Source organism: Erithacus rubecula (assembly GCF_903797595.1).
Source record: "Erithacus rubecula genome assembly, chromosome: 11".
In the NCBI taxonomy this organism is placed as follows: Eukaryota; Metazoa; Chordata; class Aves; order Passeriformes; family Muscicapidae; genus Erithacus; species Erithacus rubecula.
The window spans coordinates 14896629-15021392 of NC_136663.1; the positions used below are offsets into that span (position 1 = coordinate 14896629).

Below are 124764 nucleotides of genomic sequence, written 5' to 3' on the forward strand. Positions count from 1 at the left end.
TCCTACCTGCAACATGAAAGAGAGGCAAAACACCAATAAAATACAAGGGAGTCAACAGACCAATAAAGACAAATAAAATAAAAAACATAGTTTGTGCTCAGTGTTTTGTGATTCAAGGAAGCACTACAATACTACAATTACACATGACCTGCTTTGTCCTGTCCTTAAGGGCTAGAAAGGACTTTTGATTGGAATATTAATAAAGGAAACACCAGGCTCATGATACAGTAGGGAAGCAACTTGTTGTGCTACATACTGAATATATTTCTACCTTTTTTGTAGAAAAATAACACTCAAACTTCCTTCATGCCATCTGCCCTACACTGAGTTCCTCAAATATTGCAGGAAAATGAAAGAACAGTAGGAATATTCTACAATATTGTCAATATATAAAAGACAGTCTTCTCTGCTAATATGACAAGTGCCAAATGATGGACTTGGCCTCATAATTATTAAAGGCATTAATTAGGTTTATCTTGTATGTGCAAGATCCTTGTAGGAGAGTTTGATGCATTTATGTGCCCCAGATATTTAGGGTCTTGTGCAGCATTTCTACCCAAGTTCTCCTGTGATAGTGATTAATTCAGAACAGCTTTTTGTTGACAAACTCTTCAACAGCTGAGCTTAGATTTCTGCACACTGGTGACTCTTGCAGCTTTTCTACCTTCCTCTGCTCAAATAAGGTCTTACTCCTCAATATAAAATTTTGCAAGTAGAGAAAAGCAGCAGTTCATCTCAATGGTGGTAAGACATGACATAATGAACCCCTAAGTTTCCAGCTGGCTCAACAAGTAGTTTTCTGTATGAATTGAAGTATATTTTACAAACTGTATGCTGGCAAAATGGTAGGTACATGTCTAGAATTAGCATTATAACTATTAGCATATGGTTAACAACTCAAAAAAAAAGAAGGGAGTTCAGAACCTAAAAGCTGTTGAGTGCTGTCTTCCAAAGATATCCGCAGGGGACTGGATACTTTCTAAAAATAAAACTGAAGACCCACAATTTAAATTTGAGTGCCTTTAGGTATAAGCATGCATGTTTCAACCACTTAGTCTAATTTTTTTTTTTTATTTTGTGAGCTTTTTTTTTTTGAATAGTCGAAGTAAAAAAGCTCAAATTGTTATCATGCAAGCTATGACAGATGGGATCCCTTTGGATCTGCTGTAGAAGAAGATTCAGAATGAGTATCTGCAGTATTTGTGCAGCATTTCCCATCAGAAGTCAGACGTCTTCATGGAAGAGGTGTACTTTTTTAAAATTCTTACTAATTAAAAATCACAAGTAAGTAAGTTCCTAAGTGGTCTTACAGAACATGCTGAGCTGGAAACAGATAGAGTGAAAAAAATATAACCTGTCCCTTTCTGTCCTAATGCCCAAGATGCAATAACTCTTGTCAGAAACATTATTGTGTCATACAGTAAGATTTGAGACTATTGAAGTATCAATGCAGAGATTTGATATTAAAAACATTTCTCATGAAATTACTTGCTGCACATTGACAAAATATGGAAGCCCTGTGGGCTTGTTCATTTAAAATGATACATTTGATTCTGACAGAAAGAAATTTAAAGAAATGAAGTACAGACTGATTTCCAAGTAATAGCTGAAACACAAGTCATGCTCACAACCAAAAATCCAAGTACTATAGCCTTTGAGGATTATATTGAACATGCAGATAAATTATGTGTAAGTAGCTGTATGAAAAAAATAAATACAGGGATTACAGAAGTCACAGCAAATTCTGCACAGGCAACTCTCTAGTGCATTAATATTTCCATTTAAATCAACTCATATTATCTTGTTGCTTTGAAGCTGTAACAAGAACCATATAAATTTTCCTGCAGTCATTAGGCACAGAGAGATACTAAAATGTACCTGTATGTGCAGTTAAACCAAGTGGAAAATGTGTAAGTTAAATTAACTAAATTAGGAAAAAGGTAGAACTTTCAATATGGAGTACCAATTGATGCTTAATGATGACTCAACAGCAGTTATGGGCTTCCCTTTTGATGCAGCTCTTAAAACAACCCCCAGCACAATAGCATAGGAAGCTGGGGGGTGTTTAACAGGTCACCTCCTTTTGCACTGCATTCTTAAAGGCTGGAATTGAAAAACAGAGAAGTATTGTAAAACACAGGTCCTCCTCCTCGAGTCACACATGCCATTTTAAGAACTTACATCTGCTTCTGCAGGAGAAGCACTAAAGATACTCTCCTAGTCTCACCACCCTACCACTCCAAAAAAAGAGGTACATTATGGAATTAATCTCCAAGCCTGCTTGTGCAATCCTTTCAAACACTTCCTGCATTTAGTGTCAGAGTGCTCTTAAGGCACTTAGGAACCTTGCTGACAAAGGACCAAGTTGACTGTATCTGAGCAAAGAAGTAAAAATATGGGATGCCTGACTGCCATGAAGAATTCTACACCAAGATTCCTTCCTGTCCTGCCTAGCTGGCCCAAGACCACGCCTTCAGCCTGTTGGTAAGAGTTGTCTTATAGGTCTCTTTTTCTGTTCTTCTAATAGTATGTCTCTTTGAATACGTGAAACCCTTTTTAGACCCATAAAACTACAGGGTTTTTGGATACAGCTAAACTCATTTCTCTAGTGCATGCCAAAATCCAATTTTTCTATGATAAAGCAATAAGATGTCTCAATCTTACCAGCATGCACTGCATAAGGCTAGAAAGCTTTATATCGAGGCTATTTCTTCCTTTATGTTAGAAATCACACACCCCCATCACTGTTGCTATTTCCTCAATCCATCAGTGTCCAACCTCTGAAGAAAAATGTTGGGTTTTTTCTGGGCAAACCCTGTATTCATGATATATTCCCACATTCTGATCCATCATTAGGGGTTTTGCTAAAGCAGCTTCTTATTAAAGAGCATGAATAATCTTCAGTGTGTCTGACCTTCTTCCCTTGCCTGTGGAAGATCATCCTGCATACTCAGTAAGTGCATGATCAGAACGAACATGCAAGTATGACAAACATTGTCTAAGATGCTGCCCCAAAATAAGCAACAAACTGGTCTACAAACATTTATGCAATCATGGAATATAATTAGTATAATGCCTTAGGATGCAATTCTTTAGTGTATAACTCCAAACCCATATAGAGTGTTAGCTACTGCTTTCCCATTTTGGTCAGACGACACAATTCCTCTCTATGCCTGGGAATCAAGGACACTTCACTGTCTCAGGCCCTGAGAAATGTAAACAAAAGTGAGCTAGGGAGAGAGCAAACTTGGGATAAATTACTTCCTTACCTGAAGCTGTAATTGGAAGATTAACCCTCAACATGCAAGTGGACCAAACTTACAAAAGTATGAAAATCCATGCACCATTGTCTATTTTTTGGATGCAGCCCTTGGTGGGGGCTTCATCTACCCTAAATGTACCTGAAGGCCCTTCAATAAAAATAACCACTTTTTATTCCCTTAATTTTGTCTGGCCTCTGTTTTTAGGTAGTCCCAAAACGCATCTGTTTGTTTCATGAAAAGTGTGGGCCTTATCAAAATAAAGAAATTGTGTTTTATGTAGACAGCTTAAAGGGTAGCTTAGAGCAGCTGGCTGGGATCATTTCAGCTGAGATATACCCTGAACACAGAGACAGGTCTATCATTTACAGTAATAAAAAGTCATAAATGTCTCTTTTAAAGAGTGGTTTTCTGCATAATGAGGAATAAAGGACTGAGGGGTCTCACAGGTGAATGTGACTGTATGGGCAAGCTATTTTTTTTCATAAAGTGTTTCCAGACACTGAACAAGAAGTCAGGTTTGAAATCCCAAACTGACATTGATTCAGATGCTAGCTTGAGGTCATGCTTTGGATAAGTGTAGTATTGCTCTCTGTGTGGAGCACAGATTCGCCTATTGCAGCAACAGCAACAAAATCACATTAATAAAAAAATTAACGTCTACTGAGCTCTTTTGAGGCTGTAAAATTGTGTAACTTTGTGCCAAAACCTACCATTAAAAAACAAACACAGAAAACAATAACTATTTTGTGTTTTAGACTATTTCCTCTGGTAAGACTCCAACACCTTTAACAAAAGCAGTATTTTATAGAACTTTAAAAAAAAAAAGTCAACATTGTACAGCAACGCTTGCCACAGGCACCAAGGCTGGGCCTGAGGGATGTTTCAGTGCAAGACCTGTATCAGGTAACTTCCTCCAAATGAAAGACTTACAGTAAATATACTTACTGATGAGGGGACTGATATGAGACTGAAGTCTCCCTTAAGCTTTAAGGGAATGGAGTCTACAATATTTTTGGGTTAAAGTTAACTTTAAGTCATCAGCTTAGTATTGACACCTGCCAGGAGATACCTATATCCCTGGGGTCTTCTGAAGTGGAAAAGCAGAATTTTTACCTTATAGCAATATTAATCATCTGCCTTCCCACCCCTTGAAAACACCTGAGAGTTTTATTCAGCTGCAGTCCTTGGCAGGTGTTCTCTAGCCTGGATCAGAGTTTACAGCTTCACATCTTTAGCTGTGTCTATGATGTTTTCCTGTTGCCTCTGCAGCCACAGCCACTGTCCAGAGGCCCCTCAGAGCGGATTCCTCGCCAGGACACAACTGCCCAATATTTGCAAGCTTTATATGACAAAAGGGAAAGGCAAAGAAGAAATAGTTTCTTAATGAAAAGCATTTTAATGCCTTTTCTGTCATTACATTCAGCCACGTTTCCTTCAGTTGCAATAAAAACCCACAGATTTTAAGCCTTTTCTGATGATGTTATGTTACATGGTTTTTCTCCTGATGTTTTACAAAAGATCTAAATAATGACTTTCACCCACACATTGAATTTATTGGTGGTTCAGGGAAGCAGGCTTCCTCACAGGTTTCCATGAAACGGGGTAGGCAGTTCTAAGTTGGATTTTTAAAAGAAATATAATTTTGTTTCAAAGAAAGCAATCAGGAACTTATTTCTAGGTAAGAGAAAGACTGATATTCCAGAAATAAATTTATAAACTGGAATATATGAGGCACAACCTCCAGACCCACAGTAAGGGACAGTCTCAGAGCCCTCATGGCCTTTGGGAGGAACTGAGGGCTGGGACCCCATTTTAGTACTTTAATTTTAGTCATGAACTTACAGACAACCTCTGTGATGCCTTCCCAGCACAGTGAGCCACAGCCATTCTTTGCCCAGTGGGAGCCCATTTTGCTGCTGACAGGCCGGGCGGTGCCGCTCCAGCCCCAGCGCAGGGATGGGCACTGAGGGCTCCACAAGGCCCCGCCATTGACCTGTGCCCACACCATGGGGCCATGAGCCCAGCTGAGGGCTCCACAAGGCCCCGCCATTGACCTGTGCCCACACCATGGGGCCATGAGCCCAGCTGAGGGCTCCACGAGGCTCCACCATGGACCTGTGCCCACACCATGGGGCCATGAGCCCAGCTGAGGGCTCCACGAGGCCCCGCCATTGACCTGTGCCCACATCATGGGGCCATGAGCCCAGCTGAGGGCTCCACGAGGCCCCGCCATTGACCTGTGCCCACACCATGGGGCCATGAGCCCAGCTGAGGGCTCCACGAGGCCCCGCCATGGACCTGTGCCCACACCATGGGGCCATGAGCCCAGCTGAGGGCTCCACGAGGCCCCGCCATGGACCTGTGCCCACACCATGGGGCCATGAGCCCAGCTGAGGGCTCCACGAGGCCCCGCCATTGACCTGTGCCCACACCATGGGGCCATGAGCCCAGCTGAGGGCTCCACGAGGCTCCACCATGGACCTGTGCCCACACCATGGGGCCATGAGCCCAGCTGAGGGCTCCACGAGGCTCCACCATGGACCTGTGCCCACACCATGGGGCCATGAGCCCAGCTGAGGGCTCCACGAGGCTCCACCATTGACCTGTGCCCACACCATGGGGCCATGAGCCCAGCTGAGGGCTCCACGAGGCCCCGCCATTGATCTGTGCCCACACCATGGGGCCATGAGCCCAGCTGAGGGCTCCACGAGGCTCCACCATGGACCTGTGCCCACACCATGGGGCCATGAGCCCAGCTGAGGGCTCCACGAGGCCCCGCCATTGACCTGTGCCCACACCATGGGGCCATGAGCCCAGCTGAGGGCTCCACGAGGCCCCGCCATTGATCTGTGCCCACACCATGGGGCCATGAGCCCAGCTGAGGGCTCCACGAGGCTCCACCATTGACCTGTGCCCACACCATGGGGCCATGAGCCCAGCTGAGGGCTCCACGAGGCCCCGCCATTGACCTGTGCCCACACCATGGGGCCATGAGCCCAGCTGAGGGCTCCACAAGGTTCCACCATGGACCTGTGCCCACACCATGGGGCCATGAGCCCAGCTGAGGGCAGGGTCTTGGGCAGGGGGGAAAGGTCATGCCAACAATTAAGCTTTGTTTTATGGCCCAGTTCATGTGAAAATAAGAGATTAAAAAATAAATAATTAAAAAACCCAACCACCAAACCTTAAATGAAAACTGGATCAAGATGCATTTTAATAGTCACTCTTGCTAGAAATTGCTGAGAAAATAAACTGACATATACATCTTCAAACATGCTAGATAGGTCAGTTAGACTTTTCCAGTTAGTAAGAGCACTTTAATTCATTTTAACACCTTAATTTATTTTATACCATATTTAACATTAGCACACACCAGATCTATCACAGACTGCAAACCATGGGGGTTTTTTCCATTACATCCAAAAGCTTTTATAGTGTAGTCCACCTTTAGCACTACAGGGCTCCAGTCAGCAGGAGTCTTTGAAACAAATCATTTTCATTAAAGCCCTTTTAAACCAAAATTTTTTGGTTCATCCATGTCAGAAAATGCTAAGTAGTAGGGCAGCCATCAGACTGCCATGGGAGTAGGGAGGACATGTACGTTTCACATAGGTTAATGTTGGGGGTTAAGGGGCTGGGAGTGGTTTCTGTAGAGCACTTTTGTTTGTCACACCCCAGCTCAAAGACAGGGATGTAGTAAGGGGAGTTTAGCACAGCAGTAGAAATTCTGACTCTCTAGATAACATGACCTCAGAAGGATGCTGGGATCTTGATCACTCTGAAAAGCACCACATAACAATGGCAGATAAGAGCTGAACACTTCTGGAGTAATTTTAAAATGATTGTTCACTCATATGTCATGGTAATATTAAAAAATTAAAACATATGTGCTAGCACTGTCAGAGTCAAGCAGCTTCAGGAGCCCTCAGCAGTAATCCTACCTACACCTTCAATCCTACTGCCTCTACTACCCAATTAGTTGGGTAGCCCAGCTTACAATAGGTGAGACTCAGCTCCCAGACTCATCATCTTGCCTTAAAAGTCATATTATTCACTGTACTTTGCTTCAAAGAGATATACAGCTATTATTCTGGTTGTTTGTAAGGAACTTGGTTGTAGCAGATGCTGGTTCTGATTCTGTAACTTTACATACCCAAAAAGATTATAAAAATATTAGTCAGATCAAGTATTCCGAATAGGATTAGAGAAAAATTATTTAAATATCTAAAAAAGCCAAGTTAATTTATGACTGAGCACTGAGACCAGGTAATGGTGGAAGCAACTGAGACATGAAATCTATCCATTTCAATACTTCCTCTGGAAATGTTCCATAAAGCTGGAAGAGACTGGAGCTCAGCCTGACAGGATTTGGATATCTGTAAAACCAACCTAAATAGCAAACTAAATTCTGTGTATGAGCATATTCTGAGGAATTCTGAGGCCAGTTATCTAGATATAAATATTTGATATTTAATTGTAATTTTTTAGAATAGAATTCTGCACTTAGAGAGACAAGCCTCAGTTGGAGGCAACACAGGGAAAACAATCTTTGTTTAAATATATTTTTTTCCTTCACTTCTGTTGTTGCAATCCCCAACTCCTACTGCAGTGATTTAATACAAGCAAGACTGTTCTATCTCTATGCAAAGTAAATATAAGTACAGCTGAACTGCTCAAAAGTCCAGGTCTCAAACAATACCAGTAACTCAGGAGTACAGAAGAAGCCTGGAAGCATGATATTGATGGAGTTGTTTAATAAACATTTCTGTGCAATGTCAAGACAGCATCATTTATTCTCTATTCTTCTTCAAGTTTTGTGCTATTTAGTTTATTTCTGAAAGGGTCAAGTTCTGATATAAGGCATTAATTGAGAAGCTTAGTTTCTATTAGGAACAAAAATCATTGTAATATTCATGACTGAGAGAAAAAAGTAAATGTCAAAGAAAATCTAGAGGCAAATATAACAAGAAAAAACCCTTGTTTTTTCTTAACCTGCCATTGTTTACACATTGTTTACCTATGTGGGAGTTTTTAATCCTTGGAGCAGCTAATACTAAAATTTGTACTTGGCAGATTTATTGCAGATCCTTTCCATCAGCACTATAATGTATACAGATGAATTCACTGGTCAGTGCAGATGATCTTATGGCAGAAATTTAGTAGTTTTGTTATTTTGCACTGCTCTTTATGTTACAAATACAACATACTCAAACAGTTACCCAGAAGAAGGTTTATAGAGTAGTTTATCTGCCAAAAGCAACAGCTTGCCACTAAAAACAAACAAACCAAGACTTTACGCCAATAACATATTGGCTATTTTTGTCTTTTTGGTCATGAGGATGTTAGCAAATAAACCTTGCTTTGTTTCAACAACTAATTTGATACAATCACATGTACAGAGTAATCTGTGTTCTTAAACACTCCAAAAGAGACAAAACCATAATCATATTCCTTTTCTAATACCAAAATTCTTGATTATAAACAATTCGAAATAATAATAATAATAATAAATAGCAGTAAACAAATAATTCCTAATAAGAACCTATTTAATTTATTCTAAGGCCTTACTTGTGATACTGTAAGACATGATGTTCTTAAGCAATGGTCCGAACTATGCAACAAACTGCAATGTCACAGATATTTTCCCTAGTAGAGATAATTCAACAGGAAAAAACAGGGCAGCCTGGGAATAGCCAGATGAGACAGACTGTTCATGCAGTTGAAAAACTTTGGGAAAGCCCGTGAGCTAAATCATAACAGACATGTAAATGAAAATAATCAGAGCAAGCAATGTTGCCTAAAGGTACCATTACAGTGTCTATCATTATAATGCATAACTTTCATAATGGAAATATTAAGCAGTTTTAGAATTTTTTCATATTCCAAGAAATGGAACTGAAGTTTCCCATACTATCTGTTCCGTACTGGGTTCACTGAGTCCTGGTTTTTTTGTTTTTTTGGTTTTGTTTTGGTTTTTTTCTTTGTTGGTTGGGGGTTTTTTTGGACATTGTCTCAGAAACACTTCATTTATTTGTAAAAAATTGCATTAGTAGAAACTTCTCTTTTTCTCCTGCTTACAATACCCACAACATATTTTTTTTTATATTTTGCTACATATGTGCATTCATTGTCATCAGGAATGTACTCTCCCCCATTTCTATGAAAGATACTACTTTGCTGCTCCCATGTTCTCAAATGCTCAGTCTCCTGGCACCAGCAGGAGAGCCCTGGCTGTCAACGCAATAGGCAGAGAAACCCAAGCAGAAAAACTCTCACTCCTGGGTTTCAATGCTTCTGCTCCTCTCACCCAGGCAATATGGCAAGGAAAGCAGAATGGAAGGTGGGACAAGAGCCAGGATAAGGGATTAGAAAAAAGCACAGACGAAAACAAGAAAGCTGCAGGTGGAAGACCAAAAGCACACAGTAAATTTCAGGTTTTTGTTTCTGTTGTTTTTGACTGCTATGTTTGTAACCTTGCTGTCCCCCTACATAGCTTTTGTTTTATGAAGTCAAATACTTTACTAGATTTATTTTCTTGGTCTATATTTATCTGTGCATTGTTTAACAGACAAGACAATTATTTGCATAATCACGTCTTCATCTGCTACTCTGAACATGTACGAAACTCCACATATGTAGGAATCTGCAGAATTCTCAGTTTAAAAAAAAATCACATTTGGTGTCCTTTCTCAATAGAACTTTTCGTTATGAAGTACCAACATATAAAAAATGCTAGTTCAAGTATTCCTAATAGAACTTCTTTCTAGTTGCCATCCTCTGTGGTATAGCTGTGCTGTTAGCAGATGTGAAATGGCTTCCTATTATTATATTGAAGGGATCTGATGAATTAAGAATGAAATGATACTTCTGCACTGAAATCCCTTTTAAATCTTGACATCAACAATCCACTGGAAATGCACATGCACCTCAGGTGTCTAACTAACATGACTGATGTTAACATTAATGATATTGAAGCAACAGATTTTTAACATGAGCTATAACTAGACTCAGCCTACAATATAAACCCATTCTTCCTTCTACTCATAGGAATGGCTTTAAAGCCACCTGTGTTTTGCCACAGCTCCTTATTTTTCCCAACACCAGTGAACTCTACAGAGCCACTCTTCACTACACCTCACTCACTGTAACTTCTATTTCCCACATAATATACCTTGATGCTCTCCATGCATTTGAAAAGAACACTCAGTGCATCAAAAACAATCAATGTGATTATATAGACATCTATGTAACACTTTATACTTAATCCCCTCATCCCCTCCCCCCCCAAAAAAAACCAAATCAAAACGACCAAATACACATACACACATACTTTGTTCTTGACCAGTATTATCGTTCACATAACTCATACTTCCCTTAGGTTTTGATATTACCCTAAATAAAAGGACAATGACATGGCAGTGGAAACCCAGCACCTTTCTTGCTGTTAAACAGATAATAATCCAACAAATGCTCTGTATACTCAAATTGCGTCACTGATATCTCTGTTTACACTAGCAGCAGTTGCTTCTGCTTTCTGTGAGCCACATCATCACTGCAGTCACCAGACCATTTTTACACACCTGGGAACTGCTGCTCAGGACTTGCCTGTTGCATATCACCTACGGCTTCTAGGAAGCAACCCTTTCTCATTAACCCTTGCCAGTCCCATTTTCCAAATCACAGGATCAGAGCTCTTTTGCAAGCATTTCTCCAGCTTGTATAGCCACTATAATCTAATAAATGGCTGTTCAAATTCATAGACGGTAGCCTGGAAAGACAGTAAAGTACAATTAATAGAGAAACCTGTAGTTATTAATCACTTGGGCCCCAGCTCTGCACAAACACTTTAATTCCAAATAGTGCTTATTCTGACTTCAATGAAGTTGGTTTTGACACAGGTAATTACCACCAAAATTTGCTTGATCTGCTACATCACCAGTGAAGAGCTGATCAACAGAATCTTTAGAATGCTTGTAGTCATCTTATGCTAAAATCTGTCCTGTGAATACAATAGCTGCTGCCTGCTTTGTGCAGCAGTTGTGCTACAATTAGCAACATCAGCTTCACACCTGTCAAGTATTAGGTATTTTTCACACAGACCTTCTGCAGAATGATCATTGGGTAAAATCCTTTGGGGGATACTTGTTCAGATTAATCATGACATAAAGCAAGATATGTGAGTATAACTGAATGGTGAAGTCACTGGGCTCATCTCTCATGCCCATCACCCAGAGAAGTGAACAGGCAGCTTGTCTGCACAGAGCAACACCACACCCCTGCAAAGACAGGCTCTGCAGCTTGGCCCTCTTAGTCCTACAGACACTGCAGGCAGCTGACCATTCTAGGTCATCTCTCCTGAATGAAATGTTAGCACATTACAAAGCTGATTAGTTGAACTGACCCATCTTTTGGTCAGCTCTCCAGTTTGGCTTCAGAAATCCTATAATAGGATTTACTCTTCTGCTGCAGCTTGCATAGGAGCCCTGCAAATTTAGCCCCAGAGGGCTTTTACTAAATGAAAATGAGGTTGTGTATCATTTCACTGCAGTGCACTCCAAATACATGTGCAAAAGCATGAAGACTAGCCAGGTTCAACATTGATTTGCATGAGGTCATATCAACATGATTATTGCTCCTATGAAAAGCACATGTGTTGTAGCAAATTCAAATTGCATTGCAGGAACATGAAAGAGGGAGAGCATAGAAACTGCCTCACCAGCTTCCTGACCCACTGAACAAAAAAAACAGCAGTCAAGAAGACCTCCTGCATTTGGCAACTCACATCTACATGCCCCTCCCTGTCAGAGCAGTGAGCAAAGTGCCTCTGGTAGCACATTTCAGTGCACAACTCCCATTCAGCTACACAGAAATTTGTTAAAATCTGCACATGGTTGAAATTTTCCATTTTTTGTTTCAACCATTTTGAAATATTCTCCTAAGAGGAAACATGTCTAATAGTTATTAAAATAAAACTATCTAGAATAGGAACCTTAAATTTAGAAGAATACACATTGTGCATATGTTCTGTGCTGTTCCAAATCTGAACAAATGCTGCAACTTTAAAAAATGCCATGTCAATGAACCCTGGGACATGTCAGACAAGGTAAAAGGGTGAGAGAGCAGTGGGAAATATTGTGGAAAGTTCTGGTCTCCTCTCAAAAAGTAGGATTAGACAGAACTCACAGAAATGAAACAAGGCTGTCTGAAAGATAGGAAAATGCTTGTCATTAATGTCCAAGATTTGAAATATAGAAAAGCAAACAGGCAAATGAAACAGATCTTCAAAACCGTGGATGTCCTAGACATTATAAGATTAGATAACTATTCACCACCTCTTTCAGTGTAAGAAGCAAGTGGCCTCAAATGAGGCCACCAAAAGCCAAACTCAAAAAAAACCCAAAAAGGGTACATTTTTTTACACAAAACTAGTAAGGCTGTGGATCCCCTTGCATAAAACCGTGAAAGTTTATAAGTTTGTTGTTTTTTGGGTTTTTTTTAATTAAAGAGAAATGATAAAATTTTGTGGAAGAGATATGTGTCAGCAGTTACTCTTTACATAATATTATTTGAACATGTTTATGTATTAAAAATACTTGGGGCTAGGGAAAGGAATAGAGGATGGTGGAAATGTACATATATATATATATGTTTACATTGTTCTCATTCTCAATACTAGATATTTGCTTTTGGTTTTCATTAGAGGCAGGGCCTTGGGATATAGAGTTTTTATTAAAAAAAATTAAAATTTAAAACCAGCTATTTCCATGCTGTTATTTATCAAGTAACTGTAAGTCACAAAGAACAAGTAGTATGTCTCTTTGTGAAGTCACAGAGATTTTAAACAAACCTCAACTAGACAGATCCTAGAGCACATCTAATGGGATCCTTTCTTATCTCATTTTATTCTTCCCAAAGGCTGACATGTGCTGACTTTTCTCCTCGAATACCCACCCTAGTCCCAAGCACTAGGAAGAAGGGGGAAGCATAGCACAGAGTTTATCTCAGCTCACACAAAGAGGGGTCACATTAGTCACTGCCAACTTGCAACTGTTATATAAAAGAGGCAACTTGCCCAACAAAATATGGAGAAAGAGGCTTCAGTGGGCTCTCCCAGACAGTGATTCAGAGCTCTACACCTACTCAAAAATTCTCTGAAGGTGTTTCCATGTCTCCTAGGCAGACTGGAAGACAAGCCAGCAAACGCAGACATCCAAGGAAAATGGCTAAATTTAGGCAGATAAATACTTCTTGTGCAGATTGGAAATAAAGGCAGAACCTAAAGAGATAACTATCAAATAAATTGCCAGTGATTGCTTTTGAATGGCCCAGGAATGATGGTATTTTATCTTGTCATCACATCTAATAAACAGAAAATGCAATTTAGTCACTCAGTAGGCAATTGGATTTGATTTTTCATTTCCCTTTGATGCTTATAATTCCATTTTATGTTAGCAGCAGAGAGGGCTGGGCTGTGACAGTGATAACAGATAATCTAGTAGCTCATATTTTTTCCTAGAACATCATGAAAGTAGCAAGTCGTGATAACCTCCAGCAGCAACAAGGACTAAGGATGAGACTTTCACATAGAGCCTTTTGCAGCATTACTGACATCATTACACTGCTGCTCTGTAGAAATCAGTTGGCATTTTTCAGCATAATAGAGGAACTTTCCTTCAGCAAAATGCTGGTGTTAGCTGAACTACTCTGGAAAGCCTGGAGGGGCTCATTTACACAGGGGTTAATGATCTAAATTCTGCATTTCTAGTCCCAAAATACAAGTCTCTATGCAGACATTCTCCCAGTTTTCATATCATTCAGAAGCCTTTGCCTTGCATTCTTCTGATCAAATATAAATTGCATGGCTTAGTTTTTTTCACAGCTGTATAAACTACTTCAGCTAATGGTTACCTACCTTTAACAAGCATAACAGCATTTGTATCACCAGCAACTTCTCCTGACAATTCCACTCAATTCCTCTTCTAAAATCCTTGAATTTATGTAGGTTCATAATTATCCAAGTATACTCTTAATTGTTTTCACATCAGTCCTCTTATTACAATTTCTTTTCAGCCTCTCTCAATTAGGCTCAGATTAAGTGCTTCCAGCTGAAACATTCCAAGATAAACATTCTTGTGACTACCATGACAATTGCCAGCTCAAAGCACAGCATAATTGTAGCAGAATCTATCTGTTTGGGAACCCAAAAGTGAGACAGTATCTTGAAGCTGGTAGTTAGATAAATGAATATGAGCCTATATGTCTCCTGCTATTTTAACTGTGCTTGTGACCTGTGGTACAGGGGCACCTGACACTGCAATAATGCTGAGTCACAGGAATAGATTACCTACAGTGCTTATGGAAATGTCTAGCAGAGGGAATTTTTAAGAATATGTTGGACTAACTGCCTCTGACAGTTGCTTAAGTATAGTTGACATTACTTTCAGAAAAGGGGATTAACTGTCACGGGTTTTCCCAGACCTATTTTGTACAATTTCATGGCATACCAGCATTAAAACCACGGTTCAAAATTATAAAACAGCAGCAGTTCACATATCTTGGGATATGGTGTGACTGTGTGGACTTCTGAAGTTCCTTCCAACCTGACTTACCCCAATTCCCTGGGGAGCTGTATAGATTGCTGTGGATCCACTGTTCTCTTCTGTGCCCCACTGTGATTTTAGAGGTCAAAGTATCAAATATGGAAATTTATAGAGGAGGCTGGTGACATAAATGCCTACATATAACCGTGGCTCTTGTAATGCACACCTCTTACTCCTAATCCTGGTGTGTGCACACATATTGTGGTCTGTTAGTACTCCCCTTCTATTTCTCTCAGCTGTTCTCTTATCCTCTGGAAAGCATCACATTCTGAAGATTTTGTTGGACACTTCTACATGTTTAGAATTTGTCCAAAGTGTTTTACCATTCTGAAAGATCTTCACATCTGACTGAACTGTATTTACAGATGAATGTTCATAACAATGGAAAAAAAAACCCAAACTCGTTCAAATTTTAATTTGCAATAGAACAACTTGGTTGCTACAGCAATAAACTTTTATGTAACTAACTTTGTGAGGCAGTAAACACTTTTCCCTATATGTAATGGATTAGAATACATTGAGTCAGCCCTAAGATCTCAATATAGAAATAAAGAAACAAGCCCCAACAAATTATCACCTTAGAAAAAAATCCAATGTTCTTGAGTTCAATCTTCAGTATAACTATCTTCATTACCAGCTAGTATAAATGAGCTTTTGATCCATGGTGCAATTCACATGTATTTATAGCGTGTTATAAACCCACACAATAATTTTATTTCTTTCTCTAGAATTTGCTTCTTAGCAAGTGTTTTCTGACAAGAAAACATCTTCATAGCTCCATAACAACAAGAATATTTGAAGATTCTGGTGACAGATAAAAACTAGCTATGTCCAAAACCCCATTAAAGCTGTAAAGCTAGCCAATTTATTTTTCCCTTAAACTTAAGGACTAGTGATATAGCTGATATTCCAAAGCCCTTTTTTTCCCTATTGTTATTATTTCTGTTTTCTTACTCCTTAGTTTAAGAACAATTTTTAGATGCTGAGAACCAAGTTGGCATATGAAAACCATGCAAAACCCTGTGCTTCATACAAAACAGAAACTCTGTCAAGTTTAAGAGGTTCATATGACCTGACCTTGGTTCATACAAGCCAAGGATGAAAAGTTCCTTCTAAATCCCATGACATCAGCAGTTTTTGTATTCCAGTAACAAATCAACTAAGTCCACACAGTATAAAACTTAACCTTAGTCTTATGTTTATTTCCTGATGTTTTCCAATAAATCAACCAGAAATTAAGAATGAGCTTGCCTTTAGATTTAAATAAAAATAGATATAAACCAAGCCAAAATAAATTTAAAACAAACAAAAATTTCTCCTCTCCTCTAATTAAGATGATTTAAAACCTATATACCTCAGACAATTCTTGATGCAACATTGAATAAAGCTATTGGCTTACACCGAGAATATAAGTAGGACTTTTTTTTCCCATTGTCCTTTCGATGGAAAAAAAATACCAAAACCCAAGCAAACATGCTGTGAGCAATATCTCATCCTTTAACATCATATCAAAGGTGAAGATCAAGCCCTTGTCTACATAAATATTTAGTAAGAGTCCCTCGACCCAAGGGGTTTGAAACTTAAAAGGGTTTAGGCAACACACAAGACATTTTGATGTTCCATTGAGAAACAAGATCAATAAACTGCAACCAAGCTGAAATATTAGTTCCAAGAAGGATGATAAGGTCCTTGCATAATGTTGGATTTGAAGATAACTATACTAGATAGTATATATATACTAGTTTATGTTCAAATATTAATATTGTATCCCAAATCTTACACACATACTAATGTGTGACATTCATTTTAAATACTACATATTAATGTGCAATCTTAATGGTGTTTAAGGAAGGGGAATGACACCCCTTACTCTACTTGTCCACTCCCTCCTCATGTTAAATTCAGCTTATGGAGTACAAATAGCATAGCTGTTCCAAACTGTTCATAAATCAGTCCCATATGCCCAAACAGGTAGTACTTACTTATAAGACTCAAACTGTGCTAGGGAAAGGTGAGAGTTCTGCTGTCATTGCTGTAGAGAGCAAGACTGGATGTTCAAGTTGATTTAACAACAGAAAAATAATCCTAATAATTGCAGGACCTGGTAACATTATGCAGTGTTCAGCTTTATATGACAATAGTGGAATGGTTGCAGAGATTTCAGCCTGGAAGACTAACAATGAAGAAATATGAACATGTAGCATAGAGCAGTGAGTGATTGCATACTCCTTAGGCTACTCCAAATATTTTACTTTATGCACACATGAAGCTTAACCAAAGTTATACCAATTCAGTACAGAATAAAATGAGAAAGTAAGGAATTCAGAGAAGCAAGTAATGATACAATCACCATCAGCTTTGCCTTTTCCTAAGGTTTCAGAACCTGTAATTGAGAGCTGTGGGAAACCCTCATCAAAGCAGGTCTAATTTTATCAGGCTTTACTTAAATTACTGAACTACAAACTCAATTTGACAAAGCTGCTTTAGTGTGGCTCTACCATTATTCCATTTTAACTTTTATTACCAAAACCAAAATTGAAATGCAAGAATTTTATTCAGGAAATTATTTAAATATACTTCTATTGTTAGAATGGATTTCGCTTAACGAGGTCTGTACATGCTGTATAATATCTTGCTGAAGGCTGATTAAGTAGATGTTTTAGAAAATTTAAAAGGAAACAAAAGAGCCCTAAATCAGAAACTTGAAGCCCAAATACGAGTTTGACCCTACTCTCACTTGGGCTCCACTGCTGCTTGCTAGAGGTCTAAGCTGCTTGGAGAGTGCTCAGATTTTCTGTATTGCATCCAGGAATATGCTGAGCTATTGACATGGCAGATGTCAGAGTTGCATGAGTGGAATCTCTGGTGTGTTTGACAGGAAATTTAAAGCTTGAAACTGGGTGTGACTTCTAGGAATCTGAAAGCAGGTGGTGCACTGCAACTTGAACAGAAACTGCCACTGGCTTCAGTGAGAGGAAAGGACATGCAACCTGAGAGGTCAGGGATCAGAAGAGCTGCCCAGCCTGAATTCAGACCACTACTCACACTGCATTTCTTACAGTCCTGTCCAGGATTCCTGCATTTTGAATTGAAATTTGGGTTCCTGTAAAGGCACAGTGAAATAGGCCATTCTTTTGTGAAGTACAAACATCTTGGCAAGCCAAAAAGGTGCAAAAGTCAACTAGAAGGTTGGTCCTACTGTATATGCCAGCTCTTTCCAGGAGTTGTGAATGGCACTGAAGATTAGCAGAAAGGAGCAGGCCCTGTACCAGAGCACTGTCCCTGCTCAGCCACTCCCAGCAGCAGGTGCCTTTAGAAAGATTACAGATGCCTCAGAGACCTCTTCTTCTGCAACAAAATTTTCTGCCATCACAATTTAAATCTCAAAAATCATACATAATAATTGATGTCATGAACTATTCAAGAAATTTGTCCTTTGGCCAAAATATCTTCAGCAGATGACATGGTCAATAAGCACAAAAAGCCCAAAATCAGTGTTAGCACATCTATGTACATGCACCCAAACCCAGACTGTGGCTGTTATGAGGAAGGGTTTAAAGTATAATGAGAAGTCAGTGAGAAAGGAGACTGGTTTTTATCAGTTCTCTTTCCTGAGACCATCTCAAGAGCACTCAGAGAAGAGGATATAGACTGTATTTGTTACATTGGTAATATATGCCCTGGAGAAATGCAGAGTGTAAAAGGATTTGCTGGCATGAGTGCATCAGAACAAATAAGGAATAAATACAAAATCTGGGAAAAGTTACATTTCTCATGCATGCACTGTCTCTTGTACAGGTACAGAGCACGTAGACATGCAGAGAACTCATGGTGCTAGAGATTCAGTCAGAAGAGAAAACAGGTACAATTTATGAAGAAGAAAAATGTTAATCCTGCAGAGGACCAAAATTAGGTCTGCTCTGCCTATGAAAAGACTTGCACAGAATATAACATTTTCCAGATTCCAAACTAGTTGGCAATTCCAGTCCTGAAGGTTATAATTAAAGACCAGCTTCACTCTGCAAAAAGTATTGGAGCTGGCACAGTATTTTTCTTGCTTTTAGGTGATCAGGAGAGGGAATATGACAGAATGGTCAAGAAAAATCTATGAAGAAAGATGAAGCAGTTCTTGAGTTTACTGAATTATCAATTACTGACTGACAGTGGGACTCCTAAAAATCCCACTGGTGCAGTTTGACATTCAGTATGGATAGTGTGGATAATGCTGCCTGGTTTTGAAAAATATTGCTAGTTGAAAATGTAATACAGGAAATGTAGGAAGCGTCATTAGGCATGTCAGTAAAAGCCAAAGGTATGAGTGATAAATGTTCAGTGCAAAATGGGAGTGTGGAGAATTCTGTGGGTCTGCATAGATAGGATCTTCACACAACTCTTCTGAGATATTAAAACCAAACAAACTGAACTTTGCAGTGTTTTTTAAATTTTAAGTTGTCATAGTTTTCAAATTAATTAGGCAGTAACTTGTTACAAACTTCAGTAAGTAGCAACACTGCAACATTCTACATTCAAACCAACCAAACACTAGCAAAACCTCTGCCCTGTTTTAAGAGACTTGAAACGAGATGTCCATGACAGATATTTTTACAAATTCATCCTACTATCATTTCTGGTCTTGACTTCTGTTAATTCTGCAAAATACTTTTAAAGTCAAGAACAAATACCTAGTAATCAATGCTTTAGGCTTTTTTAAAGCAATCTAAACTCCAATCCTTCCTGTTCCAAAATAAAATAAATAACTAGCCATTATTTATCTACTTGTAAATAAATATGGCTCAGCTTTGGAAAATTGAAAGGTTAGTAATACACACCATGAAATCTAAGCCATATAAGGTATTTCTATCAGTATAATAAAATCTTTCCATTTTATCACACTCTTTTTCATACTATGTACTTTCATTGCCAGAATATCAACATGCAATAAGAAAATTCTTAATAATGATTTTCACATTATCTGTAGGTACTTAAGCAGAGCAAGGCTCCATTTGTTTAGACTGAAAGGCTATCCTTATACACATCTTTATTGTCACTGAATGACTGTGGCCTGATTAAAGTTTAATGACATGGCTACTCTGGTGATGAGTCTCTAGAGACCATCACGAGCTGACAGATCTATTTGTTTCAAAGAGAGCAGAAGTGCTAAAAGTACATAAAAGCAGTAGCTGTAGAGTTTCAGATTAGCACGGCCTTCTCTGAAGACACATTGCAGCAAGTACAGCCTGAGCCTGTGATGTTACACATTGCTCAGGAGGCTGTCCCACAGAGCTGAAAAAAATTTCTAAACAATTACTTAAAAATTATTAATCTCTATCCAGAATCTCTGAAGAGGGCTACCAAGAGCTTTGTGTTTCAGAGTTCCATTTCTTCAACCTTTCTTGCACAAGCTATTCCTATTGCACTACAGAAATCTCCAAAGTGTAATAAAACACCACAACATTCAGAAGGGCTTTCTCCAGATGTGTGCCTCATCTTATCTGTTCACACTAAAGCAAACTAGTCTCTCCAAAACCATGTCAGATTCCTTTCTGAGCAACAGAAATACTCACCAGCATCTGCCAATGCAGACTCACCAAGTTCTGACATTTGCATCAGGGAGGGTATTAGCATTAACAATGGTATTAGCATTACTGTATTCTTAAAACACTAGAAAAGCAATTGGATTCTTGAACATAAATGGGAATTAGTTATTATAATCAATAGTTTATGAATACGAGTTAAATCTCAGAAACTCATTTTCCATTGGAGGTCACTGATGTTAAGCATAATGTTAATTTTCCAATATTTATTCACTCTACACTAACAATAAAAATTTATTCTGGACAACAACCAAAAAAGGATTAGCTCTTGAAAACTAAGTTTCAGATGTATTTTTTCACTTCTAAGCAACAGTAATTTTGTAGATTCTGTAATAGTTTCTTCATGGTTAGGACCCATGATGCTATGGTCATAGGACTTTAGAAATGCAGTGGTGCAGAATCTAATCTAATCTAATGTAATCTAATCTAATGTAATCTAATCTAATCTAATGCTATTTAAATAGCTTTAGAGAAACTTCCAAGGTCCAATAGCTATTTTACATGGACTACCAATAACCAGCTAGTACAAATCAGTGAAAAAATTGGTCACAATACCTTCAGCAATTAGAAAAACTTCACCTATAAACAAATGGAAAATTTCTTCTATTTTTAACATTATCACTTCAAAATAAAAATAAGGCTAAATATTGGCTTGTAACTCTTGCAGTTGTCATCCCTGAAGCAGGGGTGCATCAATGTGTTCCCAGTAACCTGTGGGAACTGAGGGCTGGGTAAGGCTTGTGATGTTTCCAGCTGAAATTTCCTGATGCAGGGAGCAGAAATGCAGCCCTTCCAGTGAGAACCAGCATTCCCTGCATGTGCTGTGCACAGAGCCCAGGCACACTCTGTATCTAACATTGCCATGCCTCAAACACATTCTGCATGGACTAATCAACTGCACAGTGCATTTTCAGTTATCTAAATGTTCCCACTCCCTGTGTGGTTCCCAGCATGGGCACTGCAGGAAGACCTGGGGGCTCCAGCAGTCAGGAGCCAGGGGAAGCTCAGCACAGTCTTACTGGACTGAAAAGTCCAATATACACAGATATTGGACAAATGGTGAATCCACACAGACAGCATTAACAGTCTGAGGAGAGCCAAAGCAAAAATCAATGCACACACATCTAGAAGTGAGTCCTGACAATGCTCCAGGGGAACCAACCACCCATTTGACTGGTTTCACTTTCACCTGATCTCTTCAGGCACCTTCCACACTTTTCTGACAAAGGGCTCAGATGGAGGAAGTTGTGCACAGCTTCCTCCAAGTGAACGGGTGGCTGTTCATTCAACCACACACCTAGTGGCTAAAGCTTATCAAACGAGGGTGACCTTCAAATATATCATAGTCTGCTAATTAGAACAATAATACTGAAAATTAAAAAAACAGGGTCTGAAAGTCTTCACTAGGTTCAGAGCCATAAAAGCAACCTGCCCAGGTGATGCTTCACCTTGACAGCCTCACATGGCAAACTCCACATTCCAATGCTGAAGTTACTCTATTGCATGAAACATTTTGAGAATCAATGAAGTACAAAAATATCAGAACCTGAGAAAGTACAGCCTTCACTGCACTCCATACTCCCAACATAATTATGCATTTTATTCAAAGGGTGTTTCTATTTATATACTGTATCTTTGAGCCTCCAGTTTTAAGTCTATGAGGCCAAGTAAGGAATTTTCAATTAAATTTCATTTATCAAGATTTAAATTGAGTTCTACACAAAATATGCACACAAACATACTCCAAATGCAAAACAACCTGCAAATATTAAAGCTTTGCAAAGCAGTTTTCAGTTTGAAACCATATAACTTGCAGATAAAATTTTACTACACCACAAAATATGAACTATAGTTTACAGCAGAAAAAACAACATTTATTCCCATTTCCTGATTTTCACATCGGAATATCATAATCAAAATAGTGCAAGAAATATATTTGCATAATTTAATGGCTTAGTAGCAGAGATCTTTTTGCCAGAATTAAAATTTAATAGCATTACTCACCTGGACCAATTTTTAACATAACACCTACACAGAAAGGTCCCAATCCATCCTTCACATTAGTTTACTGTACAATGTCAGAACCAAACTCTTCATTTATAACAGCATGAGAAGATAATCTCATGGGAGAGCTCACTGAAGTGTGATCTGTTATTCTGATGATATATCTGGGTTTTGTTTCTTTGGAGGTATTTGTGTTTTTCTTCAAACAAAAAAAAAAAATTTAAATTTTTTTCATGTTTCATACAGAAACTGGTACTGGCAAGAACCTAAAATCAGCAAGTCCATATTGTAGTATCAGTGTAATTAATATACTCATTCAGTGTAGCTAAACTCATTCCTTACTGATGGCTTCCCAGCCACTCCCAAGAGCATCCTGTGATCCCACAGTAATTTTCAATGACTGTAAATGTCCAGCTGTTATCTAAACCAAATTTCTTAAGACTCTGAGAGCCCCTAATTACTGTGGTCTGCAAGGACAGCAGACCCTCATAATGCTTTAAATGCAACCAAAAATAAAAATATTAAAATAGAAAATTAGACTCATTAAATATTTACTGCATGTTTGCTCATTCTGGGTAGTATGCTTAACCATGCCACAAATATTCGGAATTTTGACCTCCACAAATTCCCAACACACATCATGAACAAAATGTCTCTCAAACTATTACAACTTGTTTTCTAAAAGCCCTGCAAAAAGCTGGGGGTGGGAATCATATGTTTCAAAATTTTTCATTAAAAGGAGAAATGGGGTTTTTATCCATTCCTCCTCTAATCATGAGTAATTCATCCAATTCAAGTGAAGTTGCATTGCATATCCACATGAAACACTCACTTATTTCTCAGATATACCATTCCCTAGATGAATCTTCAATTACCTTTTTAAATGAGGCATCTCTCTGACTCCAGCTAATTGTGCTTTTAGGAATTAGAAGTCAGACACATAGCAGAAGTACACGTAGCTTGCTTCATTTTTATTACATTTTTTTTTTCTATATCAAAATGTAAATAACCTAAACACTGAAGTTCAAATTCACTGACAGAAGTCAAAAAGCATATAGTGAAAAACAGATTATGGAATGAAATGCCTGCCTTCACATGCAGTTATAGGATCTTAATTTTAATTTTTTTTCTTATAAATCAGAAAATTATTTCAGGATGTCATCAAGCTGTAAATGCTCCCATCTTCTCCCCAAATCAAGATGAGCTCTTTCTGTTCAGAACTGTAAATGAAATTGCCCTTGCCTGCTTGAAATCTTCCCCAAGTGTGCCTTATTGCTAGTTATCTGTCTTTTCCCTAGGTTTCCCTACAAAACAAAATTTCATTCAAAAGTGTTTCAGCCCTTATAAATTTAGGCTTTGATGCAAACCTGGTCTCATGGATATCTCAAAAATTTATCATGTAACTTTAACAGGCTTACTGAGAAAATACAGAGGATTAGGGGTGCAGGGGTTGTGTTATTTAAATTTCCTCAGAACAGAGAGTAGGTCTGAACTATGATAAATGTCTGTGTACCTGTTACAGTGGAAATACAGATTTCAGTTTAACAACTGGTATTTATGATTCTAGAAATACCATTAGCTACTATGGTGATGAAAATTGATTTCACAGTAATTTTGAAACTTTTAACTCCATAGGTTTTTGTACGTGACTGTAGGCATCTGTTTATAGTCTCCCCTCCTGCAGCTATTTAAACAACTGTACATGGTAATTTAGCAGCCTAAAGTATGAAAAACATAAAAGGTCAGACTTCCACATTTATTTAAGTCCTTCTGGTTTGTAAAAAGGTTGCTAGCTTTTTGTTATTCTCTTGCAAGTTCAGCCAGAAATGTTTAAAATGAGATTGAAGGACTGAAGATATTTTTATTTTTTTTACCAATAGTAACTGTCTTGCTTTTTTCATATACCTGCATTTTATTGTCAGCATATCCTGTCATTTATCCAAATATATTGCATGACAAATTTCTCACATTGCATCTCATGAATATATAATCCACACAGAAAACTAGCACACAGCTGTTGGTATACTCTTGGATGAAAAAATCTACCAAAAAAGTAATGCTTCTTTTTTCTTCACATTTTAATTGTATGTTCAAACCACCTATGCAATTTGTATGCTTCAATAACAATCTTACAAGGCACAAAACACTATAGCTACAGACAACCCTATCAAATCAAACATTCTGCATTATCAGTTATATTAGTATTTGAATTTTATTTTTCAGCCTCTTTTTTGACCTCTTTCATATTTTCTTTTCTACCAGCCTATTGACACGAAGGAACAATTGATAGTTGTTATTGATAGCTACTATGAGACCTATCTAGTAAGTCTTTTGACTCAGCCTCTTTTTCTAGGAACATACAAAATATACTACCTATTTAAAATCTAACTGCTCTCAGCACTTGAAAATTTCACCCAGGAGAACAGCCAAAAATAAGAAGCCTGAGGAAAACACTACATTGGAGGATGGCAGCTAGAATTTAGATAAAATTTCCAAAAATAGTTTAGCAATGAAAAATGCTGATGATTTTCATGAAGACTCAGAACTTCAGATCCCACTTTCATTAATCACTTAGAATAATGTAAAATTCTACATGTATTCTGAAAAAAGAGCTGACCCTTATCACCACAGCCTTTTAAGGAAGCAGCAGTACTCTGAACAACCTCTGGAGTTGCAGGAAGAGGCAAGAGCAAGCACACGGCAGTTGTACAATGCATTCTCACAGCTCATGGGACATTAGGTTTGGATGCTCAGACAATGGGGGAAGCCAAAAGCATTTTTTCCATCTTTATCAAAAACCCAGGGCAGCACAGAAGAACTCAAAGAGTGTGTTTGGGAATGTGTCACCTTCTGTCTACTCTACATGCATCATCACCTTCAGATGCCTGAAAGATTTCAGTTAATGCTACACATGATGGCTCATTGCCTACCAGCTGGTGATTATTATCTGCTCCTAGCCCAGTTCTGAATAAAATGAGTGCATTACTTTTGACCTTAGAGGAACTGCATGGCTCAGTTTATGGAATAATACAGCTGAGGTCAGCTGGAACACTCAGTTATAGGAGCTCTCTAATTTACTGGAATGAGAGTGACAACAGACTATTCAAAATTTCACAAGTCTGTGATCAACTTACTATTCTTGATTTATCCTTCAGAATTTAAATGCTATCTCCTAGCCCCTTCTCCTCCCTCATCCAGGGATGCAGGTAGGCTGAAAATAGAGCGAAGGTTTGAGAGCTAGAGAGAGACAGGCAAACAGAGAGAGTAGTTTTAATATTTAAACTTGTCTTTTAACTAAAAAAAAAAGAGGTTATCTTAGAAAAAATTCTCTTTGTAGTTTCAGACAGGTGAAAAATAAATCATCTCACACCCACGCCCTATGGCAATGAGCTGCATTTATTAAACAGGGAGCCGTGTCACCAGTCTGGAGTGAAACAACAAACAACTGTTCATTCTCTTTTTGACTACATTCAACAACTGTCTTGGCCAGAACATCTTTCTCTAAAGCACCTGGCCATTGTCAGTAAGAATCTCGTAGGCCAGTTCTGCCACAAATTAAAGTAAGTCATGCTGCTTACTTGTTGCAACAGATTGTGATGCCTCTTCAATTCTGGTTTGTTGACTTAGGGTGCTTTACTCACTGCCCAAGTACCCATCTCAAAGAGAACAGGACTTTGAATGACAGAAAAAGCCTTGGTAACTGTAAAAAACTCCAAACCTTAAACAAACCTGAAACAAACAAGCTACTGGACAAAAAAACTTTGTCTGAAACAGTAACATACAAAAGGTAACAAACTATAACATACAAAAGGTAACAAACTAATCTTCACTGCAAACAATTTAACCAATGCAATTCTATAAGCAAAATACCCCTGGTATTTCGGGTAAAAGAGGCGCTCCTCTACAGTGTCAGTGCTCAACCAATCTATTGAGCAACAACACAAAGAGAATTATGCAACCTCATCAATAACCTGACTGCACAAGGTCATTGCTTATTCACAATAATCAAACACAGGGGAATACACCAAACTGTAATATCCATTTTGGTAAACAAACATCTAGTAGACAAATATAAACCATGGCTTATATTTCAAAAACTTTTCAGTAACTACAGGACAACCATGTAGCACCCCTTTAACAGTCATTGGAAAAGGGATATAGTTTAGTTGCAAAGGACTAACTAAATCAAATCAAACTAAATCAAAACAGTAACCTGTGTGCACACATCAGCTGCACAGCAAACATGGGTGAGGAGGATAAATAGTGGTTCATCCTAAAATACTTGTTGATTAATGCTAGTGTCCAAAGGATTAGGTGCTGCTTGTCCTAACTACATCAATCTTTTTTATTATTACGTAAGAGAGATGGTCCCTGTATTCAGGATTTGACAATATCATAGTTATTGTGGAAATATTATACCTGTGTCCAGAAAATGCCAAAATGAGGACAGGTTGTTGGTCCTGTTTTTGCAACATGCTAAGCTTTTCACCTCTGTACTTTTAATTAGCAGAGTTTTGTACAAAGAAGCTAAAGGACAAGCAAAGAGAAGTGGAAAGAAAAATGCTGTTTTGTCCCGTCCCATACAACATTGATCTATCTTTTGCTGAAAATACCTTCCACTTACAGGGTCAGTACAGAGCTGTAAAGTTCCTGAGACAAACAGAGTCATGCATAAGCAAAGTTTTGGGGAGAGTTTTTCACTGCAAGTGAACAAAACTTCAAATCTACTGAAGCATAGAATCATACAAAGCACAGAATCTTCTGGGTTGAAGGAGATCTCTGGAATGCACTTATACCAGCCCCACTGCTCAGCAGGGTCAGCTATAGCAGGTTGTGCAGGACCATGTCCAGATGGGGTTTGGAATATCTCAAAGAATGGCTGAAGTCTAATCAAAGTCCCAGTGGAAGTTTGGCTTTTCAGGAATGACTGACATATTTTCTTAGGAGATAGTCAGCTCGGTTTGGTGCTATTGTTTCACAGTTTCTGTCAGTTCAAACTAACAGCTGCACAGCAGTTTCTTCTGCTTCTTTTCCCAACAGAAGGGCTGACTAATTATTTTTAAGCAGCCCTTTGGGTTTTTATAAAAGTTGAAACCAGCAAAATCTTAACTGGAATAGTCTGTACCCTTAAAACATAAGAATATTGTATTCTCTGGCCATAACATTCTGTCATCTAGTATGGGAAGAGTGTCCTGGGTTGACATATAAAAGACAGCTAACTAAAATGCCACAGCATTCTCTTCCTGTTGCCAATTCATATCTAAAAGCTGAGAGAAAAATACACTCCTGGTGACAGCTTTGAAACAAGTCAATGTGTGACAGTAATCAGTTCTCTTCTGTCAAGTTGGATTCCAGGAAAAAGAATAGGTTTTTTAGGCTACGTGCCAACATTGTCAAGGAGTAAGAACAAAGGCACAAAGCAGTACTTGGCTAAATCCCTCAGAAGTAAAGACTATCAGCTCTCAGTGAAGAGGGGGGCTGGATACCTGAGAAAATGATAATTCTGGTAGATAGTGAAGAAGTCAAGTTGTAATGGCTGGCTCAGAGAAGGGCTCTGAAAGAAGCAATAGAAGAAGGTATGTCTTTGCAACAGGTTTGGAGTTTTTGCAGGATGACAGAAACAGAAAATAAAGATTTACAAATGCAAAAACAAAAACAAACAAAAAAAATCAAATTATGTGGGGAGAATCAGAGGACTTCACATCATCTACAAGGATATGAATAAAATCAAACACAGAAGCTGTTGGTAATGTCAGTGCTATCTGCTGGAGTGAGGAACCAATGAATGGCAGTGTCTATGATGGAAAAACAAGGGTTCAGAGCCTTTTCTCATCAGGGAACAAAAATCAAACATAAAGGTGAGACTAAACATATAGTCCCACACCTAGCAAAGGAAAAAAACTCTCCTATCTTTTTCTGTCTCAGAGCTCTTCTCTTTTGTCAAATCCCAAGAGAAAAAAGTCTGAAATTAGAGAGTAGAAAACCTGTTATGAACTTCTGGAGTGACAACATCAGTGAGAGAAAATGGTAATTTACTTTCTCAGTCCCTAACTGTAGGCCTGTCTGTCCTTCCCTTTCACAACAGAAGCAAAACATTTTAACCATACTGAAGAAGCTGTTCTGCAAACCCAGGCATATGAATGTGAAAATCATATCTGTCAAGCAAATTGACTGGCTTTAATCAGTAGCCTAAATGCAGCCTAAGAAACACCTTGTTAATATCACAGAAATCAGGAGGTAAGAAACCTCAGGAGACTGTCCAGTCCAGTCCAATCCCCCTGCTAGGCTGTTGGGTCTCTGTTTCCTCAGCTTCTCCACTTCACCTTTAAATCCCAATACTTCCCTTTGCTCTGATTCACCTTTAACTTTAGCAACCATGACATAGTTGCTAGCCTTTCTGTCTCTTATGTCATTTCACATGTTGGCAGAAGGTGTAACCCATATCCTTAGCCCAAAATCCTGAGATATTTAAAAATTAAGATGAAACTTCTTCCTCTTGGTAATGAGGAAGTCACCAAGAACAAACCCTTCAGGTTCCAGGTAGCCTTTCTTAACAACAAAAAGTGTTGATTCTGTAGTTAAATGATACTATGCCTCTGGCCAGTTGGTTAAGAAATTTCTGCACTGTAAATTGGAACAGAGAACAAAAACCTGATTTAATATATAAAATAATTCTCTCCACATGCCCCAGGTGCTTCCAAAACTCACTAAACTTCACAATTTCATAATGATGTGCCAGCTAAAGGGAATAGCAAGCTGTAGAAAAGGCAAAGGAATGATGTATTTAGAGAAACACTGAATCTTTATTGCAGAAAAAAACCCCCAACCTTATCCAAACATGGATTAACTGCCCTGGCTCCCTGCTCTTTGTCTTTGAATTTACTCAAAAAATCTCTGAAGAGGGTGCTGAGCAGGGATCACCATATGAGTCAAGTTTGCAGTAGCATTTGTAGTTTTGCATAAAATGTTCTTGCCGTGGTTTTACTGCTGAATTCATGTTAAGCAGTGTTTGCTACAGAACTAACAGAAGCATAATACTCATCAACTAACTGGACAGGGCTTTGACCTTGAGACTAAACTTACTGAAAACAAATCTCAGCAGAAGTAGAATCTTGCCAGCAACTACAAGTCTATACCAGTCGTCTTCAGCCCTCCAATTTTCATACCCAAGGCAAAAGGACTCCTGCCAAATCCTGGGTTCAAAACGCCGTGCATCCATCACTTATGATTCAAGTGCTTCTAATCGCTCCTTTCATGACTAGAGAGCAATGCTAATCATTTGCACTGCACAGATTCTCTGGCATGGTTTTGCAAACATGATAAAGACCGAGCCTGAACGCACTCGGTATTTTCCTGAAAAGAAAAACAAACAAACCAAGAAAAGTTTGCTTAAAGGAATGAAATAAAATAGTCTGAATGAACTCAAAACAGGACGTAAGTTGTCGTTAACACGAAGGCTCCTTCTGTAAACGCTCGGGTGTCAGATCTGAGACAGCCAGAACGAAACCCCCGTCATTTCAATCACATGGTTTACGGGGCTGGGGCTCCAAGCACATCATGACATTCGTAACGAGAGCTCAGCAAGGATCGCCCGTGTCTCTCCGGAGCCAACGAGCACCTCGCTGTCACGTCCCCGCTCCCACACCGCGGCCAGAGCACAACGCCCGCAACTTCTGCAGCCGTCCTCAACTCCGGCCGCCGCTGCCTCCTGCATCCCTCCGGCGAGCAGCTCCGCATGTCCCGGCCGGGCACCGCCTGCCAGGCAGCGGCTCGCAGGTGCGAGGAGCGCCGGGCACGGCACCGCCGGCGGGGGCTCCCGGAGCCCGCAGCGCCCCGCGGGGCCCGGCCGCGAGGGAGGGCCGGGGGAGGCGGCGGGGCGGGCGGGGGAGGAGAGAGGCGGAGGGCAGGGCCGGCAGGCGCCGCAGCGCCGGGGACGCGCCGTCGCTGCCCCGACACGGCCGGAGCGGAGGGTCCCGTCCTTCGCCGCCGCCATGGCCGGGCGCCCCCCGCCCGCCGCCCCCAGGTAGGGCCCGCGCCCCTCCCCGCGCGCCGCCGCTGCGCGCTCGCTCGGGGCCGCGCCGCCGCCGGTGAGTATCGCGCCGAGCGCCCCGCCGGCAGCTCCGCGGCGCGGGCAGGGCTCCCCCCGCACAACGGCCACGGAGGAGCCGCCGCCGGGCTCCGGGAATCCGCGGGCGGCCGCGGAAGGGCGGGCGAGAGCTGCACCTGCCAGGAGGTGCTCGGGCACCCGCGCCGCTCTGCCCCTACGCCTGAAGCAGGAACTAGAGGGCTTTTCTTACGATAGAAAGAATATACAGACATGGGCATCTAAATTTGCTCTGACAGCTGGTTTTCATGCCGTAGCATCTCGAGAGAGTCGGTAAGTTAATTAGTGCTTAATGATACCTTTAGGATGTTGTGCTTAAATAGCTTCGACGCGTGTCCGCTACCTAGTAAATCAGATTGTTTCACGATGAAAGGAAAACCTAAATATGACTGTAGTTCTGTTGTCCTGGCTCCACCAAACGTGCGTTTATAGCGGTCATGAAGAACCGATTAGCGCAAAACTTCCTGCAAGACGGAAATGGATGCGCGGGGAGCAGGAGCCTACCGGAGATGCAAGATGTGGTTAAGCATAATTTGCAACAATCACAAGTAAATTGCATTTTGATAGTAGCAGGCAGACAGAAGTATTATAGAAATTGTACCATTTAAGGCTATCATAGATAAAACCATATGTTGTCAATTACTACAATTCGTTTTGGTTTAGTTGCTCCCACTGCAATGTCTAAATGAGTCGCAAAAAACGATAAAGTTTGGAGAACGCACAACCTTAAAAGAAAGATTGTGAAACGATGTATAACTACCTAAACACACAAAAGGGACTACTTGAGGGAGGGAGAGACAATGACACCTGAGTGGGTGATAATTACTTTGAGAAGAAATTGCTTCTATTTACTAGAAGGAAACAAAAAGCCTTAAAGCAATCCCTTAGGGAGACTGGATTGAATAGTGTTTCATATCAATAAATATTTACTGACCAAAGCTTAATAATGCTTTTGCACTTTGATCTGAATTGCCTGATCTAGAAATAGTCCTTCCCAATTTTTCCTTAGCATTTCGGAATGAAATGAAAAGGATTTAACTTTGTATTTTTTGTTGTTAATCATAGCAAGTAATTTTTAAATGCAGTTTTTACACTATGAATAACGAAGAGATTATAATAACTTTAGTATTTTATGGTAAGTCACAATCTGAAAGAGAGAGGGATGCAGACTTCAAGGTAAGAGGGACTTTTAAGTTATCTGATACAACACCTTGTATTTCACACTCTACAAAAATTGGGTAGAATGAAATCTTAACCCCAAGAGAAACAGACATTCCAACAAGATAGTCCTAATGGTATCAAGAATTGGACAAGCTGCTGCTTTCCTTGCCTATAGCCTTGTTCTCATTGTTACAAATTTACCCCCTCATAACCCTACAGCTATCTTCCATCTCCATGATTATTGCCAAGCTTTTTGTCACTGTGTTTAGCAACTGAGGAGAGCAGTCCTACTCCATTCCAGAGCTCTGCCATCTGGTCATCTCTTCACCTCTGCTATAGGCCTATTAACCCAGATTGAATTGCCTATTTCTGTAGCAAGGCCAAGGCTAATCTTGTTCATGTGAGCAAGGAACCTCTTTCATCTTCCTGAAGAGTGACTCTCTTCCCAGAGCTTAAGCAGGTCAGACATCCCTACACCAAGAGCTACCGTTCTCTCTTTAATCTTCTGTCTCCTGAGGCTCACTGCTGACAGTTATTTGCTATTTGTTAATCGAGGTAACCTTTTCTTTGCTAAAGCTTTAATTGTAAGCTTTCTCCCTGTAAGTAAGGATCACAAGACTCCAGGAAGGGTGACCAGAAAAGCAAGTAGTTTATTCAGTCATTCCTGTCCTCACCAAGAAACCCTGTAGGGGAAAAAATAAAATGCATCTGGGAAGCCATGGGACAGATCATTTGTCATCATAAACCTTCACCTCATTATGCCCACTACACAATATTTAGGCAACTTTTAATTGAGATATAGTTAGAGCAGCTGTTGAGAAATATAAACTTTGAATGTGAGCATTTAGGAGTTAGCTTTACTGACCTCACCAAAGAAAGTTTTCACTGTCAAACTGCTATTAATCAAATGTATTTGTCATTTTCCTTATAGAATCACTTCAGGCATTAACCTGTTTCTGTGGCTGCTTATGCCTTATCTTAGTCACCTGCACACATCTTCCTAAATCAAGGCCACAGCTCTGCCCACTTGCTGTCACACGTCACCATCACTCCTAGAGTTCAACAGAAACTCGGGATGCACATAAATTCCTGCTCAGTGTGTTCCCTTCCTTTGGCTTCCATAGCTGAAGGCAGAACCATAAGCCCTGGGTTGGGATGCCAGCAGTCACTGCAGAGCAGAGCAGGCAAGTGGCCTTCAGGCTTCCACTGATAATTCAGCATTTCCAGCAGCAGCTTCTTGCAGGGAGCACTTAGCCTGGGGGGTCAGATGAGCAGCTGCAGAGAACTGCACAGAACTGGTAGCTGACACTTCTCCTTCAAGCAGCTAAAAGACATTTTGGATGCATGTTGCAGTTGGGGTATAAAGATTTGTTGTTTGGGTTTTTTGTTTGTTTGTGGTGGCTGGTTTTGGTTTGGTGTGGTTTTTATGGTGGAGGAAAAACACCCCCACATTAAAATCTTAAATATACCAGCTTGCACTTTGCTTAATAAAGTGACAACAAGAAAAATCTTTGAACTTTTTACATATGAGGCAGGAACTTGCTTATTTCTGGCCCCCTGTATTAGTGACTATTCAGGTTGCTGTTGCACAGCTGCTTAAGGACATACAACCACCCCCTTCAGTAAGAGTGCAGTTTCTCTGCTCAAGCTTATGAAACCAAACCTATAAACATACACAGGTTTTGGCCAATCATGTATCTCTAAGAAATACTGGCTGCCAAGCAAAAGTCTTCTGACATGTCTTTTGGACTGGCACCTGCTTTCAGCATACCATTTGTGTAAATACTAGAAAGAAATAGAGGAATTAAATGTGCTCTTCAATTCAGAATTGGAAACAGCAGTGGAGCTCAGAAGCAACATTAGACTGAATAGTAATTTGGATAAAGCACCTGTATACTCAATGGAAATGAGAAGTAGCAGGTTTTACATTTTGAAAGGTGAAAAGACAAGCCCAAAGGAAGTCTGGCTATTTCTGAGAACTTGCTCTGTGTGTAATGAAAGAGGTGTTGTATCACCAACACAAAGTGATATTTGCTACATCTCGGAAACACCTGGTGTGGCACATAGTGCACAAAGAATGGCTAGGAAAAGCCTTTCTGGTTTTACAGGATCCTGATGGGAAACCAAGCACTACTTACATTTGATGAACATGCTAGGGCTGGCCACAGATGTAAAGAGGTGAGTTAAGATATTTAAAGCTGAGAAGAAATCCGAAAGCTGTGGCTGTATCAGAGCTTCCTTAGAGGCAGCAGGCATGTGGCACACACTCAGTGCCACTGGAACATACACAGTGACACTGTCACAGAGCTAACAGCTGCTCTTGTGCTCCAGCAAAGCAGCCTGCATCTTGTATAACAGAGAAAACAGATTTGGTGGCTTTGAACTAAGATGCTTTTAGGAATGAGTGAAATAAAACTTTGATCCTTTAAGGAGACAAGATTGCAGGCAAAGTCTTCAGAACAGCCATGGGACTAAGCTAGAAATAACAATTAATTTGAATAAATCACTGAAGAAAGAGACTGCCAACAAAAATAAACAGAAAAGCAATACATAAACAGAAATAAATACTAAAAATTAATTCCGAAAAATTACTAGTGATTAGTGGAAATGTATAAGTGAAGAGGAGCAATGGGTAGTATTTGGTGGGACTGACCACATAGACCACATCTTACAGGTCTGTTCTCCATGTTTTTCCACTTCTATGAGTAAAGGAAAACCAAATGTATTACAAAATCTTATTTAAATGAAAGAGAGCAAATAAATCCCCTGAACAAGTGAGTAATGTCAGAACTCCCATTATCAGGAAACTACATGCATTAGAGCAGCAACTGGCGTCACATATGAGGATGAAGTTTATTTTTCTGCACTCATGCAGAACTAGTACTGCATCCCAACCAGAGAAATCAGTTTAATACTTGCTGGGTATGCTTTTTATTTGCAAATTAGCAGATGAATTTACCAGATATTATCAGTGGAGCGGCCAGAAAAATGATCTGATAAGTTTCAATATTCACTAACTTCTTCCAATGTTGGTTTGAGTCTCAGTGGTTGGAATTCCTGAAATGATATGCTGTGCCCTGTTTTCATGGGCAATTACTTTAAGCAGTTAACTAACCCGACTAACCTGTGTTGTTAAAACATAGACAAAATTTTCAGATGCTTTTCTTCAGTGAGGTCAGGGGAGAAAAAAAGAATCAGCTAAAACCATAAGGAACCTAAATTGTCAAAGGCCATAAGTCTGTGCATGAGGAATCTGATCCCTTGAGGAATGGGACTGTGGATGAAGGGAGGAGGGAAACTTGTACAAGTAGTAAAGAATTTAACTCTTGCATTTCCATGCTTTTTTTCACCAACCCACTTGCACACTACAGTGACTAAACCACACTGCTTATGTCCAGGCTTGGCATCTCCACTTCGTCCTTACTTAACCAATTCCATCTGTTTTGAATTCTTTAATCCTGCCTACCCTAGCCTCCCTCATGAATTTCTCACTGTTTTCCTGAAATATCCATTAATCTCCTCTTTCAGCTCTGCCTCTAATCCGGTGCATCCCTTCTCCCCTTTGTGACTGCAATAGCTGCAGTAGTGTCAGTCACTGTTCACAGTCTGCCTATGCATACCAACCCTTCTCCTCTGTCATTCAGTCCTCTTCTCCTCCAGACAGACATGAGAAATACTAACAATTATCAGTGATAATTTGGAACATCCATATTCTGTAGCTATGCTGCTCATTTTGTGTATGATTTAGATTATGACCTCCTCCCAGTGATTATTGTAGGCACACTCACTAATTCATCGGGGTTTTGTCATCTCCTTCCTCAGCCCTACATTAATCACTTTACTCTTTCTTGCTGCTAGCTGAGAAGGTGGGGGGAGAGGCATAGACTCGTGGGAACATTTATCTGCACTGTGGATAATGAACCCTGGTCACTCCTCATGCAGCTCTCCTTCCCTAAACTTGAGTGCAAGAACACCCTCTAAAGAGCAGGGTTTTAAGCCATGATGGGCACCTGAACAGCCAGAAGTCACATGCAGACAGCAGTGAGATGTGCCAGAGGTGCTGATGAGCAGGAGGAGGCTGAGAGGACTCCCTCCTCTGAGGAGAGCAGCCTGGGATGGCAGGATCCAGCAGTGTTCCCTCCAGGCTCACTGCTCTGTATTACACCCACTGCAGCTGCTCTCAGACAGTATTGACTTATTTCAGTGGAGAAGCAGCTTCAACATGAAGGACCAGGAATAATAGCCATGTAATTTTGAACATTTACTCAGAAGTCCAGCAGGCAGCTTTAGTTTTTTCTCAGAAGAAGGAAAATTAATTAAACTTCTACATCAAAATAATAGCTTTAATTACCAACTCACTGGATAAATGCAGCAGCAGCTCCTCTTCTCCTGGTATGTTGTACAGGCTCTTGGCTGTGCTCTGGGGAGAGGCAGGGAGGAGAAGCCTGCCAGGCACTCACAGGGATGAGGCACTTAGAAAAACTTGACATCTCTCAGGATTTCAGTGCCAGAGATTTTTGGGGATTGCTTCCCAATTTTTTAACAACTTCTTTGCTTATCAGTGGATTTGATAGTGCTTCAGACTGCATGTGGAGTACAGCTTCCCTTGCTCCTGCTTCACTGAAACAGAGGAAAAAATAAACATACCGTGTATTTCTGGTTTTCCAGAACTACAAAATTAACACTGCAATATCTGGGATTTTTTTTTTTTTTTTTTTTTTTTTTTTTTTTTTTTTTTTTTTTTTTTGTTGCCCAGAATGAAATTTAAAACTCCTTTTTTTTTATTCTTGTCAACCTTTGGATTTTTGTAGTTAATCTCTTTAGTTTCTCTCAGTAATTTTCTTCACTTCAAGACATGCCTGGTTGTTACTGAGTATCTGGCTACTGCAAGTGCCCACAACACACAATAGGTAGGTGGGTTTTGGTGGTAATTATGTTGAGATGGACACAACTGGCACCATCACCAGTCTTTTATTAAAAGCTTTTGATGCCTTCTCTCAGCAGACTTTCAGGGAACTCTGACTCTGTTACAGGCAGTTCCAGACAGCACTGACTTCTCTCCTCTCTGCAAGTTTCCTTCTTCCTTCTACATGACCAGATAACCCAATCTGTCCCTTTTCCAGCCTCCTAACCCAATCTGTCCCTCACACAGCATCTCCTTACCTTGTCTGTCCATTACATGACCACTTATCCCTTCCTCCTCACAGCACAGCCAGCAGGCTCCATCCCAAACTGCAGCAGGCTCTGAGTCTCCAACTCCAGCTGCAATTTGTGGCCAGCTAGCCCACACCCAAACTCATGAGGCAGGCAAGGCTGTTTCTACTCCTTGGTGATCAGTACAGCTGTAATTCATTGGGAAAGATTGCCTCCTACACTATCCTTACAATCTATTCTCCTACACCTACAAGCTTTTCTACAGTTTTTATCAAAGTTATGTTTTCTCTTGGTTGTGTGGTCCTCATGCAGTCTCTGTGAGCTTGCATAGTTATCAGAATTTCATATACAGGCATTCTGTCAGCAGTGGAGCTGTTCATTACATGCAGTGGCTCTTCAGAATATTAACAGGAGGAAGTAACAGTGTCTCCTGGTTTTCAGAACTGTGTTTAAATTAGGTCCCAATCCGTTTCCCCTAAGATGCATTTATAACCATCTGTGCTATTTCAATTTGAAAAGGGAAGAAATGGAATCAGCAGGGTAATGTTTCAACAACATACTTATAGATTGTTCCTCTTCTATGTTGTCAGGGCAATGTCCTCCTTCTCAGTGAAAAATGTGTTTTACCACTGTAGACATGTAATAAAAATGAACAGGCCATTTATTTTTGAAAGGAAAAGATTTGCGTGCTGTGGTATTGAAATGAAAACCTGTTATCCTCACATAAACTCTGGAAAAAAATTGCTTCTTGAATATTTAAAAATACAGAAGTAATAGCACAGTTCTTAAGGAGCTTAGTTATATGATCACATTGTATCTGCCAAGACTTTCAATACTAAACAAAATCCATGCCATAAATTCAGTGAAATTCAATGGGTCACATTATTCACATTCCCATAGGTAGCCTATATGACCTGTATCAGTGTTTGCATGATGTAATTTAAATGTTAGTATTGCTATCAAACACAGAGTTTTGGTACTTTTACAAATATACCCATACTTTCAGATTTTGGAAATCTGTGCATTGTGGAACAGTGCAGTGCATATGACTATAAGAGAGGTGTCTTTTGATACTAGCAACAGTAGCAGATTTTTATTTCATACAAGAGAAATTAATTCATAGGTAAGTATGTACTTGTTGAGTGCAGCAGGTGATTTTCTGATTCAGAAGGCAAGGCTTTTAAGATATCATGTATAAGAAAAATAATTAACTACTGAAAAAATTAGTGACAGACCATAAACAAATAATATAAACACAAATTCTAGTCCAAGTCCAAAAATGAAACAAAGAAAGAAGCTGTAGGGCTGGGTTTACTTTGCAGGGATGTTTTTGCATACATAGAACTGGACCTCTGTGTTACCTGTGTCTTTCTGTAGCTGCAATTCTTACAGTGAACCCCTCTAATGAAACAGTAAGAATTTGACAAAACCTAGATGTCAGAGAATATTTCTGGTTTTGTTCCTCTGAACTGAAAGAGCTTAGTGTTGATCAGAGTAAAATTTTAACCCACCCAAAGGCATGAAGAAAGTGGCAACCTCTACTCTTAATGAAGTTAGTAGGAAGAGCTGGTTTATACTTTTTTCCATTAGGTGTAAGTGTAAGAACACTCACTTGGCAAGTGCTCACAGAATCGTGCTGCAAGCAGTGATAAAGTTCTCTGAGACTGAGCTCAGTCCATGGTGCAGATGGTCCTGCTGGACCTTGTGCATCCCAGTGGGAGCAGGTTAACTGTGTCAAGCCCAGGTGTCACAACAGTTTCATAATCCTTCTGAAGTCCACTGCAAAGCAGTGGCAGTTTATCTACATCATGCCACTAAGGAATTAATTAAATTAACAACACATTGACCTGATTCACAGTTGGTCTCCCAGAGATCATGCCCCATGTTCATTATATAGAGTATGAAAGGCTGTACATTTTAGAGGGTAGAAAAAAGTATTTGTTTTGCCAAAAAAGCCCAATCATAGTTTCTTGGACTGAAATCTCATGCTTTTTTTAAGCTGGTGTAAGTGAGGAAAAAGTTGTGAATGTTGCCTTGACCTACCACTCTATTCCCTTAATCACATTCCAGTCCATGGAAAAAAAAAGTTTCACAAATTGAAGCAAGTTAAGCCAAATACAATGTTCTCAGCATCTTGACAGAATGCACAAAAGCATGTTTTATCATATTAAAAGCCAAGTCGATTATAGGCAGCTTCATTTTGTTCACATCTCTGACAATGTTATCATGCTTTTTTTTAAAAAAAAACTTAAGCAAACGAGTTTTGAGATTTTTCCTGTCTAATCAGATTGTACTCATTGACATATTCACATAGCATCAAAATTGAAAAGGTTTGTCTTTCCTTGGGAATATTAGTAGTAAATCAGTATTGTTCAAGAATATTTCAAGTATGTAAAATATGTTAAAATAAGATTTGTTGTGAATAAGCAAAGACAAAATGTATTCTTTGGCATTAAAATAAGCAGAATGTACCCTGACATTAACTAGATAAGTTTACGAATATAACTGCAGGTGGTCATAGAAACAATACTGCATTAAAGAGAATAGGAAACTTCTGTGAATATTTCAGATGAAAACACTTATTTTTAGACTATTGTTTTACTTTTCTAGTATCATTAGTCTAGGTAAAAACATATTGCTTTATGAACTTTATTATAATCCTAGACAATGTTTTGGAAAGTTAAGAGGAATCTAAACCAATTTGGCTTTCTTGCAAATTAAAAGGGCTGGGAAACAGAATGGAGTTGAAGAAATATGTACATTCACTAGAAATAATACATGTGCTGGATAAGTACTTTTGGAAGTATTTTAGGTACTGTTAAGGTAAAATATTTGCCATAATCAAATTGAGTTTAGTAGGGATCAGTATCACAACTATATAATGTGATTTTGACCAGTTATTTTTCTAATGTGTGAATATGTTGATACAGGTGCCTGACCAAAGGAGCTAATTACAATAGGCTACAAATCTCCTTCATTTTACAGCTGTAGAAATGATGTTATAACTGGACAGTGTTATTACTAAGAACAGAGGAAGAAGAGCAGACCATATTTTTCTCCTTCTGCTCTGATTGACTTAAATCACATAAATCTCTCCCCCACCTCCCCTCCCTCCCCTCTCCCAAAAAAAAAAAAAAAAAAAAAAAAAGGAGAAGAAAAAAGAAGTCGTCATGCTTTACTGATGAGTTCTGTGGCTTACTGGTGGGGAGTCTTCAAGCTTTTGGAATTAATATTTTGTTATGGTTTCCTATAGTATTCAGGGACATTAACTTCTGTGATATGGAAAGGTGCATCTTCACTACCCTGAAGTCAATTGTCATGATTTGTAATAACAAGCACTGCACATCATGATACTATAACCACATGGCTTATCATATGCATACTTTTCTGTTTCCAAGACCTCAAGCTGTTCCATAATTCAAATTCTGTGTTGAAAAATCTGGTTTTTCAGCATCAGTAGTCCATTTTCACTGACAGTTTTGCCCTTCATGTTTTTGAAAGTAGCTGAAAATGATACTGCAACAGTGCGAAATGCCCAAGCTCCCGTCTTAAATATCTGTATTTAGGTACAGACAGGACCCCTTTCTTGTCTCATAATTGCAAAGCCAGATTTATTATTTCTGTGGAGAGGTGGCACAAAGAATTTCAGAAAGTCTGCTGAATATTAGAAAAATGCCATTAAAAAGAAGAAAGTGATGTTCGCCTTCTGATCACGCACATAATCCTGACTACCTACCCCATTTCAATTATGCCTGTACAGTCAATTTGATTTGTAATCAATCTAAAAAGGAAAACACATGAACAGCAAGTTGTGATTAGCTACACACATTTTCTATTCAAATAAAATCATGACATATGCATTTACTTCTAAGTTAAGAGCATCTTCGTCACATTACTCTTCCCTTCAGAAATATTCAATATCGGTCTTGAATATAATCACTGAAAAGCTTTTATAAATTAAATTTGAGATCTTTAGAGGATGGCCTTTAAAAAAAGTTGTCAGATAGTGAAATACTTGTTTGCATGTGCTGTGCTTTGAGGGTTGTTTTGTCAGTATTTTACTGTTGTTGCTCTGATGCTCTGAATGAGAATCACATTTGCTGGTGACAAAAGCTGGTTGAGAAGCTTGACTGTGATGTTTGACTATATGATATAAATAGGATGCCAAAAATACTTAATGAATGAGTTAAAGGAAGATTTACATCCTCCACATAAAAACAGTGGAGTCTTCCTGTGTCGTGCTGACTGGTTGTCCTGAAATGCCCAGCTGACAGTTTGTGCTCAGCAAAAGGATGAGAGGAGCAGGCAGTGAACACAAGTTGTTTGTTAGATACAAGAAACATACAAAACAGGCTGTGAAAAATTACCCAGTGGTTTATGTCATGCAAGCTTAATTTTCAATGTCTTTGATTTCATCCTGAAAAGTGCTGAGAATTTCTATTTCTAGTTGAAATCTGTGGGAACTGCTTGCACATTTGTTATGTATTTAAATTGGACCAAATTTCACCAGTTTCCAGCTGTGTCACAATGTTTTTGCTGTTCTTTTTAAAGGAGGATCAGATAACATCATACATTTGAACTTACATTGTGCTGCACTAACAACATATCCTGTATTAAGAATAGGCATTGCTATCAAAAATGCAGAAATAATATAAATTTCTTAATAAATACACAGTCATGAACATTTTTTGCTAAATGATTTCCCCTTTTGTTCTCCCTTGCACAGCACAAGGACCAGTAATATTGTATAGTACACCTACATATCCTCAGTGATTAAGGAATATTTAGTGGGACATCTTTTCAAGAATATTTCAGATTTTATATTGTTTTTTGCTGACTTAGTAGGCTTAAATAGTAGCAATTCTATTGCTTTGATGTAGAGGAAATGAAACTGCCTTATTCTGATGTTTCTGTGGTACCTGTGCCTGTATCTCTCTAAAATCATCTTCCCAATCAGCACTACTCACTTAAATTTTGTGTATACAGACTAATAGCTCGAAGAATCCTTCCTTTAATAAGATTTCTTATCTTTCCTGCAGTCAAACCCTCAGCAGAGCCTTAGTTTCCCACTGGCTGGCACTCCAGACCTGAGTACAGACTCCTTGCTTTTGGGGCAGAAAAGCAGTCTGAGTTGTCTTTCAGTCCATCTCCATAAGGTAAATCCTTTAGCCTTGCCTGCATTTAAGCGTCTGTTCCTTCATCTTTTCCAAGTCAGTCATTCTTCTTCATCAGACCTTGCTGGTCCCTGGCTGTTGATCCAGGTCATCTTTTTTGTGCTTTCTAGAGCACCCTCCACCACAGGAGAAATTCCTGTTAGCTGTGAATTGTTGTGGGCATTTCCCAGCAGAAGAGATCTCACAGCTCCTCCTGTTCTTTCCTGTAGTTTCCTGTGACTGAGGTCCAAGCCTGTTCTTTCTGGAAGGTTCCCTTAGTAAGTAGCCATTCTACCAGCACAACAAAGGTCCATCTAGAATTGTCGTAAAGCCATGTGAAATCCAGGGATAGGTGGGGACAGAAGAGTCAGGATGCCTATCAGCTGTGTGCAAAAGCCAGTTTTATATTGGGTTGACTCTGTCAGTAAATTACTGAAATGCAGATAACCATCAAAACCCACCAGCCCAATCATCTGTCGTTCAGCTCCTGAGTGCCAACTCTTTGATTTGTTTGTCAGCTCTCTGATCTGAATATATCCTGCCATAGATATTGGATGTGGAGGAGTTTGTGAGACTTGTACATAAAGCCTTGTTATTTTATCCTTAGTAATTCAATCAGCAAACTCAGAAAGGAAGGAAGGAATATTTCTAAGTAGATCATAAAAAATGTAGTTAGTTTTGTTTGCATTTATTCTTTGGTAAAACTTGTCTGTTCTTTCATAATATTTTAAAAGCATGACTTGAAAGAAGGCTGATAATTGCTACTGCTTACAGAGACTTACAGATTTATTTACTGGTTTAATTTGGAGCAGCATAAAGGTCATTCAGGGCTCTTTGGGCATTGTGAAGTGTACCCCAGCACGGGTTGTCTTTTCTCTGCATCTGTTTTTCATCAGCATGTAGCTAAAGATTTGGTCTGTTGGCAGCTGTATCACTGATAAAAATGAAATGTAAATCAAGAGGACCCAACAGACACTATGAAATGAGCAATCTGAATATAAAGCATTTGAACTTCTAGACTTTTTAGTGTGCTGATCTGTGAAGCCCAATCCTGTACCTGTTAGATTGCACAGACAATGAAGGGAAGTATTCAGTGTTTTTGTTTCCAGTAGCAGCTGTGGAAGGCTGAAGTCTGGGAATACCTTACAAGATGCGATCCTCATCTTGCCAGTGATTATATTCTGTACTTGAGCTCCAAATCCATAACAAAATCAGAAAGACATTTGTTTGAGGTATTTATAGAGCTTCTGTTTGACTAACCATCTGTGATCTGATTGAAGTATACACATTGTCCGGACTGACAAAAACCATTTTTATGGATTGGAATTGTAACTTTGACACTGTTACGTCTAGAGGTTTTGCTCCTAGTGACTTTACTGACCTGTTTACTTGCAAAGGTAAATTTTAAAACTGTAAAATTTGAAAGATAAAGTGAGGAAAGTGTATGACTGGTCTGTCCACTTCAAAAAGGCTTTGAAGTTAAGAGATGATGTTGGAACACTGCATGCCTTTCAAAACTGCTTCTTGCTTAGGGTCTGGATTAAGCTGGCTGCCCTCCTCAGTTGCTTATTTAGCTTTTGGGTTTATTTGGGAAGGTAGAAGTAAGAAGGTGCTAAGGTATTTTGGTCTGCTATCACTTCTCTCGTATTTCTATTTCAAAATGAGATTTATCCTTGTTTTGTTGTTCATGATGTTCACTGTAAATATTAGCAGAACACCAGAAATGTAGCTCACTATATCTTGGCATTAATTACACTGAGAAACCTCGCTGTGTTCATTCATTTACTTCCTTCAAGATTATTTTTTTCATGGATCAGTACATTTTCTATGTTCAAAATGCCAAGATTAGGAGTCATAATGAAAAGAGGAAAAGCAGCAAGCTGTAATATGATTGATTGAAAAATATATATGTAATGGTCACTTATTATTTATTGAGATTGCTCCTTAGAAATGATTATTGAACAGCAAGTTTTGAGAAGCTGGCTGTGTTTATTCAAGATGGTAGGAAATTGAAGTTTCTGATATTGTTTCACAAGATTAATTTTCTTTAGTGATAACCTGGGGAATTCTTTAAATTACTTCATCTTAGTTGATGTAGCACCATCTGCCACATCTGCAAAGGAGATAATTATTTTTAGGAGCAGTTGTGGGTTTTTTGATTAAGTCTTGAGTCATCGAGGTCAGTATTTTTGAATTATTTAACACAGGAAAGATGAAGCAACTCGTTTGCATTTTGGACAGCAATACGATTTGTTATTATGACAGTTAGTGATATAAATCCTGTAGCTATTTACTACAGTCCTCTAATTTCCAGGAAACTTTTTTATATTCTTTGTGAGTGCATATAGTTTGTAGGATAAAAATTATCAGTTGCAATTCATGAATCAGCAAGACAGCACCTGGTGACAGATAAGTGTGGAGCTTCTCTATTAACGTAAATACCAAAGTGAAAATAGTGCACTTAGCACCACGTCTTAGGTCCAGGTTCCCAAATGCAGTTTCAAAAGAGGAATTATAGATTAAGATCTTTCACACCAAAAGAAAACTCTCGAAATGAGCTGCCTCTTAACAGAGATTGCTTGCTGTGCCTGTGGCTTTTTGTGATACCTCCAAGTCCAATGAGCCCATCTAGCATTCTCCATGACATACTAAACAAGGGAGCCAAGAAAACTTGAGAACTGAGACCTAAAAACTCCAACAGCTTTCTTTATCTTGTGGTGAAAAGGCTCCAATCTGTGCCAGATGTCCTGAAAGTCCAGCACTTGGTGTAAGTTTTTAATGTGAAGTAAGGAGCATAGTGTGTAAATGCAGAGCTATCACTTGATGATGAGCTGGATGCATCTCTGCAAGAGTTTCTCTTTGCTTCCTGCTATTGAGGAACTAATGAGAGTAGAAGCCTCTCAAAGCCACAATAGCTTTTCCCTGGAGAGTTAATGAAAAATAGGTTTATATTACTGCCTTTGCTACAGAGGGTGGCAGAGCTGCATGGCCTGAGGAGGGCCTCCTGAGAAATCTCCTGTTGAAAATGAAAGCTTAGAAAGGGTACCCATGGGAACAAAGAGGAAACTTTGCCCTAACTGAGAGCTGAGATAATTGAAAAAAGAGATGTTGAAAAGCCAAATCCGTTTTCCATGTTGGAAGAAAGACCTGTGCCCCTGAAGGTTTCTCTGCAGGACCTCATTCACTGCACCTCCTGACTTATGGAAGACTCACATTTGTGGTGCTGAGTTCCCAGCCTGCAGAAGTACAGCTGGGTGCTCATTCTCCTATCAGTTTGCATTGCTGCAAATCTCCTTTGTGTCACACCTAGGAGGGCTCATGTACCTGGCTGACCAGCAGGAGTGGCCAGGGTTTCCTGTGCTGCTTCTAGAAATTGTGTAGCCATAAACTCTATAAGGAAACTGCTGTGGAGTCTCAAACTGAATGTTCTCTCCTATTTTGACTCTTCTTTGTTAAAATTTTTCTGCATTTCAGTGGCTGAACCCTGACCCTGAAGCTGTTTGCAAGTGGTGGGAGCCCAGAGTTCCTGTCCCTGGCACAATTCAGGAGTTGAACTGCAGTGCAGCAGAATAGTTTTGCTCTGCAGTTACAGAGCAGGAGACTGGAACCCAAGACAAAACAGAAGCTCTGAAAGTGTTAGAGATACTTGCAAATGCATTGTCCCTTGTCTCCTGTGAAACACAGTTGCTTGATTTTTCCTGTGCTGCAAGTAATCAGCAGGATATGAAATACAACTCTGAGGACTGGGATAGGTGACAAGACAATTTAAGTTTACCAGATTTTGGGGCCACCAAAGGCAGTTGTATTCTCTGTCTGAACTTTTAGTCTGAGTGGGAGCCTAGTGTCATTTAAAATATTCAATGGCATTCTACATTTATTTCAGTCGTGGTTTTAACAAGGTTTTCTATATTTACCCATTAAAAGTGGGCTTATTTTGAAAAGAACACAGATTTTAAAGGATTAAGAAGCTTTTACAGATCATTTCACTTTCCGCATGACTTGGAGGAGAGCTTTACTTCTGTATGGGACATGTCATGTGCTACCCCTGGCTGAAATACTGTCCAGAGATAGCACAGATTCGTGGATACTCCAGAATGTGACTCTTCAACTCTATCCTTCAATGTGATACTCTATTTGTACCGTTTAGTTAAGTTCCAAAGAAGGCTTCAGGTAGTTGTCAAATTGTTATCTTTGCTGCTGTTAGACTTAGCAGCACTCAGGCACTGAAGTTCAGTTCTCTGCAGACAGTGGAACTGAGAGCAAATAATCATTAGCAGCCCATCAGCTCCCTGTGGCAGGGCCCCCAGTCTTCCTCTCAGTGAAGAGCAGGAGAAAACAGTACAACAGGATTTTTACTCCAGCCTGCAGGTCAGCTTTGATCTGTAATTTTCTCTTAGATTGCAGGGGTGATGCATCTTATAAAAAGAGGCAGTGCACAGCTTCTTCTGGGAGTGGTGGGTTTTGTCTTGTCCAAAGGCTGCATCTCAATCTGGACTTACCAAGGAGGATACTTAACTTATATAAGATTTCACCCTCTGAATATAAGTTCCTACTTTAAATGGAGATAGCCAGAATTTACTTCATGCGTTTAATTTACCTCATTCTGTTACAGAACTCAGTATGTCTTATAAAATGCCATTTTGCTGCATCAAATGCCAGAAAAATCACTGCCCAGAAGTATTACTGTGTATGTATGTCATCTGAGCAGTGAAGCAGAGTTTTGTAAACAAGTGAAAGTCTTCTAAGTACAAATGATGCTGGTATCTTCCAGAGTATTAAGTGGTAACACACTTTCCAAGTGAAGTCAATTAACCCTCTGGTCTCTCTTGTGCATCTATATTCAATCCTCCCATGTGATTCATTAAACTTCCCCTCAGCTAGCAATTAACAACAACTAAATTATTTTTATATTTTTTATTCACTCCTCTGATTCCAGCACATCTAGATACTTCTAGAACTTAAAGGTGCTTACCAGTGGGAATGCATATACTCATAGCTAGTCCTAAGCAGTATCAGCTGAAATTCACATGCATGAATCTTTTAAGGGGAAGGTGGCCTTAGTCATGCTTGGCTCTGGATTTCAGAAAAAAACATACTGGTTTACACTCAATAAAGGTGACTGAGGAAAATGCACTTTAGGCTTGGGCATAGCAGAAAGTTGCACGTGGTCTGTTATCCCATTGGAACCAAAGGGATCATTACTCGAGCTGTGGTAACTTGTCACTCTGTGGTCCATCACAACATGTTCTATGTATTCTCATAGATGATTTGCAATAATTAAAAGCAATCCAAAGACCCAGTCTGGGAAGCAGAACATGGTCATGTAGGATACTTTACCCCTAGTATGTTCTTGGATAAATAGTCCTTTAGCACATGTGTCCTTTAACTGTGATCATGTCGTGACCAGAAGGAGAAGCTTCATTAATCCTGAACAGTGTAATTATCACACGATGGAAGATCTTTGAAGACTGGCCTGAACTATTCCAAAAGAAAAGTGTGAGGGTTGGTTCTTGCTGTGTGTGTGCAAATAATTTGGCTGGGGGAACTAGTTTTTATGTTTTAGGTTTTATACTTCATACCTGCACAGTCCCAAAGTAAACATATTTGTTGTGTACCACTGAACCACAAAACAGAAAATGTGCACGATTTACCTTAGCCCCAGACCTACAGGGTATTGAGCTGTTCCACCTGGATTACAGAATGCTGCCTCTCCTGTTGTGTTTTTTACTTTGTAATCACTACCCCTTTACTCCCTTCCTGGCGGGTAAAAATGCAGCAAATATTTCTGCTGTTTACCAAGCAGAATTAATGCAGCAAGTGTTTCATTTGCTGCTCCAAGCTGCCTGCTTATGAAAACAAGCTGGTACCACTTTTTACAGTGGCATTCAAGACAGACAGGTCTGGTTGTAGGCAGTTTATGCTTTCCTCTAGTCTTCAAAAGACATCAGTCTGCTATTTTATACCCAAAGTGTGTAGCTCAGAATAGTCTTCCAAAAAGGGAAAATTAGCAATAAATAAACTATTGACACCAGCTAGAAGAGTGCAGACAGCATCTGGTATTCTAAGTTACATCTCTTTACTGACCTGTGTTTTGGTATTGAGTTATTTATGTAGCTGAGTCACTGGAAAGGTTTTTGGGGACTTGTTTCTTTTTTGTTCTTCAGCAACTTTGAATCTCCACTGATGCACGAAGTCCCAGAGCGCCAAGGCAGCAGCACAGACAGTTCTGCAAGCAGTTTGGGAAGCTCTGTCACAGCATGTAAGAAGGTAACTTTTAAGTTTATGTTATATTGAAAATCCAGTATATATATAGCTTTGCTTTTTAACTTTCAGCTTTAGTGAGGAATACAAAATTAAAGTGATACTTAGAAAAGGTTTGATGCAGAAAACTAACTTAATGGTGCTGTTATGGTATCTTGCAGGTTTTGTTTGCATGGTCTATGCTTGTCTGGTCCCAAAATACATTATGCATATATGGGAGGTAAACTCCCATTGAACATTTCTAATTTACCTCATTATCTGACATTTCATTACTTTAAATAAAAGCCGTGCATAGCACAAATACCTTCAGGACTGCTCTTGAATAAATAACAACTTCCTGGGACCCAGACAGAGCTTTGCTTCTCTCAGACAATCCAATGGAGTGTCATTCATGACAAAACTTTGACTGGAATGGTTTCTACAACAAGAGGTGATACAGACTGCTGTTACTGTTTCCTAAAACCAGGTTTATATGTAATCATTTAATTTAGAGCATGTGGAGGGGAAAAGTGATACCTATGTGTGTATGTTTGTCATTAGGAGGGGTTGAATGTCATTTTGTGCATGTAGCTAATTTCAGTACAACTGATACTACAAAGGTGAAGACCTTGTTATGAAGTACAGTGTGAGGGAAGGGAGCACTACCAAAGACTATTGAGGAGGACAGGCTATCTTTCACTTCTCACTTTGCAATAAACCTCAGAGCTCTACTGTCTCATAATTCTAGAGCTGAAAATAGCATTCATTTTAAACTTTCACAGTTTGTTCAGTCCTCTCATAATTCTGACTTTTAATAATGCTTTCCTTTTGGGTTTAGAGTTTTTTGTTTGTTTGTTTTATGTAGGAAGAGTGAAGGATAAAGCATGTAGATGCTGAAGATTTATTTTCCTTATACTGAAAACCACACACAGAAATTTTGTTAGGTACAATATCATTGATTCAAAAAGAGAACTCAGTAAGACAGATGTATGCTGGGGCTGGGCTTCCTCACCCCAACATGGCTAAAAGATAAAGTGCCAATATTTCATTTGATCAGATGGTTAATTTGCAAAGTAATACTTGGTTTTTAAAAATGCTGCTGACTGTAAGTGGAATCCTCATATAGGCAGAAAAATGTACTGTGTGGAAAAACATCTTAAATTTTTATTTAATCTTAGAATTGTCTCTTTTATGTAAGAGTGAAGGACAGTGGCACAGCACTAAGTGCCACCACTGCCTTTACAAAAAAAGGCTCCTGCTTGGTCACATTCAAAAGCATCACTTTATTTTAAAGGGTAGCCTGTATCACATGGTTGAGGGCTGCATCACCTGTCCAATCCCATACATTTGATCTGTTCATTTTAAAACAAGTCCATTTTATGACTGTTAGCACACTAAAAGAAGTTGTTCAGTAGTTCTGACAAACAGCAGGATGTTTTGGGCTTCTTTACACCATTGTCAGAGAAAGTTTACCTTGTGTGTGTGTGTGTGTGTGTGTGTGTGTGTGTAAAAGGAAGAATTCTCTTCTAGCCTGTGTTAGGTGATTTTGAAGTTAAATGTGTAATTGGTGGAACCAGTTGAGAACCATAAGGAACCATATGAGATGTAGCCTGTTACTACACAGACCAACCTAAACAAATGCAGAAGATGTGCCCCTTGATATCTCATTTTATTCTGTATGTCCCACTTTCCTATCTTTTTTTGATGAGTAGTAATTAACCAAAGCAATTAAGATGTTCAGTCACGACGACGCAGATGTTTCATTTGTGGAGCAGAGCCTTTTTCATGCTGTCTCGGTTATAGATATTTACTGTATTTTAATGCCTTGTGATCTAAATCAGGGAGCAGGAAGCTGTTACACTAAACTCATATGCAGTATTTTCCTCTGGGAAAGAGTGACTTTTCTAATCCACACTCTGCTAGAGGCTGATTTAGTTCATTGATTCACAACACACTGAGTAATGCTGACGGCTGAGTCTCTAGATGAGAGTGGAAAACTTTTTTTTTAGAACCATGAATTACTGCTGATTTCACATTTAGTGCATGATGCAGATTCACCCTGAATTATTTTCTGAGTGTGATGGTCCTGCTCCAAACCAGATATACAGCAGTAAATAGTGTGTGCAGCTGTCACATGAGTACGGTCAATGAATCAAATTCTGCTTTCAGTTTTCAGCTGACAGCAAAAATCCTAACAACATGTCAGTGGATTTGCCCTGCACTTGTCTTAATTAAATAAGAATGAAGAGAAGTACAAGACAGGAGGATGAAATTTTGGAAAGTGATACTGTTTGCCTAAAGTGCAGGACTGCAGACTGACAGCTAAAGGAGAAGAGGGTTAGTTTCCTTGCCATTTGGTGCAGATCACCTCAGTGTATTTTGAAAAAATGTTTAAATACAAGAATAGCAGTGGTAATATGCTGGTAGAGATACAAAGAACACCAGTTCTCACATTGTTTTTGATTAATTAACTGGCTCTGTTAATTTAGATCAACTCCTTCAAGCTCATTCATTTCTGATCATAGCAGTCATATATTATTTTAAGGACTTCAGTACGTTCCTTTAAAAGCATGAATATCTCATCAAGTTTTCATGCATGTGCAAGCTCCCACTTTGTCTAAACACATGAGCCTGTTTAACAGGGAGAATTGCCTTACAATAGCAAGAGGCTGTAAGAAATATTCCATTTATTCTTACCAAACGTGTCTTTGTCCACAATAATACTGTCTGTTACCAAAGAAATATGCCCAAAAGTTCACATGGTTTCACATGGAGATACATTTTTGCACAGCAGGTGTGTGTAATCCTACCTATTATCAGCATTGCAGGGTGGCCCAAATTATCTTTCCTCCACAAGTACTAATGGGAAAGCTCTGAGCAGTATCATGTCTATGATGGTCCTAATGCAAGAACCTGTGTTTCATAAGATGGAGTTTAAACTGATCCAAGGTTTACCCCTCAGTCCTGCCACCAGTGACTCAAAAGTCCCCTCCATGTCCTGAGCACCACTGAGCCCTCTGTGAAACCAGACCATGTGCAAGGACACCTGTGGCACACGTTCCTGCATTCCCCATTCCCACAGGGCTCTTTTTGGAGCAGTTTCTGGAGCTTTTCCAGATGACTTTGAGCCACCCTCTGTTCCTTAGATCTGACCAGCTGACCTCTGCCAGCTTCTGCTGTGTGGACTCAAGCATATCTGGTTTTATTTTTTTCACCCGTCTTTTTCAAATCCAGATTGTTGTGAATTATTTTCCGCAACTTCCAGTGTTAAAAATGTTACACCTATTCACTCCTCTTCTCACTTCTGGATACATCCTCAAGTGTGTGTGCAGAACTCTTTACACACAGGAGAGCAGAATCTGACCCAGGGAAAACATAATTCTACTAATGGTGTTCATCTGCTTCAGCTTACTTAGAAATCACATGCTGTCCAAAACTTCCATGTAGTAATTTCTACCCTTGACTTAAAAGTCTATTATGAAAAGCTGCATACAAAAATTTAAATCCAATATAAAGTCTTGGAGCTCATAAACCACCCTGGAGTGACTCAAACTTGGCAACTATGACCTGACCTGACCAGACCAAAGCATTTGTTAGGAGAGTTATTCCTCTGCAGCTGCTTTCCTGGTTTTTGCTTCCTGATAAAAACATCCTCTGAAAGAAAGTTAAAGCTGCCAAGAGTCATCCCACGGGAGACCAAGTGGGTGAAGTGTGGAGTGCCAGCCCATTTCATGGCTTTTTCATGTACACCTGCTGTGATGGAGCTGCTCTGAAATGCACACCAGGTCCTGAGACAAAGACGAGCACCACCGAGGATATCTGCAGCTTGTTTCTGAGTGAAAAATTTCTGCCTGTCACAGTTTCTCAGAAATTGTCAGAGGTTTGGGAAAGAAAGATCTAAAGTGATTAAGGTTGAAGAAAAATTCATTGTGATCTTTAAGGAAATGGAACAAGATTCCTGGTTACAACAAAAGCTGTCTGAGCTAAAAAAACGGTTTCCTGTGTATGCAGAATTATGTTAACAGGTTATTAGAACTTCAGCCCTTGAGGATGACAATGTCTAGAACCTAATTAAATCTGAATCATATATATATATATGAGTATGTGTGTTTGTATATGTTCAATTCTATGTTGTCTTCATAAAACCTCAGAGAATGGCAATTTTTCAGAAAGAGCAAAAGAATACTTAATTCTAGATTTTACCAACCAGCTCATAATGCTTCCAGATTTCCTCAAAAAATAACCAAACCCACACAACAGTTTATTACACTAGCAGGAAATTGTTTCTTTGGGATATGGAGTATATTATTTTCCCCATCTAATCTCGGAGTTAGTTATGATGGCAGGAATGTTTTTGCACTGAGATGGGAGGTTATAAAATTTATTGAGTGCAGTGGTTGCACTGGTAAACAAGATGAGCTAGCAGCCCACAGGAAGAGGCTGCTGTTCATGTGAAGCATTCATGAGCCTTTGGCATTCTCAGAAGAAAGTCTTTGGGCACAGTATTTTCTGTGAACCTTAAATTTGTGTTTTAAAACTCTTTAGAAGAAAACCCATAGCAGGGCTGGTGTACTGAGAAACAGCCACAAAGGTGGAAAGTTTTCATGGAGGGCCCCAAAAAAGGGCACTGAAGCAATCCAAGCTCAGGGCTTGTGGTGTTCCCCATTACTTCCTCATCCCTCTCCTGCTGACTTTTATTCAGAAATCAGTATAATACAGGGAGTGAAATATTAACTGTATAACTGACTTTCTACCAGAAAGATAAAACTGAGAGTGGGTGTTAGTCTGTGGGTGGTAATAAGCTTACTTCTGGATGCCCCCAAGTATTAGAAAACTGTCAGCTGGCCAGATGAGCTTTCCACAGTCATTCATCTTCCCTGGGAAGTGAGAAGGCCTCACAGGTTATTCTCACTTCTCTTCCTAAGGAAGGGATCTGGGCTTGGAGATCAAGTGTTCTTGAAGTAGGACAATTGTGTGTCAATACAAAACATGCAGTTAAGTAAAGTACTGTAGATAGATTTTCTTTCCCTAGCTATAGCAACAAATTAATATTTTTAAATTTCATTATTAAAAGTCCAAAAATAATATTTCTATCTAATACAAGAATTGCAAGAAGTACAAATATAAAATATACATCTATTTCACAAACATACTTCTTGACATTGCTTCCTAGGGGAGATGATAAGCCGTAGAAAATGTTCTGTAAGTAGCACCAATGGTGCAGCAACATTTTTCCTGCTGTTCCCTAGCTGTTTTAAAGATACTGATGGTCCCTCTTTTTCATGGTAGAATATTAGTACAGAGGCAGAAAGTAAAGAATTTAATTTAATCTAAGCATCAGATTTACAAACTGGCTTTGCCTCTTCAAACTCTACAGATCTCTGTAGCCGCATTTTGGTTTTGTTTGGTTGGAGGCTGTGGCACAGGCTGAAGGGCTGAGTCAACACAGAGATTAAACCCAAAGTTTTGGTCTCAGGCTGCTGACTGGCCTCAGGACTCATTACAGAAGGGCCAAAGTACTCCAACTTCTCAGAAAACAGAAAAACTTGCTTGAGAAGGAGTTTGGAGCCTTGAAGTCCTGAAATGAGGCTGCTGACAGACTGAGTAGTGCTGATCTACTGTGGGGAGAGATGCAGTCAGTCATAAAGGCTGCAAGTTTGTGTACTCTGGTGAATAATAGTTTTCCTAACACATCTGTTTATCATTTTAACACAGAACAAAACTCATAGCAGTCTTTTCCAATAAAAATACTGGGTTTGGGCATTTCCTTCAAATGTCTATCTCCAAGGACTCTCAGTTCTGGAAGAAAATAGTCTCATACTTTAGGGGATATGTAAGTGATGTGACTAAAGGTGCAGAAATGGACAGGTCCAAACCAAATAGGTCTGTCTTGTCCATCTTTCTCCCCCCACCACCCTCCCCCCAATTTTGTCAACAAAATTTCAATTGAGTTACAACAATAAGGTTCAGGCCCCCAAAGCACAATAGCGCTCAGAAAAATTGTAATTATTTTAACTATTTTTAACTATTTTAACAGATTCTCTGCAGTAACAGTCTGCTAGAATCAACAGACTACTGGCTGCAGAATCAGAGGACACCATGCCAAATTGGCTTTCTAGAAGACAAGTCGGAAAGCAACTGTGCGTCAGTAAGTACTCACTGTCATCTCCTCTGGAGGAAAGTTCCCTCACAGTTATTTGGGTAGGCTGTGGGGCTGACAGCAGCACATGGTAAACTAAAAAAGTCTGTAATTTCCAGCTTTCTTTTAAAAGCAGACTCATAAACTAAAAATACAGATTTCTATACAGAGCACATTAATAAAGACTACTGCAGAGGTTTCCCCATGTTTGGCTTTCAGACTTTGGTGGCTCTCTGTATTTTTTTATGTTCATAGTTTGCAACTCTCAAGAGAGAAAAATAAGCCAAAGAGAAAATTATTCCAAAACAATAACTTGTTAAGTGGCAGGTGAAGAGCAGATGTTTAAAAGGCTGCTCAATGTTCCTGAAGGCAGGGAGACACAATTAAGGAGAAAAAGCTGTTTCCATGTTAGATGAGGGGAAACTGCTGAAGAACTCAAAGCAGAATTATTTTGCACTTGAAATTAAATTTCAATCTCATTATTGTGGGTTATAATACGATTAGGATCAGCTTTTGTTTAACAATGTGCATGAAGAAATAGGAGCTATGTTGCTTTATAAACTATGTGAAACTGGATGGAAATACATGGCTGTGTTTTTAATACTTTTTTACTTGATGGAGGAGTCAGAAGAGCAGGTCTTTCCTCAGAATCCTATTTGAATGCAATTCCCTGGTCTCAGTGAGCAAAGAAGGGCTTTAGAAAAGATCAGCTTTATCTCAAATAAGCACTGCCTGTGCTGCACACATCCTGAAGACCAGCTGAGGGCTCTCATGGAGTCTGCAGGGATTCCCTCAAGGATGTGGAATGTGGACACTCAGCTCCAGCTGATGAGCCCAGGCTGCTGCTGCTGCCAGGAGATGGAATCTCCATCCCACGGGGGTTTGTGTCCTGCCTGGGGCAGTGCAGGGGGCCTGAGAGCAGCAGGGGTGGCACTGCAGTGGCACTGCAGCCCTGACATTTAGGAATATGGCCAGAGGTTATGGGGCTTAATTCAGTCATACCAAGCACTGGTCCCAGTTTGCACAAGACAGAGTGAGCAAAATACACACCCTGATCTCAGTGTGCAAAGTGAGCAGCCCTACGAGGTGAGACCTGACCACATTCTTAACCAGAGCAGGTTCCTCAGGCAGATATCTGTGGGATCCTTGGTTTCTAATATAGGAAAGGATTGCTTTTAATGCAAAACATATTGACTACAGTCACTTAATTTTACTATTTAGTATGAAATATCCTAAAAATAAGGTTTATTTCCTCAGAGGAAATTATTATCTCAAATAATAATGTAAGAATTAATTATGGCTTGCTTCTTGACCTGTTAAGCTTTGACTTTTTGCTCAATTTTCCACAGAATCTTAGAGGAAATTATATTTATCTCTGATAGGTTAGATATACCAAGCAAGGATAAGTTGTTACAGAAAGATTATGCCATTGCTATTTCAGGCAACATTTTCTGATTTTGCCATGCTGTCTGCTTTAAACTGCCTCAAAGAGCTTTTTCTTCTACACCAGTATTATAAGGGGGCTTTTTATCTTTGGAGGATATTCATCTAATTGCTACACATTTCATTAAGCTTACTTCAATTAACATTGGTACTGTTTAGCAGCAGTTTTCCACTGAGATTAGGATACATAGTTTCCTGCTAATATAATCAGGTAGTATTTTGAAGGTAGTTTAATTATGCATGTCTTGTTTTTGCTTGTTTCTATTGGATGAATGCCTAATCAAAATGCACCTAATAGAATAAAATACATGGATTTGTGAGACATAATCATGCATAAGCTCCACACAGTGATTTATAAATGCAGTTAAAATTTCTACAATGCAGCATTCTTCTTACTCCATGAAGTGACCTCATAAAATAGAAGTAGTTTCTCATAAAAATATATTTTTGCTTAGTCCACTATTATAGTTTTCTTCTAGCACTGGACTCTCCTAAAGCACAGTGTCTTCATCTTGCACACAGAAATGTCAGTTATGATTTTATCCTAGCAGTTGCTAAGATTTAACACTTTTCTTTGCAATGCTTCTGCAGCATCTCCATGTTTAAGGTGGTTCTGCACCATTGCTCAAGATGTATCTTGATTTTCTTTTAGGAATTCTTCATGAACATAGTCACGAAACTGTTATTTAGGAAAAAAAAATCAGGAAACAAAAATGAATAAAGAAAAAAAAGGCAGTATAGTCCTGCAAGATATTTGACATTCATTTGATTCAAGATGCTTATAAGTGAATTTTCAAGAAATTATCTGGCCTTTCATGCTCCAGGCCAGCAAAAAACCATTAGAAATTGTATTTGCACTGAAAAGAAAATTCTCTCAAAATACACCCAAACTTTATGATCTCCGTAAAAAAATCATCATACCCCATCACTCTTTGCATGACCATCCTGTCCCAGCACAGAGGCTGGGAAAAAGAAATTCCCACTCCACACACCTAACTAGGAACTGTCCTTGAGAACCATTGCTGTAGGAAGGTAGAACCTCTTTCCAAGCCTTTTTGTGAGGGACAGTGGATTTCCAGACTGGCAAAAATCCTGCAAACTCCTTGTCACATATCTTGGAAAAGCAGAAACTTTACACCCCTAAATGGTAGTGATAGGTATGGAAGGTGGAAAATGCCTGCTGTTTAATTAAAACAAAGCACTAAGAAACAGTGCTCATTTCTTACCTAGCACAACAAGATAACACTTCTTGAAGAGCAAGGATGTGACAAGGGCTCATTTTGAATTGTTTTATATCTCCTTAAAGCTGAGAAAAAAACTGGATTTTCAAGCAGATGATTGAGACAACAGTTTCAATAAAGTGTTAAAGGTTTTGAAACATTCTTGAAATAGTCCAGCAGCTTTTCCACTTGCAAGTGCTCCTACTCTGTAAGTACAGAAATGCTCACCCCAGAATGCTGCTTGCAGGGATGTAAGTGATGCAGGATGCACAGACACTGGCCGTGGTCTGTGGTTGGGAAGTGCTCTGATGATGATGGTGATGGTGAAAGCACAAAGGAAAGTGGAGGACATGACTGGGGAATGGGGCAGTGGAGGCAGCAGCCACCACTGGGTGGGCTTATGCCACATGGAAGAGCCTTAATCCATCTGCAGCACAGGAGGAGAAAGGATTACAGCTGAGGGTTGTAATCTGGTTATTTTAGTGCAGAACATACCCAGCCTGGGAGACAAACTTGGGCTTTTCAAACAAGGGGAGCTCTTCACCTTAGTGAAGAGAGAAAGAGAGAGAAACCAGATTGTTACCAGAGCAAACAAGTGATGTGATGATGGACTACATGGTCTGTGGTGTCTCTGATAACTGAGATAGTGAAGAATGTCACTTTGCTGTCAGAGCAGCTGGATTTTCAGAACTGACTGCTTGCCTTGCTGTCCTAGCAGGTATTTCAGCATTATCATTTTCATTACAGTTTAGCCATCAAGCTTTCAGACAACCTCAGGAGGAGGTTAAGGATGCCATTATGCACTAATTTGAGCTGGTCAAATCAGGGCTTCTGTGGTCTCACCTCCTCCTTCAGCTACTGCTTCATCTCATTTACTGCCCTGGCATTTGTACAAGTGTGTAGTAAATCATTTCAGAGAGAAAAGTGACTATGAAATTAAGAAATTAGTTTTTCTAGCCAAGTCTTCCTTGAATCATCTCACCATATTGTGAGATAAATGCCAGTGCTCACTCAAGGGATGGAACAAAAACATCCAGGAAACAGTTCCCACAAATTAATTCAAACTGAATGATAACATATGCAGAAAGGAAAAATCTTTGGCAAGGTGTATTTTGATGATACAAAGGACAGCAGCTTTCACTTGAATTAAAATAGATTATGAGTGGTTTTCATTATTTTCTTCACTCAAGACTTTTTAAAGATACAGCACTAAATATCTTTTGGTGTTTAGATACAAATACACAGATATTTTTTTTTTGCATCAATCCTTGATACTAGTTTACTTCCAGGTACCTTGCTAACAGTAGTAAAGATACTGTGTCATGAGCATTTTCTATCCCTTAGTCAGGGCCCCTCTGTCCAATATGTTCTTCAGAGTGTCCAAAGAATGAGGGCATGCCCTCAGTGAAGAGTGATGGTGTGGTCTTACAGGAGCTCAGAAAGAAGGATTATTCCCAGGGCCAGTAGTAGTCAACAAGGCTTTTTACACAGGCAAGTACAGAAATGCAATCTTGAATCCCAAAGGAGGAGATTTTTGTTTGTTGGCTGGTTTTGAAGCAAAGCCATGTTCCTGAATAGTGACCATGCACAGCTGGAGTAGGTACTGTGTTTTACCATGTTTGAATGAAGTTTTGCAGTTGCTAGCAAACATAGCAAAGCCCTATTTTCCTGCCTAAAACCATCAGACTTACATACTAAAACCTTTTTCCTCCCTCAGGAGATTGCTTGCACACCTCAGCACTATGTCATAGACAGGGAATTACAAGGGTGTTTATTTTACCTTTCACTCCGTAATTACTTTACCATCTTCAGGAACAGCATTGTCTCTTTCAGAAATCAAAATCCATCCGTTGCTTTCCAGATCTAAACCATAATTACTGGAGATATTTTTAGGCTTAAGTCTCATCTTCCTATTCAGCTTGACGATACCTTAATTACATCCTGACAAGGTGCAGGAATCAACAGCAGTAGGCTAAATTGTGGCACTGAGTTGTAGTCCTTTCTCAGGCATGTGTGGGTGTTCTTGCTGCTGTGGTAAGGAATTGCACCTTCCAGAGAGCCCCTCTTTGCCTTGCACAAGGGAATAAATAAAACCCCTCCTCTTCACCAGTTGCTCTCTGCCTTATGGAGCCCAGTGCAGGCAGACTGAGCATTTGCTTTAGAGACCACTGAAAGGATTACTTGTATCATCTGTAAAATATGTTTTTCACTTTCTGCTCTTGTACATACTTGGCTCTGAAAAATATATCTTCACATATGAGCTAATGTTAAGACAGAATTAAAATATGCCCTTAAAGGGTGGCACTTCCACATTTTCAGTACCACATGTATATCATAGAGCAGCAAAAGCTGCCTCATGAATTTCAGAATATGGAAGATTGGCAATAGATTTTCTTCTCTTTCCTGTCACTTCACACTTGGGGCAGTCTTTAATCTTCTCTCTAGATTTGCCATGTTCTTTCCTGTCCCTCCATGGCAGTCTCACACTGCAGTGGTTTTCTCTCTGTGCTTAAGAGAAGCAGATGTTTAACCTTACCCTGGCAAAGCTGTAAATAAGCACTGGGAGTATGAAGTGTGGCACTGCAGCTGTATCCTCTCTAGCATTCCACTCTGGCATATTCTCAGTGCCTCCATGACCTGATTTATCATTAAATGATATTCTTGTGCTACCTCCAGAGTGGACATCTGTGACTGTGCTACTGTTATAACCACAGGCTCCCTCCAACATGAATTGCAGGCTGAGGTTCACAGAAATTTGTTAAACATTAAGTATACAGGGCACTGGAGAGAGGAGATGGTGCATGTGACATAAATATTTATTGGAATATTTTCTCTAAGTTGTAAGTGGCAATTAATTACATCAAACCCAAAGGAATAAGCTTTAATGGGAAGAAAATATTCACAGCTGGTTTTGAAGCAACGGATTATGAAGAGATAACTTGGGAAGATTCATTAATTGCAGCCCAGCCATTAAAATAGGGATAGTCTTTAAAATATCAAGAACCATAAATCCACCAAGTCATTTGAGATAAGCACCTTCTGAAAAATAATTTGAACTAAATTTCAAACACATTACTGCTAAAAATGCCATAAGGAGAGCAGTATAACACACCCTTATGACAACATATAAGATGTACCTAAAAGAGAATTGGGCTGGGCTGGGGACATGAAGGAAAGTCATGTCAGGACCTTATTTAGGTGAGTGTGAGTGACTCACTGGATATGCACTCAGTTGTCTGCTTTTGGAAACACTCCATTAGGACCTGCAAGAAGAGTGTTTGGAAGCCTCATCTCATGTTAGATAGCAATTGTGCAGCTCACAGGAGAGATTTTTACATGGAAACTGAAAGGGGTAATGTGGCTTTTGTGGCCATCCCAATGAAAATATAGGGCAAGAAGGGGAAAAGGGCTTCCTCCACTCACAGCTAGAGATGGAAATTGCCTCTCATTAATCATGCAAAGGATCACAGAACAGAAGGAAAGCTCAGATCTCATTTCAAGTTGATGTTTCCTCAACCTGCCTTGCATCCTGCTGTAATTTTGGGCAGAGAAGCTGTCAGTAGAGTGCCATGGTCCAACTTTGATACAAATGGATTTTTATGTAGCCTGATCTGATTTTGGTGAGATAAGGAAGGTACCACTGTGTACCACTGAGGGATACCTGTCATGAAGCCTTTTGAGTTATTTGTAGTACAGAAGATGGGCCTGAGCTGCTTCTGCTCTGAGGTTACCACTGTGTGCCAGGCTGCAGGTAATTTTCTTCACAGTGGCTGGTGTGGGGCTGTGTCCTGGATTCCTGCTGAACACAGGGTTGATAATAGAGAGATGCTTTTGCTATTCCTGAGCAGGGTTTGCACAGAATCAAGTCCTTTTCCCCTGTACTGCCCCACCAGTGAGTTCTCTGGGGTGCACAGCAGGCTGGGACAGCAGCTGGCCCAAGGGATGTTCCACAGATGTGACATTGTGCTCAGCACAGAAAGGAGGGGGAGCAAGGAGAAAGAGGGGACAGAAATTCCCCCACCTGTATAATACTGCTGCCTCACATTTTCATTCATGCAAATCCTTTTGCAAGCAGCTACAGGGCATATTGAGTACTTCCAAAGTAATATTTTAATTTCTACATTTCACAGCTGGTTCCTCTGCCAGAATCATTTTGGCAAGCATGGAAATTAATGCAAGACAAGCATTGCATCCAAATGCTAATGGATGATTAGCTCTGTCTTCTAGAAACTTTTTTTTTTTTTTAATTCTGAGTCACTATTACGCTATTTTGAACACCTCATATAAGACATTCCAGCTCAAGATCCTCTTTAACCATTTCAATATAAAAGGTCAGATTTTACCATACATGGAGGAGAGAGCTGCATCTCTCTTTCCCAGTCTCCTATCTGCTGAAAATGTGCACCCTGCATAGTGATAACTACTAATGACCCCAAAAAAGAAGTGATGAGAGCCAATGGCAGTGAAAATAAGTTGCCAGAATTTGTTCAGTGAAGGAAAGGAAATTGTAATCTAGAAACAAATACCTGCAACAGAAAAGTAACATCTGGTTATTTTCAGTTTCCTTCTTCCTTAAAGCACTATGTGCTATATACACTGTATGTACTTCTTCAGCAGATATTTATCTGTATGCTTAGGAAAAGGAGACATTTTTGGAAGTTACCTGTCTGCATTCTTACGTCCCAAGACATACACCAATTCAAAAACAAGGCATGAAACAAAATCCTGCCTGCTTCCCAAAACTACTCCAAAGTGGAGTAATAGAAGGCAAAATAATAGTAATGATTAAATAACAAAAAAAAGTGGGAGAACACTCTGAAGGAAGACTCTGAATAATATTACCTGAAACCCACACATTTCAGCTAGTAGTTTGTTAATGGTTGAGATTTCTCTTTCCCAGAAATTATAGGAGAGTGCCTTTTCCATTTCATGCTTTATAATGGCAGTCACAAGCCTCACTGCTCTGCATGAAGGCATTTTAAAGCCTGCTATAAAACCAGAAGGAAGATGAATGAAGATGACACGTTGGGCATTATGAAACCACATGCAAAACAAAGCCACGTGCACACTCCTGCTTCAGATAATCCTCATTTCCTCTTCATTAGTGTCTGTGTGAGTGCAGAGTTAAATCTTTAAATAGCTGAGGAATCTGTGAGTGGGTCTGAGTGGGTGCAGGAGCTGTGTGCCCCAGGCAATGTGTGATGCTCTGCTCCAGCTGAGGCTGCTGCTGGCTGTGGCAGCAGAGCTCCTCCTGGTGAAATGAGCAGTTCTTTAGCACACACATAAGCACAGAAGCCCTGTGACAGTGTGAGAGCTTGAAGAACATAGCAGGGTGGAAGTTCTGCACAGCTTTGTGCTCTTAGCATGGAACCTTAGCTTCTGCTGTAGGGTGCACCCAGCCGCAGCTGTGTTTTGTCACAGGTGTTCCCTGTCCAAATAGCTTCTGTCAGGATCTTGTGTAGACAAAGGGTGTGTCATGTGCCCTGTGAGCTGAAAGATGCACTGCAGCTGTCCATGCAACACCTGTAAGTTAGAGAACTGAAATCACCACCCATTTCAGGGTCACTGAAATTACCAGAAACACCCCTCCTTATTGCACTGCAGGAACCTAGCTCAGGCTGACATTTCCAGCTCCTTTTCCAAAAAGATCCAACCCAATCCTCGAGTAGATGCCAAGATTTTTCATCTCTTTGGTCTTCTGCAAAGACTGGGGACTACAGCAGCCCGGCCTTTAATCATCACTGTAGGAGCTCTTTCTGTAGTTTGAGTCTGCAGATTTAAGATGGCCATGAAGAAGGCAGATGTTTTCCTAGTAGAAGCTTGTCTAGGGAAAGAAGTTCAGACCATAATACTTTTCTGATTCCAAGCTTCACTATTTCAGATACAAGAAATGGAAAGCTAGAAGATTCTTGTTTTACTCCAGGGTTTGTTCTAAACCCCTCAGAAGTGTTAGTCAGCTATTTTTTCTTCAACTGTGTATGCAACTAAGTATGTGGAACAAACAACTATTTTTTTTTAATTGCAAAGCTTAAAAGTGGTACTGATAAAGCTAATAATCCAACTGACTCATGGACAGATCTTTATTTCTGTCAGCTGCTATGTAATTTAGTAGAGAAACATCTCTGATTGCAGCAGTTCTATGGTCTGGCTCTGGGATTGCAGAGCTTGTGAGAATGGGTGAGTGTGCAGAAGTACAGGCACTTCTGCCTGACACACAGGGATTAGGGATGGATTCCATAATTCTGATGCCATGGCCATCTCCTCCAGATTGCAGCAGATGTTTTATTGAGACATTACATGCTCTTTTTAACTGACAGTGTACAAATGTGGGTAGTCATATTTTTAAGTAATTTTTTCTAGGTATATGGGAAGAATTAATATCAAATCAGCCAAAATTAATTTTCCCGCTTAAAATCACTTTTTTTACTATGAGAGTTTAAAGCATTTCCCTATTTGCTTCTTGAACAGTTTATTTGGGTAAGCTCAGTCCTTCCAAATCCACACATGCACCCTTTTTGTTTTTTAGCTCCCTCAAAGTGCTTGAAGAATTCTGTGAGAGGAAATGATTTTGCTTTACTATTTCATACTGGATTCAGGAATTCAGTAAAACAGACCTCGACTGGGGAAAGACCTAAATCTGTCCAAAAGTGCATGTGATTGGGCAAAACATTATCTCAAAGCAGCTAAGGGTTTGTGTGAATAAAAATAATTAGACAAGCTAGTTGAATTAGATTTAAATTAGTTTGATTAATTTTTTTTTAAGAATCAAGAGAACACGTGGGATTACAGCCTCAGTAAAGATGCATGATTAGAGTTTCTGGTTGCCTATTTGCCAACAGAAATAATTCCAGTAAAGTAAAGTAAAATAGTCACTTTTGAGCTTATTGGATGGTATCTGTCTAATTTGACAATAGGCCAGAGGTTCCAGTGCCAGAGTTCCTACAGGTTTCATGAATACAGATGAAACTGAGGGATTGTAAGGGTGTGAACTCAAACCTTCCTTATACAACAGAGAAACCAGACAGGACTACCCTTTAATAAAAGGAGAGGAGATTGGCAGTGGCAGAGCTTACACATCAACAAGTGAAAAGTTAACCTTAAGATGGAAATGCACAGATAAGCAGACTCTTCTAATCTCAGCACTCACAGCCAGACAGCCAGCTGTTTTCCAGACTGATTCATAAGCACAAGAACCTGTCCCATTCCTTCTTTTTCATGTAATCTTGCTGCCTCAGAGCTCTACCTATTTATGAGCTGTCTGACAGCTGGGCAGAGTGCCCTGCAATTTGTAGAGCATGCATGAGCAGACAGATGCTGTGCACATCCACTGCAGCAGAAACAGGGGTCAGTCCCAAAAGGTTTGGTTAAAAATGACAGAAACCATCACTGTCACCAAACTGTACCCATCCCAAAGCTGTAATTTCTGTTGCTTGTAACAGTGGTCAGCAGTAGATGGATGTTTTGTATGCTGAATGTAAATTCTGTGAAGGGAAGGGTGAAACAATCCTTTTCAAGGGGAGAAAACACATTGGCCTTGGTTTAAAAAGATAGTTTTATGAGCCAGGAAGCAAGAAGGAGGACTGGGGCCAGGATGGGCCTGGTGAAGAAAAGGAAGAGCTGAGGAAATGACCCAGATCAGTTAGATTTTGCAGTCCTCATTTCTTACAGTTTATAATGGAGCATATTTATCATACAACTGAGCTCAGTCAAAACCCATCATCAGACCTGCATGCTTCCTCCCTTAATTCTCACCCCATCCTCTGAAAAGCAGAGAGAACTTACAGAATTATCTGCTTTTAGTAAAGAATTTTTTAATCAGAGGAGAAACAGGGGTTGTTTTTCATCTAGAGACAACAGTTTCTGATCTACTGGATACAGTCCTGAAATCCCTTCAGAGAAAGCTTTGAGATTTATCAGGAAGAGTTTCATAAGGTATGACAACCATGGAGCTGCTGGTTTTCCCTGTGCCCTGCAAAGTGCCACCTCCCCATTCCTTCTTCCCCCCAGTAGTCCAAAACAAGAGGCACCTAAGCCTGGGAGACTGCAAAATACAGACCTGCCCCACTGTGTGAAAAACAGAACAAAAATGAGATACATGGCCTGAGCTATTGTGCATGCCAACATTTTACTTAAAAAGATGGGGGGGTGGGGAACATAATATGTGTTATAATTAAGTGATAAGTATAATTAGAGTAATAGAGGCAAGTCAGGAAGAACCAGCTCAGTTTAAAACCTCAAAACCAAATACACTGTTCCACATACTGGTGTTTTAGCTGCTGATCTGAGACCTGTATCTAGTTGTATAATGCACAATTGACTCTCTCTGTTTGCTGATAGCTCCACTTGCACCTTGATAATTCTTGCTCATCCTGACACCCCAGAGACCTGGAGCAGGCAGAACCTGAGTCTGATCATCTCTCACAGGCTCTGCTATGGAGTATTTTCACTTGACATCTTTGTTTAGAAAAATCATTTGCATTTTTTAATTAGGCTTAGCCACATTGACTTCCTCATCTTTCACAAGTACTGAAAAATCCTGTAGAGCCCCACAGAACAGTTTGCTGTGCACAGATAAGCAGAATGGATTTAAGTGCTTATAACGCTTTAATCTCGTTTTGTGTTTCTGCGTGTCACACAAATGTCTTTGAGAAAAATAATTGATTTTTATAGTAGTTTAGAGCCATGCTGTACCAAATAAAAGTATCTAGGTGTGTGTTAAAGACATTAAAATACTCAGCAGTCCCAGAAATCTGAGCATTCATTTAGTAATGTACCATCAATGTTCTGTTTTCTGTAAATTGAACATCATCATAATTTCCTGCTTCAGTTGCTTATAGGATCAAAGGATTCATCAGTTTGGCTTTGCAGGCAGTTGTATTTCTTGGCTTACCAAAACCAGCCTGGGCAGAGACTGCCAAGACAATGAGGACTGGGGCTGCAGGGAGTCAGTCTTTCACCTTGGTTTCATTGTTAAATGGCTTGTTTTTTGAAACCATTAAATAGTTTATGTTCTTTGGTGCATTTGGGACAGTGTTTTTATCCAGTGATGGTTTCAGTCATTTTAAACAAAACCTTTTGGGTTATCTCTGTTTCTGCTAATTTATTTAGCAGAGTCTGGCCTATAATTAACCACAACAGTTAAAGCTTTATTGCATCACTGCATTTTGGCAATTTAAAGTTTCAGCAGTTTCTATGAACTCTTTTCCATGGAAGTGTCTAAAATCCAGAAGTCCTGTTTTCAGTAACAGGCCCACCCTGCTGATCAGAGGGGCAGAAGAGGCAGGAAAAGGATAAGATGCAGGACCAGCTTCAGAGCAACCCAGAAACTGATTTCAAGTTACTACTTATTATTTTCCTCATGAACAAATTCTCCTTTAAAATAACACTTCCTGCAACGGTCTGATAGAACCATAATTTTTCCATACCAGCAATTTTCAAATACAGGAAATGGAAAAAGTCAAGATTAATTTGAACAAAGTTAAATGATGGTATCAATTATGGTTTATTGGTTTATATTCATCTTTGTTTTTGGACTTGCCTTGAAATCAGATCTGTTAACTGTCACAGTTATAATATCTAGTCCTCTGAGATTCTATTTAACATTTAAATGGAAACAGAAAGAAAATAAATAAGCATAATAAGACCTATAAAAATATTAAGAAGATTGATGCAGGCATCTAAGGTTGTGCAGAAATGTAAATTAACTCTTTAGTCTTGCACAAGCAGTAATACTTTCTGTTCATTCTGCAGTAAAAACTCCTTTTGATGCCAATCTATAAATAAAAGTGACAGAAAAAAATTAACTTTTTAATGGTAATGAGAGACAAGCAAAGGGTAGAAATATTAGGCTGTCTGTTGCTCCTGGTCTTGATGGGTGCACTGTGATTTCTGTGAAGGAAGTTTTGCACCCAACATGTGCATATTCACTGGGGCAGTCAGAGGGTGGTTGATAACAGGATTCCCATCAAATGCAGTGAATCTGCCCAAGAGCCCAAATGTCTGAAGATGCAATCTAGGGAGACTTCTGCTCTCCAAAGCCTGAGTCACAGGGAAAACCTGACAGCAGCTTTTCAGGACATGAATCAGAACTATATCATAGAACTTATACTGAGAGTTGGAGCCATAGCAGCCTCGAGTATCAAAGTTTTCTTTTAGTAAATAATTGTGGTGAGGCCTCATTACCACAGCAATCACAGTTGGTGTAAAATTCAATCACCTTCTTCCCAAACTGTACTTCACAGCCCTACATTTAAAAAGGGATAAAATGTTCTGAATAATAGTGTGTAAGAAACACACACCCTGAGAATAAACAAAGCCACAAGCTTCCAAAACAAGTTTGCAATCAGCCTCCTTTCACACAAGCCCTACCTGACGTAGATGATAAAAAAATTCCTAGGATTTTCAAAACGATTAGATTGTTTCCTTATTAGAAACCATCATTTCATAGGTATTTGGTTTTTATCTTTCTAGAACTCTATTGGGATTACAAGATTTAAGAAATTGCAATTTTCAAGAATGGAGAGGTCAGTGATTAGGGGACCCTTCAGACAGTACATGTATATATACTATCAAATATTTATATATATATATATATATATGTATGTATGTATGTATATCTACACACACATTTATCTCTATATACACAAGTCCAAGGATTTTTATTTAGCCATCACATTAGCATAAATAAGACAAGTGAAAATAAATGCAAAGTTCTATTGGGGAGCTTTGCAGATCAGCATTTTGCTAGCCATCAAAACAAATGCTCCTGTCACACAAACTGGCTGTGTGGATACAATCTGCTGGAAAAGGCATTTTATGCCATCCTAATAAAAGTCAAAAATATATGAGTGATTCAGGTCATTTTCAAAGAGACAAAGCTCACAGCAAATTTCTGAACAGAATCTGGCACGTTGCCTCTCCTTTGATATTTTCTGTGGGTTACAGTTTACTTTGGCTCACAAGTACAGGGTAAAACAATATTTTTTCCTTGGGCTTTTGCTGACTTCAGCTCCTGAGGGAGCCCATCATGCTGTAGGTTCTCTGATAGTCACCATTCCAGTGAGCAATGCCTTGGAGCTGCTCTATTCTGTTTCTGTGCTGTGGGGGAAATTACAGTGATCTAACCTTTCCAGAGCCAGGAGACTCAGACTTAGGTCTAAAAAAAGTTTAGAGCAACTGTATTGTTTTTCTACTTTGCAGAGATGAAATTAGGATGAGAATACGCTCAGAATTCCAAATCTGCCATCCTATCACAGAGTTATTGCTAAGAGCAGAAATTATTGTGGTCAAAGATTCCATTAAACTCTTAAAACAACTGTCACAGCAATCACAGTTGATGGAAAATTCAATGACCCTCTTCACAAGCTGTACCTTCACAATCCTACATTTAAAAAGGCATAAAGTGTTCTGAATAATGGTATATAAGAAACAGCACACACCCTGAGAATAAACAATACCTGCCCAAAATATGGAGGGGAAACAACATGGAAGTAAAAAGCCAAGCCTTTAGTATTTCCAAGGATAATGGTAAATAATGATCAGAATGTCACTGCACTGGTGTAAGATGCATGTCACTCACACGCAGTGAGGCAAGATGCAAAGAAGTGCAGCAAGATGCATGTTAATTTGAAAGGGACACTGGGAGAGCTGCATGCCTGGTGACCCAGACCAGGACAGAGGACACAGCTGGCTGTCCTGGCACAGCTGCCCTCTGGTCAGCAGCAGATGGGAGCATTTAAAAGGAGCAAAACCCCTGCTGAGGGCATGGGGAAGCTCTGACTGCAAGGGGAGCAGAGTCTGATGCTGCCTTTCCTGCTCTGGAGCTGCAGTTCTCTGCCATGAACACTGCATTCCTATTAGCACCTCACCTGGTTTTTTACATAAAATTGCCTCTAGTCCTGGGCTCAGCAGTTGCTCACCTTCTCCCATTCCACAGTTGTATCCTGCATATCCCCAGGTTTAGGAATTGACACTGTTTTATCTTGGCACCCAGGAACTCCATTCTCAGAACTGCTTTCTCCTGAGATCTCTCCTGCGGCTAATTACTTTTTCACTTCTGTTTGTAGGAAATTAAACATGAGTTTTATGGACAGATAAAGAGCAGTCCCAAACAAGTTGTTCCTTCTAAGGGTCTCATGGGGTGTCTGAATTGGCACCTGAGTTGACTCAGTGATGTGTCAGGAAGGGGATGGGAAAAGCAGACTGGGAGATAAAGACTCAATAAACTCATTTTCTAGACAGCATTTACATCCTGACAATGCAACCAGGACAGCACAGAAGATGGAGAGTTCTACACAGTTCTGCTGCAAATCCAAACATCTGCACAGACATTTAGGCTCGGCTGAGGTGTATGGCACCAAAGCCTGCTGGTGACACCTGGGCCAAAGCTGAGGACCAGATGGATGGGTGCAGTGTGGAATGACAGGGATGAAGTGTGACAGCAGTTTGTGTCACCTGCACGTAGTCCTGCTACCACTTCGATGGTCTGTTTAACTCTGTTGTCCTAATCCAGCCATTGATGGATTAAAAACTAAGAAGCTGTGTTTAGGAGTGTCCTCTAGGTTGCAAAGTCATGAGCTCACATGTTAGGAAATGGCAGATACACAGTTCTCTGATTCTACATAATTTTCCCCCTTTTTGCAGCCTTCCTGTTCACTGAATCAGGCAGCAATACTGCATTGCATAAATGTGGGCATATGAGGTAAAATTCAGGTTGCACAAGCCATCTGTATTTAGTTCCCATTTTGAGTCTTGGCTCTTCAGTTTAACTTCCTTTAAAATAGATATTGAAATTTTTGGGAGGGTGGTATAATGTAGAGTATTTGATTTCATGGGGGAAAAAAGCTCACCTCCTGCAGCACTTGAAGCAAGTGTTGACCTTAGTCCTTCACAGCACAGGACTGTGGCTCTCACTGTGCTTACCAGGTTACTATATCCTGAGGCCATTTGTCAGTGAGAAAAATATACAGTGTTTACTTACATCCTTAAATACTTTATACAATGTAATTTCTCTAATATATAGTTCTTTTAAGAAGCGCGTCCATAATTTCTACATCAACTCAAGAGCAGATTTCAGGACTTCACTGATCTATAGAATTTACCCCATGCAGCTCTTACCAGTCTTAGAAATTATCATATAAAATAGAGAAGAAGAAGCAAAAACAAAGTTTCTCTATTTGCTTTTTATATCATTCTGCTAAGTAAAGACTTCTTCAAGAGCTTAGTAAGTTAGTGATGATAACCTGCCTGGAACTATCCTAGGAGAAATGCTTGAAGGGTTTGATGAGAGGAAGTTTGGGGGTCAGACCCAAATCTGTGCTATTGATGTACAACAATCTGCATAGTGCAAGAATTGCTATTTACAGTGTGCCTGTGCATTAAATGGTTTAGGAACCTGCATCCTGCTTTTCAGTGTAGTGGTACATGTTCACCAAAAGAACAGCACTTTCCTCTCTTGAGCAAATGAGATTTCTAAACCTGGAAAAACTACTGAACCAAAAGTAGATACTGGCACCTCCCCGGGAAGTTGTGGGTGACTCTCTCACTGTGTAAAGCCTGAATTTGGGTGATGGCTTGTTTCCTTTTTGTATTATGCAACACCATTTAAATTTTGTTGTTTTCTGCCTCCAAAATATTTCCTAAGACAGAAAAAAAAAAAAAAAAAAAAGTGATATCTTGAAGTTTCTGTATGGTTTCCAGACGTAGGTCAGTGTAAGTGGAAAGCAGACACATTTTGGAACTGAAAAGGTGTTTGTGGGAAGTCAAGGATGTGAAGTGTAAAGAAGTGGCTGGGAAAGGACTGACATTTAGAGATACCATGATGAGAAAGTTGGGTTACAGCTAAACTAAGCTGCATCTGATACAGAGAAAAAAAAAATCAGAATTAAATTGAGGTTAGCAAATCCTGACCTGACCTTGGCTCTTTTTTCATAATTTATGCAGTATTTCCATCCTAAAGATTATTAATTGTTCTCTAGTGTTGTTTTGCCTTGTTTTGATGGAGGTGTCTCTGATAATTACTAGAAGTTAATCAAGCAATGAAAGCTAATGAGAGCTTGAAACCTGTATTGTGTAAGCAGAAAACAGGGAGAGATTTTTCATAACAGATAATTTTCTCTTTGAGCACCACTGGTGAAGTATCTCCAACAAAAATATCCAACAAAAATATCCTACAAGGAAGTAATGGTGTAGAGTAGGCCAGGATGGAACTGCAGAGGGAATTTGTGGTTACAGTACCTCCCCATCTAGTGCTGCCTCCTGCTCACAGCAAAGGGAAAAAATAAATGAGTTTGTCAATGTCTTTCACCGCTGTGAAAGTGTTTTTTATTTTAAAACTGCCTATCATTAAAAATGCAAAATCCAAAGAGCAGGAAATGCTAAAAGACTGCATTGGCTGTGCGGTAAATCAATGTGAATGGAATTTGGCAAGTGTGTTTGGAAACTGGATTCAGTACTGCTGCAGGTTCTACAGTGCAAGTTCATTAGGTTCTGAAAATCAAATTAAAAAATAATTAAAAAGAAAGAAAGATAATGTTACTTAAAATACTAGATATTCCTGCTTGCACTGAGGCTTCTTCTGTGGAGCTGTTGGTGAGTTCTGTGCCAGGCACACCTGGACCTGAGCTGAGGGATGCTTTGGCTCTTGCAGAGGGCCTGGCTCTGGGATGGCAGCCAGTCACTGGTGCCAGTGCCAGTGCCCATCACAGCAAAGTCAGGAGCCATCATCCCATGGAGGCAGCAAAGGGCAAACCATGGGTTGTCAGGGAATCAGCTGTTTGGCTGGAACATCCCTGAAGACACAAGTGCTCCTGTGCAGCTTCCTCACAAAGCTCCTTAGTGACAGCCCTGCCTTCAGCGTGGGGTGACCAGGACTTGAAACTGGCCCCACACCTTCCCACACTCCTACCCTGGGGCCAAATTAATGCCTCCCTAAGCAAACACACCTCCATGCACCTGCAGACTCATATCTCATGTTGTTGTGGGCAAGCTCACATGCAAATCAAGAGTGTAATTTCCTAATGCTTTTTGGTAACTACCTATTTTTGATATGTGAAGTGCTCACACATGAAAACCCAGTAGAAAGTAAGACAAGTCTGTGTCTAATCAACTGTAATATGTTTAGGACATTACATAACCACCATACTATGTTGCTAGAGGGCATTTTTACTATTTTGAAACTTAGAAAAGTTCAGCAGGTAATAGTGGCATATCCTGATTATCATTATCAGGCACAGAAATATTTTTGCTAAAATTGTAGAAGGGCTGGAAAAGATGTTTGTAAGTTCATGTAAAGGTGACATTAAACTAATTAAAAGGGCCAAATTCTTTCTTCTTCACTGGGTGTTTTTCTGGTTTGTAATGGGAGCACTGGCTGGATCTTTCCATCTGCTGTGCTGGCTGTTACTGCAGATGGTCATAATCTGTGCATATGGCATGTGCATATACAAACTGAAATCAGGGTTGTCTTGGTGTAAAAGCAGGCACACAACAGGAGCTTGGGTGCCTAACACAACAGTCTTGGTGAAGGGGATAATTTAGAGCATTTCCATTTTCTAGGGGATATTTACATAGAATAAGCAAAGTATTTCCTCTCCACTGAAAAAAAGAAACAAAAAAATATTACTCAGCTCTTTTATGGTTAAATTTTGGATCTGCAGTTTATTTGGAATTAGGTGTTGGCTTCAGGTGCACCTTGAATTTGTGTTAGGTTTTGGGTTAAATGAGGACAACACCAAATGCTCATAAACCTCACAGCCAGCCTAGTTTTGGAGTCCCTGCTTGTAACTCAGAGCTGGAGGAGGGATTTTCTCATTAGAAAATGGCCTTCCAGTAAGCATATAATAAAATAAAAGTCTTTGGAAATTAAATGATCTTTAGATCTGAAGTTTCTGTTTAAATCAATCTCACTGCCATTAAATAGTTGCTGAAACTCATAATAGTCAAAGTGGCAAAAGCCCTTGTCATCAAAAGAACTTCCTGGTGCATCAGGTGCTCCCCAGGCAGTGAAGCTGCTCTGCACCTGTGCTGCCCAGTTAGCAGTGCTGAAAACTTCTGGTTGAATATTGGCTCATGAGCCAAGTTTCAAAAATTACTTTCATAAATTTTCTCATAGACATTCTGGAAAGTTAGGGAAAATACTCCAATATTTATGTGGTGTGCAGAAAAACTCTTAAAACCAATGCACAATTACACTTAGAAAACATTTAGCAACAAGTGCCTGAAAAGAAGTCATTTGAAAAGCAAGGCATGCAGAATTTATCAGATATATAATCAAATGCATTTTTAACATTTTCTCTACCTCTACTAATACCCTCTGTATTACAGTTTATTTGCAATGTTTGCTCATTCATCAGACAACCAATTATTAGCACAGATAAAGTCATGACTCTTACTCCTTTTCCCCCTCCTTTCTTAGCATCTACTCTGCTGTTCTCTTCACTAACATTTCTGCCTTTCTTGACTAGGAAAAGGCTTCACAGATTCAGCTACAAGGCTAGAAAATGAAAGTATAGTGACTTTAAAAGGGTTGCTGCCATTCTAATAGAACTTTATGAAGTGCTTTTTCTCTCTCATTGCAGGTTTGTTTTGTGAATTTAGATGCCAACAGAGATGATTGCAGCGATGAGCGAGTGAAACAGGTAACTGCTTAGGTCCTAAAAACATTCACAATGGATCTGTTCAGGCCCACCAGTAAAAATACAGATTAAAATTCTGTGAACAAATCAAAGCCAGCCTTAGGTTTTTAAGTGTTACAGAGAGAAATGCATAAGGAATCTGAAATTGGCTCAACACTGAACTATGTTACATAGCATTTCTTATTTCCTTCCCAGAAATTTGTAATGGATTGTTGCAGTCTGAATTCACAGTTATATGAGTAGATTTCTTGCATTTAGCAGAGAAGTGAACATGGACATGTCATACATCCTTTTTTTTTTTTTTTAATTTGGCATAGTACTACATAAAAAAAGTTTCTGGTGTCCTGCTCTGCCACCAGTTTCTGATTTCTTTCTCTGTCCTACTGCCAAAAGCCTCTGAAAATCTTGCACTCACTTAGGTCTTGTTTAGCTGAACTCTTTCTCAAATTCCAGTTAGGTAGAATATGTGCTCTTGAGGAAGGGGGGCTAGATCAAACGGAGCTAAAGGTGTGTTTGACCTGTTTAACTGAAAGTTACAAGAGTGGGAAAAAAGAAATTTTTAAAAAGCAATTAAAAAAACATGGTTATTTTACAAGCACTGAGACAAACTATATTGTGATATGATATATGATATTATTGATATGATATTTAAAACATACACCAGAAAAAAAAACTTAAATCTGTAGAAGCCACATTTTGAAGAAAGGGTTGGGTGTCACTTTTGTGCTTATATCTTCTTTGTCAGCTCCTTTTCATCATCCTGGCTCAGTGTCCATGTTTGACACACCAGTACAGAAGCAATATGTAGTGAGTGAGCACAGGTAGGATCTCCTGATCTGGTGCAATCTCCTGTACCCAGGGATTCCTTGGTTAAACCATTACAGTTCATTTGCTGGAAACACTTTTAGCTCATAGAACAGCCAGTACTGGCACCTTGATGCCTCCTGCAAGTCATTTGTTAGCAGGAACAGTTTTTCTGTGCTGTTTTCTGCATCCTGGATCTGTGAAAATTCAGTTGTCAAAAATAAATATGGCATTTTGCAGCAAAATGATTTTTCTATTGAATCAGCAGGTTAACTGTGCAGAACAGTTTGAGATCCACAGAAGCACTGGTTGTTTTCTAAAATGCTGTGGTTTTATTGTTGTTTACAGTGTTTGTTGAGGAACAAAAGCTATAAGAGGAAGCACCAGAAGTTTCTACTTCAGTCTTAGAACTGGACATCTGGTCTCAGTTTTCAGTGTAGGTAATAAAAATTCCCTGCTAGCACAGGTGCTATGCATTCTTTTCCAAGAGGAAACTTCCTCATCCTTCTTTTTGTGTATAATAGGCAGGTTTTGCAAATTATCATTGAGTGGCAGGGAATTTTATACAATACACTGCTGTGGTGAAATTATTTCTTAGAAGAATTTTGAAGATGTTAGCACAGCTATTGTTCATATGAAATATATAGTTATTTACTAGCAGGCACTTGATTTACTAATAGATACTGATTGACCCATGGAATGGGTTAAATTGGAGGATTTGTGTAAAATAACCGTGTTTCCAGACTTCTTTTTTCTCTGAAGAAAAGGTAAAGAACAAAGTAAAAGATAAATAAAATGCTATAATTTCCTACCTAAGAAATCTGATAAAATGTGGCAATTTTGGCAGTAGAAAAGTAGAGATATTTCAGGAAACGTTTGTGATAACAGAAAGGTTGTAATTTAAAAAAAAAAAAAAAGGATGAAGATTTTTTTTGTGCTACAGTGAAACATCAAACTGAATTGAAGCACTGAATTCAGTTATGTCACATGAAAATACTTAGTCTCATCTAAAGATCAGTCCCCTGAAAAGTGAATGGATTCCCAATATTGATTTAGCTTTCCTAAGCCAGAAAGTTTTATTATATCTAATTGCATCCAAGGAAAAATAACTGCAAGCTTAATATTTCGAGGATGGAAAGGAAGAAAAGTGCAGTATTGTTGCCTTGGTTAGTAACTAAAGCAGATGGCTGGGTACCCAAATCTGCACTCCCTGAAGGGCTTTGCCACATTTCTGCACTAACACACGGGCCATGGTGGTGCAGAGAGTGCAGGTGGTATTTACTCTGCTCCTGCTCTGAGGGGTCAGCTGTGGCTCTCTGTTCACAGAACACCAAGATCCTTGGCAGAGAGAGCTGCACTCTCAGAGCAGGTGTTGCCTTTTTGGCCTTGCATTTGTACACAAAGGAGCACAAATGTCCCCTGCATGTGCTGGGGACAATACAGATCTGTGTAGCATCACTGATGCTGTGACTATTACTGCCTTTGCCTCTAACAAATACATAACATGTAGGGAGTGACTGTATTGCAGATGGAAGGTGATGATGGTACACAGTGTAACAGCAATGAAAGGCATATTTCATGTATCTCCAGTATTTTTAGTGTTCCATGTTTAGCATTGCATCGATTTGGTTGGCAATTTCCAGGTAACTTCCACTGGTTTCTTTCTAGTCAGGAAGATTTGGCCTGTTCTCATGACCATACCTACTGAAGCTTCTGTTTCAGACCATGACAGAGGCACTGCTTTCACAGCCCAATGAACTCACATGTAACAGGAAGCATTTAGATGCACCAATCCAATCAAAATGTTTAGCATGTAGCAATGTGAGGGATGGCAGATTGTCCTGCTGGACACAAGCAAAAGTTTATACTGTCATCCTTGTCTTGTCTGGTGTCTCAAAAGAAAGAATGTGCATTTTAATGCTGCCAGTTCTATTCTTGATCTACTTGAAGTAAAACTTTCAAGTGAGCTTTCTAAAAGGATGCCTGTAAGTGATATTTCATTTTAATATTTATAACTGTGCAACTCTGACTTCATTACCTGAGAGCAAAATCTGTTTCTGACTACAGAAGTTGATCAGTGTCTCACCCAACCTGCCCAAACTCATCAGTTCAATGAACGTGCAGCCACCAAAGGAAAATGAAATAGTTCTGCTGAGTGGATTGACATCAGGAAACCTGCAGGCTGATTATGAGGTTCCCCAGGTAGGAGTCAAACTCATCTTTAATGTCATATCATGCCTGTGAAAGATAGAATTTGAAAAATGGGAAAAAGACCATGAAAGACCTGAGATCAGTTTGAGACGAGTGGAAGTTTGCAAACATGCAAATAACAGCTTTTGTCAGGCAGATTTAAGTGCATGGTGGGGGACACACACACCATGTACACAAAGATAGCTGAGAGCTCCTGCTATTCCCCCTGGGTCCTGCAGCTGTCTGGGTTGCAGCTGGTAATGCTTTAAGCCACATTAGCAGTTGATCCTTCAGGGGAGGCAGGCACTGGTGGCAGAGGTGACTGATTCATAAACCCAGATTTCAAGAGTAGCAGAAGGGCAGCAGAGGGGGAAAGGAAAGAGGTAACACTTCTGTGCATAGAGCTGGGCCAGGGCACAGCTCCTACAGACTCCCAGTGGCCTTGCCACTTCCCACTCTCATTCCCAATTCTTCTTCACCTCTGGACTTCATTAAAACTGCAGAGTTACCCTGGAGTACAAAACTGTCTCAACAAGTTTAAAATGTGAACAGGTATTGCCAGGTTTATCTGCTGCAGATAAGAAAAGCAGGAAACTTCTTTCTACTGAAATTACCTTGTGTACCAAAGCTTTCTTACCAAAGGCTGTGGTGGGAGTGATGGAGCTCCAAACCTCACATACCAAGATGTTGCAATACACACAGGGATGGTCTGAGAGCCAAACAAGGTAACTGAAATACCCAAGTCACCCCCATCTACAGACACTGAGACTGGCAGCCCTCTCACAGAGAGTGGAGGCAAGAGACAAACAGGAACTAAATAAATTTCTGTTAAGTAAAGCTTTGCACTGAGACTGGATGAGATTTATTGGCCAAATATGCCACAGTCATCCTATTGTTTGGCTTTCAGGGAAATTCATTTGTAAGGTGAGTGGCAGAGTTTTTGTGAAAGGATTTTTATGCTACTCCCCCTCAAGCCATTTTCACACCTACCACCCCACAAAAAATGTGGATTGGGGAAGAAGCAGGGGAATGTCTGATGTAAGGCTGCATCTGTTTTTCATAGCATTTTTCACAATATGGTGCATGTTCAAGCCTGATTCAATTTCACAGCAGCTATCTAATCTATCTTTTCTAGTTTTAACACTAATTTATCTGGTTTTCTGTTCAGACGCATTTTTTTAGGTGGAAAGGAAGAGCAAGCTAATAAACATGTTAACCCACGTTAAACACTCATCCCACTCTCTTTATTAGTGGATAATTGGTTTGCATTCACAAAGACAAAAGGTTCAGGATGGGGTCACCTTCCTATGTTAGATACTCTGCAAATGCCCAGGGGGTCCAGAGCATCTTTTACACAGCCTAAAGGTTCTGCCTCAATCCAATCCAAAGTTGGTCCCACCCAAGCTGGCTCTTTCCTGGGAGCTCAAAGCACAATATCACAAGCTGCAAAAGTTGGCTTTAGTTCAGGGTACATCCATACAACAAGCATGGTCCCATGCAGAGACATCGACTCGGCTCTCTTGTGTAAATGTCCAACTGTTTTTAAATCAGTAAAATGAGGATAACAAGAGTTCCTTCCTCTCAGTTTCTGTCCAACTTTCAACTTAATTGTACAGCTCCTCTAGAGAAGGCAGTTTTAAATAAAGGCTGAGCATATTGTGCACTGGAGCCCCATTTCCAGTGGGAGCTTGTATTGATTGCCTGAAATAATGGGGCTTTGGACAAAGAGGGAATGAGAGGAAGAGCAGCAAAGAAACAAAATAAAACACTATTTAGAAATGTTCTGTTGGAACATCTAATGGTGACCTGCTCTTCACATTTTTATCAGCCAGTGTTTACAGGGCTATCTTCAAACTATTGCAACAGAAATGACCCTGAGAAGGAATTCATGCCCACAAACAATTCCCTCCAGAAAGGTAATATCAGGTAGTGTGAGGCCATTAATAACAGCATATCTGATGACTAACATCAAATAAGTCTCTTTCAATAAACAACAGATTGATTGAAAACAAACAAATTTCCACAAAATTGTCAAGTATCCCCTGTGATACAGCTGGCTTCTCTACTAAAACACTTGTATAACAAAAGCTGTCAGTCCAAGAAGGCTTATTTTGGCATACATGTAACTGCACACTGTTACTAACAGTGAAATGACAAATCATATTGCATCTCTGCAACAGAACATTCCCGAGATATTTATAGGCAGGGGAGCTTAAAATAAGTTTTATTTTTTAATTGAATAACTGTGGTTCTTTTACCCTCTAGTGTCCTTGGCTGGCAGATGTCTGCTTGGTTCAGTGTGCGAGGGGGGACAGGAGGAACAGTGCAAGCTGCATCATTTTTGAAATAAACAAGTTTCTGATTGGACTTGAGCTCGTTCAGGAGAGGCAGCTGCAGATAGAAACTCGTGTCCTGAAGCCTGAGGATGACACAAACTGCTCTGTGTCCTCAATAGAAGAAGATTTCCTCACAGCCTCCGAGCACCTCGAGGATGACAACGAGGCTGATGAATATAAAACTGGTAAAAGCAGGGGGACTGAGCATAATTCTGCTCTTGTTCATACTGCAAAACAGCTATAGCAATTCTCACAGAAATTCCACTTGATGTTAATTCAAGCATATGTAATTTAGAAAATAGACAGCCATTCATATTTTTAAATTTTTTTCAAAGACAAGGTTCAAAGACATGGCTGTGCAGTACTTTTACAGAGCAGTAATGGAGTACAAAGTTGTGCAGATTTTTTCTTTTAAAAGTCACAATTTATTCTGCAAAAACTAATTTTGTATTTTTCTCAACAGGTCATGAAAAATTAAATGTTTCAGAAGCATCTTCAGATGTCAAAAAAAATAAAGGGAAGGGATTTGAAAACATTCACTATAGAAAAGCTAGGTTGCCATTCATTCTTGAAGGGAACTGCATTAGTAAAGATCATGCAACTACTCAGGTCTCTGAAAGTGTGAATGTGTCTGAAGATGGCATCTCACAACCTGAAGATAAATCAGACAAGGAAATACTGTGGCAGAAGGAATTAGCTGAAAAAGGTACTTCGTCATTTAGCACTAGTAATTTGACTGGTGGGGTTGAAAACTCAGCACTCATGTTAGAAGATGTATCTGTAACCAAAATGGCTAAAGAGGAGCTGGAGCATCAGGGTGGCTCCACAACAAAACACAGCAGCAAGACAGACAGGGAAGACTGTGCAGGGAGCAGGAAAACTGATGCTCCCTCCCAGAAGGAGCAGGCAACCACAGGTCAGTACGCCACAAATTTAGCAGAATCTGTTCTGCAGGACGCGTTCATTAGACTGTCACAGTCTCGACCCAGTTTCAGTGAGGAAGCTGCAGTCAGCATCTCTGTGGGAAGCTCCTGTAAGTCAGAAGATGGATCTGCCTCCCGGTCATGGAATGAGCTCCCAAAGATCGTCATAGTGCAAAGCCCAGACAGTTCTGAGAATGTCCCTGACTGGCCAGGGGCTGCCTTCCCCAGCCTGGGCCACTGGGCTGAGGCAGAAAGCTCTGCTGAAGTGTCAGATGACTTTGAGGAAGAACACTCAGACAGACACGACCAAAGTGCATTGGAAGTGGCTCTGGCTTGTGCAGCCACTGTCATTGGAACCATTTCCAGTCCCCAGGCTGCAGAGAGGTTCCGCCGGGAGCAGGAGCCCCCGGACCCGAGGAGTGGAGCGGTTGCTGATGAGGAGGGGCCCGCAGCACCCACCCAGCTCCTCGATGACAGGGCTGGCACGGAATTCTCGTTCCCGTCTGCGCTCTGTGGCATGACTCAAGTAGCGAGTGCTGTAGCCATCTGTGGCCTGGGGGAAAGGAAGGAGGAGAAGTACCCTGCAATGTCCAGTGGACTGCTGTCTGCTGCTCAGGCCTCTGCAGCCATTACCCTGCATTGCAGCTTAGCTGTGGGCAGCAGCATGGAGAAGCTGAATGAGAGCATTGCGGAGGCGCTTCTCAAAGAGGCGTCTGTGATTCTGACAAAACCCAACACATACAAAAATGTAGGGCATTTTATGGAATGTATAAGTGGGAAGATTATTGAAACAGCAGCAAGACCACGTATTCCACGCACTGATGGAGCAATCAGGGACGAACTTGCTCAGAACTTATCCAATATTATTCTGCGACATTCTATGGAAGAGGTTAGGAAGAAGAAACAGCTACAAGCCCATTCAGAGGATGGCTCAAGTACACAAGACATTTTCACAGAGACTGCAAATGAGTTGCTTTTTAATGTAATATATTTCACTTGCAAGAAGATGAATGACATAAGGCAAGTTGAAGAGTGTTCTCCTCTCTTTTCTGAGGGCACAAAAGCAGAGAAAGTAACAAGAGCAGAAGGATGGCCAATACTGGCAACAGCATGTGAAACTTCACACAGCCCCCTTGATCCCTCTGCTGCTAAGCCATTTGGTACATCCTACAGCACCAGTACTAGCAAAGACCTTGAAAAGGTCACAAGCACTTGTGAGTGTAATATCAAAGATGTAAATAGCAATGAAGGATCCACACTGAATTCAGAACCAAGTGGAGATACAGGGCATTACACACTTGGTGCAAAAACATCTCCCAAGAAGAGATACCTGAAAAGAACTGCACGAGACTGTTACAAATCCCCAAATCTGAGTAACAATCAGCAGAAGAAAGACTACAGATCATTTTCAGACAGAGAAAATACCTTTGCAAACACTGAATGCAGGCACGGTGTTCAAGAACAGCTGTCTTCCAGTGCCACCATAAATACAGAAAACCAAGCCAAGATTAAGTGTGATTCTGTGCTAAATAATGATATTCAACTTAGCTTGTCTTTGTTAGGAAACCACGTCTTGCTTCCTTCTCAGCCTGCGCTACAGGTGAAAAATTCAAGGGACAAATATTGTATAACAGACTTCGCAGAAGAATTGGCAGAAACTGTTGTCTCTATGGCAACAGAAATAGCTGCCATTTGTCTAGAAAATTCAAATGGCAAACAACCCTGGTTCTGTGCATGGAAGAGAGGCAATGATTATCTGGTGACCCAGAGTTTATCGTGCAGAGCCATGAAAAGGAAGAAGGAAACCCACACCAATGGTTCTGTGGTTCGGAAGCACAGGGCACCTCGGCTTAGTGAGATCAAAAGGAAAACAGATGAGCATCCTGAGCTAAAGGAAAAATTGATGAATCGGGTAGTGGATGAATCTATAAACCTTGAGGACACACCAGATTCAGTCAATCTCTTTGCGAATGAAGTGGCTGCCAAGATCATGAACCTCACCGAACTCTCCATGGTTGATAGCATCTGGCAAGGTCCAAACCACCCCAGGAACAGACTGCACTGTGAAAGGTGGAGCCGAGCCAAGGCCTCGAGCTGTGAGAGCATACCAGAGGAGGACTCAGATTCCAAAGCCTCTTTCAATACCCTAGGCCTCATGAACAGCTTTGGTCACTCTCTGAGCCAGACAAGTTCTGTCTCAAAGCAGTCTAGTTGTGAAAGTATTACTGATGAATTTTCAAGATTTATGGTGAACCAGATGGAAAATGAAGGAAGAGGTTTTGATTTATTACTGGATTATTATGCAGGAAAAAATGCAAACAGTATCTTAACTTCTGCCTTGCAACAGGTAGCCAAGAAAAATGGCCATCTTAATGTACGACCAAGCTGCCCATCCAAACAGTCCAGCACAGAAAGTATAACAGAAGAGTTTTATAGGTATATGCTAAGAGAAATCGAAAAGGAAAGCAAAGATAATCCATCATCCTCTCGGAATTCAAAGGACTGGTGTGGCCTGCTGGCTCCCTCTCTGAGGTCACCTCTCTGCTTCAGGCAGTCCTCAATGCCCGACAGTAGATCCTCGGGCTCGAGGCTCACAGTCAACGTCCCAATTAAAGCCAATTCCTTAGATGGGTTTGCCCACCATCGCCAGGATTCCTTGAGTGTGCAGCCTGTCAGTACTGTAGCTTCTGCAGGGCTCTGCAAGTCTGACTCATGCCTGTACCAGAGAGGCAAGACTGACCAGATCACAGACATGCTCATCCACGAGACCTGGGCCAGCTCCATCGAGTCTCTGATGCGCAAGAACAAAATCATAGCAGATGAGGCAGAGGCTGCAGAGGCAGACCAGTTCTACAGTGATTCTCCACCACATGTGGAACAATATGCAAAAAGACTGGCTGCAAATATTGTTGAAAGTGGTAAAAGTTTAATCGTTGTCCAGCAGGACTCCTTTGATTATACAAGCCGAGAACACGTGCTGGAAAGCAAACATCCCCAAAGCACAGCCCTGATACAGCCCAAACCCAAAGTGGAGGAAGTCAACTTGGATGAGAAAAAAGAGCATGTGAAGAGCTCTGGAAGCCTCCCTGCAGGACAGCTCAGGGAGGTGCCTTTAATTCAGATAGAAACTGATCAGCGAGATGAGCCAGATAAAGACTCAGAGTCAATTTCATATGGCCCATCTGGAAAGGGGCATCAAAGCAAAGAGAAGCCTCCAGAAGCTTTGGATGGGAAACACACAGTTTCCAGTTCCCCAGTAAATAGGTAAGTGACAAAACAGCAAATCAGCACATTCCTTTGGTCTTTGGTTTATTTTCTGAGTAAAAGTTATCTTGATAAAGCAAGAAGGTAAGAGTAGTACTTTTAAAGAAATAAGCAGACTGAGTTTTGACTAATTTTCTTTTGGAATAAAATCATCCAATCATGTGTCACAGTGCTACTTTCTGGAGAAAACTTATATTGAATATGACATCATGGTTTTAAGATTTTAATCTAATACTGCACAGACAAGTTCTCTCTCATTTAAGCCTCCCTTAAGACAGGAAAGATGGACAAAAGCTTAAACTTCTATTTAGCACAGAACACAAAAACTAGATAAATAAAAATCAGTGCTAGCGTATAAGAGAGGATAGCAGGATTTGACCTGTTGTTCTTTGCTATGCTTGTTGCAAGTAACCTTTTGTGTACCTGGAAACATGACCAGACTTCTGAGAGCTTAAAGTTTAACTTTGTGTTTACAGTCTAGAGCTACAAGTAATAAAAATTATTTTGTGAAAGAAATAAAAGAATAAAAGTTCCTCTCCCAGTTTGCCTAAGTTCACCTCTTAGTTCAAGACTTCTCTGGTAGAATTTTGATAGGGAAAAAGAGCATTTTCTTTTAATGCCATTTGATGGAGTTTACATCAGAGCTCACCACCCTCTCCTTACAGCTGTACTCCTTTTGTAAGGAAATCCACAGCTTGCTTTTGTGAAGTGTGAGCCAGCATGAGAGTGCAGTGCAAATGCAGAGGATTGCTGTAGGTGTTCTGAGGTGAAGGAAATGCTCTCTCTCAAGACATTGCCTCTATCACTGCTTCATCATATCTGTTACTTTAGAGGTGTCTGAACTGCCTTGGAGCACTGCAGCACCTCGTGATCTCAGAGTGGCAGAAAGAGTGCAGGTGCTGGTGTTAGAAACCATTTTGTAGCTCATTTTATTCTAGACAGTGCTGTGTTCCAGCATTTGACAAAGCTCTGTTTGAAGTGATAAAGCACAAGTGCTTTCTCACTTGAAGTGAGAAGGTAGATAAATTGTAAGTACTTCCCTGTGTAAGGCAGCAATTAGGTGGGTAATTACCATGGTGTCACTAGTCTTTCATACTGACTACCCCCCACTACACCTTCCTCTTCCTTAAAATGCAACCTGCTTTTAGAAAGATAAATTTAGAAATACACCTATTTGGAATCTTGATTGTTTAAAAATTTAGTTATTTCTGCAGTTTACGAGTCCTTTCATAATTTTCCCCTGCCTTTGAAGCGGAGTTCCCAACATGGCTGTGACATTTAAATCTATAGGATTTGTAGGGCAGAGTTAGTAAGCAGAGGCTACATCTGCATGAGCATCTTTGCTCAGTGATGCCATGCAGCTCTGGTTCAACTTGCCTCCATTTCAGCCTCATTTGCAGCATGAAATGCACAATTCTTCCAAAGCAGTCTCAAATAGAAGCTGCCCAAGTGCTCTCCAGATGTGCTCATTTCCCTGCTGGGAAGGCAAAGCCTCCAGAGGTTCTTCACACAGATCTGAACCATTTGTGGCATGGCTGTCTGAACTAACTTTAGGCTGAAGTGAAAACCTAAAAATATATATAATGTAGCTATAAGAGCATCAGTAGAAATCACTTTGATCCACTCCTACTGCATGAAATTGCTTGCTAGTTCAGATACAGGTACATAGAAGTCCAGGCAGAATATCAAGCAGACACTGTCAGTTGGGGGAGAAAAAAAAGCTATGCAGGCCTTCAGCAATGAAAAAAAAAGCTGTTCCTTGTATGTAGGCAGTGCAACAGAGCCAGTCCTGTCACAGTTACACAGAAACTGTTCCAAGTGACTGTTCACAAGTGGGGAACTGTCAGTTCAAAGCATTGCTGGTGAGAGATGTAATTGCATAATGAATCAAACAAAACCCAAAACACCAAGAAACATCACCCACACAAATCTCTTGTGTTTTGGACCAAGTATCAGGAGCCACCAGTCCTGTGCTCAGAACCTGAGTAAGAGCCCTGCCCTGTGCCTGGCTGCTCAGTGCCCTCGTGTCAGAGAGTGCAGAGCCTGAGGCTCAGGGTTTCAGGGCACAGGGTTTGGCAGAGCTGACTGCCAGGGGAGCAAGTCCTGTTCTCCCTGCCCAGGCTGCATCTCTCTGTCATCCAGAATTAATGCAGCAACTTCTGAGACTGAGAGCTTGGCAAAAAGAGATACCCACAATGATACTGCCTCAATATATGCCTAATCAAGTTCATTACTCAGGAGCAGTACAATTTCTGGTGTGATCTCCTGCTTTAACCGAAGGCAGGTGCCTTAACCATAACTACAAATGAAGATCTGAAGGCAAGAACTTCTCTAGAGAGATCCAGAGGGTTTCCAGTACAGAACATAACATTACTTTAATCCCTAAATTGCAAATGCAGACTATCCAGTGAATATAATAAAACTACAATTTTTGCTTTACTTGTTATTCTGGGACTACAATGATATAATTACTGGAGAGATTGTTATTTTTCTTTGTATCAAAAGTCCAGTTTAGGTCTAAAAACTTATTAAAAATGTAGGAGATTTTTTTTGTTTCTATATGTGTTTGTGAGAACATGTGTACATATGTATGGCATACACACATGTGACATGTCAAGTGTGCAGAATTAGAAAGCATTTTTCCCTTAACCCTGTACTTTCTAAAGTAAATCTGGGCCCCATCTTCAGTCTGGTTTCTGACTGTTGCAATATTTTGTCCTTCCCCAGCCTAAGCAGTGAAGATCCTAAGTACACAGCACACACAGAATCATTAGTGATTCACAACCCACAATACTTTCCTAATTCACTTCTTTTGGATCTACAATCTTAACAAAGTAGAAAACATTGTCAAACTTATTCATCCATTAGCAGGACAGGGATTTAGCAGCGATATATATTTTCAAGAAATGCTGTCATTCTGCAGTACCATATACCACATATTTCAACCACTGATAGACCAAAGTGCATTAAACAATAAACCTTTACAATGATCAGATTTTTTTATACATGCTAAATCTTTTTGTACAGGGTAAAACTGTTCTATGCATGATTAAATCTAAGGCTTGTGTTTATTTATAGCAGTCATAAGAAAGTCCTTTTTCAAGAACATCTCAGGCCATATGTTCCACTGGACTATCTATATAAATGATAAGCTTGCCCAATCTTTTGCATGTCTGTAATTCTGCAGCTTGGTTGACTTTAATGAGCAGCATTGCCTGAAGATTGGTGGCACCATATTTGTTTGCCTATATTACAATATCAGTGTGCTTTCCCTCTCTCCCTGCCAGCACCAGTCCTCAGAGCAGATCGGAGGCTGAAGTCATAGGAGAGACAAAAGCAGCTGAAGAATTTCCAGCCCATCTCAGCAGCAGTGAGGAGAGCACTGGCAGCTGGTCCCAGCTTGCCAACGATGAGGACAATCCTGATGACACCAGCAGCTACCTGCAGCTCAGTGAGCGCTCCCTGAGGTACCCACCTTGTGTCTCCTCACTGTGCAGTGTGCTCTGCCCCCCAAGCCCACCCTGCAGCAGCAGGGACAGGCAACAGCTCGAGATTTACTCAGAATTCTGTAGAGAATGTCTAATGGCAGATTTGCTCTCTTTATTTTTTAATAAGGGAAAAAAATCACCCATGTTCTGATTCTCAGCCAGGTCTTTTTACTATTGGTGAGTAGCTTGATTCAGACAAAGAAAAAAACCCCCTGGCACCACTGAATTGTCTCAGTCCAACAGCAAAAAGGCCATGGAACAAATTTATTGCTACAGTCCTTTTGATTTATTTGCTGTTGTTTGCATAACATTAATTTTGGCACCTCCTTAGCCAAGATTGACAAGATTGCCATCCCCACCAGAAATCTATGTACTGAGAACAAAGATTGAGCCCTGATCTGCTTAGACTGGCACAGGGATGCAAATTAACAGAGGATTACCACTTTTTCCCTGAGTAGGCATAAATTCAGGAGCTCCTAGTGCTCTGTTCTGGTTTTGTTCCAGTTGAAGTCAGGACAAATGTTTGAAAATGTTACTTAGTCCTTGGAGTTTACAGAGCAATGGTATTTTGATTTCAGCCCTTTTACAGCATCAAATTGAGTAAGGTTTTTCCTTCACATGCTCTTAGACTATGTTTTAAAATATTATCAAGTAATTGCATCTTTCTCTTGAGTATTAAGATGACAAGGAGGGAAGACATTATGGTAATGAAGCAGGGAAAAGAAGGAGTCTCTCTCAGAGAGCACTGTTGGCTGGCTGAAATTACTGAACAAAACATGGCTGTCAGTGCAGCTGAACATTCATCCTGTGTTATTACAGTACCAACCTTAACAAAGTCCTTGGTCTGAGAGAGCTGAAGTATTGTGCCTTTCAGCTCTGCACTGGAACAGAAATTGCTACAGCAAGTCTGAATGCATGGCATGCTGACAATGTCTCAGAACACCCTGGTGGGGAAAGGAACTGTCTAATCAATCCTTCTAATATAGGGGAAAATACCTATTAGTTGGTTTTTCAGTAAAAATTAAGTGGTTCACCATGACTTGCCACACAGAATTTGTTCATGGTAATTGACTTGTAGCCAGCAAATTCACAACCTACCCATGAGACTATTACAGTATCTGCATAAACATTCACTGTCACATTTATAATGATGTTATAAAGTGAACTGGTAATATTTTTTTCCAAATATCCTCAAGTTTGCTGCTTCATCCTTGTGTATTTGTGGTCCCAATGAGTATTGGCTTTGATTAAAATCTCAGTCTTTCAGAGTAGTCAGAAACATGAGGGGCCATCTCTGTACCTGTGGGTTCCATCAGATCCCAAACAGTATTTGGGGTGTGATGTAATACACTGACACTACTGCTGGTTCTATGTGGACTCACCCCACAGGTAAGTGTATGAGGGGCAGCCAGTGCCTTGCTTGATCTCCCTGTTCAGAGGGGGCTGGATCTTTGCAGGTTTCTTGCAGGACTTCTCTGTACCTGCCAGTCCTTCTTTTCAAGGACTCAGACTCAGTTTTTGTTTGAGGCCAAGTGTTCATTGCAGAAGCCATTCACAAGGGAGTCCACTTTTTTCTCCTGGAATTTACAGCATCACTTGATGCATTGGTGCACTTGATACATGCTCAGTCTAGAGCTATTTGAATAAAAACCTCACCATTTTGAGCAGACTAGTGTGCTTTATTCAGGGTACCACTTGCTGAGCACAGTTGATTTTATAGAGCAGGGCTCCCCCCCACTTTATTTTTCACAGAAATAAATTTTTAGAAGATGTATGGAGACATGTTCAGCACAGCTTGGCACTAATGCTTAAACTTTTGCTTTGTCAGCAATGGCAACAGCAGTACAACTAGCAGTCTTGGCATTATGGACCTGGAAATTTATCAGGAGAACGTGCCATCTTCTCCTATGATTAAGTAAGTAGTCACTGAAGTGAGACTTGATGTTTAGTCCAATTTTAACTGCAAATCATTTATGCTGCTAAAACCATGCCAAGCCCTGCTTTGCACCTGCTGCTGTGCCTGCCCATGGCTTCAGAAAAAAGCACATGCAGGTGTCTGTGCAGAGTGAGGGCACCAGACAGTGAAAAATTACAGGAAACCCAGTCAGGTGTATCTCTTGAGAACCCAGATCCATCAACCAGCCTGTCTAGAAGATAGGTCTCTGTGGTATCAGTTTTCTGCCTTTGAACCTTCTTCTCTGAGTAACTTCAAATATTATCAAAACTCTACTGCAATACCAAGGAAGGTCAAGCAAATAAGGATTAATTAAAAGCAGTTTTAAAAACTCAATTGCATTTTTTCCAATAATAACAACAATAATAATCTGGCCCACAGTACATCCTACCTATTGTTTCTGGGAATTTTTCTACTGAACACTGAACTTAATTATCAAGAGATGTGCAAGTACATCCTGCCTAAAGATCCTGGTACAACCTGCCAGCTGGTGAATGTCATTATGCAGCCAGGGCACACCCACTGCACAAACATACAGACTGTACATCACATCCTGAACATGGTGACTTCCTGAAGGCAGTGACGCCAGAAAATTATCACAGCAAAACATAGACATTGGAAATTCAGCATTTCCACCCAGATTGAGACTTGCTGTGTCTTACCATAATGTCGTTTGCTTGTCATTATGTGAACTGTAAAGATACACAGATCCTGGTGAAACATATGACATAACTAATACAAGTACTTCATTGTCCTATATGCTGCAAAAATGCTACAGGTTTTTCCTGATTCACAGATTAAATAATGAAATATATTCAGCATTTTATTGTTTCATCCTATGTAACCTTTCTCTTGCAGTTTTCTAGGTCTTGCATTGAGGGAGAAGTTTATTCATCATGAAGCAATGTTGTAGACTGTTCCTAAGTATGACTAATAAGCTTTGTTGTTGTTTGTTTCTAAGTGAATTAGTAGAAGAAAAGGTTTTCCTTAAAGAACAGACAGAAAACACTGAGGGTAAGTTGAACCATATCAATTAAAACATATTATTTGAAGATAACACAAGTAATTGCACAGTAACTGATGGGATTATTTTCCAGAAAGTACTTCTGAGCTTTCAGTAGGGACAGCCAACTGTCAAAAGGATCTCCTGGTGATAAACTTTGACCTGGAACCAGAGTGTCCCGACGTGGAGCTGAGAGCCACCCTGCAGTGGATAGCTGCTTCTGAACTTGGAATTCCAACTATCTATTTCAAGAAATCTCAGGAAAACAGAATTGAAAAGGTAGTGTTTACAGAATTTGGCATACTATTAATGTCTACATAACTGTAGCAGTTATAGTTTATTAAAGTTACTGAGCTTAAAGGCAGATGCAAAAACATCTTCATTACAGCAAGATGGCAACACTGCTGTTTGTGAGAGAAAGGAATGAGAGGACAGGTGTGTCAGAACTTAAGGTATGTGAAATATGTAGTAGATTGTCTATGGCATGAGAAAATGTCACCATGAGACCTTCTCCAAAGTCCCTGTAGCATGCTTTGACAAATCTGTTCACTTTTTCATATCAATGATACATTAAATACTAATGCCCAAGGGCAGAATTCACAGGGTCCTTTAGGTGGCTGCATTTGAAAGGCTGTACATGGTTTACATGGAGTTTAAGTACAAAGGTTTAAAAAATAAAAATAGAAAACATTTGTGAGTGGACATGTACAATGTTCTGCTACTTGGTCACTATAATGTGAGACATGGTTTGGACTCAAGATTTTCAGTCCTTATTCTGGTTCTGCCTTGCCTGTAACACAAATTACAACAGCCTCAGGTCAGCGTGAACTTGTGCCTGGCTGCTCATAAATTGCTCCAGCTGGGGATACAGCTTGTGAGAGCAAATCTCTTTCCAGGGAGAGTGGGCAGACACAGATCACTGAGAAACCTCCTGAGGTGTTAGTCCAAGCCAGAGCCAGGAGCAACACTGAAGTACAAAATAGTCACAAGAAGTGCAAACTCCTTCTATTCCTGAATGATCAGCTGGTGTTCCTTTCAAATACCAACCAGAGCATTTCAGGAAAGACTAAGAGACCCAATTCCAAGATCAGCAAGAGAGCTTAAGCTTTAAGACTAAAAAACATGTTAGTATTTAAGTCAATTAATGAAAAAAGTACTACAAATCAGTATTTTGGTCTCTTATGGGAAGATCATTTTGAGTAGCAGAGATATTGTTTGATTTTCTTGAGTACATGCATTTGGGAATCATAAACATAATTTAAAATGCATTCAACAGCAACAGTCCAAATTGCATCTAATTAAAGAAACAGCTGTCAGCTTTACCCATGTGCTTTGGCAAACAGTTAATTCAATTGCAAAAATACACTAGAGAATAATGAAGCACATCCTGCCTACAACAGCATTCATGGAAATCACGTGCCTATTAAATATCATTAAAATACATATTAAAAGTTTAGGCTGCAGTAGGTAAATAGCAAACAGCTACACTAACTAGAAACACAATCTTTTCTTTTGTACTTTAAAGCTAGAAACATAAGGAGCAAACTAATTATTGTGAAATTCAAAGAAGTGAAAAGCTTTGATTTTTATTTATGTGCTTCAAAAGAAAAAGGGACCAGATGGATGACCCTGTGAAGCCCATTATTAAGTACCAAGTGGACAAAACTCGGGAGTTTTTTTACAGCTGCTTAAGAACATATATTTAAACTGCTTTCTCTGGAAATTAAAAAAAAAAAAAGTCAAATACAGATACTATGTTTAAAGCACAGATGTGATAAATGTCTTCATGTGACAAAACTTTACACAGAATTCCCTCTCACCAGTAGTATTTGAATATTTAAAATACTATGGGGTATATATATATGGAAATACAGAAAATTAAACTTTAAGTAAAATATAGCTAGTGGTAATGCAAAAATATTTTTTTAAGATGGATAATCACACATCCATTATTTTGACAATGAGTTGTTGATAACATGGCAAATGGCGACCCTTTATCAAACTGACTTTGTTTTTACTTTCATTGCAATAAATAAGAAATAATTGACAGAAGCAGTTAATTTAGAAAATGTCATGAGAGCCCATCAGTCTTCAGGGAGCTCTGGAAATTGAGAAATGAAGTTTTTATAAACAGCAAGAGCGTTGATGTTGCTGTGCACTGAATGGTGTCCACTCCCTCATACAGCTGTGCATTTACAAAGGGTGGGCCAACAAGATGTGTGTATGCATTCCACAAAACCTTAGAGAATGTTCACCAAATCCCACGTGTGTTTCACTGTGGTTTTTTATTCAGTTTCTAGATGTGGTGCAATTAGTCCAGAGGAAGTCCTGGAAAGTGGGGGACATCTTCCAAGCCGTGGTGCAGTACTGCAAGCTGAGCGAGGAGGGCAGGGACAGCACACCCAGCCTCTTTGACTGGCTGCTGGAACTGGGTTAGCATGGTTCCCTGGCTCAGCTTTCTGTTGTGTTCCAGTTCAAATAAGCAGTGGTTTGTGTCATGCTCTGATTTCTGAACATCACTGATAAAGTGTGCAAAGATGTACAAACTCTACAAGAACAGCACGAGTGCCACAACTGACCCAGGGGCAAAGTGAACCTGAATTTATCGTGTCTTTCTGTGTCATGAGGGACTCTTGACATGTTGTGCTATAGGATGCACTGTACTATGAGGGGATGGATTTTTAGCCTTCTGAATTAATGAACTACACAGTAAAGGCTTAATTATCTAATATATTCAATTTTCATCAATTTGATTAGGGTAAAATGAGATAGTACCCTAACATTCAGTTTTAAAAAAACACTGTTATTTGTACAGTTTAACTGTTAGAAGCAGAGTGTGCTTCAGAATGTCTAGAGACACCTTGTCCCTAGATAAGTAGTATTTATGGGTTTTTGAAATCCCCATAATTGCTAAGGGGTAAAAGCTTTTGAACATTTAACACCTTTGCAGTTAGACAACACAATAAAAAGCTGCTGAAAACACATTTTAGTTTCTTCCCATGTGTTTATTTCTCTTCTATAGATGTTTCTGATTCTTGCAACCTTTCCAAAGAAATAAAATCCAGTCTCTCAGTGACTTTCCTTAAAAAGCTGATTCCTTTTCCCTGGGAAGCAGTGCAGCTCAGTAGAGCTACACCTGCTAGATTCCTGCACACAGCCCTGTGAGCCAGGGCTGCAGCTCTCAAGCCCTGTCCTGGCCCAGCCCTGTGTCCTTGGGCGAGTCATTTCACCTCTGTGCCTCAGTGTCCCTGCTTGGCAAAAGGGAATCATGATAGTACAATTGTTACCTGAAGTGCTGCTGCTGAAAGCACTATGTAACATTCTACATACCAGTTAAAAGCAGTAAAAAAGTACTGTTTTAATTTTAGTATAATGGAATAAATTGCTAATGAGGTGAAGAAATGCATATCTGAAAAGAGCACCATCTTGTCCTAAAAATCTCAATGTTAATTTTTGTAACTTACAAGAAAGCAAAATGTTTGTCAAAATTTCAGCAGACATATGTGTTCATTTTGAAGAAAACTGTTTGGACTACATGTGAGAGTTCACATTCCTATAACATTTCTATAATTGTTTGATAAGATATACTCTGCTATCGTCCTGTTGAGATGATCTGTTGGTATCATGCACTTAGTAATACATTCTCTTGACTCTGCCAAAGAGACTGGGTGTGAATTTAAATGTAAAAACAGCTTATGACATCATAGCTCTTCTGCAGTTTGTTATTTTGAAAATACTTACTTTTCATCTCTTCTACCCAAATAATGTAACAGAATACCTGCCTGCTTTTCCCAAAAAAAAAAAAAAAAAGAAATATTTAAGAGAAGTTTTATTTTCCATATAGCAGTATATGCTTCTGTAATATTTCTTGAAAAAAAACCTATCCTTTTGCACTAAATATTTTTCAAAGTTTTGAAGTAGTTTTAAATAAGTTATGAAAAAGAGCCATATTCTCAGTTTTATCTTTAAAACCATTAGAAAACTTGCATGATTGCATCACTCATTTGTTACAAAATGCAAATTGTTAGCAAATCGAAATCTAATGTGGAACATTAAATAGTGAGTAATTCTCAGTCTACTCTGCAGTATAAACAGGAGAGGTCGCTTTACACTCAAAATAAAGGTCAGCTTATTGCAAACACTGAACATAACTGGAGTCACTGGGCCAACCCCTAAGAACTGCTGAGCATCTGTAACTGCCACTAACATGAGTGGCAACTGAGAATGCTCAGCATTTCTGAGGCTGAGCTAATGAAAATCACCAAGAATTATAGATTTAAAGTGTTTTGTTTGAATTAATAAATGGGAAAGTGTATTTATTTTTAAACCAAATACAGTTAGTTATCAGTATACAATCTTTTGTTGTGATAGAATAAATGTTTACAAAGCACAAATATGACAGAGTTGTAACAGTGTGATGCAGTTTCTCTGTACAATAGTTCTTAATGTTGCAATTTATTCAGAAATAAATTTATGTTATAATGTGTGTCCTCTTTGCCTTCCTAAAAGGTTCACAAATGAGCTGTGGATTATTTGACCTATTACATATTTGCCTGCCATCCCTGGAGCTTCTCAAACTTTGCTTCTCAATGACAAATCTGATCCATAGCTCTGACCAAAACAAGCCAGAGCAAGGTCCAGGTTCTACCTCAGTGCCAAAGCTACTCAGGTTCCCCAATTCATTTAAGAGATAAAAAAGGCTAAACATAACATTCTTAGTATCACAATAAAATGAAGAGAAATTATACCCTGATTGTCCAGAATAACTCCCAATGTACAAACCTCTTTTAGTGCTCACTCTGGCTGCTTTCAGTACCTGTAAAAGTGAGCAGGAGGATGGGGTGACAGAGGTTCAGGAGTTTCCTTGTGTAAGTTCACAGGGGCATTTACTGCAATATTGCCTGGATACCACAGGTATTTCTACTGCCACACAGAAAAGGAAACTATCATTTCACTAACTAAATCAGAATAGCATTGTCCATTCTTAATATTTCTCAGTTCTTAAAAGTGGGTATTAAACACACATAAGTGAGAACAACATACAGCCATAAGTAAAAATTTCCCATACGTGAGCATGATGCAGGTTTTTAACAGCACTGGGGGTGGTTGCTCACTATATTTCTTGATAAAAAACTAGGGTACAACAAATTAAAACCATATGAGTCAAAGCAAACAAAAAGAGATGAGAAGTTACCAGCTGAGAAGATGCAAGACACAGGTTCTAGTGGGAGCTGAGAGTTCTTGCAGGGATGTCTCAGGGGATGCCCTGGCCATCAGAGACCCCTCACAGGAGCAGCAGGCATGGCTGCCGTGTCCCCTTCCTGGAGGTGGTTCAGGGGAAGGTGCACTGCCACCCCAGGGTTGATTCTATCACCCACACAATGAAGAGATGCAGAACTGCTACTCTGCAAAAGCAATTCTACTGTATTTGAACTAGAATTTTAAAACTTCCTTTTTAATGTTGTTGTGTTTGTGTAGTGTTGAGGTTACTAGAAGCTGAAAAACTATGATCTACCTCAATTTTCTTCATACTGCTGAAGATTTTTATTGTCTTCAAGAAAATTAACCACTTACAGTCTGTGATAAAAACAGTCACCTGTTAAATTCAGTAGATTTCTGAAGAGGCCAGTTTTACAGTTGCTCTTGCCTGTTTCATGCAGAGCTGCATGACAGACAAGCATAGGAATGTCACTGTGAATCCTGAACTTTTCAAACAGAGGGAACAAACCCACCAGTACATTGAAATAAAGAACCCACATGACATACATAAATAAAACAAATTGCAGCTCAGAAGGAAAGCACATCCATACTGGCCACATTAAGAATTTGAGTCAAAGCCATTCTGAAGCCTTTGCCACATATGAGCAAACCTATAACACCACTATTTCAGTATTCCCAACCCAGTCATCACAAGGAACAGGCCCTCAGAAGGCAACTTGCAGCTGTGCAGCATTAAGCAGGACAGACAGTTATATTAGACAGCTGGGCTATCAAACTAATTAAAACAATTTGCAGTGAAGATAGGGCTGGCTGCATCCTCCTCCCAGCTTCAGCTGAGAATTAGATAGTAAAGTGCAGCAAACTGGAAAATAGCAGGAGGATATATTTCTACATCCTTTCACTAACTACCCAGGAAATGTGAGTGATCCCACTGAAGGAGACAAAAAAAGAAATTCACACAAAATGCCACCTTTAAAACATGAGTGGGTGTGAGTATTACTGTCATCACCTATTCAGGAAGAATTTGAATCTCGCACGTCACAAATCCAAGTACACATCTTGTGCTTCCATGGAAATCCCCATCCTTGTGAAATGCATGTTCTGTCCTCCAGCAGTTACGTGACACAAACTTCTTTCCCAGAAAAACAGAACAGAGGCTTATCCTGAAAGGATTTCAAAGGTGCAAAGGACAGAAAGACTACAGGAAATATGATTTCTACAGTGACAAGCCTTACTGAAGCACTTCAGGGGTCTCCTGAGGTAACCCTTTTCAATAAGGTCACAAGAAGCCAAGTTTGTCAGCATTTCAGGATAATGTTGAAAGCTACATTCCACTCCAACCACACAGTGACTAAAGTAGCACTTGGATAGTATAAGGTATGCAGATTTTAAAGTGCCAGGTAATAGAGCTAGAACATACACATTCACCATTTTGGCTGAGGGACTAAAGTGGAATCAGAGAAAGGGATAAAGCTGCTGCCAGACCTACGGAAGGGTTCCAGGATGATATGTTTATGTGACACATTCCTAATGTATATCTCTATTAAATCCACATATGGGTAAACCAAGGTGCAGAAAACCTAATATCAAAGTATTCACAAAGACTATCCAGAGTACAACAGAAACTCTTAGAAGGCACCAAGCCAGCACCCTTTACAGCAGTGCTGTGAACCACACCAGATGTGAAAATATTTCATTTATGAGCAAGAAACTTAGATAACTTAGCCTAAAAATCAGTTCTACACATTTAATCTAGGAAAAAATCAGAAATAGAACCCAGACAGCCTACCAGTCCAGTGCTTATTGTATGAAACGTCAACTAACAATTTCTTGTAAAAATAGGACAAAGACCTTGAAGCCAAAAGCCATTACAGACATCTAATTCACTATTATAATATAGGACAGAATAATAAACAAAGAAGCAACAGGAAGAAAACCAAACAAAAAGATTAAGGGGTTGGGGGGAGAATCTAGTTCCTGATTGCAGTCCAAAGAACATTTGACTTAGTGATAGTTCACAGCAAGTCAATTTTCAGTTTTTAACTATGTAGCAGCAGTTGTATACATCTCATTATAGTAATTTTCCTCCATTTTTGTCACTGGAAATCTCCCAGGTCACAGGTGCCCATTGATCTTGGGACATTGAGCAATTCTAAACCAACACATAACAGCACTGCCCTTCAATTCCAACTTACTGAGGTACATTTTTGGCATCCACAGGTTTTGCACAAAAACTCAGGAAGTGCCACAGGCATTACAGAGATATTTGTGTCAGCCACTTTGCCAACTGGTGAAAGTTTGTTTTAAATGATCTGCAACTCTCTTCCCACTTTTCCCACAGCACAGCATTACTTGAAATAACCAGGAAATCTGCCAAGTGATGACAAACACTTTTGTTTCTTCATTTACACACAAGGGTACTGGCAAGCACTCAGAGTTAGTCACAACACAGCAGCTTTAGTAACATCCTACTAAATTTAACAACATTTAGAATTCTACAACACAGAGATATAGAATATAAACAAAATATCTCAAAGTTCATTCTCTGCTGCACACTTACTTTCTCCCTCTTTGCCTCTTTATCCTTCTTTCAAGTCTGCTGGAGGAGATGAGTCAGTTCTGCTCCTTCACTATGCCTGCAAAGAGCAACTGCACTTCCAGGTGCTCTCAGGAAGTAGAGCCAGCTCTGCACAGGTGAAACCTCTTGGCAATTTCTGGCAGAGCTAAGCCTGGTTAAAAGCTCATAGTACCCTGGTAAATAATTTGCAGGAGTTTCTCATCCATTTCTTAGTTTATGTTGGGATCCTTGCCTTCCAATCTTTGATAAGCAGAATTTCTTCATGCTGGGCCAGGATTCCAAGCTTCAGTCATTGCTAATATTTTTTTACCTCACTTCAAAATAAGACAATGAGGACTAAGCAGAAAGGAATGGATTGAATGGAAATAAGTGGGCAAGTATGAGAGGGGAATTTCACTGTAGCATGCAGGCAATAACTAATAGCAAGGCAGCTTGTACATGGCTGCTGGTTTTCTCCAGAAATATGAATAGGGCATTGTATTACGAAAAGCAAAACCAGCATTTTAATCCAGTATTTTATTACATGCACACAAAAAATTAATACAAAAGTACTCAAAGCAAGTGCATACCAACACTCCTTTCACAACTGAGATTGCTACAATGCTCTATTGCTTTTTTTATTAAAAAAGTTACAAGTTAAAAATTACACATAAAGAAATTGAGCTATCCTATGCATTCATTCTCACTAATCATGATTTCTCTCTGGTGACTGAAATAACAGAGTGCTACTCAGTGAAGAGGCTATTCCATTTAAATGTAAGAGGAAAAACAACCCTACTTCTCTTCTTTACTATGCAAGTGATCAGATACTAAGCAAGTTGTGTAGAGAAACTGTGGAATCTTCATCTTTGGAGATATTCAAACCTACATCAGTCCTGGGCAGCCTGCTTGGATGACAGGCTTCTGAGCAGGGCAGGCTGATGTACTAAGTGATCTCCAACTCCAGTGATCTTCCAACTTCTGCAGTTCTGTGATGCCATTTCTAAGCCAAACCTATCAAATTTAGATAACTCTTCTACTTCAACAGAAGGTGAACAAAGAAAGTAGAAGAAAACAGAACCGAAATGCTGAGTTTATTGACTCTGAAACTCACAAAGTAGGCTGGCATACATTAAACTGAATTCTTCCTTTTCTTGTCAGTGCCAGATTCTACAGGAGTTATCCTTGCTCCCTAGTAATAAACACACATTGTGAAGGAATCATTTAGGTATATGGCACAGTCTATCCATTTTTGTTAATACCTACATCAACAGTGTAACCATAAATATATTTTTTCTACACAACTAGCAACAGGCAGCAGATATGGGGCAATACATTTAGCTGAGATCATCCTGCAACCCATGACTGAAATGAAGGAAATCTGATCAGTTGAGTACCAAATACATGAAAGGCATGCTCCCATTTAGAAACCTTTGCCTTTGTTCATACACCCCTCCCTCATAGCAATGCATTGTGAGAAAATGGCTTAGTCACTGCTCTGCTTCTGGTACATGCCCACTGGAGAGATGGGAGGCCATGCCCATGCCTTGCCACAAATTTGTTTATGGCCATATTCTCTCAAATCTCAGTTCTAAAGTGAAGTTCCAGGTTTTCTTGACTATATTGTAAGTCACTGCATTTGGCCCCAGGAAAGTTTTCAGACTATTTTTGTTTTGCTGTAGCAATATTTCAGATGTCTATCAAAAAAAAGAAAGGAAAGAAAACCAGAATATATTAGTTACCTGTAATGATTCTATCACCTTTGTAGTTAAAAGCACAGGAGAAGATCTCATCAGCATGACCCTCTAATATCTGAAGGCAATGTCCAGTAGCAGCATCCCAGAGCCGAGCTGTTCTATCAGAACTGGCTGTTAGTATGCAATTGCCTTTAGGGTTGAAACACACCTTTAAAAAATACAGAAATGAGTTTATGTTACCTAACAAGTCAGTATGCCTAGAGAAAGAAGCATATCAAAGCGATTGAAAGATGAAAATAGAAAGTAGAAAGTTGCATTCAGTTTTTTAGTTAAAATCAAGGGTAATAATCTGCTGGAGTCATGCTGGCAAACTTCTGTGGCTGAAAACTTGGTGTATTTACAAAGGCATTATATACCATGACCTTACTACAGGATCATAATTTCCAAATATCAAGCACCAAAATTAGAAATGGTAGCAAAAGTAGCAGCTTTATTTAAATGTTATAGTTACTCCAATGTAAAATTTATGCATATTTTATAGAGTTCTACATTTAATAATATACATCTCTGTAGTATCAGAATCTGCACTGGAAAAAATTAATTTTATAGTAAGTCTTCATATTTGTTAAACATTCACTGCTGTAACTGCATGGATTTCTAGATAATTAGGTACATTTTTGAGCACTAACTGGACAACTCCAGTTTATTATATAATTCAGAATTGCTTAATCACTGAAGGCAAAATGTCTGCTCCCCAGAAATCCAATTTCCAAGTACTAACATTCCTAAGTGGTCACATCTCCATAGAATATCTGCAGACATACATGGCTTTTTCCATGTGCTCCCAGAGGAGCAGATTCTCTCCTCCAACACTGAAATGATGCTGGTACTAAGGTCCTGATGGAAGCTGTCTCACCCTCTTGGCAGCAAGGGTTCAGACTGTCTTCAGTGGGTCTACACTGAGTGTGAGATACTGCAGTGACTTCAGTAGCTGAAGTCAATCCTTCTGAACTTACTATTCTCTCAGCAAAATTATTATATAGACAAATCAATAGAATGCAAGCATTTAGGTTTTGTCCATTAAGAACGATCCTGGATTGAAAACATTAATATTTCAATGTCAAAATACATCAAAAAAAAGCAGCACAAACATAGCACACTAGCTTGGAAACTAGGGAGATTATCTATTTGAAAGAATAATGAAAAGCAGCAAGAAATAAATAACAGTTTAAAAAATACGTACCATGTTGGAAGCAACTAAATGCATTTGGAACAGAACCCTGGTGTTTAAAATTGAGCCAGATAAGCAAAGCACATGAGCACACTCCTCATGACCAAGTGATTCTTGAAACAGACTTTGTATTTCCAAATCCCTTATGCAGTTTTGAAAATAAGACTCTTCATGTATTTTTCCACAGAAATATGTTTTTTCTGTTCCATTCCATAAATCAGGTATGCAGAGAAATGACAAAGAGTAAAGAGGAACATATCTGGTAGAAGCAAGGAATAGGAGTGATGGTAAAAGCCTTAGAGGCAACAGCCTTAAGATGTAAACAAGAGATTAAAAACCTGTCAGAGAATGTGAGACTCCAATGGCAGAATAACACAGGCACAGTTTAGGACAGGTCAGACAGGATCTTTGTTAACAATGATCACACTGAAAGAACAGACAGCACCTCACTCTCTGCTCCCCTGTTCTTTACCAAGTGGGTATGCAGACCCAACTGATAAATTGCTTCAGGAAAAGGAAAGAGCCAAGGACAACCAGTCATTTCCATGGCAACAAAGCCAGATGTCCACCCCCTGGAGGGATGGACTTAAGGAGCTGCCACCATTCTAAGCAATCAAATCTAATGACATGACAATACAAGGTGGCTCTTGGAACTCACAGGAGTAGCACACCCAGAATTGTCTTGGCTCAGAAGTGGGGAATTGGTAAACAACCATTGTCTGATAGCCCTTAACCAAAAGGAATGGTTTTTTAAGTAAAGTTAACTTCTTAGCCAGACCTACCATTCTTAATATTAAAGAATGTGGTGGTATAATGATTAACAGTATTCCTGCATCATGGAATAACAGGTGGATTGGATGTCATATATAATCAGATTTAAAAAGCTGCAAACCACACACAACTTACCTTTGAAATTTCATCTTCATGCCCTTCCAGCTTTGCAATGCACTGTTTTGTTCCTGCATTATAGACTCTTGCTGATCCTGTTGCAGTAGGAGCCATATGTAATTGTTATGCTTAAGCACCCACTTCAGTAAGAACATTTCAATAAGGTCAGAAGGAACTCATCCTCAGGTTTAATTTTGGAAGAAATAGAAGGCAAGCTTCATAGAGTTTACTCCAAGGGTAAAGTATGTTAAAAAGAATCTGCAATCTGGTTGGAAAAGACTGAATTCCTTTCCTGACCAGAAATGGATTCTCCCAGAAAATTTCTAAAATACGAATACGAAGGTCCACATCAAACACAGCTTACTGAAGCCTGTTATTTCAGAATGCATGTACAATATATTTAGGAAGCTTTCTTTATATTTCAGATATTAATTTTATTTAATAATCTATTCATTACATTTAATAAGATCTTGATTAAATATCAGGAAATTTTTTACATTGTCTTTTTTCTAGATATAGCAAGTACAGGAAAATAGATCCAAATAGTCCCTTCCATCCAGTCTGGTATCCTGTTTCCAAAACTGTGGATCTAAAACTATTGCAGTGTTGTCATTATGAACTATAACATAAATAACCGAGCAGGTGAATACAGAAAACTATTTATTGTGATTCCTAGACAAATAATAAATGTGCAAAACTTCTGCATACCAATAATAAAAAAAAAATTGCTTCTTTCACTATGTCTTTACTGTATATTCTCTTGCAGTGCATTAGAAAAGCCTGCTAGAAAATCCACCGGTAAAATTCCAGCTACATTTTTCATTTAAGCCTACATCTGAGCCACCAAATCAAACCATTCCACAGCTATTTACCTAGACATTTAAAATGTATTTCCAGCTATAAGTGAAATATTTCCTTTCAAGTTTGAAGTTAAAGGGGAAAGAATTATTGAGTTGAAGTACTGAACTATGAAAATAAGAACTTTGTCACTGGAGAAAACTTTTAAAGTTTAATGCCCAATTTCTGCAATGCAACAAACATTGCTTGACCTATAGTTTTGAACCAAGCCCTCCTGCTCATGAAGCTGGAGTGGGGGCAGAGCCAAAGGGAAAGGACAAAGGAGCGTGCTGCTGCAGTTCAGCTGCCAGCAGCAGCAGCCCCTCACTCACCATCAGCAGAGGCTGTTGCAATGCGCTGCCCGGCGTAGTCAAAGCACACGTCCAGCACCTCCTTGCTGTGCCCTGCCAGCGTGGCGACGTGTGCCCCTGTGTCTGCATCCCACAGCTGCACACACAAACAGCACTGCATTGCTAGCTCACTTCATTGACATCTACTGGATTACGAGCGCAGCTACAGAGGCCCTTCCTGATGTTTGACATGTAATAATGTGAAAGCCAAATACAAACCAATAACGAGTCACTCTTTAGTTAGTTTAATGAAGTCCTATATATTTTTTAGTTCAGTGTATTGATTAAACAAGACTTAACTAGACTTCACCAAAATGAGTAAGATTATAGGTTTTACATTTCTTTTTAAATTCTCTAATTCATTTTGTGCACTACTTTAAAATAATGCTCCTCAATTTTAAAAAGATACATTTTATATGTCAAGTAGCTGTATTCACCACCTACTTAACCAGCTTACCATGCATGTTTTGTCCATTGATCCAGTGACAATGAGAGAACAGTCCCAGTTGAACTGGGCACTGCTAATCTCTCCTCTGTGGCCTATTAAAGTATGTAACAACCTACAAAAAAAAATTAAAGACAATTGTTTACATTTATAGTGTGTATTTTTAAATACACATATAAATTCTAAGTTTATAAATTATATATAACACGTAAAAATTATAAATTTAGAAAATTGAAGAGTTAAGGTGTCAAGTCTTCACCATTAAAGCAATTAAATGGAGTGGTGCAGCTCATTTAGGATTCTAGTACCACATCCATTCAATTTCTATCTTTGGCAAAAAGAGACAGTAAGGAATAAAATGGAAAATTCCTCCCTTCTCTTTCAAAAATATTTCAGTGAATGTATTTTCAGTGAAATGCAATGATTTCCAGTACCAGCAATAGATTCTTTGTATTCATCTATAGCATGTTTTTCCACATTACTCTCCCATTATCCTACGTCAATGAACTGTAAACAGTACATCTTTAAATCTCCATATAATCTAAACCTTTTATAAAATCCACTGAAGATCAAATGGAAGTTAATCAGGTACTTAATGCGAGCATGTTCCCACATAAGAGGCAAATGTCAGCCCAACTGAAATATGATTTCTAATCCTCATTAATCCTGAATGTCTTGTTGCACAAGACTAGCAATACAAGTCCCATTAAATTCTTCAGCTTTATCCAAGTAGAGAGGTTACAATTAGCCAATACTGCTTCCTAATAATTAATGGCCTATAAGGCAACAAAGCCTAAAAAAGATTAATTGAGATATATATGTATTAAAGGATTAGCAAATCAGGCTATCATCACAATGCTAATATCACTGCATCATTAATAGAAGCAGACTGTAAATAAAAGATAAACTAGACTAGAAAAACAACTAAATGAGTTTAAGTGACTGAAATGTTTTTGCTCATTGCACAAGATATATAAGGGTAGCTAAATTAATATATATGCTAAATGAACAGCAAAGAAAATTTCCCAGGCATTTGCTCTTTGTTTTTAATAACAGAAACTTGATTATGTTCTTAGCATTTTACAGAATTACTCCTTTTACTTTCTGACACTGTGAGGTCTACACTGTTGTAATTGTGTAGATTTTTTACAGTAAAACCAAAAACAATCAAGCTGCCAGTGAGAATCTTCTCCTTCATATTCCTGATGTGAAGTCCATATTGATTTCATAGAAGAAAAAATGCAACATGAAAATCCCCAGACTTTGATTTCACTGTAGGCTGAGATAATAAACTGGAAAAAGCCATTTTCAAACAAAAATATTTGCAAGAACATCAGGCTGAAGGAAGCTGAATTCAAAGGTTGATTTCCTGAATGAGTACTGGTATTGAATAAACTCAAAAGATTACAGGATCAAGCCTTAAATGATACACTATGTGTACACTACTTATAAATCACACAGACTCATTTTTATATATATTGTCTATTGTACCAAGATATCACTATACACACACTATCCTTTTATATATAAATTTCAGAGATATTCCCCTTGCTCTCACAAAAAAAAAAAAAAAAAAAAAAAAAAAAAAAAAAAAAAAAAAAAAGGTACAACCCCTGTAAACAAAACAGAATGGTTATTTTCATAAATTACTTTGTTGGTATTCAGGGTGATCATTTTATTATTTAACTTACACTGAGTTTCCCACTGAAAAACAAATGGATTTGTCAGTATTATTATTTGTGGCTTCTTAATCATGAGATTTTGTTCTCTACAGTCAAAGGAGAACATGTTTTAAATTTATATTGACAAAGGATGTTGAGAAGGAAAAATACACTCTCTATAGTTTTTAAATATAAGATGACCAGAATAATCTTCTGTAACACAAAATGTGCTTTCTAGTTAAACAGTCTAGAAATCTTAGACATCTTGCAAGTCATGAGTTTCCATGTTGATAAAATATATTCCTGCTTGGAGAATTCACCAGGAACAAGTACAAGATCTGTCCATCCTTTCTGCCTCTTTAGTGCTCATAAGACAGAAATTTAAAACAAAGAATACATACAAAAGCATTTCATGAGCAGCATTCATCTTCAAAAGAACAAAGACAACAGGAGTAGCAAATTACAAGATGAAGAAACAGATACTCTAAATTACAAGCAAGCTCTTTAAAGTGTAGCTCAACATTTTCTATTTAATTTGTCACAAAATCATGCAAAGTAAAATTATATTTATTACTGCTTTAGTACCTGCCAGTGCCAACATCCCATACTGCTACTGTATGGTCAAAGGAACCAGTGATGATCCTGTCTCCAGTGGTATTGAAAGACAGAGCAATAATTTCTGCTGAGTGACCCTGAGAGAATTTTTTAAAAGGAGTATGAGAATACAAATTATTACTTTTCCACAATGTATGTAGTCTTTTTTGAGCAGCATAATCTTTCCATAACTCATCACTATTTTATTTACTGTCTGTTCAGTATATCACAATTTTGACAGAATGATCTACCTGACTGTGGAATAGTCAATATCTCAACAACTGCAAAAACTCAGGCACACCACTTAAGCAGGAAGCTTCACTATATATAACTTAGAATTCATGTGAGAGAAATGCATTGAAGCAGCAGAGGCCAATCTGACCCTGGGGAACACCAGCAAGTCATGCAGAGCAAGGAGAGATGGCAATCTAGAGGTAACTGGATGGCAGTCCTCTGCTCATGGTTACCTCCTCCAGACAGAGGAGGTCACAACTGACACTAGAGCAGCAGGTTTTAACAAGTGATGGAAGAGATTCTAATCTATGGCAGTAATGTCACTGCAATGAGAAAAGCTGTCTTTTGATAAATAGGACTCAGAAAATATCACAACTTTCTCATTCCCTTCAAGTTTTCTTACTCTGTTTTGTAACTGCAGTCACTATGGGGTCACCTGGTAAAAGAAACTGCAAGGCTTGAAACAGTTGTAATGGTTACACTGTTATTTATCTCAGCTGGGAAACTAAGACAGCAAGGAACACCTCTGAAAAACATAGGGAATGTAAACATACATTTAAAGTGGCTACTTCTTCTCCTTTCTCTAAATCCCACAATTTGGCAGTGGTATCCATGCTTCCAGTTGCCAACAGTGTGCTCTGAGGATTAAATGATAAACATACCTGTAGCAAGAAACATTAGACAGAAAAGGTTTAAAGGAGTCCATTTATATATATTTATAAAAAAAAAGATAAAACAAGGTTAGGATTAATATTTTTTAAAAAGACAAAGGTCTGATAATATTTTATGGCATACAGAAAACTTGCAGAATTCTTCCAATAGCTCACTAGAGCAGCAACAAATCCTTACCACATAACTCTGGATTAATACTCAAACCCAGTGGGCTCCTTGCAAGCGCATGCTTTGTTTTCTTTATTTCAAAATTCTCTTTGAAATCCTCCAATTACTGTCCAGTCTGACAGTTCTCACTAGCACTATCATTTGGTAGGTTTTCTCTGTTACTTGATGAGACTGGGGCAAAGATCATCCAAACATTTCTGTGACCCCACAAACACAGTCTGTGCACTCTTACTCTATCAGGTGTCATTATCTATGTCATTTGCCAAGGGCATTGCCACAACATCATATTTAAGGAAAAGCAATAACAAAACCTCAACTACTTTAATTCATTTCTCACATTAAAAAAAATCATGTAGTCATCCTCCCATTCTCTGTAATTATTCAGTGTGATTGCTCTGCAAATAAAGAATATCAGGTGCCATTAAAACAGAAAAAGAGTAGCTCAGTTTTTTCATCCTGAGTAACTATGGGCATGCTTATGCCAGCAATGTATCAGATGCAATAATGGCCTTTCAGAAACAGGTCTGATTCAGAGAAACACATAATTTCCTGCTGGCAATTATCTTTTAATTACTTGTCAGCACAACACATAACACTTTGGGTCTAATCTAACCCCTAAGAAGTCAGAAAAAATGGAGAAGCCTTTAAGCATTTACCTCACTGATTTGTGGAAGCAAAATCACTGCAGCCTTTCTCAATAAGCAAACATGTTCTCCTTTGCAAGGGGTAACTCAGACTATCCAGAGAATCAAAAACACACTGAAATGACCCCCAAATTTCAATATGGTAAACCACCAGTTTCTTGCTCTAGTTAAGGCCTCTCAATCTACATTTACTTTTTTTTTTTTTTTTTTTAGAAACAGTTTTCAGCAATATTTCTTTGTACAGTGATTGTATAGCTATTTTTAAAAATCCCAAAAAACCCATTCATCATTGAAATTCAGAGTTTTAATGTCTTTGGCTGGATCTTTTAAACTGAAATTTGTGCATCAAGGTACTTTCTGTTGTTGATAGGGGTGCACGGGAGAGGAAACCAAGCATTTTTAAGCTTAAATTGCTTCAAATTCACAGATCTTTGACATTTCAGCATCCCACATATTACCAGTTAACACACTTTGTGTTTCAGAAATTTGTTCCTCTACAGCTCCAATCTGTACATGAAGTACAGATTTCTGTGTGAAAGACAACACAAGCAATGATGCTCTTGTGTATTTAGTTCTGCAAATATGAGAAGCAATGCAAGAAGACTAGAAAAACACGTGATGTAATCAAACATAAAATATCTACAATAAACTGAAAATTCCAATTGCTATGTTTTAACATGTAGCAAGCAAGGGAAATAGCAACAAAGTAAAAATACAAATATAATTTCAAACTCTGTATGAGGGTTTATTCTATCTCAAGAACTGTCACACTATATTCCCTTGCAGTGCAGAAATGTTAACAAGACCTGGATGTATGAATAGATGTGCCACAATAACTGTGCCTTCCAGTGGGAGCTCACAGGGAGTTGGAACTCACAGTCATCAACACTGGTGTGAGGAAACATAAATGAATAAGGAACATCCATCACTACTCACTATTTCTGCACTATGTCCTCTGAAGGTATGATAACATTGTCCTGTTTCTGTACTCCACAGTTTGCAGGTTTTATCAAAAGATCCAGTGGCAATCTTGTCACTAAATAGAAAAAAAAAATCCCATTACTTTCATGTAGAAAAACCCTCAGACTCCAGAGAAATAACACCCAGCCTTGGAAGCTCCCATGTTCTCTGGTGCTCATTGCCACACTATGAGATCCTGCAGCAGGATTTCACTAACACAAATTACAGCAAGGCAAAAAAATAGCACAGTGAGTTTCTAAGAAAGCTATTGGGTCTATTTCTTAGCACAGGACTGTTCATAACTCATGACTGACCCACTTCAGGGATGATGTTGTGCTGAACTTAGAGATTTATTAAGAAGTTATATCATTTCATCAGATAACACCTGTTGATCAACAATCATAAATGCAGTTCACCTAAATTTCAGAAGTTGAACTCAGCTCCCACTGAAATCAGTGGAAGTGTTGTGACCATCTGCAGTTAGAGCAAGACTAAAGTGAAGTCTCCATAAAATGTACCAAGGGCCACTGTACCAAAACCTAAAGAGCACCAGAAGAAAAAGATTTTTTATCAAAATTTTAATACAAAAGTAGTTCAAAGTTCTCATCAGGTTTTGTCATGCTCTTTGTTGCTTCTCCACTTTTATGTTACAGTCTAGTTTTCGACATTTGTACAGATTTTTGTCATTAGTTTCACCAAGCTACATAAATAAACTTCATTAAATGCTTTCCTAAAGTAAAAATAATATCAGAATATAAGACATTGACACAGCAGCGCCTAAGTTTTCATATAGAAGACAGATGAAGTATGTAAGAACAAATAGCGTAAGAACAAATCTTTTAACATTTATTTTTTGATGTAAATTGTGTATTGCTCAATTGATAAATAGGACATATGAGAGTAATGTGATTCAACAGAAAATACAAATTAATTTATCTTACTTTACAGAAAAACTGGTTGTGTCACACATGACAGCTTCCTCAAGAAGCAAACAACAATGAAACTTCAGTAGCTAACATGTAATTCCCTTCACCTAACAGCTGGCAACTCCAACCTGGGTCAAACAATTACTGGAGAAAACAAAAGGTGCAAAAATTAGTATCTGATGTTCACACAGCAGCACCTTGTGGATTTTACAAAAATTACTCAAAAGCTGTGACATTTCTAAATCATATCCTAAATAAAACTGAATTTGTAATGGCAAATGGAGAAATCCACTTCTTTCTCCTTAACTGAACCAACCTAGATTGTCAGAAGTACTTATATCTCACATAACATACAACTACATGGAGGTAGAAGAGAATGATTAACATTCAGAACACAATCTGGTCATGTAGATATTACTGAAATAAACTGTGTTTCAATATACTCATCTGACTCACATATTTTTTCAAGATTGAATACCTAACAGAAAACATGTTTCAAAGGATCTATTGTACAAATAATGACAGTGTCATCCCACAGTGATTAGTTATGGCTGAACTCTACAAATTCAGAAGTTGAACTCTTTCAATTTGAAATAGCCTATTTTTTGTTAGAGTATTTGCAAAATAACACCATTAGCAATTATGAAGAATCTCAGAGGAAATTTATTTACCCATAGGGGTTATTGAAAGCTATTGCATAGACAACGTTTCTGTGTCCCTCCAGAGAATGCAGCTCTTCTCCTGATGCTGTATCCCACAGTTTGCAGGTTCTATCATAGCTTCCAGTGATAAAGCTAAAGCAAAGAGAAATTCATTTCTGAATAAGCAAATATCCTGGTGGTCCCAATGCACAGCCAAATTATTTATTTCCACAGATTTTACTTAGCTAGATTTTTTTAGTTAGATTTTAGTTAAATCTCCTCTTTCTTTCAAAAATACAGATTTACAACCATAGAGGTACCTTTTCTTCTTTCTTTTTAACATCTTATTCATAAAAACACCTTTTTTCTAATCTTTATAGCATTTCAACTAGAAAGCAAGCCATTGCTTTCAAGACACGAAGGAAAAAATTTTAAGGCATATGTCCACAGTGAAATCAATTAACATGAAAGCTACATTTTCACTTCAGTGAAACTCCCAAATGAGTTTATGTCAAAGACTCATTTAGCTTTTAGCAATATTTAGTTTATTGCCATAATATGTAATAAGGTAATTGTCAACAGACTATGGCTGTGGAAGAAAAAAAATTGCATAAATTGAAACTGACCTGCTACTTTTTTGCATCTCCAATTGGTTTTCCCAGAGGCCTGAAATATAATCCCTAATTATGCCTGAAGCTGCTTATAAGCAGCAGAGCTGAATTCCTTTTGCAGCAAGATAAGAGCCCTGAAGTTTCCTTAGCATTTAATTTACAAGTAAAAAACTTCAATTAATGATTACGTACTTTGACTTGGACAGCAACTTACCGGGAACCAGATTTGTTAAATGCCACATTAGTCAGAGGCAATATGTGTGTTCTGAGCACCTGAAATAGAAATGGGGGCAGTGAAAGGAAAAACATTTGATGCTAACAAAATAAACAAAATGGTTCAAAATATTCAACAGATTAATTTTTTCTCCTCCTCCTGTTAGAGAAGAAGAAATCTCACAATAATCATTGGGTGATCACTGAAGATGTTATATCATATTGATTTCAATTTTACAATTTACTTGAATGAACTCATTTTTTCTCCCATTTTTGCATTTTCTTCACCTTCTCTGGGACCAGCAAAGTAATCCTAGACCAGAGGTGAATGGGCAAAACAAAAGAGGACTGTGAGATCACTGATGAAAGAAATCCCTAACTAAGGATTATAAAACAGGGGTGAAAATAGTTTCAGATACTGCAAGGGAAGATACCATGCCACAATACTTTAAAAAGAACCAAAAAAAATATAATCTGGTTGGTGTTTGAATAAATTGACTGCTGTAAAACACGGTTTGCACTTGAACAATTTCCACCTATTACAAGCTTCCCACTCCTCAAGTCTAAAGCATAATAAAATCATGAACTGGGAAATCAGAGCAATTGCTGAAAGTGAAGTAAAGGGATGTTAAAAATACCCCAGTGGTTCACTAGGTATTTTCTGTAGTGTAAGAATGAAGAAGAAACTGTTTATGAACAGAGAGATTCAATCACTGACATTACCAGAGCTTCAACTTCTTTTTCTTATCTCAAGTTTTCCAAGCTGCCTGTCTCCAAAAGGAAAATGAGAAAGGCTCATAGATCTTCTACTCTGAAGAGAAGGGACTCATCAAAATGGAAATAACAATTGATAAGTGAAGGACTGAGAGGGAGAGAGAAACAGAAAATGCATCTTATGTTACAGAAACATCAATTTCTACTCTCTAGAGAAAGCAACACAAGTTGTACTTTCAGCTACAGAAGTAGGAATGAGCAATCAAGATGTGGAAATGACAAAAATATTGTGTTTTTTAAAAGAGCCACAATATCCATCTGCACATGAGAATAAACAATTATGAAAATTTATGGAAATTTTACCCATAACGTTTTTAGGACTACATGCAGACAGCTCTGAACAACAGAAGTATTTTGAAATTATGAAAAAGGGAGGAAAACAAGATGGGGTTTTAGGTAATTTTGGATTATGATATTAATTCTGTTCTTCCAATGCCCAGTGCTGCAGTTGCTTCATCCACAGAACTCCCAGGCAGCAAAAATTGCCTGTGCAAATGATACAATAATCAAATCCTAAGGTAATACTAGAAAAAATATACCTCAGTTCTGCAAAATCTGCTACAGCTCTACCTAACATAAAAATCTGCAAACCACTACAGCACCCCATGCCATGGAATAGTTTAAAACTTGAGAAATTGCTATAAAAACTCATTTCTCTGCAGGGTGCCTCACATACCACCATCACCACAAATACTGGAAATAACAAAAAGCTGAGTTTATACACTTGTTTCAGATTATACAACAGTGTAACAGGAATAGAAAAACATTCATTCCCAAACAATGCACACATGGAACATTTTTTTAAGGAAAAAAAAATCTCACTCCCAAATCTCACTCCCACCCATTTCTTATATTTTATTAGTATCTCAGAATGACCTGCTACACATGTTTCATTTAGAAGCCTTAAATGAAACTGAAATACCAAAAAAAAAGTTCTTTTCACACACTTCTAACCACTCTTGAGTGAAGGAAATAAGCCAGCACTGACTGGATTTGCCTGCTTCTATTATTTCCAAATCCAGAAGCTCAGACACAGCACTAGACCAAACAATGAACAAATACATTATTTACACTCAAGTTTGAACAAGCATTTGAGGATTTGTCAGTCTTTGTGATGAACAAACAATTTTAAAGCTTTTGAAAAGCAAGGCATTATCTCAGTTGAGAGCATAACTTGGAAGAGAAAATATTTTAAGTTGCCTTGCTACCCAGCTCAGTTTTCAAGGTTAAATACATATATCTCTGCAGAATTCACTCAGAGGAGTATTGTTGGTCAAGAGAACCAAAGTGATACCTAGAAACATGAAAGGGTTTTCTTAGCTGAACAAACCAACACAAAACTTCTTTTTCTTTTAAATCTAAGGTAATAATAAACACCGTGGCACTGACCAACATTGCTTAACAGCTACACATTGCCATCTGCTGACACAATAAAGATACAACCTTTAACTATGTCAGATTGTAGCACACAGTCTCTGGAAGAAAGTTTCATTTCCACAATTAAATGCAATTAAATCTATTCTCCTCTGACAGACCAGTCTTGGATTTGGAGCTCTGAACCATCTCTGTAATCATTGTTTTTAAAAATCCTATTTGTTTTAAATAGTATTTCAAGTGCTGTCAGTAAGTCGAAGATCAATTTATCAATATTCAAAGATAGCAGTAATGACAGAAAGTAATGAAAACTTTTGTAATGACAACTGCACGTAGCATTAAACCCCATAAAGTAATTGCATAAGTCTCACAATTTTCACAAAATTAAGAACAAGCAGACACATGTATGAAAATATTTTGGTCCTTTCCCAACAGCTAATTTACTTGGAGTCTATGTACGGATTTTGTTCAAATGTAATTATGACTGTTACTGGCCCACAAACGTATTTGACAAATAAAAGATTGACTGCTCTGCATCCAGAACACACCCTAGTGCATAAGCCTGTGTAAACAATGTCTAGGAACACTTGTACCTCTCAGCCTTTTTGGGGGAATTCCTGACAGAAATTCCAGGCCAGACTCAGTTGCTCTAAAAGTGCAGAGAGGATTGAAATACGCCAAGAAAGCAGTGACAGAGCACAATACACAGCAGTAAAAACATACACACATTACAACAACTTAAATCCCCCCAAATGCCCAAAATATGCCTCTGACCTTAAAAAGAGAGAATTTGTGATTCTGTTTTTCCCCTAGCTTCTCCTGCAATCTTTGTATTAGATGTATGACATGTTCCAAGCAGGAAGCTGTGATGAGAGGTTCTCCTTTTTGGATTTCTTCTACTAAGGCTGTAATATCTGTGCTAATTATGAGAAAAGAATGAAAACAAACTCAAGAAATATCCCAAATACAAACCCACCACATTCCATCCTCTGGAAATAATTATGAATTTAAACCCAAGAATACTATTAACTTGCAGAGAAACTGAAGTAAACAATTAAATGCATTTATCTCATTCAGCAAAGGCCTAAAGAAATTAGGATAAATCTTTCTTGGTTTTTATACTTCCTTCCCTCTCTTATTGAAGTTGCACAGTAAAATTCAACTTTTAAAAACTGTAGCTTGGCAAGGAATTTATCTTTTCAAATTATTTCCATGGAGGATCAGGCATAGGAGATGTGTGTCCCAAACTGTCAGTTTAAATATCTGAATTAAACTGGAATTTTATATTTTCCAAACAAACTGCCTGTAAAGTAGTAACAAGATAAATTATATACACAAAGTCTTAAATTTATCTGTGTCTGTAACAGAAATCTCTGACTGTTTGTACAATTCTTAGTTGTGACAGTAACTACCACATGGTCCAGTGTAGTGATGCCCCTGGAGCCCCTGCAAGGAGGCCACAGCTGGTCTGTGGAACTGGATCATCTTTTCATGTCATCAGAATACTACTGATTTCTGGCTTTCTGTGGAAACTAAGGTCTGACAATACCTTGCAGTCAAATCACAATCACAAGTCACTCTTAAAATCAGTTTAGCAAGAAAGCCAAGCATTCCTGTTAGTATGGGAATTACTCAAGTCTAAAGGGGATTTTCTGCATCAGTCTTCTAAATGGGAGTTACTACATCCCATAAATTAGTATCCCCTCAGTGTTTATACTTGGGTTCAGCAACACCAGACAATTTCTTTCACAAAGAGACTTAACAGGTTTTACCCTCAGCAGTATACTGGACAGTCTCAGGTAGGCAAAACTCAGTAATTTTTAAATTGAAATTTTTCATCCTGCATATCCAGCTTACACTGTCTACTGACTTGGGCTTACATGCAAAGCCTTTTCCATATCAATGCTGGTATTAAGACAATCATATTATTTCATGTCTTTCTGCCTAATAAACTCCATGGATTTGGGCAACTTTATTTAATGGTGGCATTTTGTTATTTTTCAGAAGCCCTTCCTACCAGAGCTGGCTGAATAGAGCAAGTAGGTTCTACATAATAACTGATCTCAATTATGTCCAGTACAGTCAAATAGGGTTGTACATTAATGTGCTATAAAAAGGTAGAGAGTGCTGCTATCTGAAGTAATATCATACTTACTCAGGTCTAAGATCAAGCAAATCTATTGATTTGGTCTTTGACTCACCACCTTCTACGTATTCCAGAATAATTCCTTTAAAAACAAGTAATAAACAGGTCATGATTAGACTTCTGGAATTTTATAACATGCACTGTAGACAGCAACCCTTCCACTTTTACAGCTCCACTGGCTTCAGGAGACTCAATTCCAGTTCTTGGAGCTGGAAGGAGGTTAGCTGTTCTCACTGAGAGTAAGCAGGGTGATGAACAACTGATGTGCTTTTACAAAAAAATATATTAAACAATATTATTTCTGAGTTTTTTTCTATTCTGGAAATGAACAAGCTCTTTTTCCCAAAACTTTTTGCATCATTTCATCAGCCTTAATCTCAAACAAGCTGTCTTGAAGATGCTTGCTGTGGTTTGTGTTCCCAGAAACCTGGAAAACATATTTTACAAAATCCATTATATTTATTCTAGTGTTTGCAAAGGCTTGAGTGCAGTAATGTATCAAAAATCATAACACACTTTACATTTCCAGGTTTGCTTTGGCACCTCTGCAACTTCCACTGAGCTAGAGTACTAAAATGTTAAGCACATGTTTTGAAATAGCTGATAAGGGGCTCAGCTGCTCCTTGATTTTCTGTGGGAAAGGATAATTTAGATGAATGTCTGTGCCATTCTGCATTTTACAAAGTTCCCAGGAAAAGCATTTAATTTGAAAGGAAAATCCCTTTTTTCAATACACTTCCTGAGCTGCCCATCTCCAGTTTGTTTCATTTCTGACATGCCATTGAGTCACCTGAGTACAGGGTAAATCATGACAGTCTGCCAGCATTGCTTTTCAAAGGATGCATCCGCTCAGAAAATTCATGAATCAAGAACAAAAAATGAGAATTTAAAAATAATAAATAGCTATCAGTTAGGTTGGAGAAGACCTCAGAGATCATTAAGTCCAACCCATGAGTGAACACCACCTTATCCACCAAACCCTGGGATGAGCGCCAGTCCTTAAACACCTCGGTGATGGTGACTCCCTGGGCAGCCCTTCCCAAAGTCTGATCACTGTTTTCTGTGAAGAATTTCTTGCTAATATCCAATATAATATCCTAATATCCAATCTAATATTCCTAATATCCAATCCAAACCTCTCCTGGCACAGCTGGACTGTGTCCCCTCATGCTGTCACTGGTTGACTGGCAGAAGACACCGACCTCACCCGCCTCCAGCCTCCTTTCAGGTAGCTCTTGAGAGTGGCAACTTTTTTTGCTAAACTGCCATTTCCAAACACAAATAACGTTTCTTTTTCGCGTCACCTACAGTCACTGCCGACTTTTTTAAACTCCTTACTATGATGCGAGCACGACTGCCTTGACTTTGCAGTAAGTCACTAATTGGAGCCTCTCAGCCGGGTACCGGGACAAGCACCGGGACAAGCACCGGCACCTCCGCCCCAGCCATGGTGCGCCATGGAGCCCCCGGCCTGCCGGGCTGAGGGACCCGCCATGCCGGGCGCTCCGCACGCCCCGCGGCCCCGGCCCCGGCCCGGCCCTGCACAGCCCCCCGCAGCACCCGGAGCCCCGCGGCCGCCCCGCTCCGCACCCGGCGGGAAGTAGCGCAGCAGGAGCCGCCTCAGCGCCATCGCCGCCGCCCCGGCCCCGCGCGTCCGCCCGCAGCCATGGCAACGGCCCGGGCGCAGGCGCGGCGGCCGCGGGGCTGAGGGCGCCGGGCCCGCCATGCTGCGGTGCCACCGGCCCTACAGAGCTGCCGGGGCTTCTGCGCTGCGCACCCTGAGCAGAGAAACAGATCAGAAATGTATCACGTTCGGAGTGCCGCTGGTAACGGCCTAGCAAATGTATGAAAGATTTTTGGATAGTGTGTAGTTACTTGGTAAGGAAAGAGGGCAAAGATTAATTAATTAAAAAAATAAAAACCTAATCAGTTTAAAATTTTAAAAGAGATACTCAGGATTAAAGCACAATCATGAAAATACAGTTTAGAATCACAGAATCATTGAGGGTGGAAAAGGCCCTAAAATAGAGACCAGCCATTAACGCAGCAGCAGCATCACGGCCACCACCAAGCCATGTCCCCAAGGGCCACACGCCTTTAGAACACTGCCAGGGATGGTGATTCCACCAATTCCCCCAGCAGTGCATCATATCCCATCTAGAGCATCCCTGGCACAACTCGAGCCCGATTCCGCTCATCCTGTCACTTGTTATCCCGGAGAACAGACCGACCCCTGCTCACTACAGGCTCCTCTCAGGGAGCTGGAGGTGGTGATGTCCTCCCAGTCTCCTTGTCCCCAAATAAACCCCCCCAGCTCCCTCAGCTGCTCCTCACAGGCTTGTGCTCCACACCCTGCACCAGTTTCACTGCCTTTGGATGTGCATTTCATCAAAAAGCAAAGAAAAAATGCAATTGAAAAGAGATAACCAACATAGAATCGTTAGAAAATAATGCATTAATAGCACAAAAAAATTGAGTCAAGCTTTATGCTGAAGTGGCTGTAGAGCATCAACAGGGGGAAGCAGTAAACACGTTCTCATTTGGCCAATCTCATAGCCCACATTGTTGACAATGGATCAGTACAGGACAGTCCCACTCAGTGTTTAACAATACATGCCTTCCAGAACCACCCATATGGCTCCCTACAGCTTCACTTTGAAGACAGTCCTTTGGTTTTTTGAAAGCCAGGAAATGAAATACAATGGCAAATTCCAGACTTACTTCAGGACATGGCTGGGGGCAAAGTGATCTTTGAGCTTTTCATTCTCATTTGTTTGTTTTAAGTCTTTTGTCTTGCTTGCATATGGAAAGTCTTGAGGCAGATAAGAAATATTTTATTGTAAACAATCCAAACAGCTTTCTAACTGAATTGACTTACTTGGACCAACCCTATTCAAAAATAACTTTTTGAACAACCCCAAATCTTGGTCTCCAGTTTCTTAACAAGTTTTTGTATTTGTTTAGCTTAATATTTATCCACCTAGATTATAAATTCAGAATATAAATATTTTTCTGTTCTTTGAACTTAAATGACATGAACAAACAACCGTGGCATGGACACTGTTTCTTACCTTAAAACTTAATTTGTTCATCATAAGCGCAGATTCATGCAGGCTTTCTGATACCTTCAGTATTACTTAACACCAACTGGAAGTACTGCATTTAGTTGTTTCAGCCATATTTAAATAAAACACTCAAAACAGGGGAGGGAAGTGGAAAGACTGCAAAGCTCCATGACATCAGTACCTGTTGATCAGTACATTTTCCCCTCACTTTATCTGAACAGGGACACCTTACAATTTGTCATTACCTGTTACTGGGATGTGATAACGACACTGGGAAGATGATAAATCAGCCTCAGCTCTTTCCTCGCTTCTGTAAGGACAGGATTAGGGAGTAGTGGAGTCATGGCAGAATCAATCCCTGTAGCCCTGTGCCTGCTCTCCAGGCTGACCCAGAGAGGTGCTGTGTGATGACACACTGTGCTGCACTCCTGCACAGCCACTAGAGAAAACTGCTGATCTGGGTGGGGACGAGGAGCTAGCACAGCCCAGACAAAGCTTTTCACACAGTGCCACCCCAGATAGGCCTGGCTGCAAAATACATATACAGTGACAAGTGTGTCCTTCTGACAAAACAGAACCAGAGCTGCAGCACAGGTAGGATTACCTGAGGAGGCTTTAGGCAGAAAAGGGGAAAACTGTGGGGAGGGAGTGAATGGAAGGACTTGCTATTCCATTGTTACCCAGAGACTAGATAAGAGGGGTTTGATGATACAGCAGACTGAGCACCTGTCCATACCATTAAACCTTGACTGTTAAGAAGAAATGCAACTTTTCTTCAAGTTCATGGAAAGAAGCGTCTAGTGCATACTTTTAGATGGAATATTTTCAGATTGCTGGGGCAAAACTGCTGCCCTTCTATTTTTTAAGTGTTTAGGGTGTGCACACAGCCTCTGAGTCATGAAAGGCCAGCTTCAAAGAATACATGCTGTAGGGAGTTCAAAAATATCTACACTGGAAAGAAAAATTAAATGCTGAGACATCTAGGATGAGCTTTTATGTACAGAGATCAAAAGTATTGATGATATCAGCCTGGAAAGATAATTTATATATCAGTTGCTCCCTGTGCATTTTTGCTTATGCCAGCAGCTTCCAGGAGAGGCAGAAAGTTAAGATACTATAAAAATCATTGGTCTGTATTCAAGATGCTTTGAAAGGCTTCAGTGGAGATTTATCTACAGTGCTGAAGGGAACTCTGTCAGACAATATGAAGCAAAGTCAGTGCAGTTACAATGGAGGACTTCCTTTGGAGAGCCTTGGGTTCTTCCTGCCAACACAGGTTCTGAAAAATCCTCTCTTGAGCCAATGTACCATTCTAAGGGTAAGATGAAGGAAGTGTTTCTGACTCAAACACATTTGCATAGAAGAGTGGGATTTAGACTTTCTGGTTTGAAGTTGCATCATGACCCAATTGTTCTGAAGTAGGTCAGCCTGTGGGAAACTAAACTGATGAACTCAATCAGAAAGACCAGCCCAAGAGTAGTCTGAGGTGAGGGAAAGATGTAGAAAGCCACTTCCTATTTTTGTTATGCCAGTAGTGGGTGAAATTAATTTTTACTAAGGGGAGGTCTTGTGTCTTGTCCTTTCTCATAATTGTTCAGGTCTCTAGAATGCAGAACAGTTCTCTGATAGTTCCTTTTTTCTACTTGGTGAATTAAAGGGACTGACATGTTTTTTTCCCAAGGTTGTTTTATTCTGGGATATTCTGCTTCCTCTTATCCAAACAGACTCAGTGCATTGCTAGAGCTCTTTCTCACTTCTGCTCTGTTATTTCTGATGCTAATCATGACACCCTAAGCATGAAAAATATTAAAACTATTGCTTACATGAAGGACATTATGTTCTGGGAGTTTGCCCTTTGCTAGAGCTGTTCTAGGAGAAAGAATTGACAGTGCATTGTAGAACAGCTTTCTCTTTCCTAAGGATTGTTTTTCATCTTTGCATGGCAGTTTTCATTAATTCAAAAATCTAAAATTAAAAAGGAAATTACTAGATGAAATTTGCCAAGAAAGTGTGTCACCCACAAACTTCTGTTCACACAAATAGTTGCATGTGATGTTCACCTACAGTGAAATAATAAGTGACAGAAAGAAACAGTAGTTCTCTTCCTTACTCTTCCATTTGCCATCTCTGACAAACTGCTTGCATATCCCATGCAGTTGGGGAATTCCATACATCATTACTTGCTTCAATCAAATTTTCACTTAGCTGAAACAATTTTTTCCTTGCTGTCTGCTTTTTATGGCTTTCCTCTTAACCTTGCCAAGTTTATGGGTTTATGACAACAAAAAAATCCTCAGTGCAAAAACCCCAATGAGACATATTTATCTTACCCCGTCTGAAAACTCAGAAATGCCTTTAATCTTTCTTTCCATGGCCCAGACCATGGGGTCTGAAGACCTTTAGGTTGAGCTCTACGTCATCCCATCGAGACGGCGAAGCTGACGGTGTCAGGTAATAACGCAAGTGTTCTGCGGTCAGTGAGTTTTCCAGATGCACCCAGTGAGGAAAACAGGAGCTGTTCTACATATACATCATGCACAACTGGGTCAAACCATGAGTCAGGAGGCAGCAAAAACTCCTGACAAATAACAAGATTTCTAGTAAGTCTACAGTAGAACTGGAAAATATAAGTAATGAAAGCCACTTTGTTTTAAAAAACACGACTTCGCCGAAGTAGAAGTGTTCATCTCACCATTGTTTGTAAATTTTTTTTAAGCTAAAATAACTTGTGATTTCATATTCATTATCTATAATTCTGAAATGTATTAAGCAGTTCACTTTAGCAGTTCTTTTTTATCTGTTTCAAGGCCAGGTTGGGTGGGGTTGGATGGATCTTTTGGCAACCTGGTCTGGTGGAAGGTGTCCCTGCCCATGTCAGGGGGGTTGAAACTGGGTAAACTTTAAGGTACCTTCCAACCCAAACCATTCTATAATTCTATATTCCTTCATTAGGTGTGGTACTACGCTGTCTTCTCTTCTTTACCATTGTTTTGATGTTCTTCATATGGATGTGCCAAACAAGGTGCATGTATATCAACCATTAATTGTTATTAGCAGTAACACAGCACTACCCACTTTATGTTCATGAAACATTTTTGCCTGCTCTTGTACCAATTTGGGGAATGCTATAGTGTGAGCAAGTTTGAGATTTGCAGATATCTCAGATATCTGAGGTTTGCATCATCTCTGAAAGATATTTTGGCCATTTTTTCCTAGTCATAACAACAGGAAACATTCAGATGCTCACAGGAACACACAATCATCTTTTTGAAACAGCTCTATTAAATATACATTTGAAAAAAAATGAAATCACTGTAGTAGAACTTACAGTCAAAACGTAATTATTTTTCAGATATGCATGACAAACTTTTATGTGAGCATTTTGATTTGCATTCTCTAAACACAGATGTGTAACAATTCTTATTCATACATGAGACACAATTCATATGTGACTGAACAACTGAAGTCACTCTGTAGATTGACCACTTTACAGCTCTTATTTACCTACTGTATTAAATCTGTCATTCTCAATTTCCCATTTGCCTACTTTGAATGTTTATAGAGTTATCACTGGCTTTGTGCCTGACCAGTGATGCTGCAAGAATATCGAACTACTGGTTTAATCTTGACACTGTAATTGACAATCTCACTGCCAATTGGACCACTTACTTGAACCCATCTCCACTGGCACACCCTAAGCAGATGGCTTGATCAGTCTGCCTGCTCCCTCACAGGTCTGACGCTGTAGCTCCCAACAGATTTGTAATGTTTCTCTGCCCTAGGCACCTAATAATGCTATCTGCTAGCACATCCGTATTTGTGTAAATAAGTTCTTGGCACAGAGTTTATCCCCTTGCAAGTCAAGCTCTTTCCAAAGCAATGTATGTTGTGATTAAATTTTATTACCCCAAAGATATAGAAAGAGACAAGTACCTGCACTAGACCATCCTGCCCATAACATCTCTGCCTACACATAGGTGCTTTGCCTTGGCTTGTGGGCATGTGGCCAGGAGAGAAGACAAAATTGGAATCACTGTACCTGAAGTTTGGCTAAGAATTAAAAATATTTTGTGCTCTGTTTTACTGTGGTACATGCCTACACTGACCACTGCGCTATTTCAATGTTTCATGTTTCCCGAGTTGCCTTATCTTGTAGCCATCTATTAAATGGATCCTATCATTCAGGTTTTCTCACCAAGGAAGCCCAAGTGGGCCCAGATGGGCCACACTGCTCCCATTTCCAGAAGCTGGTCTGTATGTTTGTTTGTTTCTTTCTCCCTCCTTATCACAGGCCCTTAACCAAGTGTCATCTAACAGAAAGCATATCTGATATTACAACTACCCCTGTGTGTGTACTCTCCAGCTCTGTGACACACAGACAGCTGATGAGAGCCTGGGTGTGCTGCATTGTCACTAAAGACCGTGAGCCTCCATCCCTCTCCAGCAGTAAAGAATTCAAGGAGAAAAAAAACATATAAACCAAATAGATAGAAAGAGCTTACACATCTTCAGCCTCAGCTAGAACAGCCATTGTTTTCACTGCAAAAGGGGCTCAAGATGATAATTTCTGATAACTGGAAGTAGTGTTCACAGAAAGAAACATGGCAATGACTTTCCCATTAAATTTCACTACTACAGCTGCTACACAAGAACATGAATTGGGTGTTGAAACATCATGCAAATAGCTTGGGTGTGAAAAACTGTTGAGATTTTCTTCATCATTTGTTTTCCAGTGTTTTGTCTGGGTTAATTTTGAGGGCTAGAAAAACTAATCATTATAAGGCTTAGATTGTTAGGCAAATCAAGATGCTTCAGGAGAAGGAGTATCATGAAAACCCAGTATGCTGAAATGCACCAGATATAAACAAATTAAATCAAGGGGTTGGGTTTAATCTATATGTGTGGTAATTAATTATATATTTAATGAACCTGAGTTGATTGCGTCTCATGAATATTAAGAATTGGGAAGGAACCAAATTTAACAGAACCTGTGATACAACTTTTTATCTGTAGAACAGCTTCCTGTACAAAGTCAACTCCTGCTTGCATCAGCCACCACTTCTGAGAATAGGGGTGGCTCTTTCTCCTTGGATGCTCATATCCCTTTGCTGGCAGTATCAGTCCAGGACAAAGTGCCACGTGCAGTCTCTCTCTCCTCACTTTTGTACATCATCTGTGTGGCCACAATGGTGGATAAAATCCCTCCTGTATAGGATGTGCCTTGTAAGTACATCCACTACATTCCATATATGGACACTATCTAGAGAATATCTATTTTTAGGGAGTTTCAACCCAGATTAAAATTTTTCTCATTGATACAAAGAGTCTAAGAGAGTTTTCAGTTTAAAGTTAGGGAACGAGAAAATTTCAGCGACATGGAAATGTAAATGCAGGTGCACACAAGAAAACTTATTACTTTATTTTGTGGGTTTAAATGAAGTTCATGGAAGTAAAACTATAGAAATGCTGTTTTAAATAAAAAAAAAAAAAATTAAAAGTAGTATTTTAGTCTCTACTTTTCCTGTGGCATATTTGCTTTTTGCCCATACAATATTCTAAATTTCATCTGCTGCTTTTACATTTATTATGTATTTTGTATTGCATAATTTTTGAATAATGTTAGAAATTTCAGAAAACTAAAACTCTATTAAATGACTGCCTGTGTTTATTTGCAGTGGTAGGTTTATGAGCAATACTCTATGGCTAATGCAGCCACAGATAATAGCAGCCAAAGGATTGCAGCTATTGTACACCACATTTAAATGTTCTAACACCAGCAGCTCTAGGAGGGCTTTGGCTGGAAGCTGTCTGCACCTGACAACACAGAAAGAATACACACAGCAATTCAAAAGTCTTTACAGCCTTAGGACTGAAACATTGCTCAGTTAAGGCTGACACCTCCCAGAATAGAGCAGCCACAAGATCATGGGAACATAAATCACAGTTTTCATTTATGTACAGTCATAAGCTGTAATTGCTTAGTACACTTAGCATACAAAATGCAGTGGGTTTGTTCTGAAGACTAAAAGCTTCTTTTATGATTCATTTTTTTGGCAAAGGATGTTGCCTGTAGCCTGATATTTGGAGCAAGGGTGTAGCACAGCTGAACTCAGCATACAGAAGGTTTGTTACAATGGATCCATTTCTACTGTTTTGTTGTTTGTCCAGCTGGGTGGATGCCATTAGAACCAATGACAGTATCAGAAGCTTAAAACCCTTTGTTCTTGAGTTCCCCAATTCAATTCTCAACAAAATTGCAGCTGAAGGTGCATTCCAGTTCTTCAGGAGTGAAGTTAGGCTGCATGTGGGCTCATTGATAATTGAAAATAAGTGACCAATTATGCACATCCCTATAGAGGGGCTGAAAGTGTCACTGTGACTAAGCACACTCAGTAAAGTTTGGGTTTCAGATGTACTTGTAAGCTGTGCGCTGCAGGACAAGGCCATTCACCCATTTGTCCATTGGATTTGCAGGGGCTTTACAACCCCCCCCCTTTGTGTTTTTCCCATTTTGATGGAAAAATTAGGAGACAAGGAAGGAATAAAACAGTCTTCAGCTAATGGAAGCTACCATCAACTGAAGAGAAGTGCAATAAATAACTTGTTAGTACTTCTGCAGCAGATAAAATGTGGCAGGTTTTATATTTTAACAGGAAAATTAAATGATCAGAAGATTTGCTATTCCCTACAAAAATCCCTGACCATGCAATGCTAAATTATTTTCTTGCTTTATGCTTGAGTGTGATTTTAAAAAATTTATAAATGAGTAAATCTAATTATGATTCCACACAAGGACAGAAATTTTTCTGTCAAAGATTCTAACACAACAAAAGGCTGCCATTCTGAAAGGTGTGAGATTGCTTTATGGTAAAAAAAGAATTTAAAAAAGAAAAAAATTATTTAAAAAACCCCCAAAAACAAAAAGCACACAGAAAGAATAGACACAAATAGGATTCAATAACAATACTGCAGCCAGCACAAGAATCACTGAGGACTGGTTTCAATATAGAGAAAGCAGGACACTTTGAAACAGGGTTTGAAGGGAAGACTCTCACATCTGTTTCCCAAATATCCAAGCTATAATAAAAAGCATTTTATAAGAAAAGAAAATTTTGATTTTTTAAACATTATGTAAATGCAGAGGAAGAAATCTCCAAATGACCATTATTTAATTCTGCATCTCAA

The 124764-nt window shown here is 39.3% G+C and overlaps 2 protein-coding genes across 5 annotated transcripts; one reads left to right on the top strand and one right to left on the bottom strand.

Annotated features, from left to right (window-relative positions):
* Positions 1–30018: 30018 nt before the first annotated feature.
* Positions 30019–94230, top strand: SPHKAP (SPHK1 interactor, AKAP domain containing). Of its 3 annotated transcripts, XM_079315598.1 has the most exons (12): positions 30382–30484; positions 48198–48300; positions 54311–54421; positions 73653–73712; positions 76581–76715; positions 78969–79224; positions 79503–83226; positions 86514–86693; positions 88543–88629; positions 89630–89682; positions 89766–89950; positions 91965–94230. In XM_079315598.1, the coding sequence occupies exons 1-12, from the start codon at positions 30453–30455 to the stop codon at positions 92106–92108; spliced, it is 5070 nt and encodes a 1689-aa protein (XP_079171724.1). In that variant the 5' UTR covers positions 30382–30452; the 3' UTR covers positions 92109–94230. The 3 variants fall into 3 exon arrangements, with proteins under 3 accessions (XP_079171725.1, XP_079171726.1, XP_079171724.1); XM_079315599.1 differs by lacking the exons at positions 30382–30484; positions 88543–88629 and adding an exon at positions 30019–30237; XM_079315600.1 differs by lacking the exon at positions 88543–88629 and having other exon boundaries at positions 30373–30484.
* A 4283-nt stretch (positions 94231–98513) lies between these two features.
* DAW1 (dynein assembly factor with WD repeats 1) lies at positions 98514–116235 on the bottom strand. 2 transcript variants are annotated; one of them, XM_079315616.1, is made up of 13 exons: positions 116105–116235; positions 114524–114596; positions 113143–113287; positions 110222–110280; positions 109427–109549; positions 107806–107905; positions 105940–106047; positions 105143–105249; positions 102909–103011; positions 102434–102548; positions 101283–101359; positions 99191–99353; positions 98514–98640 (listed from the first exon to the last, which is right to left on the bottom strand). In XM_079315616.1, the coding sequence occupies exons 1-13, from the start codon at positions 116142–116144 to the stop codon at positions 98606–98608; spliced, it is 1248 nt and encodes a 415-aa protein (XP_079171742.1). In that variant the 5' UTR covers positions 116145–116235; the 3' UTR covers positions 98514–98605. The 2 variants fall into 2 exon arrangements, with proteins under 2 accessions (XP_079171742.1, XP_079171743.1); XM_079315617.1 differs by lacking the exons at positions 98514–98640; positions 99191–99353 and adding an exon at positions 99361–100237.
* Between the last annotated feature and the right edge of the window lie 8529 nt (positions 116236–124764).

Bases quoted from the DNA above. Each gene is read 5' to 3' on its own strand.
- SPHKAP (XM_079315598.1), top strand. From the start codon at position 30,453: ATGGCCGGGCGCCCCCCGCCCGCCGCCCCCAG. The intron at 83,227-86,513 runs GTAAGTGACAAA...TCTCCCTGCCAG, and splicing joins TCCAGTTCCCCAGTAAATAG to CACCAGTCCTCAGAGCAGAT. The intron at 89,951-91,964 runs GTAGTGTTTACA...TTTTTTATTCAG, and splicing joins AGGAAAACAGAATTGAAAAG to TTTCTAGATGTGGTGCAATT.
- DAW1 (XM_079315616.1), bottom strand. From the start codon at position 116,144: ATGGCGCTGAGGCGGCTCCTGCTGCGCTACTTCCCGCCGG. The intron at 114,597-116,104 runs GTGCGGAGCGGG...TTGTTTTTAAAG, and splicing joins GCTGCGCTACTTCCCGCCGG to GAATTATTCTGGAATACGTA. The intron at 110,281-113,142 runs GTCAGAGGCATA...TTTCTATTTCAG, and splicing joins ACAAATTCTCTCTTTTTAAG to GTGCTCAGAACACACATATT.